General features: G+C 40.3%; 3 protein-coding genes, 1 non-coding gene and 2 pseudogenes across 4 annotated transcripts; 3 read left to right on the top strand and 3 right to left on the bottom strand.

Moving 5' to 3' along the window:
* Positions 1–35,714: 35,714 nt before the first annotated feature.
* On the bottom strand, positions 35,715–52,597 carry C10H8orf89 (chromosome 10 C8orf89 homolog). Its single transcript, XM_049782430.1, has 5 exons — positions 52,465–52,597; positions 49,586–49,733; positions 38,801–38,862; positions 36,910–36,948; positions 35,715–35,933 (listed from the first exon to the last, which is right to left on the bottom strand). The coding sequence occupies exons 1-5, from the start codon at positions 52,589–52,591 to the stop codon at positions 35,776–35,778; spliced, it is 534 nt and encodes a 177-aa protein (XP_049638387.1). The 5' UTR covers positions 52,592–52,597; the 3' UTR covers positions 35,715–35,775.
* Positions 38,631–38,731, top strand: LOC126021781 (uncharacterized; annotated as a pseudogene).
* Positions 52,598–59,475: 6,878 nt separating the features above from the next.
* Positions 59,476–60,335, top strand: LOC126020380 (protein FAM3C-like; annotated as a pseudogene).
* A 10,756-nt stretch (positions 60,336–71,091) lies between these two features.
* On the bottom strand, positions 71,092–74,312 carry RPL7 (ribosomal protein L7). The gene is made up of 7 exons (XM_049781840.1): positions 74,289–74,312; positions 73,350–73,527; positions 72,742–72,908; positions 71,942–72,079; positions 71,731–71,840; positions 71,434–71,643; positions 71,092–71,238 (listed from the first exon to the last, which is right to left on the bottom strand). Exons 1-6 carry the CDS (start codon positions 74,300–74,302, stop codon positions 71,435–71,437), a joined length of 816 nt encoding a protein of 271 aa, XP_049637797.1. The 5' UTR covers positions 74,303–74,312; the 3' UTR covers positions 71,092–71,238; position 71,434.
* Positions 74,313–76,212: 1,900 nt separating this feature from the next.
* On the top strand, positions 76,213–109,715 carry RDH10 (retinol dehydrogenase 10). Its single transcript, XM_049781834.1, has 6 exons — positions 76,213–76,689; positions 78,335–78,570; positions 104,527–104,625; positions 105,886–106,031; positions 108,997–109,128; positions 109,233–109,715. The coding sequence occupies exons 1-6, from the start codon at positions 76,401–76,403 to the stop codon at positions 109,354–109,356; spliced, it is 1,026 nt and encodes a 341-aa protein (XP_049637791.1). The 5' UTR covers positions 76,213–76,400; the 3' UTR covers positions 109,357–109,715.
* Positions 109,716–141,071: 31,356 nt separating this feature from the next.
* Positions 141,072–141,187, bottom strand: LOC126021085 (small Cajal body-specific RNA 23). The gene has a single exon (XR_007499698.1). It is a non-coding gene; the product is annotated as a small Cajal body-specific RNA 23 (non-coding RNA).
* Positions 141,188–144,179: the final 2,992 nt, after the last annotated feature.

Raw genomic sequence — 144,179 nt, 5'->3', positions numbered from 1 at the left:
AGAATGGGTAAACATAAGCAATGAAATAAGTATTCTGAGTAAATGGTTACTTTTCAAAAGTAAATTCCAGAAAAAAAAACATATTCAAAGATAAAGACAGACATAACATAATGATAAAGCGGCCAATGCATCAAAAAGACAAAACAACTCAACATGTGCTTGCACTTAAAACAATGTCAGAATACCTTGAAGGATAAAATGATTTTAAAAAGAAGAGATAGTAAAAAAAATATGTTAATTACAGATTTTGACACACCTCTTTCAGTAATTGATAGGACAGTAGATAGAAAATTAGTAAAATTATAATGACCAATACTATTAAACAAATAGAGCTAATTGGCATTTAGAGAACACTTTAACCAATAACAGCTGAATACACTTTACTTGATGTGCTTATGAAACATTTGCCAAAATAGACCATATTCTGAGTCATAAAACAAGCCTGGACAATTTTTAAAAATTAAAATCATATCAAAGTTCTATTCTCTAACCACAATAGATTACACTACAAATTAATAACAGAAACATACCTTAGAAATCTAAAAACTTTATATTGAGCAACACCCTTCTAAATCATTTTTTTAAGATCATCTTTGTTTAAAGGAATCCATAGAAATACTGGAAAATATTTTAGTGACATTTTAAAAAGCATCAAAATCTGAGGAACACAGCTAATGAAGTGCACAGAGGAAAATTTAGAATATTAGATATGCATGCCAAAAATATAAAAGGCTGCAAATGAAGCACCTAAATTTCAATCTTAAGAAACAAAAAGAATTGTACTGAAAGATAGCTCAAAGGAACAGAACGCATGCCTTTTACATGTTGGGACCTAGTTTGATCCCTAGTACTGTAATTCTTGCCTGTCCTTTTCCAAACACACACACACACCACCCCCACACCACTGCTGAGTTGGCCTTGGTATGCTCCAGAATTGCTGAACCTGAGCAGTATGACATAGCTAAGTCAAAGCATTAAACCTTCAGGATCTTTGAACTAAGTCCACTGTTGCTGAAGGTGGTTTCCAGAACCCTTGAGCAATGCTGTGGAGGTCCACCTGTTAAAAATAGATAAAACTAGATAAAAAGAAGATAGTATGGTAATAATATCCAGGAACAATAGAGATGAGGGCCAAAATTTCATGGTAGGAAGTTTCACACACACACACACACACAGACACACAGACACACACAGACACACACAGACACACACACACACAGACACACACACAAATATGGGGCAGAGAAAAGACCACTATGACAATGAGTATCGGAAATGATCATTCTGGACTAGAACTGGGTGCTGAAAGGAGGTAAAGTGATATGCATGATACCCTTTCATTAAAAATAATGAAAACCACAGTGTATAAAATGGAAGAGAGAGAGAGAGAGAGAGAGAGAGAGAGAGAGAGAGAGAGAGAGAGAGAGAGAGAGAGAGAGAGAGAAGGAAAAATGTATACCACAGAGGCAGGCAGGGGAGAGGACAGGGGGAGTATGGGAGGGAAACTGGGATATTGGTAACAGAAAATGTGCACTGGAGAAGCTTGTACTTTGTATAACTGAAACTCAATTATGAACAACTTTGTAACTATGAAAAAATAAAACTGTATTATGAACAACCTTATTACAATGGCATTTAAATAAGGTAATTTAAAAAGAAGAAAAAATATATATTTGGGGTTGGGTCAAACCCAGCAGCACTCAGGGGTTTTCCTGGTTTTTCATCAGGAAACAAAAGGCACAAATAAATAACCTTACTACATGTCTTAGGATACTTTAAAAACAATAAATAAGGACCCCAAAGTAAACAGAAAGAGAGAAATAAGACTGTGAGCAGAAATCAAATATATAGAAATTAAAAGACAACCACTAAAGATCAAGAAAATAAAAAAAAATCTGTGTTTGTTTGTTGTTTGCTTTTGTTTTTAAGAATAAATGGGGTAGGCAAAGGGACTCACAAAGAAAGAAAAGAAACTCTGAGGCCAGAGCAATAGTACAGTTGGTAAGATATTTGCCTTGCTCATGGCCAACCCAGATTTGATCCCAGGCATTCCATTTGTTGCCCTGAGCATAGCCAGGAGTAATTTGTGAGTGCAGAGCCAGGAGTAAACCCCTGACCATAACTGATGTAATCCACAAACAAACACAAGAAAACCCTAATATATCAGATTAGAAATAAAAGGGCAAAAGTTACAACAAATGATAGAGAATTCAAAATACCATGTGAGAAATCTGTGAAAAATTTTATGCCAAGAACTTGGAGAATCTGAGGGCCAGAGCAATAGTAATGGGTAGGACATTTACCTTGCATGCGACAGGCCTAGGTTCAATCTCCAGCATACATTTGGTCTCCTGAGCACCTTTAGTAACAATTTCTGAATGCGGAGTTAGGACTAATCCATGAATATTTTCAGGTATGTTTCAAAAAAAAAAAAAGGAAAAGGAAAAGAAAAGAATAGATAATCCTGTAAATATATATATATATATACATATATTACATATATATTATTGGAGAACCCCAAAAGAAATCTAGAAGAATCTGGAGTTAGCATGGAGGTAAGGTGTTTACCTTTCATGTACAAGGATGGTGGTTCGAATCCTGGCACCCCATATGGTCCCCTGTGCCTGCCGGGGACGATTTCTGAGCATAGAGCCAGGAGAAATCCCTGAGCGCTGCTGGGTGTGACCTCCCCCCCCCCCCCGCCAAAAAACAAAAAACAAAAAAATATTCTTATGGAATTTTTAAAGACATGGACCTAATGTTACTAAAATTTATATGAAGAAATAAAGCTTGAATAATCAGCACAATCCTGAGGTACAAAAAGAAGATGGGGTGTCCTTCTCATCCCTACTTGAAATTAAAATATAAAGTTATAAAATTTTTATGTTCTGTATTGCATGTTACACTACACATCATTGGGTGCAGCCCCCAAGCACTAGGTGTGGCCCCAAAACAAGCAAAAAATATTCTAAATATTTTAACAACATTGATCAAAGTCACCAAAACTTGAAGTCAGTTTCTTAAATCTATCAACTGCATTGGTGAAGGGGGGTGTTCTTTTTATGACTGAAACCCAACTATAAACATGTTTGTAATCATGATTAAATAAAGATATTTTTAAAATAAATAAATGTTAGAGTATAAAAAATAAATCTATCAACTTCTTAATGAATAAGCAAATTGCTCTCTACCCATCCAATGGGATACCACTCAGCAATTCATGCACCATAGTGAACAGCACTGAGTCCATGACACCAGGATGACATGTAGAATTCCATGTAGATGACTTCCTGGAAAAGACAAAACTGAGAAACAGATCCCAGTGGTTGGAAGGGAATGGGAAAGGATGGTAATTACAAAGGATGACAGAGAACTTTCTATTATGGTTGAAATGTATGTATCCTGCTTGTGGCAATATTATATGACACATGCCCATTTGCCATACTCATCAAACTGTACACCTGCAGAGTGAATTTTACTATGTGAATTTTTCCTTGATTAATCTGACATAGAAAAGCTCTTTGGGCAACTACCAATGCTCAATTTCTTAAACTTTTTTGTATGGTTAATAGAATCTGTCTTCTGCATAATTCTCCAACATAATACTTTTGAAGAACATTTAATGATATGATAGAACACTGAGTAAAAAGTGAACTATGTAAATAAGTTTTTACAATGTGCTGTCAAATTTGTATTTGATATGAGGGGGCTGCTGGCAGAAATGTGTAAAGATATTAATAGTTTGGGAAATAAATATAATTATTTATATTATGAACTTTTGCTTTTGTATATTTAATACATACAGAAATGGAGTACTCTTATTTATTTATAAATTACTCTAATTATTACTTTTGTTATCTTTGCATTTTTCCTAATTTTTATATTGAACAACAATGAATTATGTTATCAAGTTATTCATGATGAAGATTCAGACATACACCATTCCAACACCAATTCTTTCATCAGTGTTGACTTCCCTCTACCAATGTCCCCTTACCCTCCCTTACCTTACCCTTGCCTCTGTGATAGACACTTTCTACCTCCTTTCAGCACTCCACTCTCCTCCAGAGTGACTGCTCTTCTCCACCAAAGTTATATTGCATCCTTGCCTTTAAATAGAAAAGGCTCCTCATTTGTTTGGTTTTGTTTGGAGGTCACACCCAGCAGTACTCAGGGCATACTCCTGACTTTGAACATAGAGATCACCCCTTGGGATTCTCAGAGGACAATATGTAGCACTAGGGTTATGTGCCTTAATCCCCTGCACTATCTCTCCAAACCCATTATTATTTTTGGCTTTTACTCTGGCTTTCATCTTCTCCTTTTCTCTGGTCCTTTCTCACCCATCCCCTTATTCTTCTTCCTCAGGCACATGTGTCTGGAACCTGGTACTAGCCCTGCCCCTACATGCTCTTACATGAAGATGCTTGTGATTAAATTGATATGTTCTTGGGATTGAGACATCAAGGGTTTGATGAGCGGCAGATGTATATTAAAAGAAATAAATGAAGGAAATGAAAACAGATGCAGAGTAGGGTGGATATTGGTTTGAGTCAAGCAAAAGTAACTCTTCTATCCTTGGTCTTTGTTGTAACAGAAGAAGTAACTCAGAGCCTTGTCTAATGCCATGAAATTTTCTTTGCATACCTGTATAGATTCTATAATCAATTTTTTTGGGGGTGTGGAATTCTAGCCACAGCTGGCAGTGCTCAGGGTTATCCTCTCTGCTCAGAGGTGACTCCTGAAGGTGCTCAGAGGGCCATATATGGTGCTGGGGATTAAGTGAGGATTGACCACATGTAAGGCATATACCTTAATCCCTGTACTATATCTCTAGTTCTATAGTCAATTTCTAAAAGATAATATTCTCTAAAATTAGCCAATTTTGGAGGGTTCCACAGTTGATGTTCATGGGTTCCTACTGGCTATGGCTCAGAAATCACTCCTGGCTGGGGGACCATATGGGACGCCAGGGATCGAACCCAGGTCCATCCTGGATCAGTTACGTGCAAGGCAAAGACCCTACCACTGTGCTATCGCTTCACCCCTTAAAATTAGCCAATTTGTAAGAGCAAGTCAATGGAACTTATTGGTCTCTTTTTTATATTTAGAACAGTTTCTATTAGTAATACATATTCAATAGGTAATTGTTGGGGTCGTATATGACTTAGAAAAGCAATTCTGAAAAAAATATTAAACCAATTTGAGGTGACTGTTACCAAACCAAATTAATACAGCTTCTTTTGAGCTACCCTTGAAAGAAGTCATAGGCCACATGACATGAAGCTTAGCACAGAGTGGTGAGCACAGCTAGAGAAATAACGACACCAACAACGACTGTGACTATGATAGTGAGAGAGAGAAATAGAATGGCTGTCTCAGACAGGTTGGGGGTGGGAGAGAAAAAGGGGGCATTGGTGATGGGAAAGTTACACTGGTGAAAGATGGTGTAATATCAATGACTGAAACCCAACTACAAACATTTTTGTAACCACAGTACTTAAATAAATAAATTATTTATAAAAAAATAAAAGTCATGGTTGGGCCGGAGCGATAGCACAGCAGTAAGACGTTAGCCTTTCACGCGGCTGATCCAGGACAGACCTTGGTTCGATCCCCGGTGCCCCATATGGTCCCTTAAGCCAGGAGTGATTTCTGAGTACATAGCCAGGAGTAACCCCTGAGCGTCACCAGAGGTGGCCCAAAGACAAAACAAAACAAAACAAAAAGTCATGGTCCATTCAGATATACCACAACTGATGCTGGAGACCATCTCAAAGATGATCACAGCTCTGTCTCCCCATCTCTGTGTCTATGTCTCTCTATCTGTCTCCAAAGAAGAGCTGAATTCTCTAAAACTCTCTCATCTGGGACCCAGAGATCGCTTCATGGCTAAAGTTCCTACCTTATAATGGGAGGTCATAGTCAGATCTCTGGTGCTGAGTGTATGCCTGAGAGTTTTGCTGCCTGGGAACCCGAGCCCAACAGTGGAGTGTATGATCTCCCACACACATCACAGCCACACATGTGCCAAAGGACACAAGACCACAAACACCATGATCAAGTGTGTGAGCAACATAATCAACCATGGATACTAATCCCAGTCATTGACATGACAAAGAAACAGAAGGGGGAAAATAATTAAATATACTATATTTAATTATATATATATATTTATTATATATATTTATTATATATATTTAATATACTATATTAAAAATGGGGCCAAAGCTATAACACAGTGGTAGGGCATTTGTCTTGCATGCAACCAACCCTGAATGAACTCAGGTTTAATTCTGGGCATATATCCCATATGGTTCCCCGAGCCTGCCAGGAGCGATTTCTGAGTGTAGAGCCAGGAGTAACCTCTGAGCACCACTGAATGTGACCCAAAAAATAAAAAAAAACCAATATATATAATATATATTAAAATTAAATGAGTAAAAATACAAAGCCTTTCCCTCTGAATGGGTCTGATCAATTCTAGACACTCAATTGATTAGAAATTTCATCTCATTAAAATTAGATTAGATTGACCAGCTGAGGGACAGTATGTGTGGGAGTAAAAGATTGCTCTGTTCTTTCTAATTGCCAGCTCTCATGAGAGAATCTTTTTGACAGCTCATTCTGTCTGGAAACATGCACAAAAAAGCATTTCACTGTGTCTACAATTCAACCCAGCCAATTTTACACACCATAGAGTCATCACAATGGTTAAGGGCAAGCTATGGAAGGACAGAAAGGGGAGAGTGAACTAATATTTGCAGAGCAACCACCAAAAGGTAGCATAGGCAAGATACTAGCATTGGAACCAAGTTGCTGGGGCCCACTGCTCAGCTTGTTGGGCAAGCTGAACCTCTTTTTGCATTTGTTTCTTCTTTAGGATAATAAAGGTAATCAAACAACCCTGAATCTGTGGAGTTTTAGGAAGCTTCTATTTAAATTTCAGGTGGATTAAGAATGTGAAAATGCATACCTAATATAGAATTAGAATTACAACTGTCAGTAAATCCTAGATATTTTTCTTAACTAATTAGATAGATCACTTCCTCATTCAACTAATATCACTCAAACATTGCTTGAGCATCCTCAGAAATGGGACTGCCACTATGGTTCTGCCTCTATTTTTATTTTATTTTATTTTATTTTATTTTGAGTTTGGGGCCACACCTGGCGACACTGGGGAGTTATTTTTGGCTCTGCACTCAGAAATCAGTCCTGACAGGCTTGGGAGACCATATGGGATGCCAGGCATCAAACCCAATCTGTCCCAGATTGGCTGCATGCAAGGAAAATGCCCTACTGCTGTGCTATTGCTCTGGCCCTGGTTCTGCCTTTAATTAGCTTATAGTTTACAGATAAGTGGCAGAACATAAGAATTCACTCATACAATGTGATAAGGGCCGTTCCACTTACCATAATCTTATGAGCTAAATAGTATTATTCTCCTACTTGACCCCAAATGTGTTCAAATTAAGAGACAAGCTCAGAAATATAGTTTTGGTTTCTATATATAATATATAATTATTTTATATTTACATTATAATATATTTTATATTATTTTCTATATTCATTTCTATACTTGTTTTCTTTTTTTTTTTTTTTTTGGTTTTTGGTTTTTGGGTCACACCTGGGAATGCTCAAGGGCTACTCCTAGCTCCATGCTCAGAAATCGCTCCTGGCAGGATCAGGGGACCATATGGGATGCCGGGATTCGAACCAATGACCTTCTGCATGAAAGGCAAATGCCTTACCTTCATGCTATCTCTCCGGCCCCTCTATATCTGTTTTTTAGGGATGCTTTAAACAAACTAAGTAGTATAAGCAAGAAAAAATTATCATCTCACAGTTTCAGTCTAAAGAAACTAATTCAGTCTAAACGTCCAATGCCAAAGTGTCAGTAAAGTTGGTTCCTCTGAAGGTTATAAGTTATCTGCCAATCTATTCTCTGTTATTCCTAAAGTTTGGTTTGTTTGCAATCCAGTGAGGTCCTTGTCTTGTAAAAAGCTCTCTCAATCTTTATCTCTTCCATATTATTCTTCTTATATCCTATGTCTCCATTCGGAAACCTCTCACCTATGAGACCAGAAAGATCATAGGTAGGGCACTTTCCTTGTATGTCGCAGACCTGGGTTCAATCTCCAGCATGCCATATGGTCCCACAAGCACCTTTAGGAGTAATTCCAGGAGTGTAAGAGCCCGAAACAAGCCCTGAGCATTACTGAGTGTGGTTTAAAAAAAAATCTTTCCCACTTAAAAGACAGTATTTCTTATAAACTTGTAAAAATGGACATCAGAGAGACAGCTCAGAAAACTGAATATATAGCTTCTCATTGCCTATGGACCTACACACAGTATTAAAGTAGCCTCTAGTGTCTCAAAGGTTCCAGGAGCTAGAATATGGAGCAAATGTGTAGTAGATAAACATCTTCCAGGCATGATATAGGATTTCTTCGGCTATAATTTAGTGGTAATGAATGAACAATGCATATGAAATACCTTTAAACAGAAATGTGCACATGAATAAAAAAACAAGCTTATATATTGGTGAGTTGACCAACTGTCATTCAAAACTTACAAGAAGCTTAACTATATATTCCCCAAGGAGTCATCATTCACATGAACATATTAAACGTTCATAGGAACTTTACATAATGCAAGCTACCATGAATAATAAGAATAATAGGATACGATCATGCTCTCTCACATTTTCATGTGTTGATTCATGCAGCTATGGGATCTGATAAGTCTGAAATATTAAAAGTACCATGGGGAACAATTCTCAATTCCACGCATAGTAATAGGATCTACTCCTGAGCACCACCAATGTTAGCCAAAAATATATATATAGATAGATAGATAGATAAGTATATCTATCTATATATAAAATAATAGGAGCCAAAGAGAGAGTTCAAAGAACTAAGTGCATGCTTAAAGAGCTGAGTATGGCATTAGGGAGGTCTTAGTTCCATCCTTGTTTCCTCAAGTATCCCCAGGGGAAATCTCCAACTACAGAGCCAGCGGTAGGTCCTGAATATTGCCAGCAGTGGGGCCCCAAACCAAAATTGATTAATTAAAATTAAATAAATAAAATTATAATATAATGTTCAATTATATTTCTAAAATAAACCCTTCATTGAGGAACTGTTCTATTATGATTTCACCTTCTCTAATTTGATCTGAAAATGCCCTATATCTAAGCAAGGGCCCATTCATTCTGAGGTACTAGTGTTAGAGCTAAACCCCATAAATTTGGGGAAAAGATAAAGTTCAACTTATGGGTGGCTCCAAGGTGGCATTAGACTTAAATTTGAGTGTCTCAAACTCAGAAGTCACCCATTGTACGTTTTCATTGTAGATAGCAGATAGTAAGAAAATGTTGAAAGGAAGTGGAGATTTTGAGTTCTTTCCCTGACTAGGAAGCCTAGTAAAATAGCAAATTAGCCGATCTCCAACTCAATTTCACTTGTTGCATTTGTATGGGGCTGCGGATCTCACTTTTATATATTTAACTTTTATTTTCATTTGAAAAGCAAAATGTCTGTTCTTTGTTGGCTAGAGAGATGGTATAGTAGATAAGGCAATTGCCTTGAAGGTAGCTGTTCCTTGTTTGATGCTAGGTATGAGCATAGCCTTGAGAATATCTTCTGAGTTCCATCAGGTGGGCCCATCACCCCCAAATAAAATAAAATCCAATAAACTTAGATTATTTTAAAATCTTCAAAACCCACATGCTAAGCCAATTGTGCTCTCTTACTAGTCCCCTTAGAACCTTTTTAGAAAGAATAAAGTGCACATTTTCAAAGTGAGTAAGACATTAGCACTTCTATTTTCAACATAATCATTTTAATTAAAGTCTTCTGCCTACTATAAAAGTATGAATAACAACTTCCAAGTCTTTTAGTCAATATTTTCATATTCCAATAAAAGCAAACAGGATCTGAAGTTTTGTATTGCTCAAGAATATAAAAATCTGGTCTATGAATTTGCTGTTGCAGATGATTGCATTTTGTTTGATCCTTAACCATGATTCCATTCTAAAATGACTTATGAAGGCAGAAAACATGTTTAAATGACTGCCCAGAAGTCAGTCTCTGTGGGACACAAACACAAAAATTCCACTCTTCAAACACATGTGCATGAGTGTAACTGTAATATGAAGGAAGTATATTATTGGAAATAGAAATAGTGTTCTGAACAGGATATTTTTTTAATTGAATTGCAGTAATGCTACTCATTGTGTGATAAGGCAGTTACTTTAACTCTCTGAGTTTCATCTGCATTATCATCTATGCTTTATATCATTTATACTTACCTTGTACAGATGGTGAAAAATTAAATTAGATGACAGACTTAAAAAACTTAGACATCTTACTAAAATAAGAGTTTAGGAAAAGGGTAATTATCAAATATTTAATGAAGGATAACACTAAGTTGTGGAACATTTGTTACAGATTGAAGTATATTTAATAGCAAGCAACATGATAATTAGTTGTAATTTTTTAGCTAATTGCCTTTTCAGATATTTCTGAAAACTCCTTTAGTTTAGGGCACTCAGTGCCATAGGCTAAAGAAAATAAGTAAATAATAATTCAATTGATAAATATTTAAATAATCTAATAGAATTCTTAAAACAATCTTCTTGAGTAACTGTATAAATTATTTCAAATGGGCCAAAGCAATAGTACAAGAGGGTAAGGCATTTGCCTTGAACAGACCCAGGTTCAATCCCTGGCATTACTTCTATTGTTCCCCCAAGCCCTCCAGAAACACTGCCTGAGTGCAGATCTAAGAGTAACCCCTAAGTACTGCTGAGTGTGGCCCCTAAATAACAACTAAAGATTTCAATTCAATTAAGTTGTATAAATGTCAGAGTGGTAAATAGCTGTAGTTACAGAGGAAATAAGGAGACCAGATGGTCAAAAACCTATAGTCAGTTCCACATTTACATATTCTATCTGATTGGTTGTTATACAATCTTATTTGTTGAGAGGATATGTCACCTGATTGGTCAATTCTAAAAGACCTCATTTACAGAAGGGACAATCAATCAGAGAACAAGATAGGGATATGCAGTCTATTTATTCTCAGATCACAGCATGGTAAAGTCCTGCTTCAAGCTTTTGGGAGAGAGGAATATGGTGCTGTGATCACTGAGGTTGTTGATTCCAACATAGAGGTTGACTGTTGACTGAGCTGTACAATGAAGAGCTATAACACTGAAGCCCTCTGGTAACTTGCATGCTTATTCTACTCCTTATTCTACTCACCATTCACAGGAAAATAAGACAAATCTGCTCAACGGTTGGAAAAAGTAGTTTATAAGTATTTTATCTTTTTGTTTTGTTTTGTTTTTGTTTTTGGGCCACACCTGGCAGTGCTCAGGGGTTACTCCTGGCTGTCTGCTCAGAAGTAGCTCCTGGCAGGCACGGGGGACCATATGGGACACCGGGATTTGAACCAACCACCTTTGGTCCTGGATCGGCTGCTTGCAAGGCAAAGCCACTGTGCTATCTCTCCGGGCCCTATTTTATCATTTTTTAAGGGTCCGAGGGAACTCGGTTTATTGTAGCTTACAAAAGTGAATTTTAACGAGAATCTGTGTAAGACAAATAGCACAGAAATTTAAATTAGCAGTGAGATGATGTGGGGATTTATTATTATTATTTATTTTTTTATTCTGGGCCACACCTGGTGACAATCAGGGGTTACTCCTAGCAATGCACTCAGAAATTGCTCCTGGATTGGGGCACCATATGGGACTGAGTCAGCCACGTGCAAGGCAAATGTCCTACTTCTGCACCATCGCTCTGGCTCCTGAGGTGAGGTTCTTACATGCTTTTGTATGTGAGTTGAAATGCACAGTGCATAAAAATGTCTTTCAGGGGAAGTCCAAGCTTCCTGGGTCAGTAGATCACTTTTTACCATAGTAAAGGCACAACAAAACTTACTCAACTCTCAAGACTGCTGGATTTACAACGTACTCAGGTGAGAAACCCCCTATCACCATTTTGTACCTTATAAATTCCCTTTTTTAGTCCATGTCTTAGAATTACAAAACCATGACTTTGCTCCTTACCAGATGCCTCTGGAGGGATGTCTGACACACAGGTTGATTCTCACGTCGTGCTTGTTACCAGACAGGTTGGAGCAGAACCCTCAAGACATAGCTTTTATTAAGAGCTCATGAAATGAATCTTTTTCAAATTCTGGGGTTTTATTGATTATGGACTTTCTTAGGATGAATAGTACAGTTCTGGACATGACACAGTTTGGTTTGTCAGTTCCCTGGTCTAATCCCTCATTAAGATAGAGTCAGTAATTAGGAATCTAAATCAGAGCAGAAGTCGGTAGTCTAGAGATTAATTTAAGCAGGCCACAGAACAGATTCTAACATTATTTTCATGACTGAGACACTTTGAGAGGGTCTGCCTACAGAGAACAGCCTTGACCTTTCAACCCTATAAATTAAAATGCAACTTACTATCTAATGCAAAATGAATCTATCCCGTGAGTAATCCTGTTTGTTGGAGAGACTCTGTCCAGGAGGGTGGGGGTGAAGAGACTAGAACATGAAAGAGGAGCATTGAAAAGCAAAATCCACAATATGGTGGAAAATACACATCTATATGCTAATTACAAATTTCTTTTCCAGAAAAACAGGCCAGCCCTATGATTCTTGACTTTGACTTTGAACTTTGACTTTGACTTTGAACACATAAGGGGGCTCAGAATGGGACGTTGTCATTAGTTTTCCTCTTTCCATGAAATTATTACAAATAAGTAAATTCTTTCATTGAATCACCATGAAAAACAGTTACAACATTGTTTATGTTTGTCAGCCATACAACGTGCAAAACCCTTCACCAGTGCATAATTGCTGTCACCAATGTCCCCAGCTTCCACCCACCTTCCCCCCTGCACTCTCACTTTGTGGCAGACATTTTCCTTTATTTTAATTTACTTTATTTAAACACCATGGTTACAAGTTTATTCATAATACAGTTGGTTTTATTCACAGATACAAAATTATTCACAATTGAGTTTCAGTCATGCAATATACAGCAGCCTTCACCAGTGTACATTTCCCACCACCAATGTCCCAGTTTCTTTTCAGCTCATCTCCCTGTCTACCTCTGGGGCAGACATTTCTCCCCTCTGTTTCTCTCTGTCTCTGTTTGTCTCTGTCTCTGTCTGTCTGTCTGTCTGTCTGTCTCTCTCTCTCACACACACACACACACACACACACACTCACATATGCTCATTTCTTTCCTTCCCCCCTTAGACACAGAAGTTTGCAATATTATAATTGAGGGGTATATACCTATCCCTTAATCTCCTTTCAATACCCAATTTCTTTTCAACTATTATTGTCACAGTGGTTCCTTCTCTGTCCCTTCTCTGTCACTATCTCATTATTTGTTTTTTAATAATAATTTTATTTAAACACCATGATTACAAACATGACTGTAGTTGGGTTTCAGTCATAATGCCACATTTTCATCACCAATGCTCCCATCTCCCTCCTTTATATTCCCATCTGTATTCAAGACAGGCTTTCTACTTCACTCACTCATTGACTATCTCACTATTTGTGGTAAGGTTTCTACCATGACTGGTACTCCTGGCCCTCATCTCTACTGTCACTGGATATTGTTGCCATACTAAATAAAAAAATTTGTTTTGGTTTTTGGGTTACACCTGGCAGTGCTCAGGAGTTACTCCTGGCTCTATGCTCAGAAATTGCTCCTGGCAGGCTCGGAGATCATATGGAATGCTGGAATTCAAACTACCATCCTTCTGCATGCAAGGCAAATGCCCTAACTCCATGCTATCTCTCCGGCCCCCATACTAAATAATTTTTATATCCCACAGAGTGAGATCATTCTATATCTAGCTCCCTGACTCATTTTGTTCAACATTGTAATCTCCATATTTATCCATGTATAAGCAGATTTTATGACTTCATTTTTCAAAACAGTTGTATAGTATTCCACTATGTAGCTGTACCACAGTTTTATTAGTCATTCATCTTTTCTTTAGCACTTGGGTTGTTTCCACATTCTGGCTATTATAAATAGTGCTGCAATGAACATAGATTTTCAGAGGGCTCTTTTACATTGTTTTGGGGCTCCTAGAGTATATCCTTAGGATTGGTATTGTTCAGACAGATGAAAGCTCAATTTCTAGTTTTTGGAGGAATATCAACATTGTTTTCCAAAAAGACTAGACCATTACCACCAGCAGTGGTTGTTCTTGTTCTTTGTGATGTGTGTCATTTTTTGTGGTGTGAGATGGTATCTTATTTTAGTTTTTATTTGTATCTCCTGAATGATTAACAATGTGAAGCATTTTCTCATGTGTCTTTTGGCTTTCTTTGAGGAAATATCTGTTCATTTCTCTATCCATTTTTGGATGGGATTAGATTTTTTTTCTTGCCAAACTCAATCAGTGCCTTGTATGTCTTGGATATTCATCCTTTATCAGATGGGTATTGGGTGAATAGTCTCTCCCATTCTGAGGGTAGTCTTTATATCCTAGTCATCATTTCTCTTGAGGTGCAGAAGCTTCTTAGTTTAATATAGTAATATTTGTTTATCTTTGCTTCTACTTGCTTGGTCAGTGGTGTTATCCTTGAAGATGCCTTTAACTTCAGTGTCATAGTGTTCTGTCTACTTTTTTTCTGTGTATCTTATGGTTTCAGGTCTGATATCAAGGTCTTTATTTCATTTTTTATTTGACTTCTGTACACAGCATTAAATAGAGATCCCAGTTCACTTTCCTTTCTTTTTTCTTTCTTTTTTTTTCTTTTTTGCAAATAATTGAGCAGTTTTCTCAACACTGCTTGCTGAAGAGGCTTTCTTTGCTCCACTTTGTATTTCTTGTCCCTTTATCAAAGATTATTTGCTCATATTCCCGAGGGTCAGTGTCAGAGTATTTAAGTCTATTCAATTGATCAAAGGATCTGTCTTTCTTCCAATACCATGTTGTTTTAATACTTTAGAAGTTTGAAGTTAAGAAAAGTGGTGCCTCCCATTATTTTTTCCTAAGAATTGCTTTAGATATTTGTGGAGGTTTATTATTTTATATGAATTTCAGGAGTGATTAACTTTTTGGAAAATGTCATGAGTATCCTTATAGAGATTGCACTAAAACTGTACAATGCTTTGGGAAATATTGCCATTTTGATTATGTTAATCCTTCCTAACATTGGTGGGTGTAGGCCTAATGGTCCATAGCACAAGTGGGAAGGTCCAAAACTAGTTGAAATAAAAATAATAACAACCACAAAAATCCCATCTCAAACTACCAGAAGAAAACTTTTTTTTAAGTTTTTTGAGAACATCCAGTAGTTCTGTTCTTAGGGCTCCTTCCCAATAGTGCTTGGGGGGTTATACCATGTTGGAGGGATTGAGGCTGGACCTTCTATATGCACTGAGCATGTTAATTTTACACTATGGCCCCTAAAAATGCTTCTTAGGCACAGTAATTTTGTTCTTTGTATTTGTGAAAGCGTTACTCCACATTCTAGAGTTCTATTTTAAGGCCCCAAAATGAACTGTAATCCATCTCAGAAAAGGCTCATGGATTTTAAACTTGCAAGTCAGGAGGATTACTGCTTTTGAATATTTGTAAATGTGAAGCTTTCCCTAAAAAGAGAAAGATTGTAAAAAATTTTTACCGTCCTTTCTCTCCCAAATGTCCCATTTTTCCATGGTAATAACATTCATTACTACCTCTGAAATAGCAAATATGCTGTTTCTTTAACCTAAAATCATCTTTTATCCTCCTGGCCAAGCTCCTTCCAAGGGTAGACTGTCCTACAAATGCTTGCAGCAGAATCAGTGCCTTCTAACTCCTGAGCTTACAGAAAAGTTCACACACTTCCATTTCTACAAGTGGATCTCAGGGTTAGAATTGGTGTTTTGTGAATCCTTCCTTCTCTCAATAATGAGCCAAAAGGACAATTCATCTCTGAAACCCAAATTTCTATCACAGTACCTACACTGCTGCCTTCTATAACAAGTAAATCATTTCCTGATGGGAGCTTATCAGCCATGGTTTGGAGGACTCATTTTCCCATATGGACCCATGGCTTCAATTTCCATGCCCAGATCACCCCACATCACTGAGAGTTATCTCTGGTCCACTGGTGTGATTCCCCAACACCAACACCACAAATGTGGCTTCTGAATATCACAATGACTTTCAAGGAAGATTGTACTCTTCATCCACCACTCAAAAAAATAAATACTGGGATTAGAGACCTATAGATGGTTCAGAGGCTAAAAGCACTTCCTTACAAGTATGGTGTGAGGTAGGGATAAGGGGTAGAAACCATGAGTTCAATTCCTATTACCACCCACATGCACTGAACAAAATGTCAGAGACCCTGCTGTCTGGGACTCCTGGTGATCCCAGAGATATACCGCCTGTGGAACATAGCCAGGAATGCCTGAGTATCATGGCTACAGATGCACAAGCACCATAGTTAAAAGGATGACCTTGCACCATGCACACACAGGATCACCAAAGTCCCCCTAGAGAAGCTCCACAAACCAAGTGTGTTCCAGCAGCACCTCTAAAAGAAGAAATTACAATGATACACATGGGCATATGACACAACCAAATGCTTGGCCTCAAATAAGCATAATAGCCAAGTATCTGAGATCCAAAGCCAAGTGAATATAGCCCCCTGCAATTTGAACCACAGCATCACAGAGAAGTGGGGACATGGATATAAAAAAATAAAATATAAAAGGGGGTCTGACTGCAACATCTGACCTGCCAAGTCATGCCCTCCTGCCAGCCTACCTCTGTCCCAGGCTGCTCCTCAATGGTTAGTGCAGTAGGGAATTTGTCCTTTGTGCTTACAGGATAAACCGTTATGTCCCCAGAAAATTGCATTGGGCAACAGGGGGAGGACCAAGTCTGAATGAAATGCTAGGATGTGAATCAACCTATTTCTCTCCAAAGACAAAATTAGATGCTTCGTTCATTCTGTTTGGTAAATAGTGAAGATGTGCTGCAGCTTGCAGATGCAATTACTTCCATTCCAGTTCATGCTGAGCTATAAGCTGCTTGAAAAGATCAGGTTGTGTTTTCTGCAACATCCCCCAAAGAATGAATCTGCTTGTCCTCACATGCAGTTTGGAGGGCTAAGGAGATCAGGCGTCTGCCACAAACTTGGGTGTTTTGAGAAAGTAAGTCATCTCTTCAAATCTTCACAAACATGAGACTGGAGGCACGATAGTAGAAGAGACATGTTGCCTCCTGGTATAGCATCTGACTAGAATATGTGAGGCTTTAATTTCAATGCCCAGTTCACCCTAAGTCACTGAGAGTTATCCCTGGTTCACTGGTGTGATCCCCCAACACTACAAATCTGGTTTCAGAGCATCACAATGACAAAGGGATTTTTTTAATTAAAATTACATTTTGAGGGGCCAGAGCAATAGCACAGCAGTAGGGCATTTGTCTTGCATTCGGACAACCAGAAACAGACCTGGGTTCAATCCCTCGCATCACATGGTCTCTTGAGCCTGCCAGGAGATCATGTGCCAGGAATGATTTTTGAGCATAGAGTCAGGAGTAATCCCTAAGCACTGCCAGGTGTGACCCAAAAAATAAACCAAAAACAAACAAACAATATATATGTGTGTGTGTGTGTACATATATATATATATGTATATATATATATATATAGAGAGAGAGAGAGAGAGAGAGAGAAAGAGAGAGAGAGAGGTAAGAAAGATAGTATAGCAGGTAAGGTATTTGCTTGCATTATGACTGGTATGGATTCAATCTGCAGCACTGTGATTCCCTGAGAAACACCAAGAGTGATCATTGACCATAGAGCCAGGAAAGTACTGGGCACCAACCCCTTCCTCATTAAAAATTATCTGCTATGGTGACCGAAGATGCAGCTCAGCAATAAAACTGAAAATAAATATTGTATTTTATGTATGAGGCCATGGCTTCAATTCCTAGCACCGTAGGAAAAATATATTTAGAAATAGATATACCTGCTTTAAGCATATTCTCTCACAGTTTTCATAGAGGTGTCCTCATTAACAATCTAACAACTCTTAGTTTGCTGTTCTCAGCCTTCTAGTAGAACCCCCTCAATACCTGAGTAAATGGGAGTGACAGCAAATACAGACAGTAAAGAAGAGTTTTTACAATAATACAGGCAGACTTGAAGAAAGCTATGGATATTTCAGGTAGTTCATCCATGAGTTGCTTCCAGGGAACCTTTCCTATGTGCCTTTCATGCATCAGTATTCAGCTTTTCAGCTGATTAAGTGTTGAACTGTGTACATAGACAAGAGTATCTGAGAGGGGAAAGAAAAAAAATACACATGATGTGGTTGGCAAAAGTGGAGTATATGGGAGAAATGCCTGCTCTCCAGAATCAAAATAGTAGGTACAAAGTACAAGAAAGCAAATATATGTGGCCAGAGAGATGACACAGTAGATAGGGCATTTGCTTTGTAGCAACTAACCCAAATTCTATCCCCAGCCCAATCACTACCAAAAACAAAATAAAATATATCAAGTATAAAATAACAAAGTTGTTTGCCTGGTGTACAGCAAAAATACTATTGTGCAATATGTAGTGTATAGCACATAATATATAGTATAGTAAGTAATTTTAATATACAAGTTTAAATATTTCTAGCAAAAGAAGGTGACTAGGACATTTTGTAATGTGTTAGAATGTCAAATTATGTTGTGCATTTAAACTAGAATATTAATATTTGTCAATGATACTTGAAAAGTGTAGAAAAAGTTGAATACAGCTGTCCCTTACTTGGAGAGCAAACAGAATAGCCAGGAAGTCACCTCTGGGATCAGGGGCACCCATGCATGTAACTTGCATGTGCAAAGACCCAGTCTTGATCTTGCATGGCTCCAACACTATCATGTGTAGCAGTCCTGAAATTCTCTAGTAGCATGGAGCTGAATAGTTAGGGTGGTCCTTGTGATCTCCAGCACTTCAGGACTACTGGAAGGAGAAGGAGCATTAAAGCATGTTGCTGAGTTAGCAGAGTATCTCTGGCAGTGATCCTTGGGTTCCCCGACAGTACTTGGGAAGGCTCTATCCAAAATAAAACTACAATACAAAGAAGTCCAGGGAGTGGTGAGTCAGAGTGATAGTGCAAGGGTTATGGTGTATGCTTTGCATGTGGCTGACCCTGGCATTACATATATTGCCCTGGACACTGCCAGAAGTTATCCCTGAGCACAGAAAAAGGATGATTTTTGAACTCTACTGGATATAGCCAAAACCTTACAAAAATCATGAGGAAAGTGAAAAGACAAAGCAAAACTCATTTGCCAAGATATATGTCAACATTTAAACTAACATGAGAGCTGAGTAGGTTTAAAGAGCTTGAGAGTAGGCTTCGCCTGTTGGAGCCCCATGTGGTTCATAACGCCTTACTCTGGAGTAGCTGCTAGCATCCAGAGCTGTGACCCATAAACCAAAAGGTAAATAAATGAGTGAATAAATAAATGAACTTCGATATGAGCATTTATTTGTTATGGTTCTAAAGCAGAACTAGCGATGCATATGCTTCTCCTTCACCCAATTGGAAACTGTCACTTGGTAATTTAAGAATGGGGCCAGAGCTCAGAAGAGTTCACAAAAGTCTTTCCAAATTCACTTGCATGACAGCCCCCATCTTAACCCCAGCAATTAAGGAGAAGACCCAGGGGTAGTGTTCCAGGGGCACTGAGGCCTGGGTGGAGTCACTATCTCTCCACTCATTCACTACACATTCCTTAATCCAGATGCCTGAAGACAGTCCAGAGAAGAGAGAGCCCACAAGGGTGGCCTGGGCTTTGCTTTGTTATCAAGAGCCCACAAGCCTCCTTTCATCTTATTAAAATTATACCCTTTCTGCTAAAATTGAAAAGAAAGCAAGAGAGGCTTTGGTAATTGTACCCTACTCAAACCCTCCAAATTGGAGGAAGGTGGCTGATCAGCTCTTCTCAGGTTTCAAGAATATTCAGGTTGATCCTCTTCTTTCCACCAACACTCAGAAGGGGCTCTGCCCAGTAGTGAGAGGCTTTATGATGGATTCAAATAGCATAATGTGATACCATGCTGTTGACATCTTAAGAGCTTAATATTCATTGCTTTACTTGACAATGTAAACTTACTTAACACCCCCCCCACAAAAAGATGACCTTGTAATTATTTCCACTTATTCCACATCAATTTTTACATTTCTTAGGGAGGCAAAGAACTTTAAACACAAACAGCTAGCACTGTTTCTTCCTTCCTTCTTTCTTCCTTTGGTGTTTTTGTTTTTGTTTTTTTGGAGGTCACACCTGGTGAAGCTCAGGGGTTACTCCTGGCTATAAGTTCAGAAATCGCTCCTGGCTTGGAGGACCATATGGGACGCCAAGGGATCGAACCGTGGTCCGTCCTAGGCTAGCACCTGCAAAGCAGACACCTTACCATGCCACTGCTCTGGCCCCTCTACCTTTGGTTTTTGAGCCACACCTGGTGGTGTTCAGGGGTTACTCCTGGCTCTGCACTCAAAAATCACTCACAGTGGGTTCAAGAGACTATATGGGATGCTGGGGATCAAACCCCTTTCAAGGAAAGCACCCTAGCCTCTCTGCTTTTTGCTCCAGTCTCTTTTTTATCTTTTTTTTATTCTCCCCTTTCCCTTTCAGTTTTCCTCTTTCTCCTTCCTTTCTTCTTTTTTATTTCATTCACTTTTAAATTTTTTTATTTTTTAGTATATCTTATTGATATAGTTATATCAGTGCTTATATTTATAGTATTTGGTGTAAAAAGTTACTGCACATCTCTGCCACCCATGTCCCCACAACCCTCTCCCTCTGTGTCCCCTCTGCTCTGCTATTCATCACCCCAACCATCTGCCACTATTTGAATAAATATTTCTGTGTTTTGAAAGGAGATGCCAGGAAGTGCATTCACAGGATCATATGAGACTTTCATTCTTACTTGTTCTGGGAATTATCATTGTTTTTTTTAGAGGCTGAACCAGATAACATACCCTAGCTTAACCATCATCTCCCCATCAATATTGGTTGCTTTCAGTCTTTCTGATCTATGCCATTCTCATGGTGTGAGATATCTCATTTGTTGCTTTGATTAAGTTCCCTGTCTACTGGCTATCCATATATCATCTTTAGAGGAGTATATTCATTTCTTATTCCCATTTTAATGGGATTATTGTTATATTTGTTGTTAAGCATTGTGAACATTTCAAATATGTTGGATATCAGCCCTTTATCTGTAGTTTTATGTCTTTTGTTTTTGTGTTTATTTAAATAAGTAAAAATTTAATACATCCAGAGGTATTCAGGGTTTGCATCTGTTCTGCATTGAGGCAGAACTCATACTTGGCATTCCTGGCAGAGCTCAAAGTTTTCTCTGTGGTGCTGAACACTGAACCCAGTCAGCTTTATATAAGACAAGCACTATACCTATATCTTGGGCCCCTTTCTGATAGTTTGTGTGCAAATATGTTCTCCCATTATGAAGAGTGTTTTTAATTTTTTATTGTGTCTTCACTTGTTAATATTATATATAATGTTAAAAATACAACTTTATTTATAAGTGACATCTATACACACTACCTCTTAGATCACCACCAAGTCGAGTTTCTATCTTGTCACCATTACAACAGATCCTTTTTATCTATTTAACGGAATGCCTAACTCATTCTTCTCAGGTAACTCTGTTGATGGGAAATATAGCTATGGAGAGAAGAATGATGATATTCGGAGCTTAAGAACAACTAGCAAGTTCCATTTCAGCAAAAACCTGAGGCTGTGAGATAGACAGTCATGGGTTAAATCAAAGAAAAGCATCCCAGGTGGAGGGGATTGAAAATACAAAGTGGTCACAATAGCCAACACCTAGAAAAACAAGGTGCCCAAGAACAAATGAATGAATAAAGAGTCTATGGTATGATAATAATTCCCAAGAAAATAGAGATGAAGTCCAGGAGGACTAGTTCATGGTAGGAAACTTGCCAGAAGAGTGCAGTTAGGGCAGAGAAGTGACCGCTAGGATGATGATAGTTGGAATTGATCACTCTGGACAAGAACTGGACACTAAAAGGAGTTAAAGTGATATCCATGATACCCCATCAGTAAAAATATTGCAAATCACCGTGCCTAAAAGGCAAAAAGGATGAGAGAGAGGGGTGGGGAGAGAAAGAGAGAAGAAAATATCTGCTATAGAGGCAGGCAGGAGAAAGGAAGGGCACTGGGGAGGAGAGGAGGAAACCAGAAACAGTGGTGGCTGAAAATGTGCACTGCTAAAGGGATGGATGTTGGACATTGTATGACTGAAATTTAATCATGAATAACTTTGTAACTGTGTATCTCACAGTGATTCAATTAAAATAAAATTTTATTTTATAAATAAATAAATAAATAATATAAAAAATTAAAAAAAAAACCAGCTAGCAAGGTCCAGAGTGGAACTTAAACTCCATACAGCTTGCTTCCAAAATCAATTAGATAACCTGCTTTTTAGTATGCATTTCAAAACTCCATTCTTCAGAAATACTAGAAAATGATCATATTTCTTATCCACAATTACTCCCAAAACAACAGATGAAATGCTTAGCATCCAAGAAGCCCTGGGATGCTTCAGTCATCCCTGCAAGGCAATTTCCTAGTCCCTGGTTGTATTTTAAAAGAATTAGGACTCACTTAGGCCATAACCACATCCTATTGATCATTGCTGACATGGATAAAAAGGCCAGTGAAATACTTGCAAAGAGATAAGAATGGCTAGCAGAGTTCAAGTAGAGAGCTGGTAAAGGTGCTTAGGAAACAGAAAACTATAGCAGGATTGGAAAGATAGTGGGTAGGTCACTTGATGGTTCAATCTCCAGCATCTCATATAGTTCCTTGACTATCTGCATCAGTAATTTCTGGGTACAGAAAAGAAAAAAGAAATAAAAATAAAAGAAGGAAGGAAGGAAGGAAGGAAGGAAGGAAGGAAGGAAGGAAGGAAGGAAGGAAGGAAGGAAGGAAGGAAGGAAGGAAGGAAGGAAGGAAGGAAGGAAGGAAGGAATCTATAGTAGGAGGTTCTTGAGCTCTTCGGAGGTGGTGGAGGCACTAATTTGGTATATGATACTACAATTACTTTTGTGACATAGGACCTAAAACATTTAACATTTGACTATTGTTTCTTAGAGAAGTGGCTACAAGGTTTTTGCATGGCAGAGGTATCACTGAGAGAGTTGGTGTTAGTACATCCAATCCATAGTACATTTTCAATCATTGGTCCTTTCCTAAACTGTCTTTTCCTCCCCATCCCTCTTACTCTTTTTCCTTTTTCCTTTCCTCTCCTGACACGCAAGACTGCATTTCAGTGATTGTTGTACACCAGAGTTCAAGTGATCTTGAGATGTTTCACCCCCAAAGAGGATGTAGAGATGTAGGGCACTTGCTTTCATTGCCAGTAGCTGTCAAATGTTCACAACTTCACAGAGGTAGAATATGCTCATTGTTCTAAGTGATTAACCTGTGCAGTATTTTTCCAGTGAGTTAATTTTCTAGTGACTAACGTATGCAGTAAACTTAATTTTCATATAGTAAATTAATTTCCTTTTTATATTAATTAACTGATTTTCTTTATAGATTTTTATTATAGCTATATTCTCTGACTATATAAACTACACAGTCAAATATAAATCCTAAGGAAATTCAGGGCAGTGGCTGGAGAGATAGTTCAGGAGGTAATGTATGTAGTCACTTTGGCTGTGACCCTACTTTGATCTCCAGCACCACATACGGTCCCCCCCCCCCAAACACCTCCAGAAGTAGCCCCTGAATACCAAAGGCTGGCCTAAATACCCTCTCCTCACAACAAAGGCAAAGAAATTCAAAGAAATACACTTACACCTGCTTATCATATTTATATGAACCCATCACATGCCAACGCTCCAAGGCCACTCATCTATTCTCAGGCACTTGGGTTGTTTCCAGATTCTGGCTATTGTGAATAACACTTCACTTTTTTGATGAGAAATTCGGACCAAAGAGCCATATGTATTATTATTATTATTATTATTATTTTTCCCTTCCATAAGCTTCAGTGTTTTGGCCTATGTGTTGAAAAGGTAGGAATAAAGCTATCCTCAAGAAAAAGTCAGGTAAGAGAGAAGAGAAGTCAATCCTAAAAAAATTACTAGAAACTCAAACTGCCCATGAGAATGTAGTTAAAGCTGCTGAATTGTACAATCAAAAATTGTTAAGCTTGACACCAAAGAGATGCTAATTGGACTGAGGGCATGTTCTGCACATGGGAAGCCCAGCATCAAGCCCAGAATGGTCTCCAGTGCACCACCAAGACCAACCCCTGCACTTTGAGCTGGGAGTTACCGAGCACCAATGAGTGTAGACTCAAAACAAAGCAAAATGATTAAGATGGTAAATTGTATGATATGTGTGGGTATTTTGTACCATGTATTTCATGTATCATGTATTTGTATTTTGTATATGCTCATGCACACACATGAAGATTATATAATCAAGACCTGCAAGGGGGTAGTTGTCAGAAATAGTTTCAAGGCTTCCTACTATTAAATTTTTCTCTCTGTTAATCAATTTGTGAAATAACCTAATGCCCTAAAGTGCATTTACATGAAATGACTTCTCATGAGCAGAAGTATTATTGTTCTCTATTCTGGTAGTATAAGACGAGGTTAATGTTGGATCATTTTTGTTTTTGTTTTGATCTTATTGTTTTTAGACCACACTCGTTGGTGCTCAGGATATTTCTGGCTCTGTACTTAAGAGTGACCCTTGGTGGTGCTCAGGAAAACACATGTAATATTGGGAATTTGAATTAAAAACAGAAGGATGCAAACAAGTGCCCTAACCTCTGTACTGTCTTTCTGGCCCATAGACTTTTTATCTATCATATACACATGATGTGTGGTTATCCTCAAGTTTGTAAAACTCTAAGTATAGTTTAATATCTTTCTTACAACAAATAAGAACTGTAGAATAATTGCAGTTCAATAATTTTTCATGTCAAGTAAAGATGTGGCATAATCAAAGCACTAACAACAAATTGAAGTATTCTTCTTTATACTGGCCTAGTCTGTGTAGAATTCAAGTTCAAGAAGAATATATTATATGTGTAAATAATAAAGTTACACATTCTTTATGTCTAGCTCAGTACTTTGGAGAGATCACCAGGTACTTGTGGCTATTTCTATACTTTTTTAAACAAAGACATCAATCAGGATACAGACTATAAGCATTTTGGAAGAGTCATATGTTAAGAAGCAAGAACTGCTGGAGAAATCACAAATATTTATTCTAAAGCAGGTTTGGGTTCAGTTTCTACTGACATCAGTCATGGATTCAACACCCCAAACCCTATTTGAACAGGAGTCAGCTCTTCGTAATTCCAGTTGGCAGTCCTGCTGATTTTCAAAGGAAAAATTTCCAGAGAAAAAAATAAAATAAAAATTGAGTACTAGATTTCATGGCTGAGTGTATGAGTCTACAATGTACCCAAAAGAGTTTATAAAGTGTTCTTAAGAAAAATAAATAAAATACTAGAGCATTCCTAAAACTGAGGTACTGGAAGGGCTGCATTTCAATGATCATGAGGCTTTGGAGGAGTCTCTTGACTCTCAGGGCCAAAGCGATAGCACAGAGGATAGGGCATTTGCCTTGTGTGCTTGGGAGACCAGGTGGGATGTCAGGAATCAAACATGAATCTGCTACATGTAAGGCAAATGCCCTACCTGCTGTTCTATCACTCTAAGCCCATAATGTACTTTTCTGTTGTCTCCCATTTCTTAAATAATGGGTCACAGAGGATTAGAAAAATAATGTAGAGGTTAAGGTTAAGGTACTTGCTTTGCATGCAGATTATCCTTGTTCAATCCCAGGTCCCTCAAGCACTGTCAGGAATTATTACTCTGAGCACAGAACCAGGAATAGCTCTGAGCACCAAAGGGTATGGCCCAGTTCTATTCCCCTCCACCACCAAAAATAGGTACAGATAATATCTTAATTCTCAAGAAAAAATGTTCTGTAAACATACATATATCACCAGTGCCTTCTGGTTAGTGTCATGCAATTTGGCAAATTCATATAAGCAAATTAATTTATGATGCTTACTCATATTATCTAGTGTTATAGTCAAATGCATCATTCCCAAATGCGTATGGTATCTTTTCTTTTGCTACTTCAACTTTCTAAAAATGCTCTCTCTCCATTGTTTTTGTCTTTAAAATTCATTTCAAAGTCCCAAGATCTCCCTGCCAGAAGTTATTGTCCTGAAGCAGACGCCTCAATCCTGAGGGATTGGGGATTGGGGAACACGGGTCAAGAAGCAAACATTGGCACAGAAAATAACCAACGCAAGATTGAAGAGAATAAAACAGATTCAGGAAAATTCCACCACAAGCTTTTCACTCACTAGAAAAAGATACCAGAGGCAGGTCGACTAGTTCTGGAAAACAAAACTGCAAGCAGCTTCTCCTTGAGACCTGAGGTCTTAATTGGGTAGTGAAAGACCATCCCCTTGGATGAAGAACAGGTAGGGTAAAGGACCAATCCAGAGGTATTTTCAGTCCAGGAGTGACAAGCATCAGCAACGAAGAAATATCCTGAATAGAATAAAAACTGGTGACTCCAACAACTCCCCCTTCTTAATTTTATAGAAAGTGCAGAAATATGAGGGAAAACAAAGTAATAAATGTTCTAAGGTTCTATGAAAAAAGTGAGAATTCCTATCTAAAAGATAAAAAAGAGTGGCAATTTTTGCATAAACACAGCAAAAGTTGGGGAAAATAGAAAGAAAAAAACCTCTGGCCTAAAGACAGGGTGTCCCCATCCATGAAGCATCCTGTCATAAGACCAACTACAGGTTCCAGGCATACTAATTTGCCTAACCACAAAGACTTTTTTCATGGTCCCAGGAAAAGTTCTCATCACCGTTGTCACAGTCAGACTTCAGTAATTAGAGATCTTGGCTTTTGCACTGATCCTCTGTTGAAGTCAGGGTGCCATGAAGCATCTCCTGATTTCATCTCACAGATAGATAGTGAGGCAGGAAAACCCGACCTGAAAGTAAGTCATTTCTGATTTCTAAGTCATCATCAGTGTGGCATATAAGCCTACCCTGAAGCAAGTTAATGACAAAGCAGCATGAGGACCTGCCTTGGTAGAAGGTTAATTCCTTGTATGGTAGAAACCATGTTGGTTCCAAATATGGGACTCAAGGTTCAGGGGTGAATGGCCAATGTGTGAACAACTGAAGCCTAAGTCAAGTCACTATGACAAATATTCAAAGTAGAAGGCCCCCTACGACATAAAAATTCTGGAATTCCTATCTCAGTTAGATTGGAACTTCTCTCTATACCTAAAATTACCTATTTATTGTGCTTATGCAAAAAGGAACAATGCTATAGGATACTTTTGGTGCATATAGGGTTAATAATAATAAACTAAACACTCTCTATCACCTGGTTCTATTAAAAACACAGAACCCAAGAGATACAGATCTACTAGCATTTTCTACTAGCATATACAGAAAAAGGGGGGGACTACATCTACATAAGAAAATACACAATAAAAATTATACATATTAAGGGGCCAGAGCTATAGTGAAGCGGTAGGGCTTTTGCCTTGCATGTGGCTAACTCAGGACAGACTTGGGTTCTAACCTTGGAATCCCATATGGTCCCCTGAGCCAGGACCAATTTCTGAGTGCATAGCCAGGAGTAACTACTGAGTGTCACTGGGGTTTAGCCCAAAAACCAAAAAAATAAAAATAAAAAGTATACATATTAAGGAAATACATCTAAAGAAGTATACAAAAGAAGTATACGTATCCCCTTTAAGACATTTGAAATATCTGAGGGGGATAAAATTCAGAGCACTGCTTTAGCCTTCAATGTGGTCTTGTAGCAGTTTGACAAAATGGCGCACAGAAGTCATGGATCAGGAAATGTTCTTGAGCCGATGTTCTCTCAAAAGCCAAATCTAGTTGTGAGCAACAGTCCATGGCAAAGGGAGGTGAGAGAAATGTGTCACTGAGAGCAATCAGCAGTAGCAGTGGTAGCAGCTGCAGCAGCTTCTTTCCAAGGCTGAAGTGGAAGGTGGGCTGAGGGTGGGGGAAATGTTCCAGTTCCTGAGGAGTGATGAACTCGGGTAAAAAAGGATCAAATAGAGAGTAATAACAAATCAAGGGTGAGAGAACAAAAGAAAACAACATAAAATGACTTGTAATGTGGTGAGGGGGTCAGGGAATAAGAAGAAAGACTACATACAACAAAGGGAAGGAAATATACAACAGACATTATGTGCAATACAGACAGACATTAGATAGACATAGAAGTGGCCATCACACACACACACACACACACACACACACACACACACACACACACACACACAATGAAGAACAATCCTGAGATTGCAGTTGTAAAACTGACCTGAGCCAAAGCACTTCAAAGATATAAAGCCTGCAGATCGATGGAAAAGTTTTCCAATTTCTAGGAAAATCACAATTTGTGAGGGAGAACTTGTCTGAAAAAACTTCATAGATTAGACTGTGCATAGAACATTCTCAAAACAATTGTATTTTCCAAATCTAGAATACAAAGTAGTATGGTAATGAGCACTGTAAAAGGACAAGACCATGGAGTATTTATAATGGGTCTTGAGCATCCAGGTTTCTTTCCTGAAGACTGAGAATAAAGGCATTGTGATATAATAGTAAATTAGCTTGAATTGACAATAAATAGCTAAGACACACTTTAAAAAATGAGCACTGTAGCAAGAGTCTGGAATGCAGATGCCTTTTCCAAAAATATCTGTGGAGAGAAACATTAATCAAATATAATCAAATAAAAAATGAATAGTTTAGAATATTTGTTTAGGTCTCTTGATTTGATTGTTGACTTTGGCTTGGGTATTTAGTTCTATCCTTATTTTTTTCCCACCAATGCATCTGAGACCATTTGGCCCCTGGCTCCAAGCCTTTCTTTTTTCTTTTCTTCTTAGTTTTATAGAAAAATGCAGAGGCTGGAGAGATAGCACAGCAGTAGGGCATTTGCCTTGCATGCAGCCAATGGGGAGTGACCAGATTTAGAACCCAGCATCCCAAATGTTCCCCTAGCCTGCCAGGGGTGATATCTAAGTGCAGAATCAGGAGTAACCCTGAGAGCAGCTGGGTGTGGCTCAAGAAAAGAAAAGAAAAGAAAAGAAAAGAAAAGAAAAGAAAAGAAAAGAAAAGAAAAGAAAAGAGAAAAAAATAAACCAGAGATATTCTTTGATTTGGGTGGAATCCAGTTGTAAGTAAACAGAAACAAAGAAACCATGGTTGATTTTTGTTTTGGATGGAACCAAGTTATTTTTTTGTTTTGTTTTGTTTTTCTTTTGGGGCCACACTGGGTGATGCTTAGGGGTTACACCAGGTTATTCGCTTAGAAATCAGTCCTGGCTTGAGGGACCATATGGGACTCCGGGTATCAAACCTAGGTTTGTCCTGGGTCAGCCACGTTCAAGGCAAATGCCCTACCGCTGTGCTATCCTTCTGGCCTCTTTTTGTTTTTGTTTTTGTGGGTGGAACCCAGTTGTAAGTTGTAAACCAACAGTACATAATGCTTCAGATATAATAGAAGCACAGGTGGCATTTTTAAATTTCCTGTCCTTTTTGAAGAATTCCACAGTGTGTTGCAGTGACTACAATAGACCTTACTACTTGGTTCTTCTTTGAAAAATAACTTAAGGCAACCTTGTAACATGCATTTACCTGTAGATATCAAAGGCAAAGATAAATGTGTAGAAATATCAAATGTATGGATTCTTTGTGATAGGTGAGGCACTGGACTGTGGATTTGAATTGGCCTTGGAAAAGTGTCACAATAATAGATTTATTAAATTGCTTGTGTCTCTGCCAAGCTTGATCTGCAGCTTTTAAATAAATGAGATGATCTTTATTTTCTTCTCTATGTCTTTTCTGCCTATCAGTTTTGTTCAGGTCTTGGGGAGACTACCCATAAGAAATCAAAGTAGTTCATGTGGATCTTGCTAACTGTGCCCTGCAAACTGGTCATTTGGCTTCCCAATGGTTATCTTAAAGTCTTTTGGGTTGATATACCTGTGTTGTCCTGCCCATATGACTTTCATAATTTGACCAACTTCTTCTATTACTTTGCCTTTATGTCACAACAGATTTGACCTCTTACTATCCTCTTTGTCATGGTTGTGGTAAAAAAAAAATAATCAGCCAAACTTGGAATATTACAAGAATCGTAATATTGAGTATTATGTAGAAATATGTAGAAAGTGTTTTCTAAATTGTTATGGCCAGTGAAAACCAGACAAATTTCCTTATCTACAGAACTGAGGAACTGGTCATTTACAATCCTGGTAGTCTCTGCTTCGGTGTGAGATATTAGCTTATTGTCCCCAGTTACTTGTTAAGGTCACAGTTGGTTTCCTACTCTTGTCCTTTTTAGTAGTTTGTGTTGTGTCTGGGAAGAGGCTAGTAGTCTTTGGTTTGGGGGGGTTCCTTATCATGTACTGGTGTAGAATTGTGATGTGAGAATCCTGCTTCTGATAAGGAATAGTGGGACCCAGAGTTTCTTAGCAGGGTTGCCATCTGTAAATTACAGTAGAAACTTCCATTTGTTGAGTGGATTTGTAATTTGTAGGCACTGTTCTGGCCAGTGAAAGACCAGAGATACCACCTTTTCCTGATGATGACCTGTCAATGTAAAACATGGGACATTATAAAATGTGTCCTTCTGAAAAAAAAAAAAAACTCAGGCCTTTACAGCAGGAAGATGGGAAAATATCTCTTCTGATAACTCTGATAAGGCACTTTGAAGGGGATCATTGAGATGTAATATGCATTCCACTTCTTTTCTAAAAATTGGCAAGACTAAGGGCTGGAGAGATAGCATGGAGGTAAGGTGTTTGCCTTGCATGCAGAAGGATGGTGGTTCAAGTCCTGGCATCCCATATGGTCTCCCAAGCCTGCCAGGGGTGATTTCTGAGTGTAGAGCCAGGAGTAACCCCTGAGCACTGCCAGGTGTGACCCAAAAACCATAAAAGTAAAATGAAAAAAATTGACAAGACTATATTTCAGGATCAAAACTTCACAAGGCTCTGAGACTTGCTTTGATGATAAGAGCAATGATCAATTATAAGTAGGGTACAAATGTGTGAGGGTTTGTGTGTGTATAAATAAACCCATTCTAATGTCCCAGACTGTGGGAGACTGCTCTAGCCTGCACAAAATGGATGCTATCAACCTTAGCCTCTATCTCTGTGGAAAGTTCCACTGAGCTGCATACATGACTGTCGGCAGGTTCCTAGCCCATGAGCAAATAGGAAATCTTGCAACAAATCATAGCCCCTTGTGCTAACCACAGGGCCATGAGGCCAGGGACAAGATGTAGATAATATTTCCTTATATGTCTCTGATTCCGGTCGAGCTAAAGATTGCTAGGATCAGTCATTGAGTCATGCCTTCCCCTTTTTCTTTTCCCACCTCCTTTGGGCTGTGCTTAACAAGACACACTCTATACTTTTTCCCTTTTTGGCCAAATACCTGTAGTAAGCATATAATTGGTGAAAAGCTTGTTTGAATTGACGAATGCTTGTATGCCCCATAAGTTTAATGTTTAGTACCTTTATTCATTTTGGTTATGTGCCTATGCTTGGAATATAATTGGATAAGAGATGGTTTGAAATGACCAATAGTTTTTGAGACATACTTCCCCTTGTGTAAAAAATATATATAAGCGCTTGCCTGCTTAATAAATGGCTTTGATCAGATAGAAGACTTAGGCCTTCTTTCTAACCTCTACAGATTTTCCCCACAGATATTTCGGATCGGGTCGGCTTCAGTGAACCCACGAATAAGTTGCGGCATTCATCCCCTTCACCCTGCTGGCCGGGGTCCCCAGAAAGCCGCACCAGACCACTGAGGAATAGCTCCTGTTGGGGATAGAGGAGTCACAAAAATTAATAGCCATGCTTTATTTCCAAGTGTGAACCGGGAAAGATAGGACTTTTGTAGCTAGTCCATAAAGAAATCCAATTCCTTTGGGGCTTTTTGAGTTAAATGTCTGGTTTTATTTAAGTCTGGATTTTCATCAAGGGTGCTGAATAGGTTGCATTGTTCAGAGTTTGGAATTCCAAGGGAAGGATGGATCCAATTTATGTCACCTAAGAGTTCTTCAATTAAGTATTTTAGTTCCTATAATTTTGTATTTTTCATGGGCTACTGGAAAATCCAAACTTGGACTGTGACTTTTTATTTCCATTCTATTAGAATGGATATTGGGCACTGTAACCCATGGCCCCAATTAAAAAGTCAAAATCTCTGAGCTGGTAGGCTGGAGTGTAGTTGGGCAAGAAGGCAAAGCATCTGACCTGGTGATTTGGGAGAGAGTTGGGTGAGGGATATAGTATTCAGCATTTTACTGTTTATGCAAGTCATGCCCCCAGAGGTTCAAAGAAATTGGAGCCATGTATGGCAAAAAATCAGCTTGTTGGTTCTCTAGCATGATGCATTATAAAAATATTGAGCTGTCAGGAAGATGCTGAAGACAAAATATCTCCTATTCACTCCAAACCATATTTTATATCTTGCAAAGCCCAATTACTGGGTCAGTATTTTGAAGCTATCACAAATTTCCTTCAAATTTCCTGCCCTGAATTTTAAGGGTTATTAGTAGGTGTTATTTTTTAAACATATCAATAAAGGTTATTAAAGAATCATCAGAGGCATTGGATTTGTACTTCCAAAACCTCCTACTATGGGCTGTCTGAGCATCCTGGCATAGCCTAAGGAAGTATAAAATTTGGGCTATGTTTCACTTTTTTAAAAGTCCAAATTTTGGGCATGGAAATAATAACTATTATTTTGCCAACATGGTCAGAATCCATAATTTCCAGAAGAACAGAAATAACTTTAAGTATCAGACTGTTTCTCCCCATTATCAAGTTCACAGTTCCCGAAGGAATTAGTCTTTAATGTCAGATCTTAACCTAGAAGGTCACTAGGCTGAATATCCAGGGCACAGCTTTCTAAAGTAGCAGGCTATAATGAGTTATGGTTTGGAGTTTCCTTGGCCCAAGTTTGAAAGCTGGATTTTTGATGAAAAGATTCCCTGATTTTGTGAGGCCTGGGAATGTTCCCTGACACAGTTTCCCAAGATGGGATAATTAAGTCTTGGCCTCAAGGGGACAGGTCTGGGAGAAATCCTGTAGTCTCTGCATAACTGTCCTAGTTCGCCATAGTTAAAGCATCTGACCTGAACTTGTAGGGTTGGGTTTAGACCTCTTCTCCAATGATTCAAGACGTGGTAAGAAGATGAGAAACAATCTCCAACCCATTGGAATCCTTTGCCACATGTGGCAAAAATCCAGGTGGTCTCCTTGAACAGAGGCCACCATATCCTCTAATAGGATAATTGAATCCATTCTAGCTCCCCAGAGTTGCCTCTGTACTGAGTAGGTTGCTAAAGCCGTCTCTGGGATTTATAGGAGTCATGAAACTAAATGACTCGATATTTCTACAAGCATGTAGAATTCCCAGGACATCTTCTCTCTCTCTCTCTCTCTCTCTCTCTCTTTCTCTCTCTTTCTCTCTCCTCTCTCTCCTCCCTTTCCCCCTCCCTCTCTCTCTCTCTTTCTCTCTCCTCTCTCTCTCCTCTCTCTCTCCTCCCTCTCCCCCTCCCTCTCTCTCTCTTTCTTTCTCTCTCTCCTCTCTCTCTCCTCTCTCTCTCTCCTCCCTCTCCCTCTCCCTCTCTCTCTCTCTCTCCTCTCACTCTCTCTCTCCTCTCACTCTCTCTCAATGTGACATAAAATAACCTGACAATTTTCATTGACATTTTCAAAAGCTACGTTTTTGTCAGGAACTATTGTATTTCCTTGCTTTTAACTGGCCTCCGGATTGCATCTGTCAGTTTCCCCAGAAATTCTGCATATGGCTCTGAAGGAGCCTGAAAGATTTTTTTTAAACTGCCTTTAAATTCTGCAGCTAGGGCCCGGAGAGATAACATCGGTGTTTGCCTTGCAAGCAGCTGATCCAGGACCAAAGGTGATTGGTTCGAATCCCGGTGTCCCATATGGTCCCCCGTGCCTGCCAGGAGCTATTTCTGAGCAGACAGCCAGGAGTAACCCATGAGCATCGCCAGGTGTGGCCCAAAAACCAAAAAAAAAAAAAAAAAAAAAAAAAATCTGCATCTATGTCAACCTTTTTCTAAGCATATAATGCAATCTTTCTGGCAGTTTCAAAACAGCACAGGGTAAAAACACCTGCTTGTGGGAGTCTGAGAAAGCCCTTTACCCTATCAAAAGTTCATAAGACAACTAACCTCCTGAAACCATCCTTTCAGAATTACCTAAGTTATTAAGCTTGGTTTTAACTCCATCATATTTCACTGTATCAGATGGGAAGAACTCAGGCAGGTCTTAGCAACAGTATTAAAATCCTGAGAAATCCACCACCTACCTTCACTCCAGGTAGTAAGAAATTCAACATAAAATAGAAAGTGACCATATTTTGAGCATGCTTTCTTAAACTGACCAAGAGATTCCATTTTTAAACCCACATAGGTTGGAGTTTGGTTGTTTCCCTGATGGTAGAGAGATAGTTCTGGATCTATACTTGCCCTGCACTCTGAATGGAGTTGAGGCAGAGGAGAGTAGGGGGTAATCTTATGAATGCACTTTCTGACTCAGCGTCTGATCGATCATACTGTTGCAAAGCTCATTTTGCCATATGTATCATCTGGTATATTAATATCAGAGGCTGGCAATTCCTCTGGCCTAGCCCCAGTGGCAAAGTGGCAAGTTCAGGGCTTTTGGATTGAGCTTCAGGGCTTTTGGATTGAGCATATGTCACTGCTGGGAAAACGCTTTTGTTTTCTGAAATTGAAGGTGTTTTAGAGACTGTTAAAGACATTTTGAAAAACTCACCCTTGAATTATTTGTAGTTTCTGGTGAATCTCATTATTCAGATAGTACACAAAAAATCATTTTTTAGGGTTTATTAGCACTGTGTAAACCTGTACAATGACATAAACCAATGACACATACAATGAGATAAACCAATGTTTTCTCAATTAAAAAGAAAAGAGGTGGGGCCGGGCGGTGGCGCTGGAGGTAAGGTGCCTGCCTTGCCTGCGCTAGCCTAGGACGGACCGCGGTTCGATCCCCCGGTGTCCCATATGGTCCCCCAAGAAGCCAGGAGCAACTTCTAAGCGCATAGCCAGAAGTAACCCCTGAGCATCACAGGGTGTGGCCCAAAAAAAAAAAAAAAAAAAAAGAAAAGAGGTCCAGTAAGATGGTCATTGGTCTTAGAGAGGAGCATAGTTTGCTGGAGCCCAGGCTCCATCCCTGGTACCTCTGGACAACTGAGCACCACCTAGAGCACCTCCCAAATACAATCTAGGAGTAGACCCCAAGGTGTACCAGCAATGGGTTCAAAATTCAAAATTTAGTAAATAAGAATACTGGAAAAGAAAATGATCACTTATTAATTTGAACTAAAACATAATCAATGCGCATAAATCAAATACAATATAATTTTTATGCTTTCTGTCCCCATAAATCATAATTTAACCATTTCTGTTGATGTTAATAAAATATTTTATATATGGCATAATACATGTATTTCCTATTTACATTTATATTTTATGTAAATAATTGCACATTATATCATCACATAAAAATGAAAAATTATAAAGCTTAAAAATCAATACAGGAAGCGACGAGCTATACATCTAAGCAGTCTCTTTGCTCTTGTTTCTTGATCTTTTTTGATTTTTTAGTTGTCTCTTGACGAATAGTGTCATACTCCAAAAGGGCCATTCTAGAAAGTCTATGTAAGAACTGAGATGATGCACCGGAGAAAGGATCCATAAAGCCAGAATCTAGGAAGAAAAAAAAATTCAGCTACTACAATTAAATTATGGATACATAAATAATAGTCTATAAAACTGCCTTTCTCAACCAGGGATCAGGTAGTTTAATCTGGAATTGAAGAGTTGGATTAAAGATATTGGTTTAACAAAATGTGGAGGCTCGGGGCTGGAGAGATAGCATGGAGGTAAGGCATTTGCCTTGCATGCAGAAGGACAGTGGTTGGAATCCTGTATGGTTTCCCAAGCCTGCCAGGAGCAATTTCTGACCATAGAGCCAGAAGTAACCCCTAAGTACTGCTGAGTGTGACCCAAAACTCAAAAATAAATAAATAAATAAATAAATAAAAATGTGGAGGCCGAAGAGATAGTCAGTAACCAGAGCACTTGCTTTTTTTTTTTTTTTTTTTTGGTTTTTGGTTTTTGGGCCACACCCGGTGACGCTCAGGGGTTACTCCTGGCCATGCGCTCAGAAGTCGCTTCTGGCTTGGGGGACCATATGGGACGCCGGGGGATCGAACCGAAGTCCGTCCTAGGCTAGCACAGGCAAGGCAGGCACCTTACCTCTAGCGCCACTGCCCGGCCCCAGAGCACTTGCTTTGCGACAGTCAACCTGAGTTTATTCATGAGCTAGAAATGAGCCCTGAGTTTGTTAGACTATGCCCTACTATGCGCAAAGATTGAAACACAAATAAATTTTTTTTTTTTTTTTTGGTTTTTGGGCCACACCCAGTAACGCTCAGGGGTTACTCCTGGCTACGCGCTCAGAAGTTGCTCCTGGCTTGGGGGACCATATGGGACACCGGGGGATCGAACCGCGGTCCGTCCAAGGCTAGCGCAGGCAAGGCAGGCACCTTACCTTTAGCGCCACCGCCCGGCCCCACAAATAAATTATTTTTAAAAGGACATGTACAGATAAAGAAAATACTAAATTTATGCAAGTGCATTTTAAAACATAAACTTTAAAAATAAAGAAAATAAAACTTACCAAAATTGATTGGAGAAGAATTTGAGTGTCTAAAGAGTCCTAAAATCAAAAATAATTGAATCACTGTTAAAGTAGTTTCCCAATAAAAACAAGCAATTTTAATGATTTACCAAAATGAGTCTTATCAGATTTTCAAGGGAAAGATCATTACAATTTTTCTATTCTTCAAAGGTATACAATGTAGTAATGCTCCCCTATTTATTCTACCAGACAATATCATCTTCGCAGTAAATTCAGATAAGGAAAAGGTAAAAGGAAAAATTAGTGTCGATGTTATTTACTAACACAGATTTTCAAAATATCATATAAGGACCAGGGGATAAGTTTAAGGAAAAAGTTAAACTTTTGGCATAAAAATAAGCTACAGTTTAACATAAGGTACCAGTTTCATGAAAATTTAAGACCAGGGTAGGAGGAATATTTTTGATGATTGATCCCAAAAAAAGGGTCTGTTGCTTTAGGAGCAAAGAATCTTTTCAATTAGACTACTGTATAAAATTGAGAAGCAATTGGTCTGAGAGAATAAGAACCCAAGCTAAAAAATACTGATTTGGTTGGCTGGTTCATTAGTGTGGTAGTGTTTGATATTGGCAGTTGTGTTGATGGTGATTGTTGAATTTTCCAAATAATGATTGCTGTAAAATCCTGACCTCCTTCCTACTTGTTTTTCCTCTTAAATTTCTTCACAGAAAAATCCCTGTCTGACCAGAGTCAGACTTTCTCCATCAGAACAGTGTTAGAAGGGAATATTAGTGTGTAAGTTTAGAATTAACTGCTGTTTCACTTCTGCAACCATTATTTGCTTTAGACATAAGAACCAGACTGTAGCCATGACAGACTTCAGGTAGTATAATAGGCCTCTTAGTATAAATGGCACAAGTTCCTGGAATAACACAAGGGTCCCCAGGCCAACATCCTATTTGCATCCTCTATTGCATCCCCTACCCCTAAGCCAATATTCTGTTTACATCCTGCTTACAACCACCATAAAAGTCCTTATTAGTTTCGACCAATCACCTAGCGCCCTATAAGTAATGATGTAATGTGTAGCCAATCTCCACAACGATCACCTAGCCCATTCTAAAAGTCTTTAAACTGGGTATAAAAATAAGAATGTAAGTTGGGCCAGGGTTGTCACCTGCGAGACATGCTATCTGAATAAACTCCTTTATTTATTTATTTTTATTTTTTATTTCTTTTGCATTATTGGCATCTTTATGGGACTTTATGGGACAGATCTCAAGTCCGGAGCTAACAACAGGAGAAAGGCATTTTATTACAGGATAGGAAAAGGGGAAGTGGTAAAGTCCACTATCAAGTTTGAAATCATACTTTAGTCTGTGGGTCACGAGAGCCAGCTGTTTTTGAAGAAGAGAGGGAGTGCCAGAATTAGAAGGCAATGTTGTAAGGCTTTTCTCACAGCATTGAAGAATTTAAGAGGCCAGAATACTAAAATTGCAAACAAGTAAACTAGTTGATAAGCAATGAGAAGTGAGGCAAACCTATACCAAGGAGCCTGTGATAACAATTAAAGTAACTAATTAAATTCTAAGTGCAATTAAATATACTTTAATTATTTTCTCAGGCTCCTTGGCATAGGCTTGCCTTCTCTCTCTCTCTCCTTCCTCTCCCTCTCTCTCTGTCTCTCTCTATTTGTATATATATAGTCAAGATCAATCCACTAAGTTTATCAAATAAAGAAAGATTAAACAGTGTTAACATTACTCACTTCAGCAGCACATGTACTAAAATTAGAATGATACAGAGAAGATTAGCAAGGCCCCTATGCAAGAATCACATTAACAAAAGCAGCCAAATCAATGGAAAGAGTGAAAAAGAGGTGTGACTTCTTAACAAAGAAGTGAGGTAAGAGAAAAAGAGTTCAACTTACCTTTTGATTTCTCCTTATGTTGCATCATAGGGCATGTCTGCTTGATATTCTTTGACCTATAATTTCATATCATGATAAAATACTTTATATACATGCAGGGCACATGAATATTTCAGAAACAAATAGAGACAGAAAGCATACTGTCAATGAAACTCCCATGTTGAAGAAAAATATACGCCTTTAAATCAACATTAGAGGAAGGAATATCCTTTCATCAGAGCTAATCCAAAGAGAACACATATAAGCAAGATTAATATATCAGTTTCTGAGCTTTGAAAACAGCTTAATGGGGCTACAGCACATGATTTGCAAAGGAAGTGTGTTTCTATTTTCAGTGCTTCATGTTCCCTGAGCACTGCCAAGTGTGACCCAAATAGACACAAATTTTAAAAAACATATATCCTTGTGTTTGTTAATAAATGTTATCAGTAAAGGAATGCTATGCCTAATCATTTCCATCTTTGTTATGATGTATCTTTAAGTTTTCTTAATTCTCACTAAACACGATTCAATCAAAAAGAAAGGAAATCAAGATTAGATCACCATGCCCGCCCAGTGATTCCTGACTGTGAGTGTTGCCTGTGTGTGTTTTTCCCTGTCCTGTCTCTGAAACCTCTTGGGAGTGGGCCAAAAGGGGCCCAGAAAAATAGCACTCCCAGAGGCTCACCCAAGGTCTGAAGCACCAAAGAACTGTGTCAGACCATGAAAACCTATCCGCAGTATTCTGCAGAAAGGAAGGCCGTCTCCGCTTCACTTTACGGCCGCGCACTCTCTTTCTACCCAATGAACCCCACCACAACACGCAGAAAAAATCACACTACAAGTGGGAAAATGGGGAAACCCCACAGGCAATCAATATGCACAGAGAATGAAGACGATAGTTTGAATGACCTAAAAAACTTCGACCATCTAATTAATTAACCTCTCAGACAAGGAGTTTAGAATAACAATATGGAAGATGTTTGTAGAACTCAAAGAAAGCATAGATCGGTCTGAACAAAACACAAAGACAGAAATCAGAAAACTCCAAACTAAAATAACATCTGAAAAACACGGTAGCTGAACTGAAAAACTCAGTAGATGGCCTCGCCAGCAGGGTAAAAGCAGCTGAGGACAGAATCGGCATGCTGGAAGATGAGATGCAGAAAAACTCAACACAGCAGAAGAAATTGGAAAGAACCTTAAGACAAACGATCAGGCAATGAGAAAAGTACTCAAGGAATGTGAACAGATGAAAATAGAAGTCTTTGATAAACTCAACAGAAACAACATAAGAATCACTGGAGTCCCAGAGACCCAGGTAGGAGATCTCCAGGAAGAATCAACTATCAAAGACATTATCAAAGAAATACTCCCAGAGTTAAAGACTACATGCAATCAAATCCTGCATGTCCGAAGAGTACTAGCTAAAAGAGACCCAAAGAAAAACACCCCAAGACACATCCTTGTTACAATGACAAATCCCACAGATAGAGATAGATACTGAAAGCAGCAAAATCAAAAAGGGAAATTACATTCAAAGGAGCATCCCTAATACTTACAGCAGACATGTCACAAGAAACTCTCAAGGCCAGAAGACAGTGGTGGGATATTGTGACAAGACTGAATGAAATGGATGCCTCATCGAGAATACTGCACCCTCCCTGACTCACATTCAGGTTTGAAAGAAAAAGACATAGCTTCATGGATAAGCAACAGCTCAGAAACTTCACAGATAAAAAACCAGCCTTAAAGGAAAAACTGAAAGGTCTACTTTAAGACAAGAGAGACCAACAAACACAGCAAATTTATCTACAAAGATGACATTAAATCCTATGACAATCATCTCCCTCAATGTCAAAGGACTAAACTCACCAATTAAAAGACACAGTGTCAAAATGGGTCAAAAAGATGAATCCAACCTTCTGCTGCCTACAAGAAACACACCTGAATAGTCAGAACAAACATAGACTCAAAATCAAAGGCTGGAGGAAAATCATCCAATCAAATAACACACTTGAAAAAGCTGGGGTGGCCATATTAATATCTGATGACACCAACTTTATACTCAGAAAAGTTGTAAGGGATAAAGATGGACACTATGTACTAATCAAGGGATATGTGCAACAGGAAGAAATCAGACTATTAAACATATATGCACCCAATGAGAGACCAGAAAATTATCTAATACAATTATTGATAAACCTGAAAGAAGACATCAATAATAACACAATAATTGTGGGAGACCTCAACACGGCCATGTCAACACTTGATAGGTCAACCAGACTGAAACCCAACAAAAACATACTAACCCTGAAAAGAGTAATGGAAGAAAGAGGACTAGTAGATATAAATAGGACACTCCACCCAAAAAAACCAGGATACACATTCTTCTCCAATGTACATGGGTCATTCTCCAGGATAGACCACATGCTGACACATAAAACATACCTTCATAAAATCAAGAAGATAGAAATCTTGCAGGCTACCTTTGCTGACCACAAGGCTCTGAAATTAGATGTGAACTACAAAGCCACACAGAAGAAAAACTTTAACAATTGGAAATTAAACAGCCTGCTACTGAACAACCAGTGGGTCCGAGATGAAATCAAAGAGGAAATCAAAACTTTCCTGAAAACAAATGATAATTAAGACACAAACTGCCAGAATCTATGGGACACAGCAAAAGCGGTCCTGAGAAAAAAATTTATAGTTTTGCAAGCACACATCAGGAAGGAAGAAGGGGCATACCTGAATAACTTAATGACACAGCTCAAAAAATTAGAAAATGACCAGCAAAAGGAACCAAAAATAGGGAGACAGAAGGAAATAACAAAACTGAAAGCAGAAATCAATGAAGTGGAAAACCAAAAAACAATCCGAAAGATCAACGAAAGCAGAAGTTGGTTCTTTGAAAAAATAAACAAGATTGATAGACCATTGGCAAAACTCGCAAAGAAAGAGAGAAACCTGATAATCCATATTAGAAATGAGAGGGGGAAGATCACGACAGATACTACAGAGATCCCAAGGGTAATCAGAGACTACTTTGAGAAACTTTATGCTACTAAACATGAGAACCTAGAAGAAATGGATAAATTTTTGGACACTTATAACCTTCCATAATTAAGTAAGGAGGATATAGCATATCTAAACACCCCCATCACTACTGAGGCAATTGAAACTGTAATCAAACATCTGCCTAAAAAGAAAAGCCCAAGCCCAGATGGATTTACTAATAAATTCTTTCAAACTTTTCTTTTTTTTTTCTTTCAAACCTTTCAAGAGGAGCTACTACCAATCCTAGCCAGGCTCTTCCATGAAATTGAAAAAATGGGAACACTCCCAAACAGCTTTTATGAAGCCAACATCACCTTGATACCTAAACCAGACAGAGATGCTGCCAAAAAAGAAAATTACAGACCAATATCCCTGATGAATGCAGATGCAAAGATCTTCAACAAAATCCTGGCAAATAGGATCCAATGCATCATCAAGAAGATCATATACTACGACCAAGTAGGTTTCATCCCAGGAATGCAAGGATGGTTTAACATCCGTAAATCTATCAATATCATACACAACATCAACAACAAGAAAAATAAAAATCACATGATCATATTAATAGATGCAGAGAAAGCATTTGATAAGGTCCAACACCCATTCTTGATCAAAACTCTCAGCAAGATGGAAATGGAAGGAACCTTTCTCAATCTAGTTGAAGCCATGTACCACAAGCCAATGGCAAATATTATCCTCAATAAAGAAAACTAAAAGCCTTTCCTCTAAATTCTGGTACAAGACAAGGTTGTCCGCTCTCACCACTCCTCTTCAACATAGTACTGGAAGTGCTTGCTATCGCGATCAGGCAAGAAAAAGATATCAAGGGAATCCAGATAGGAAAGGAAGAAATCAAGCTCTCACTGTTTGCAGATGACATGATACTCTACTTAGAAAGCCCTAAAGACTCTATCAAAAAGCTTCTAGAAATAATAGACTCATATAGCAAGGTGGCAGGCTACAAAATTAACACACAGAAATCAATAGCCTTTTTATACACCAATAATGATAGGGAAGAGATGGATGTCAAGAAGGCAATCCCATTCACATTAGTGCCACACAAACTCAAATATCTTGGAGTCAACTTGACCAAAAACATGAAGGACCTATACACAGAAAACTATAAAGCCCTGCTCCAAGAAATAAGAGAGGACACACGGAAATGAAAACACATACCATGCTCATAGATTGGCAGGATTAACATCATTATAAATGGCAATAATCCTCAAAGCATTGTACAGATTTAATGTGATCCCTCTAAAGATACCCATGACATTCTTCAAAGAAGTGAATCAAACACTTATGAAGTTCATCTGGAATAGTAAACACACTCGAATAGCTAAAGCACTCCTAGGGAAAAGAAGTATGGGAGGCATTACTTTCCCCAACTTTAAACTGTACTACAAAGCAATAGTTATCAAAACAGCATGGTATTGGAATAAAGACAGAACCTCAGATCAGTGGAATAGGCTTGAGTTCTCAGACAATGTTCCCCAGACATACAATCACCTAATTTTTGACAAGGGAGCAAAAAATACTAAGTGGAGCAGAGAAAACCTCTTCAACAAGTGCTGCTGGCATAACTGGTTAGCCACTTGCAAAAAAGCAAACATAGACCCCCAGTTAACATCATGTACGAAGGTAAAATCCTAATAGATTAAAGACCTTGATATCAGACCTGATACCATAAGGTATATAGAACAACACATCGGTAAAACACTCCATGACATTGAGACTAAAGGCATCTTCAAGAAGGAAACTGCACTTTCCAAACAAGTGGAAGCAGAGATCAACAGATGGGAATACATTAAGCTGAGAAGCTTCTGCACCTCAAAAGAAATAGTGCCCAGGATACAAGAGCCACCCACCATGTGGGAGAAACTATTCACCCAATACCCATCAGATAAAGGGCTAATATCCAAAATATACAGGGCACTGACAGAACTTTACAAGAAAAAAACATCTAATCCCATCAGAAAATGGGGAGAAGAAATGAACAGACACTTTGATAAAAAAAAATACAAGGGCCCGGAGAGATAGCACAGTGGCGTTTGCCTTGCAGGCAGCCGATCCAGGACCACAGGTGGTTGGTTCGAATCCCAGTGTCCCATATGGTCCCTCGTGCCTGCCAGGAGCTATTTCTGAGCTGACATCCAGGAGTAACCCCTGAGCACCGCTGTGGCCCAAAAACCAAAAAAAAAAAAAAAAAAAAAGAAATACAAATGGCCTAAAGGCACATGAAAATATGCTCCTCATCACTGATCATCAGGGAGATGCAAATCAAAACAATGATGAGATACCATCTCACACCATAGAGATTGGCCCACATCACAAAGAATGAGAACAATCAATGCTGGTGGGGATGTGGAGAGAAAGGAACGCTTATCCACTGCTGGTGGGAATGCTGTCTAGTTTAACCTCTATGGAAAGTGATATGGAGATTCCTCCAAAAACTAGAAATTGAGCTCCCATACGATCCAGCTATACCACTCCTAGGATTATACCCTAGGAACACAAGAATATAATACAAAGACCCCTTCCTCACACCTATGTTTATTGCAGCACTATTCACAATAGCAAGGCTCTGGAAACAACCAAGATGCCTTCACCAGATGAATGGCTAAAGAAACTGTGGTACATATACACAATGGAATATTATGCAGCCGTCAGGAGAGATGAAGTCATGAAATTTTCCTATACATGGATGTACATGGAGTCTATTATGCTGAGTGAAATAAGTCAGAGGGGGAAAGAGAGACGCAGAATAGTCTCACTCATCTATGGGTTTTAAGAAAAATAAAAGTCATCTTTGCAACAATCCTGAGACAATGAGAGGAGGGCTGGAACTTCCAGCTCACTTCATGAAGCTCACCACAAAGAGTGGTGAGTGCAGTTATAGAAATAACTACACTGAGAACTACCATAATCATGTGAATGAGGGAACTGGAAAGCCTGTCTAGAGTACAGGTGGGGGTAGGGTGGGATGGAGGGAGATTTGGGACATTGGTGGTGGGAATGTTGCACTGGTGAAGGGGTGTGTTCTTTACATGACTGAAACCTAATCACAATCATATTTGTAATCAAGATGTTTAAATAAATAAAAAATACTAAAAAAAGATTAGATTACCAGAACATGTAAATATAAATAACTCTTTATTAATTTATTTTATCTATTTATTACTATCATTATTATTATTTTGGTTTTGGGGCCATACCCAGCAGTGATTTGGGGTTACTCCTGCCTCTGTACTCAGAAGTCACTCCTGGCCATATGGGATGCAGGAAATCAAACCTGGATTTGTCTCAGGTTGGCCACATGCAAGGTAAACGTCTTGCCACTGTACTATCACTCCAGCCCCAATATATAAATATCTCTTGCATGTGCTTCTTTATCTATTAATCACTTCCATCTAAATTTTTTACAATTAGTAGCATTTCCTAGATAAAACAGACCTGTAATGGGACTAAATAATAGGTCAGTTTTTAGAGGAAACAGATTATGAATGAATCTGCTCTAGCTGAGATAACCCAAAATAATTCCAAATTTCTTACAACTATATTAAACATTTGGGGGAGGGGTCATACCAGGTATTGCCCAAGAAACTATATGATGCCAAGTATCAAGCCTAGGATTCTAGTATGTTATGCAAATGCTCAGATGGTTGACACATCTTTCTGGCCCACAAAAACAATTTTTTCAATGTTCTTCCCTTCTAGTTGAAAGAGTAACTATTTTCCAATACATTAGCAAAGTCTGCATTAAGAGTCACTGAAAATAATTATTCTCCTTAAAGAAATTTGAGAAACACATCAGACTTCCATCAGAGTTTTTAAAAATATTCAGTATGAAAAGGGATAAAAGGTGTTCTACACAAAACACAATTTTAAAAATAAATACTTCCCTGTTCAGCCATGACTGTTCTTTCAAAGGGTTCTGTGCAGTCTGCAGAGGAGGCAGAGGAGGATATAATAATTCCAGGCAACTTCTCATGCTCTCATTGGAATGGCTAAAATAGATTTGTTCCAAAGACAGGGGGGAAAGCTCATATTTATCTTTGCAAAGCACTCATTAGCAGCATTCTGGCACTTAGCACAACTTTGTACTTTGTATACGAAGAACATTTGTCTTAACACAAATAAAACATTTTCCTATTGTCCTCTGTGGGTTTAAGTAAATTCACACGCAGGCCAATGTCAAATGTTGAAGGGGAAAAAAATCATTCCACCAATAATCAAGTTGCAAATGATGAAACAGAAACTTAAATAAGGTCAAACAATAAGAAGTAGAATGAATGGGTTTATTCAATGGGTGTTTCCTGGGTTTCTGTGTTCTTTAAGATGAACACACACAGTGAAAGAGAGTTCTGCTAATCCCATGCCTCCACCAAAGGACAGTGTGATTCCCATTGAAAATCAAACAAGCAAACAGAGTATCAGGGATACGGGTCTGGGAAATTATGAATATTCATTGCCCTTCAGAGATTGTTTTATATTAATTCTGAAACTCCAATTTTTCTACTTCATTGACCTCTTCTTTTTTAGCTGCTATCATTTTCCCTATTAGCGATTATGACTTCCCATCATCTTTGATTATGTCTTATTTCATTATAATTTTACTTTTTATTTATGGAGGGTGATGAGTGGGGTGGGACAGGGATGAACTCAGACTTGCCACATGCAGGGCAAACACTCAATCACTGAGCAGGTATATCTGTCCTTAAGAAAAGTTGGAGATGGCTAGAGTGATAGTAGAATGGGTAGGGCACTTGTATGTACAGATCCAACCCAGGTTGAACCCCCATATCCTATATGGTCCCCTGAGCCTTGCCAGGAGTGATTCCTGAGTGTGACCCTCAAACAAAGTAAAAGAAACTAGCAAATAGACAGGGAACATGGAACTGAAGCAGTAATGGTGCAGTAGGGCGTTTGCCTTGCACTAGACTGACCCAGGATGGACCTAGGTTCGATTCCCAATGTCCCATATGGTCCCCCAAACCTAGAGCGATTTCTGAAAGTCACAGAGTCACCGAGTGTGGCCCACCCCACCCCCAAATAAAGACAGGGAACAATAAAGCCATGAATATAATGTGAATGCAGAGTCTAAAAGGAAAAAGAGAGAGAGGGAGAGAAGACGGGGGAGAGGGGGAGAAGAAAAATGGAAAATGTCTGCTACAGAGGAAGGCAAGAAAAAGGGTAGAGAGGAGGGCAAGAGGGAAACTAAGATATTGGTGGCAGGAAAATTGCACAGGTAAAGGGTGTTGTAGATTGTAAGACTGAAATCCAATCATGAACAACTTTGTAACTGTAAAAAAAAAAAGCAACTGAATTACAAACAACCTTGTAACCATGTTGTTTAAATAAAGTAATTTAAAATTAAAAATAATTTAAAAGTACAATGTGGTCAGTAAATACTGTTTGAAAATAAAGTAGTGACATGAAAGGTCTATATGTAATATCAGTGTCTTTGGTTTCACTTATTTTTTTTCTTTTTGGTTTTTGGGTCACACCTAGTGGCGCTCAGGAATTACTCCTGGCTCTGCACTCAAAAATCACTCTGGCAGGCTTGGGGGATCATATGGAATGCCGGGGATCAAACCCAAGTCCATTCTAGGTTGACCATGTGCTAGATAAACATCCTACTGCTGTGTTATTGCCCCGGCTCCAGTTTCACTTTTTTTTTTTTATAAGGCAGAGTATGGAGTTTGGGAGACATTACAAAGATTAGAGCACTTGGCAGGTGTGCAGGTCCCAGCACACCTTTAGGCCCACCTGGGTTTCTCCAGCATTGCATGCTCAGCATTGAACTGCCATCTTTCCCCTTTGTCTGAAAATTAGTAGTGTTAATAACCCCCAAAAAGTAGAATGAAGGTTGCAAATAGACTAACATCAAAACATAAATATAATAAAAATGAAAGATGTTTCTCCCAAATAAAAAGGAATATACTGGAGCCGGAGCGATAGCACAGTGGTAGAGCACTTGCCATATTTTATACACAAACCTTATTTACTTTCATAATTTGGATAAAATTAATGCAGAACTTCCCTTCCAGTATATTCAAGTATGAGAATTTATTTCAAGAGTAATAAGAAAGAACAACTGTGGTAAACATAAACCTCAAAAATAAATTCTGGGGGCCAGAGGGATAGTATATTGGGTAGGGTGCTTGCCTTACATGTGGACAACCTGGGTTTGACCACCAGTATCACATATGGTCCCCCGAGTACTACCAGGAATATTTCCTGAGTACAGAGCCAAGAGTAACTGCTGAGCAGCACTAGGTATGGTCCCCCAAATGAATTAAATAAATAAAGTAAATTAAAAAAAAAGAATACTGAAATTCCAAATATTCTATGTGTAAAGGAATGATTTCTGACCTGATTATGGTCATAGATAATATAAAACTTTAAAAAATTCCTTGAGGGGCCGAAGAGATAGCATGGAGGTAAGGCATTTGCCTTTCATGCAGAAGGATGGTAGTTCAAATCCCGGCATCCCATATGGTCCCCTGAACCTGCCAGGAGCAATTTCTGAGCATAGAGCCAGGAGTAACCCCTGAGCACTGCTGGGTGTGACCAAAAAAAAAATTCCTTGATAAAATACAAAAATTTAAAATCCCTGATAATTAAGAGTTGCAACTCTAATTATAATAAATGCCTTTTTTTAGGTTGACAGTATATAAACAATAAATATCTAACATTCAATAAGTAAATAATGAATAAGTCAAAGCAAAACCAAATAGAATGTGAAAGAGCCTTATTATAATCTATAGATCTTTTGTGTTCGTTTCTTTTGGGGCCACACTAGACAGTGCTTATTCTTGTCTTCAAGGATCACTACTCAAGGATCACTCTTAGTGTTACTCAGAAACCATATGGGGTGCTGGGGATAGATCTATGCTAGCTGTGTGGCAAGGCAAGAGCCTACGCATTGTGCTACATTTCTAGCCCCAAAGGATTTCTTTTAATGAATGGTAAGTCAGTCTGATTTAGAGGTTTTTAATTTATTGTGGTGCCAGGCATTGTATGCTGGCATCATAGTTTCTAAGCAAGGCCTTATCCATGCAAGGACAATAATCCATGACTAGGTTTCATTCCAGGCCCAATGAAAAGTATTTTTAATAAAGCTTTTAAATGTTAGTGTTCAAAATCAATGGAACTTTTCTAGTGGACAGATTCATTTCTAAAGGCAATGCAAAGTCATTAGGCCAATGTCAGAATCTCTTTTCACACTCATATTGAAAACCCAATTGAAACCCAACATGCCGTATTCCAGGCACAGACCCTGCTAGTATTGCAGAGTTCATTTATTTTTACTGCCAAAAATTCCAATACTCTCATGGGCTACTTAACATTATGGCAATAAAGATTTTTTAAAGGGAGTTTTCAAATTCCAATGGTGTCACTCAAAAACAGAAAAGTACTCACTGGTCAAATTGCATAAAAATCACATATTTGAAAATGAAATAAATTCTTTATGGAAAAATAAGTAGGAAAGAATAAATTAGATTCACTGGTCAGAAAAGCCCTCATTTTAGCAATATTTCTACAAACACTCAGTAGGGGTCATAGAAACAACTTTGCATGCAGGAGGCCTGATTCATTCCCTGGCAATACACAGTCCCTGATTCTGCTAAGAGCGACCACCGAGCATTGAGCCAAAAGGAAACCCTGAATAAAGTTCAGTATGGTCCCAAACAACAGTAACAACAATAACTAATCAAGTAGAATTGAAGAGAAATGATCTACCTGATTGGGAAGGTGTCAGGATCAGCATACAATTGACTTTTCCGAACCTCTAATGGAGTTGAACTTTTCTGACAACTCTTAATTTCTGGTAAATATGGTATTTTGGTGGATTCTTTTAACTCTCTTAGACCAAATGCTGTGGTGCAGTCTATTAAAAAAAAACATTATAGGCATGTGCATTATTTCTTGATTACATAAATATGATTTCTGGTCCAGACCAAAAAAGTATAATACAATACTGCCAAATAATATAGCCAAGAAAATGAAGCTACTCTAAGTGACCTGGATCTTCCCCCCTAAAATGTCTTTCAGTTTATTGTATGATTGGTGGGCTCTGTGGAGATTGGATGTAGTCAGGAAACACAGTCCTGCAAGTCCCCAAAGGCAGCTACGATCAACTTGCACTTGAGGCTCTCTTGATCTGCTCATTGTGAGAGCTGATCCATAGCAGCTGAACTTTCTGGAAGCAGTGGCTTGCATGCTGGGGCTAAGTGAAACTCTTCACATGAAAAGTAAAGTCGGCCCCAATCTCTACTAGGATTTAGGCACTTTGTCTTGTGCCTCTGGGAAGAATTTTAGGAGAAGGGAGAGTGATATAAAATAATTTTGCTGGGGAATAATAATTCTTGGAAGAATATGGGGTTTCTGGGGCCAGGGGGAGAAGGGGATGCATATAAGAACATGGCAACTCCAGAGTAGCGCGCTATAGAACTGTTTCCCAAACTTCTCCACTTACCACCCTTTTTTGAATTGTACAATGCAACATGGGCCAGCACTCCCAGAATCAACTTGGTCTCACAACGTGTTTGATTTGGACTTAATTAGTTGTGCATTCAGAAATGTTTGGCTATTACTCAATTTTTCATGATCCCAATATAATTACACAACCCTATATGAGGTGATGATCCTATTGAAGCAATTTAGCTGCCAAGGAGAGATTATGCACTCACAGTGGTGATGTGGGCTCCTCCAAAACAGAGTGCCCCTTAGAGTCATGGGGTCAAGGGAGAAAACAGGAAAGGTAGATGCATGTATTTGCAGACAGGAGGCCCCAAATTTTTTAATCCTAGTAAGGCTTGGTCCCCTGAACACTGCTGGGAGCAACTTCCAAGCACTGAGATAAGATGCAAAAAGCTCAAGCATGGATTGCATTGAGCTGCTTTGGGAAACAGAATGTATAGACCTTTTCTTAACCTGGGGGCTCTGTGCAGTAGAATCCCTTGGCGAGGACTTAGAGGTTTGGAGACTTTCAGAGTCTTATCAGGGTTTTTCTTTCATTGAACCATCTCCTGAGGTGAGTTCTAGCCTTCAGTTTTGGACTAAGTTAGTCTTAATTTAGAGCCTTGATCTGGGTTGGATGGTTTCCCATCTTGACTCCAGGGCTTCAAAGCCCAGAGTAATTCCTTTTCACATATCCTGTTTTTAAGGCTTTGGAATTCATTGCCCAGGGACTCTAAACTGACTATCTTTAAATGGCTCAATAGTCTGAATTCTGTTATTTTCAAGTACTCCACCAATAAGGCTAACATCAGAATTCACAATAAATAAAAAATACTATTACAGGGGCCAACCTGGGTTCAATCCCCAGCATCCCATATGGTCCCCCGAGCCTACCAAGAATTATTTCTGAGTGCAGAGCCAGTAATAACCCCTGAGCGCTGCTGGGTGGCCCAAAAAACAAATAAACAAAAATACTATAGCAACTTGTAGGAGGGAAAGCCAAAAAGCAATTTAAACATTTATATGTATGTCAAAATTCCTCAAAAAAAATTTTAATGAGTAACAGAAAGATAGAGGATACTTTTTGACAAGTCACTTAAAATATAAAAATTTGGTTAGAATTATTGATTCTAAAACAATAAATAAATAAAAAAGAATTATAATTCTAAAAAAGTGTAATTAAAGATTAAATTATTAAATACAAAAAATTAAATACCAACGTGAGAAAATTTAAGACTTCAATAATAATGCACTGACATAAAGAAAATTCTTTTTTTTTTTTTTTTTTTTTTTTTTTTTTAGATTTTGGGTCACACCAGGCAGCACTCAGGGGTTATTCCTCGCTCTGCACTCAGAAATCATTCCTGGCATCTACGGCCATACCACCCTGAACGCGTCTGATCTTGGAAGCTAAGCAGGGTCAAGCCTGGTTAGTACTTAGATGAGAGACTGCCTGGGAATACTGGGTGCTATAGGCTTTAAAAAAAGAAAGTGGTTAAAAAAAATAAAAACAAAAATTATTTCTGGCAGGCATGGGGGACCATATGGGATGCTGGAATTCAAACCACCATCTATCCTGGATCAGCTGCTTGCAAGGAAAACGCCCTACCTCAGTGCTATCTCTCTGGCCCCAAGAAAATTCTTTTGTTTAAATTTTGTTTCTATTATGTTCTATTCTATTCTATTTTGTTCTATTAAATTTTGTTCTATTTTTTCCATTTAAGGTATCATTCTTACAAAAATTAAAAATAGTTTTTTGTTTGTTTTTGTTTTAAGGCCACATCCAGAGGTACTCAGGGGTTACTTCTGGCTCTGAGCTCAGAAATCATTCCTGGCAGACTGTCTGGGGGGACCATATGGGATGTCAGGGATTAAATCTAGGATGGTCAAGTGCAAGGCAGACACCCAACGTGCTATACTATTGCTCTGACCCCCTAAAAATCATTTTATAACTGCAGAGACATTGGGCAAGGAGATAGAATGGTGAATAGAACACTTTGCCTTGCAGATAGCTGACTCAGGCATCCCATATGGCACTCCTGGTACTTCCAGGAAAAATTCTAAGTTTAGAACCAGAAGGAACCCCTAAACACAGAGTGTGGCCCCCAAACAAAACAACAGTAACAATGACAACAAAGTTAAAAGTAAAATAAAGTTACCTTTCTTAATTTGTTCTGTTTCCAAAACTGCTTTCCTCCAACTACTTTCAAAAATAAAATAATTGTCCAAGGTATGTCTAGTGATGTTAGAAGTTTCAACTTTTATTTCAGGAAATAGCACTGACATTTTTTCTTCTTCCTTCCAAAGTGCTGCTGAAAGTGAGATGTCCCTTCAAATTTGGGACACAAAATACAAAATAAATTAAAAAGTATGTCATATATTAAGATTCTAATTCTTGGGGCCAGGAAGGTAGCGCTAGAAGTAAGGTGTCTGCCTTGCAAGCGCTAGCATAGGAAGGACCGTGGTTCAATCCCCCGGCGTCCCATATGGTCCCCCCAAGCCAGGAGCGATTTCTGAGCGCATAGCCAGGAGAAACCCCTGAGCTCCACCGGGTGTGACCCAAAAACCAAAAATAATAATAATAATAAAGATCTTAATTATTTCTTTTTTTTTATAAATTTATTTAAACACCTTAATTACATACATAATTGTGTTTGGGTTTCAGTCCGGCAGCGCTCAGGGGTTACTCCTGGCTCTATGCTCAGAAATCGCCCCTGGCAGGCACGGGGGACCATATAGGATGCCGAGATTCTAACCACCATCCTTCTGCATGAAAAGCAAACGTCTTATCTTCATGCTATCTCTTCAGCACCTATTGGCCACATTTTATGCATGTGTCTTAACCCCTGTTCTATCTCTGGTCAAATAAAATGATCTTGTTTATGTTTAGAAAATACAAACCCTAAAGATTCCAAAACATTCTGTTATAACTAATAAAAAAATTCAGTAAGTGGCAAACAAAATCAACAACAAAAAACAGCACTTGCATTTTGATAAATGAACAAGGTAACTAAAAAGAAAACATTTTTAAATATTTAATATGCAGTATCTCCAAAATACAAATTAACTCAGAATGTGGAAACTATAAAACATTGCTGTAAATTTTTGAAGAAAACACAAACCAATAGAAAAATATTTCATGTTCATAGACTGTAAAACTTAATCATTTCAAAATACCATGGCTACCCTCACTGAATCTATAGGTTCAATATAATACTTATTGGAATCACATGACATTTCATAGAAATAGTGAAAACAATTGTTAAATTTCACATGAGAAAACAAATAAAAATAAAAATGCACATGGGAGTGGTAGGAGCAATAGTATAGCTGATAGGGCACGTGCCTTGCATGTGGTTGACTTGGGTTCAATTCCTGCTTGGACACCCAAATACTGCCATGATTGAACTCTGAGCACTGCTGAGTATAGCTCAAAAATAAACAAATTTTAGCCTTAGTTCTTTTTTTTTTTTTTTTTTTTTTTTGGTTTTTGGGCCACACCCGTTTGACGCTCAGGGGTTACTCCTGGCTATGTGCTCAGAAATCGCCCCTGGCTTGGGGGGACCATATGGGACGCCGGGGGATCGAACCGCGGTCCATTCCTTGGCTAGTGCTTGTAAGGCAGACACCTTACCTCTAGCGCCACCTTCCCGGCCCCAGCCTTAGTTCTTACAATATAAATATTTTTTTGTTTTTTAGGCTACATCTAGCTGTGCTCAAGGATCACTCATGGGGAAGCTTGGAAGACCATAAGTGGTGCTAGGGACCTAACCCCAGTCAATTGCATGCAAGAAAAGTGCCCTGTTCATTGTATTATCTCTCCTGCCCTTATAAACTCATTTTTTACAGAATATTTCTGTAATTAGAGTTGCCCACATTCCCTTATTAAAAGTTAATTTTATTTGAGGTTTTGGGGCCACATTCAGCTTCTCTCAGGATTCTTTCCAGGCTTTGGGCTCAGGAATCACATACTGTTGGCAGTGCCAAACACCATACGTGGTGTCAAGGATTGAGCTGGGGGCAACTACATGCAAAGCCAGCATCTTAACCTCTATACTATCTAGCCCAACCAAACAAAAATTTTAGATAATTTTTACTGAAAATTATTTTAAAAGATAAGGGAAGGGAAATGAAAAGTGAGTTTTCAAGGGAGAACACAGATTTCCTCATTGTCAATAAGAAAACAAAGAGAGAGGCCAGTGAGGTGGCACTAGAGGTAAGGTGTCTGCCTTGCAAGCGCTAGCCAAGGAAGGACCACGGTTCGATCCCCCGGTGTCCCATATGGTCCCCCCAAGCTAGGAGCAATTTCTGAGTGCTTAGCCAGGAGTAACCCCTGAGCATCAAATGGGTGTGGCCAAAAAGAAAAGAAAAGAAAAGAAAAGAAAAGAAAAGAAAACAAAGAGAGAGAGAGAGAGAGAGACAAGCAGTGAATGGGATATGTGTTTAAGGAATACATGGGCTTGAAAAACAAGCTCAAAACAAAAAGTTTTATATAAGCAAAAGGATAAGTGAAAATTATTACAAATTTAGTAAAATAAAAACTATTTTCAAGATCAAGTATATAGATCTATATATTAAAACAAGAGTACCTTACTGTTGTCTGAATTGATTCTTGAGAACTAGAAGACTAGTTCAACATAAAACATTAAATTATTAACCATCGTACTGACTGATTCAATGCAGTTCTGATTATCATATTCATGCTGTTTTTCAAAAAATAGATCAAACTGGACCAGGGAGATAGCACAGTGGTAGGGCATTTGCCTTGCAAGCAGCCAATTCAGGACAGATGATGTTTTAAATCCCAGTATTCCACATGGTCTCCCATGCCTGCCATGGGCAATTTCTGAGCATAGAGCCAGGAGTAACCCTGAGTGCTGCCAGGTATAAACCAAAAACCAAAAACCAAAAAAAAAAAAAAAAAGCAATCCTTGGGGGAAAAAAAATGGAGGTATCACCATTCCTAACTTCAAACTGTATGACAAACTAGCAGTAGTTAAAACAGCATGGTAGCATGGTATTGAGATAAAGACAAACTCTCAGATCTGTGAAATGAATTGAATATTCTAAGACAGATTCCCCAGTTATATAAGTTGATCTTTGATAAAGGAGCAAAAAAATGTTAACTGGAGCAAGCAAAGCATATTCAAGCAGTGGTGCTGAGAAACCTGTTCAACTATGTGCAAGAAAATCAACTTAGACCTCTTTCTGACACCATGCACAAGGTCAAATCAAAATAGATTAAAGATCCTACTATCAGACCTGAAATCATAAGGCATACAAGAGGAAACATTGGCAAAACTCTCCATGACATTGAAGCTAAAGATATCTTCAAGGACAAAACACCACTGACCTAACAAGTAGAAACAAAGGTAAACAAATGGAATGACATTAATTAAAAACCCTCTGCACCTTAAAGGAAATAGGAACCAGAATATAAAGACTGCCTACATAATGGAAAAAAAGGAAGAAAAACACTCATCCAATACCCACATGACATGGGGTTAATATCTTAGATATACAAAGGCATTAGTAGAGCCTCAAAAAAAAAAATCTAACCCCATCAAAAAGTAGGTAGAAGAGATGAACAGACATTTCCTCAAAGAAGAAATACAGATGGCCAAACTGCACATGAAAAAATACTCAATGCCATTAATCCTCAGGAAGATGAAAATCAAAACTACAATGAGTTATGACCTCACACCACAGAGACTAGCACGCATCAAGAAGAACATGAACAACCTTTGTTGGTGTGAATGTGGGGAGAAAGAGATTTTCATTCACTACTGGGGGGAATGTAAACTGGCCCAGCCTTTTTGGAAAACAATACGAACATTTCTCAAAAAACTAGAATTTGAGCACCCGGAGTACAAAGTAATGACTCTCTTAGGAATATACCCTAGGAGCCCAAAAATCAATGCAGAAAAGGATTCTGCACTTATATGTCATTGCAGCACTATTCCCAATAGCCAAGATCTGGAAACAATACAAGTGCCCAAGAATAGATGAGTGGATAAAAAAAATGGTGGTGCATCTACATAACGGAATACTACACAGTGGTTAGGAATAACAAAGTCATGAAATATGCTTATATATGATGAATAAGTAAAATATTTTGATGAGCAATATAAGTCAGAGGCATAGGGTTAGGTACAGAATGATAGCATTCATTTGTGGAATAATACCCAAAGACAATAGAAATAAAGACCAGGAGGACTGGCCTCATCATAGGAAGCTGCCATAAAGAGTGAGAGAGCAGTTAGGGCAAAGAATGTGATCATTATGACAATAATAGTTGGGAATAATCACTCTGGACAAGAATTTGGTGATGATAGAAGATAAAGTAATATGCATGATACCCCTCAGTAATCACATTGCCAACCATTGTTTAAATGGGAAAACAGGGGAGCTAGAGCAATAGCACAGCAGCTAGGGCATTTGCCTTGCATATGGTCAAACCAAGATCGATCCCTGGCATCCCATATGGTTCTCTGAGCCTACCAGGAGTGAGTGATTCCTGAGTGCAGAGCCAGGAGTAACCTCTAAGCACTGGCAAATGTGGCCCCAAAACAACAAGAAAAATAAAATATTTTTTAAAAGGGAATAAAAAGGGAGGGGAGAAGCAATAGCACAGTGGTAAGGCATTTGCCTTGCACCTGACTGACCCAGGATGGACCTGGGTTCGATCCCCAGTGTCCCATATAGTCTCTCGAGCCAGGAGCAATTTCTGAGCACATAACCAGAAGTAACCCGTGAGCATCACTGGGTGTGGCCCAAAACCTAAATAAATAAATAAATAAATAAATAGAAGAGAAGAAAGAGGAGGAGAAAAACAAAGAAGAAGACAAAAATGGAGGAGGAAGTGAAGGAGGAGAAGGCCTGCCACAGAGGCAGGCAGAGGAAAGGCTAAAGAGAGGGTAAGGGCAGGAAGGAAACTGGGGTATTTAGTGGTGACAAATATTCACTAGTGAAAAGATGGGTGTTGGATATTGTACAACTAAAACTCAATCATGAACAACTTTATAACTATATCTCATGGGTATTCAAAATAAATTTTAAAAAGTCATTGAATAATTGATCTATAAGCAAATTAATACATTAGTCTTTGATTAAACAATTGAGGTTTAAGGGTTAAAATTATTTTCTTCTAATGTTATACAACAGATTACAAAAACATTAATTTTATCCATTTTTTTAAATTTTTTTTAATTTTATCCATTTTTTAAGGGAAGAGGACAAAGGAATAAAGAAAAATTATCAAAATATATTAACACTAGCACAGCTGGGAATGAAGAGGTACTACAGTGGGCAAGACATTACTAGCCTTGTATGCTGCCAACTGATATTTGACCAGTGACACCCTTTTTATGGTCCCCTGAGCATCGCCAGGAGTCATACCTGAGCTCAAAACTAAGACTAAGCCCTGACTACTCTTGGAAAGGTAAATACACACACACACACAAACACACACACACACACACACACACACACACACACCTCTCTAACAAAACTAAAACTACAGTGCATGATAGGGGAAGCATTTATTTATTTATTTATTTATTAAATTTTCTTAATATAAGCACCGTGGCTACAGAAATATTCATATTTGGGTTTCAGTCATCGAATGCACACCACCTTTCACCTTTTTGCCACCAATGTTCCCCATTTCCCTCTTCCTCCATCCCGCCTGTCTTTGGGAAAGGCATTCTATTTTTCTTTCTAACTATCATTGTCATAATAGTTGTCATTGCAGTTAGTGCGCAACTCTGTTCCCTGCTGTTTGTGGTAAGCTTTATATTGTGGGCTGGTCCTTCCAGCCCCTCATCTCTATTTCTCTGTATATTATTATCATACCGTCTTTTATTTTTCTTAAATCTCCCTGATGAATGAGACTATTCTGTGTCTATCTCTATCCCTCTGACTTGTTTCACTCAGCATGATAGTCTTCATGTCCATTCGTGTGATTTTCAAGGATAAGTATAAAAGATCATACTGACTTCCACACTTTTTTTTCTTGAGACTGAACTTCATAAGCAGCTTCCCTCTAGGTGTAGGACCCAAGTGATAGGAAGCCACCACAGAAAGGTTCCAGTTATCCAAAACTAACATCTAACTATACCAGTAACATCAATCATCAGACACAGGAGTAAATAAGTTTGCATGTGATTCCAGTCTTAAGTCTTCAAATATGCCCTAGGAGGCTTCAGACATTGTGAATCAAAACCAAGCTGCCCCTGCTGTGAACTGTCCGAATTCCTCCCCTCCCCTCCCCAAATCTATGAGCATAATAAATGGTTGTTTAGCACAAGGAAGTTCTGGAGAAATGTGTGATGCAGTAATTAGTAAAGGGAACAGGCTTCCTTTGTGACTTCCGGTTTTTGGTAGAAACTCAACAGTGCTGCTAATGTGAACATGCCTTCACCTCTGGCACCAGGTTGCTATGGACATCTGGTGGGCTGAGCCCCCCTAAAAGCTTAGGCATGCCCTGGCACCGGGTGAGTCATTTCTCTGGGTTTCCAGCTCAGTCACATAGACATCAATTCTCTGATTATTTTTCCCCCAACAACTGAAATTCCCTGAAACAAAATGGAGTTGCTCCCAGATTAGTTCACTCTGCCCCTTGGCCCAAAACTATAATACAGAAAACTGAATATTTGATTATTTTATATACAAAGCTATTAAAAAGAAAAAAGAAAACAAACTCTGTAGAGTACAAATATATAATTCAGAGTAATTTTTTTAAATTTTTGGGCCACACCCGGTGATGCTCAGGGGTTACTCCTGGCTATGCGCTCAGAAATCACTCCTGGCTTGGGGGACCATATGGGACGCCTGGGGGATCAAACTGCAATCCGTCCTAGGTTAGTGCACGCAAGGCAAACGCCCTACCACTGGTGCCACAGCTCCAGTTCCCAGAGTAATATTTTTATAAAAGTTCACCCTTCACTCAAAATTAATATTCTGAACTTTAACAATCAGAATGACAAAATATCACTCCTGTGGGTGAGCAGCAGGTGGAGAAGCCTGGGAGGCACCCGAGGGACCGCAGATCAGCAGTAGTGGTGCTGGCTGGCATTTGGTCCCTGCTAGGAATGAGCATGGGGAGGTCAGAAGGCGGTCAGGAGGCCAGGTCATATTTAATGAAAGTGCCATAGTCTGGAAAAGCAAACATGAGGGTAGCAGGTGCTGCAAAATTGGTGGTAGCTGTGGTAGTATTTTTTTTACTGATATTTTATGTTATTTCTCAAGTATTTAAAAATGGATGCAAGTTTAGGAAATCTATGTGCAAGATCAGCATTGGACACAGCTGCACGTTCTACAAAGCCTTCCAGATATAAATGTGGAATCTCAAAAGTTTGCCTTGAGAAGCATTTTGCTTTCAAAATGGCGAGTGGAGCAGCCAATGTGGTTGGCAGATCTGCCTGAAAGACTGGGTATTAAGGAGTGGTGTTAAGAATAATGTTGGAAGAGGTATAAATGTTGCCTTGGTAAATGGAAAAACAGGCCAACTAATAGACACTAAATATTTTGAGATGTGGGGAGGAGATGTGACCCCATTTATTGAATTTCTGAAGTTTATACAAGATGGAACCATAGTCTTAATGGGAACATATAATGATGGAGCAACCAAACTCAATGATGAAGCCCAACATCTCATGGCTGAATTGGGGAGTACGTCTATAACTAGTCTTGGATTCAGAGACAACTGGATCTTCTGTGGTGGGAAAGGAATTAAAAACAAAAGCCTGGGGCCGGAGAGATTAGCATGGAGGTAAGGTTCTTGTCTTGCATGCAGAGGGTCGGTGGTTCGAATTCCGGCATCCCATATGGTCCCCTGAGCCTTCCAGGAGCAATTTCTGAGCATAGAGCCAGGAGTAACCCCTGAGCGCAGCTGGGTGTGACCCAAAAACCAAAAAAAAAAAAAAAGCCCTTTGAACAGCACATAAGGAAAAATAAGGACACAAACAAATACGAGGGATGGCTTGAAGTTGTGAAAATGGAAGGATGACTCCCCCAAAAGCAAGACTGATGTGGAGAAAATGGAAGGATCTGCACTTTGCTCAATGAGAAACTGTGTAAATATTTTAAGAGCATACAGCCAATATATTGTGTGCATGAACATCATCTCCTTAGATAATAAAAATTAATTATTGCAAATGTGAATAGATATCTTTGTACCTAGGTGTTAAAATGAGCAAATTACCAAACTACTTCTAAGTACATTTCCCTATAGTACAAGGTTTTAGCCTACTACAGTAAATGACATGATTCTAAAAGCATACTCAATGTAAACTCACTCAATTGTGAAAATGAATGGACCTATATACTAGTTGCTGTGAAAATATATATGGAATAATTAATTATGGATCTTAGGGAGGATCCTTTGTTTTATATATTGTCTTTTGATAATAAAGTCTTTGAATTAAAGAGATATTTGACTAGTTGTGTGTGAAATGCTACATTACTGTCTGACTTCCCTAATGTACCTCTTTTCTTATCTTCTTCCTTGCCAAGGAAATCAAGAAATTAAAATATTATACACCAAGGGAAGTGAAAAGCACAGTGAAGTTCTTTTGTTAATAATGTACATAGTAAATATATAAGGCTAGATGGCTTTCAGGATATACCTGTGGGTTTTGTGTTAACAATGAGAATAACTTAATTTTGTGTTAGCTATTTTAGATATCAGGCTAGAGATGGAAATACCACAGAACTAGGGGACCAGGCCAGACTTCTTCTGCAACTTAATTATGACATTTCGGGCAGACATGTCAGTACATGTATTGGTAGATAGTTTTCTTACTTAAATGTTAACAGCAGTGGCCAAATGATTTGAGGAAAGTCAGCCTTCAATATCTTAATGATATTGATTTGAAGCTAAGCAATTCTATATTCATATAACATCATGATAACAATTTTGGTTTGAAAATACAAAAAACAGATTTAGAAAATTTTTAATTACTGAGTTTTTTTAAATAATGGAACCCAACTACAAACATGTTTGTAATCATGATGCTTAAATAAAAATATTATATAAAAAAAGAAATGATTGATGAAAACTACATTTTGATAAGGCTTTTATCTTTAACGTTATTAGCCTTGATTTGGGGAAACAAGCAAAAAATAATTACTGAGCTTACTGTTAACATTTAAAAAATCATTTGTATTTGGCTTGAATGATTCTGTACGCAATTCTATCTATATAAAAATATAGAAGATCTAATATTTTTAAGTTCAGATGTTCCCTGAATGATGTGTTTTATTTTTTTGATGTGTTTTGTTTTTGTTTTAGGGTATTATATTCCTATTGTGCTTGATGCATCAAACCATAAACAACTTTTCTTCTTGTTGTTTTTTAATCTTTATTTAAACACCGTGATTACAAATGATTGTAGTTGTATGATTTCAGTAATGTAAAGAACACCCCCCCTTCATCAGTGCAACATCCCCACCACCAATGTCCCAAATCTCCCTCCTCCCCACCCCACCCACACCTGTACTCAAGACAGGTTTTCTACTTCCCTCATTCATTCACATTGTTAGGATAGTTCTCAATGTAATTATTTCTCTAACAGCACTCATCATTCTTTGTGGTGAGCTTCATGTCGTGAGCTGCATCTTCCAGCCTTCATCGCTTTTGTCTCTGAAAATTATTGCAAGAATGTCTTTCATTTTTCTTAAAACCCATAGATGAGTGAGACCATTCTGCGTCTTTCTCTCTCTGACTTATTTCACTCAACATAATAGATTCCATGTACATCCATGTATAGGAAAATTTCATGACTTCATCTCTCCTGATGGCTGCATAATATTCCATTGTGTATATGTACCACAGTTTCTTTAGCGACTCATCTGTTGAAGGGCATCTTGGTTGTTTCCAGAGTCTTACTATGGTAAATAGTGCTGCAATGAATATAGGTGTAAGGAAGGGATTTTTCTGTTGTATTTTTTGTGTTCTTAGGGTATATTCCTAGGAGTGGTATAGCTGGATTTTACAGAAGCACAATTTCCAGATTTTGGAGGAATCTCCATATCACTTTCCATAAAGATTGAACTAGACGGCATTTCCATCAGCAGTGGATAAGAGCTCCTTTCTCTCCACATCCCCGCCAGCACTGCTTGTTTTCCTTCTTTGTGATGTGTGCCAATCTCAGTGGCATGAGATGGTACCTCGTAGTTGTTTTGATTTGCATCTCCCTGATGATTAGTGATGTGGAGCATCTTTTCATGTGCCTTTTGGCCATTTGCATTTCTTCTTTTACAAAGTGTCTGTTCATTTCTTCTCCCCATTTTTTGATAGGGTTAGATTTTTTTTTTCTTGTAAAGTTCTGTCAGTACCTTGTATATTTTGGATATTAGTCCTTTATCTGATGGGTGTTGGGTGAATAATTTTTCCCACTCAGTGGGTGGCTTTTGTATTCTTTGAGGTGCAGAAATTTCTCAGCTTAATATAGTCCCATCTGTTTATCTCTTCTTTCATTTGTTTGGAGAGTGCTGTTTCCTCCTTAAAGATGCCTTTAGTCTCAATGTCATGGAGTGTTTTACCTACATGTTGTTCTATATACCTTATGGTTTCAGGTCTGATATCAAGGTCTTTAATCCTTTTGTTTTTTATCTTTGTACACGGTGTTAGCTGGGGGTCTGAGTTCACTTTTTTGCAAGTGGCTAACCAGTTGTGTCAACACCACTTGTTGAAGAGGCTTTCCTTGCTCCATTTAGGATTTCTTGCTCCTTTATCAAAAACTAGGTGGTTATATGTCTGGGGAACATTCTCTGAGTACTCGAACCTATTCCACTGATCTGAGATTCTTTTTATTCCAATACCATGCTGTTTTGATAACTATTGCTTTGTAATACAGTTTAAAGTTGGGGAAAGTAATGCTTCCCATATTCCTTTTCCCAAGGAATGCTTAAGCTATTCGAGGGTGTTTATTGTTCCAAATAAATTTTAGAAGTGTTTGATCCACTTCTTTGAAGAATGTATTGGGTATCTTTAGAGGAATCGCGTTATATCTGTATAATGCTTTTGGAAGTATTGCCATTTTAATGATGTTGATCCTGCCAATTCATGAGCAGGGTATGTGTTTCCATTTCTGCGTGTCCTCTCTTATTTCTTGGAGCAATGTTTTATAGTTTTCTTTGTATAGTTCCTTCACATCTTTAGTTAGGTTGACTCCAAGATATTTGAGTTTGTGTGGCGCTTATGTGAATGGGATTGTTCTCTTAATGTCCATTTCTTCCCCTATCATTATTGGTGTATAAAAAGGCCATTGATTTTTGTGTGTTAATTTTGTAGCCTGCCACTTTGCTATATGAATCTATTATTTCTAGAAGCTTTTTGGTAGAGTCTTTAGGGTTTTCTAAGTAGAGTATCATGTCATCTGCAAACAGTGAGAGCTTGACTTCTTCCTTTCCTATCTGGATTCCCTTGATATCTTTTTGTTGCCTAATTGCTATAGCAAGTACTTTCAATGCTATGTTGAATAGGAGTGGTGAGAGAGTTCAGCCTTGTCTTGTGCCAGAATTTAGAGGGAAAGCTTTTAGTTTTTCTCCATTGAGTATAATATTTGCCACTGGCTTGTCGTAGATGGCATTAACTATATTCAGAAAGGTTCCTCTCATTCCCATCTTGCTGAGAGTTTTGATCAAGAATGGGTGTTGGACCTTATCAAATGCTTTCTCTGCATCTATTGATATGACCATGTGATTTTTATTTTTATTCTCTATTGATGTTGTATATTATGTTGATAGATTTATGGATGTTAAACCATCCTTGCATTCCTGGGATGATACCTACTTGATTATAGTGAATGATCTTCTTGATGAGGCAAACCATAAACAAACTAATGAACAAGCTCATTTACAATGAAAGAAAACACAACTTTAGATCTAAGTTTTTAGATGACTTGGGTAAAAGTCTAAAAGCAGTATTTCAAGGGTCAGAAAGATAGCACAGTGGTAGGGTGCTTTTGCCTTGTATGCGGCTGCTGACTCAGGACGAATGGTGGTTCAAATCCCGGCATCCTATATCGTCCCCTGAGCCTACCAGGAGCAATTTCTGTACAGAAAGCCAGGAGTAACCCCTGAGCGCCGCCGGGTGTGGCCCAAAAACCAAATAAATAAATAAATAATAAAAGCAGTATTTATTTTGTTGTAAAACAAGTTCAGCTATTTCTTAAATATTAATAGATTTGATGGGGGCCGGAGAGATAGCACAGTGGTCAGGCGTTTGCCTTAGACACAGAAGGATGGTGGTTTGAATCCTGACATCTCTTATGGTCTCCCAAGCCTGCCAATAGCGATTTCTGAGCATAGAGCCAGGAGTAACTCCTGAGCGCTGCCGAGTGTGACCCCCCCAAAACAACAACAACAACAACAACAACAACAACAACAACAAAGATCTGAGATACCATTTCTTTCCTCAGATTGAATGTAATTAGTAAACACGCATTGTGCAATATTTGTAAGCTTCATATTTTTAGTTATATGTTATATCAAATTCAATTCACATGCACATTTTATTTTGAGTACTTCCATTAATTCTACCAATTCAGTTTCAGGGTTTACAAATTAAATTTGGTGTTTTTGAAATTGCTATGTGGTTGGGGTTGCCTTAACCTGGTAAAATAATACACCTATTTAACTTCATATTAAGGTCTGTCAAGCATGTATGATGTTCATTAAAATACAAAATTAAAGTAATTCCTGTGGCTAATACTAAGATGCTTAGGATATACCTGGATATATAGAGAATTTAAAGTATCAAGTGGCAGGAAATCCCTTACCATATTAAAAACTATAAAATGATTGCTTTGTGAAGGTGCATGAAAGTTTTTAAAATATACAAATCTGACTCTGTAACTGTTTAAATACAGTTTATTTATTTATTTACTTATTGTGGTTTTGGGTCACACCCAGCAGCGGTGCGTAGGGGTTACTCCTGGCTTTACGCTCAGAAATCATGCCTGGCAGGCTCGGGGGACCATATGGAATGCTGGGATTCGAACCACCATCTTTCTGCATGCAAGGCAAATGCCTTACCTCCATGCTATCTCTCCAGCCCTGATAGTGTATTTTTGGTTTAGTTCTGTCTTGTATAGATTGTGGCAACTACGAAAGCAATAATTATATGACATTTTGTTTTCTGATATTTTTAAATCAGCGTTATAAATGAAACAATGGTCATATAATGTTTAAATTTTCTTTATTAAAAACAAAAATTTGGCAAAAGAAAAGACAAAGTGCTTGATTTTTTTTCTTTAAAACTAGATAGTGGGGCTGGAGTGACAGCATGGAGGCATGGCATTTGCCTTGCATGCAGAAGGACGGGTGGTTTGAATCCTGGCATCCCATATTGTCCACATCTACTTATTATACTGTTCTTCCCAGAAGTAGGCATTTCCCATACTCTTTTTTTCACTTTCTGTTGGCTATAGGAAACTGACCTGGTCCTTTGAAGAATTGGAAGTAAGTTGCATGCTGACTAGGAATACTGCCTTAAAATTATTATGAGAACAAGAAAAAGTTCTGTATCTAGAGTGATCCCTAAGCACAGACCTAGGAGAAAGCTCTGAGTACCACTGGATCCCTCCCCCAAAGAAGAGTATAAAAAGAATTGAATGTATGCATACCTGACCAAGCAAATCAGGTTCTCCTATGCAAGAATGTTTGTAATAAAAAAATTGGAGTGGTAGCACAGCGGTAGGACATTTGCCTTCCATGCAGCTAACCCAGGACAGATGTGGGTTCGATCCCCAGCATCTCTAAGCCAGGAGCGATTTCTGAGAGCAGAGCCAGGAGTAACCCCTGAGCACCGCTGGGTGTGACCCAAAAACCAAACAAACAAACAAACAAAATTGGAGTCAAACTTAAGGAATGCTTACCTAAGTTCTAAATAACTTTACCATGTTATCTTAAATTATTTTATATCTCAAATGTTCAATGCAGGATTTAAGTAAACTATTATGAATATCTCATGACTTATCTTGAATTACTTATTCATATTTGATATATGCTTTTGTGCTGTTTAGCAGAGTGTACGCTATGGAGTCAGAGCTGGTTTTTCATTTGTTTCTTTAGGCTGTACTGGGAATAAACTCCAAGGCCTCAAATGCTCTACTCCTGAAGCCACATCCCAGGCCTGCACTGTTGCAATACGGGTACAATTTGCATGTAATTTCCAAAATGGACAAACTTAAAAACAAGAAATGTCAGAAGCCTTTTAGAAGGACCATGGTAATAGGAAATTCAAACTCATCATTAGCGATGCAGATAAAAACAAAGTTCAGATGAAGAGCAGGGTTTCTTATGCTTCAGAGTACAACCATTTGAAACTGGTTGCAAAATAGTAGTTGAAAATGGGGAGGAGCCAGAGTTCTCATGTTCATGACTCCAAAATAAGAGGGAGAAAAATGAGGTAGAACAGAACAGACTGTCAACCTCCAACAAATCTCCAGCCTTTTAAAGACCCTCGTGAAGAAAATCAGTAAGTCCACCATTTATAGATAGATCAGATATAGAAACAAGTAAAACTGGCAACAAAACTGGGGTTGGAACTATCTAGTTACAGAGGGTCCCAACCATTAACATGGTTAATGGTGCAAGCAGAGAAGAGAGATGGGGCAATCCAAAGAATGAATGGAAGCATGTTTGGGCTGGCCTCTGGTCTAATTTCAACTCTAAGGGAATATAAGCAGGGCGCTCAAAAGCGTGAAGCTTTTTGGGGGGAGGAAAAGGGGGTCACACCAGTAGTGCTCAGGGGTTACTCCTGGTTCTGCGTGCAGAAATCACTCCTGATAGGGTAGTGGGACCATATAGGATGCCAGAAAGTGAACCTGGGTTGGTCCCAGGTGGGCCCTACCCACAGTGCTTGCTATCTGCGCCAGACCCAAGGGTGGTCCCCACTTGCTAGGTGATGTGTGGTTGGCTGGTCCTGGGGAAAGAACAGATGTGGCAGGCAGATCTCTGTGTGGATTCATTCCCCTTTCTCAGTCTGACCCCCCCCCCCCCCCCCACACACACACACACACTTGTCAGAATCTGTGATGATCCATCAGGATCTGAGCCTGGTCTTTCCAAGGAGAAATGGGGTGGAATAGGCTGGAGGGGCCTAGGGTTCAATCCCCACCTCATCTCTCCACCCTGATCCCAAATGGCCCCTGGCCCTTTTCAGGGTGTGCCATACTCACTGTCCTCGAAGACCCACAGAGGGAGAGAAGGCCATCTTTGAGGGCTTGTGCGGCAGTGGCCAGGTCGGAGACTCCAGCATCTGTATTGGCATCTGGGGCCTTGCACACAGCGGTGGTAGGGGACACCTCTGCAGCCAACAGCGGCCCTGCGGCCTGCCGAGCTCCTGTCCCGGGCCCAGGCTTGCTGAGTCTCGGGGCTGGCCAGGGCAACGCGGGGAGCCACTTGGGGGGCAAGCATGCTCCTTAGCCAGCAGTCCGGCTACACTCGGGAGCTCCGTAGTGTAGCAGGCTGGCCTGGTTGGGTACTGCAGTGGCTGTGGCCCAAGCGCCCTGCTGGGCCAACAGACGCTGTGAGCCGTTGCTAGGCGCCAGGAGCTTCCAAGGGGTTGGGGGGGATGAGGATTAGGGTGGCTTCATCCTGGACAGAGCCTGGCAGGCAGCTGCCACTCACTCGAGCTGGACTGAGGCTACTCTAATAGGACAAGGGGTGCTGAAAGCAGGGTGAGTCGTGCCAGCCTGAGTGGGTTACACAAGATGTGCCTAGAGTATGAACTGGGGGAGTGGGCTGTCCCCATGGCTGAGGGTCAGTTTCCTGGGGTGCAGCTGATGATCTGTCATTAGCTAGGACCAGGCTCCCATAGGTATTGATTCCAACAGTGAGCAGCTCTGAGATCCAATCTTTGGTGAGAATCATCCCAAGCACCCTCCCCCGCCCCCCCCCCCCCAATTCTATGTTCTCTGCCTCCATTGTCTGGATTCCTGGGTGGAAAGGCTGAGCGTGTGTCCCCTCCCAAGAGAGCAGGATGAAGGATGCCTAACACTGCAGTAGCACCTACACTCTTGACAAATTATGTTTGGGAACTCTGGGTCTAAGGCTGCAAGTCTGGAGCTGGTATGGTTATATCAGATCCTACACAACTCCTGAGCCAGCTGCCTTCAAGATCCACTTTTCTGCTTTCAGTTGTTTGCTGCCTAACTTGATAGGTTTCTCCAGAACTTAAAATACTGGCCTTACTATATATATATATATATATATATTGTGTGTGTGTGTGGTTTTTGAGTCACATCCAGCAGTGCTCAGGGGTTATTCCTGGCTCCAGGCAGGCATGGGGAACCATATGGGACCCTGGGATTCGAACCGATGACCTCCTGCACACAAGGCAAATGCCTTACCTCCATGCTGTCTCTCCAGCCCTCTTTGATATATCCATTGAATTTTAATGTCTATCAACTTATAACTCACATTTGGAACCAGGATGGGAGAAATCTCTAAGTCCTAGTCCTGTGCTCAAAGATCACACAGGGTCTAGGGGGACAGACCATGTGATACAAATGTTGAATCTAAGTTGGTCACACGTGAGACAAGGTTCCTACTTGCTGTCATTGCAGCCTAAATTTATTGTATTAGACTTGTATACTGGGGACATATTTCTGGGGCAGAGGTTCAAGTAGAAAGTTAAAGCTCTGCTGTAAGCTCAATCTGTGAACTATTCATAAAATGGTAATTTCCCATCATATCCACTTTGGCTTTTGTAAAGACATTTCCTACTTTGCTCATGTACCCATTTAGTGAATCTAGTAGAATCAAATTCTGCCCTCCTTCGTGAACTGAACTGATTCTAACATTACTTCTATATCCCAAAATGGTCTTCAAATTACCCTACAATCAATTTGTCTTAAGTGTGTATGTATACGTCACAGCCAGTGCCTGCTGCTCTCACTATCCCAACCCCTGCTTCTATCACCAAATATGAAAGGATCAGCACGTTGCTAGCATTGACTCAAAAATTTGTTTTTGGGCCACATCCAGAAGTGCACTCAGGGGTTACTCCTGGCTAATTGCTCCTGGCAGACTCAGGGAACTATATGGGAAACCAGGGATCAAACCCGAGTCTGTCCAGGGTTGGCCATGTGTAAGACAGTTCTCCTTGTTCATCTTAATCGGGAACTGGTCCATCACTCAGTTTTGGGACAGCCTTAGATATTCTGGTGCAACTTACATGGTGCTTGTATTAGGCTGAATGTGTCATGTGGAAGCAGAAGGTATGCACATAACCTAGAAATAAGTGATCACATTACGCAGCATGTAGTTATTTTAAGCCAACACATCTATACTATTCTTTCAACCTTTAAGCCCATAGATCTGACAAGTGGTTTTCCTTCTTTACCTGAAGACTGTTAAGTGAGAAACACTGGCTTATACTACCTGAAACATTCCATCTTTTTAAGAGCCCTTTAAGTAAAATTTGCTGATATAAAAATCAGAAGCTGGGGCAGGAGAGATAGCACAGCGTAAGGCATTTGCCTTGCACAAATGGTGGTTTGAATCCCAGCATCCCATATGGTCCTGTGCCTGCCAAGAGCAATTTCTGAGCATAGAGCCAGAACCTCCCCCAATAGAAGTTATACAAGATCCCAAGCAACTTGCCAGCATTCCTACTTCACACTATATAAAGCATCCCTCAAAGAAATTAGGGACTGGCATGGTCAACATAAATTCAGCCCCAGCACCCCATATAATCTAGAGAGCTCACCAGGAATGATCCCAGAACACAGAGCCAAAAGTCAGTCCTTAACACTGCTTGGTGTGGTATAAAAATGAAGGTGGGAAGCAAATAGAAATGAATTTAACCTGAAAATTGGTCTAACAGAGTAGGTACTTAATTTGGATGGAGCCAACTAAGGTTCAACCCCTAGCAACCCTTTAGGTCCAAGGAATGATATTAAAGCCCAGAACCAGGAATAATCTTGGGTACCGTCAGGTATCGCTCAAATACCACTGTTTTTCTGGGGCAAAGGGCCTCAGCTCCATTCAGGTACTGCCCAAAACTAGATAGTAAAGTAAGGTGCTAGCCTTGCACACAGCAACCTGGTTCAATCCTCAGTACCACATACCAGGTGTGATCCCTTGAGCAAAGCCAGGAGTAAAGTGCTTGAGTACAGCTGGATGTAGCCCAAATAAAAACCTTGCTATTTGTAATGTAAATTTATTTTGCTTGAACAGTGGCAAGGACAGCAGGCACTGAGGGATAGAATTAAGTAGTTTTGGTCTGAACCCAAAAAACCAAAATGTCCTCCCCCCCCAAAATTATCTATGCAATGCTGGGTGCTGCTCTGTGATTTGCTGGGCCAGGCAAATCGTGCCTAAGATGCTCTTGGCCCACACCTATAAAGACAGAACAGAATAGTTGTTATTTTTTTGTGCACTGTTTCAAGTAAACAGCTAATATGTCAAAACTGCTCTTTCCACATTGCACCATAGCCATGGGCACACCAACAAGGACAATAAATGTCAACTTTCATTATATTCACTTATTTTATGGACCACATCAAAGGAAGCAGTGCCTTTGATCGAATCTGCTTCTGGAATACTGAAGCCATTGTTCTCTAGTCACTCCTATTTCAGAAGTCTAGCTAAGATAACAGATAATTATTTATGGAATGCCCAATTTTATGTTTTTGTCTTAGTTTTATTATACCCATTTCTGTTAACTCAATAGCTCAACTCAAGTTCTCTTTGTACAGGAGTTTTTTAACTAAACCCAGAAATGTTTTCACAAAACAGAACAGACCTTAGTTTTACAGGCATCAACAGTCTATCATTCTGACTTAATTTATTTGTAAAGAATTGCCTTAACAGGTAAGAGACTGCAAAAAAGTTTAGCAAAAAAGGATCACCAATTCTATTCCAATTTGAAAGCAATTGTTTATTGATTGACCAGATTACAAAAATATGGTAGGTACCTAAAAGGAAAAGAGAAAAAAAATTTAATGTTATCTAAAAGCTAGGCTTAATATCAAAGTCATAGACAACAGCAAGTTAGTTTCTGTTCTTCATGTAGATTTCCTCCCTTTTCCCACTAGAGTTCAAACCCAACCCATAATATGATTACCAATATTCTATACTAAAATCAAACTTCTGAGGATGTAGCCACTCACCTTAGTTCATCCGTCTAATCAGCCGGTTGATCTGGTCTTCCCTGTTGCCAGCATCTCCACCTTCTACAAAATGGGTGGTCTTTTTCTTCATCCCACCTCGAGGAGAAGATAACTTAAAGGGCCAGAGGAAGTTGTTTGCCTCTTTGAAGCGTTTTCCAACAGTGTAGATCTCATGAATCAGATCTTCCATGCAAACAATGCCATATTTACCTGAACATTAAGATTAGTGAAACTGTTGTTTGCAAAACTTATGAAATCTGACATTCAACAAACAATAGGGCAGAACATAAAGCTTACCAAGAGTTCTGGCAATCAATGCATTATCTGTTAGGGCAATTCGCTTCTTGTGGATTTTGCCATAACCACGCTTATAGATCAACTCATTTACTGACTTCAGGTTTGGATACCTAAAATATGAAAAACATAAAACATGACCAAAGTTCATTACTAATCAAAAAACTGAAACCATGCTAGCAGCCAATTTATCAAACAGAAAGTAAAGACATACCCCCACGCAATATAGGGTTCTACAATCCTCAGCATGTTAATTGAAGCCTTGTTCAGCTTAACAAAGGTGCCATTGAAGATCTGGCGAAGGCGAAGAAGTTGCAGCACCTTTCGGACCTTAGGGCTCACACCATTGATACTGCAATGACAAGGAATTTAGCAGACTTAGTTTTGGACCACTTAAGACCCACCTAAATAGACAAAAATACCAGTGCAAAATTATCACCACCCCTATTTCCATTCCAAGGCACTGCCATTTCCCTAGCAGTTTTCTAAATGTACTTTTATCTTTAGTAAATGAAGCCACCATTTTTTTTTTATTATTTTCAGGTAAATATCCAGGGCACTGAAACTTTCAAATAGAGGAGCATGGCTTGTCAAACTTTCCTCCCCCCCCAAACACCAACATTTATCAAGTGGTTAATTTTGAATTGGGGAATGTATGTGTACACATCACTGCTTAGAAATCTTTCACTGTTGTCAAAATTTTCAGGATCCTAACTTAGACATAATCATGTGATCACTTAGAATTGATGGGGGAGCAGAGCACAGGGCTTACAACTGAACTATAAAAACAAATCCCTTTGTATTTTATTTGGGGGAGGTAGAAAGGGATGTTGAGCAGTGTTCAGTTTATTCCTGGTGGGACATAGAAGCAAAATGGAACACAGGAGATTGAACTGGGATTGGTGTGTAAATCAAGAACCCTATCCATTACAATCTCCTAGGTTTTCTTTACTTCATCTGTCACAACTGTGAAGCCTTCGCTTTAAAATCTGAATGCATTGGAAAGGAACTCACCCTCTGATCCTGATGACAAAAGCCAATTTGGGTTCAGCAGGAACGTAAAAGTTGCCAGCTTTTCTTGCCATTCTAGCCATCCGAATCTCTGTCCTGTACATCTGTCTATACTCCTTGTGATAATGCTTAGCTTTTTCATAGATCAGCTTTCTCCTTGCCTTTCGAAGCTGCAAAACAATCATCTTTAAGGTCAGATCTAAATACGCAAGCCAAAGTCAATGACAACAGAATCAAGAGACCCAAACTATTAACAAGCAAAACACAAAATGGACCTGTTATACCAGTAGTCCAGGGAGCTAAGGGTGGAGAGGTGTGGGATGCATGCGGGGAACTATGGAAGTCATAGAAATGGCCCTAATTCATTGTCACAAAACATCTGAGACACAACTGTGAAAAACTTGTCATTCACAATGACCTCAATAAGAAGCTTTAAAAAAAATCATCTTTAACCCCCCCCCCCATTAGCAATATCAAACAAACACGGGGGAAGGGGTGTGTAAACAACTGAAAGACATCCACCTCATTTTCTAGCACATCCCCACACCCCAAACCAGGCCTCTGATCTCTGGCCATGCTGGAAGCCGTTCTGGAAGAAAAAAATATATTACCATCTTTTGGGCAAACTTCTTTCTCAGGCGCTTAATCTTCAGCTCTGCAAAATTCTTGCGCTTTTTCTTCAAGGTTTCTGGAACATCAGGAAGCTTCTTTTTCTTCTCTAATTTTGCTGCTGCTGCTGGCTTAGCAGGAGCCTTCTCTTGCTTAGCAGGAGCCTTCTTTTTCTTGTCTCTATGGTCAGCAAAAAAAAAAAAAGTGCTCAAAGCACTGCATCACCGAGCTAAAACATGGAGCACTTTCTTGTTCCCTAACATTGGATTACTGATACCTTTGCTTATTTCTGTAATGCAGGTCAAGAGGCTAATTTTTTAAGCTGATTTCTAGGCTAGAAACTTGCATCTGTAGATGAAACTTCAACACTCACCATCACGACACCGTCTATTGAAACGAGCCATCAGCAAGGCCTGCTCAACTATACTATCCATCTGGGGATCCCAGAGTTTTAATGCACCTTAACATTCTAAAACACGAAAATCTTCAGCTACCAAACAGGATCAAATCCCAGGAGCCACATGCTCAAGAGGAAAGGCCTGATATGCCGTGCAGGGCCTAAAGCGACTCAAAATGAACCAGACTGACTCTGAAATTGTTATACTCAGTATTATTATATTGATATCACTATTGTAACATTAGTATTACTATATTCTAAGATTCTGACTCAGATCATTCTACTTCTCCACTCAAATTAGCAATTTTTCACCCATTCAATCTTCAACCTCATTCCCAGCCCAGCCTCAAAACCCTTCCGCCCCAAAGACAGCTTGGCCCCCATTATGAGCTAAAAATGACCAAGAAAGCGTCAAACAGCGTCACAAAAGCACAGATCAAGAGTGGAAAGGTTCGAGCTACGACTAGTTCGGGGAGAAATGAGCCCAAAGGGCTCTGCTTTCGGGGATGGAGAAGGATTTTGGAAGACATCAAGAGCCACCTACTCTGCGCCCTCCATGGTTCCAGTCGGAAAAGAGGAAGTCGGCGCATGCGCACTAGCCACTTAAAGACGTACGCGCGTCCAAAGCCCCCACGAGGCATAGGTGTCCTCGCAGAAGCCGGAAAAAATCCAGAACTAAGAACTCGCCTGAGAGAGGCAAAGTTAAGAACTGCCCCTGATTCAGCCTCTGACAATTAAGATTTGAGGTCACAGTTGTGTATGACTGAGCAATAAGACCTGAAGCAAGATTAATGACACCTTAACTACACGGGGTCCTAATTTATAGGCTACGTTGACAGGCAATGGCTAAACCGCCCCTCGTCAATTACTCCAGTGGCACGGCCTTTCCCAGAAAACTACAAATCCCAGCATGCCCGTCGCTCCCCCGTCCTTGAAAAACTACAAATCCCAGCATGCCCTTCGCTCCCTCGCCCTTGAAAACTACAAATCCGAGCATGCCCTTCGCCCCCAGGCACTCGTCCTGAATGCAAGAAGGGCTACATTCCCGGTTGGCCATCCCTCTTGACACGGTGATGCTACTCAGACAATTAGTGTTCCTTTTGGGGGGGCTCATTTTCCGAGTGTTTTCCCGACATTTCGCTTCTCAGCGCCTTTTTTGCCTCTAGGCACCCTAGCACCCTCCTCCATTTCCATAGCCGCACTTCCGGGGTCCTTCCCGAGGTCCTCGTCCTACTCCAGCTTGATGGGGCTGTCTTCCGCAAAGCCTGATCGGCGTCTAAGTGAAGCAAGTGGCGAGCAGGGCCGGCGCTCGGGGCGACCGCGGCCAGCCCGGCAGGCGGGAAGTGGGACAGCCCTGGTCTGGAGCCTCGAGGCTAGGGCCATGCCCGAGGGAGGGGAGCAGGAGGGAGGGGAAGAGAGAGGGGAGGACGGGGTGGAGGGATGGAGGGGAGGACGAGGAGGAGGGATGGCAGGAGGGGAGGAGGGAGAAGAGGAGGGGACGTGGGAGGAGAGAGGGGAGGAGAGATGGGAGGGGGCGGGAGGAGGGATGGCAAGTGGGAGGAGGGCGGGGAGGAGGGCTGGAGGGCGGGAGGCAGGGCCGAGGCCGAGGCCGCCTTCCCGAGCTCTTCCTTCCCGGCGGGTCGCGTCGGCTTGCTTATATAGCGCCGAGCGTGGCAGCCCGCTCACAGGCTCCCTGGCGTGCACAGGGCGCGCTTGCGATGCGGGGTCCCGGGTCCGAGTGACAGCGTGCGGGGTGGTTTGGGGGGACGGCGAGACACGAGACCTCGGGCTGGGCAGAGCCAGAGCCGTTGGGCAGCGCTCGCTCGCTCGCCTGCACCGACTCTCTGTTGCTCTCTCTTTGCGCGCTCTCTCTTTCCTCTCTCCAAACTCTCTCTCTCTCTCTCTCTCTCTCTCTCTCTCTCTCTCTCTCTCTCTCTCTCTCTCTCTCTCTCTCTCTCTCTCTCACTCTCTCTTGGGGGGGCTGCCAGGGGGTCCCCGGGATTCTCTGTCTGTCTCTCTCTCTCTCGCAATAACTTGGGGCGACTTGACAAGTCAGTCCCACGCCAGGCCACGTCCCTCTCCCCACCCCGCTGAGCTGAGCTATTTGGGGGGCATCATAATCATCACTATTCTCATCATCGCCCATCCCCAGGGGACCGAGGAGGGGACCCCCCAAGCAAGCCCAGCTCAGCTCGGGCTGCTGCAACTGCTGCTGGTGACTTGGCACACGCGGGCAGCGCGCACCGCCTAAGTCCTTCTAGTAGCAACTCGCGGCTGTCACCGCCCCTTGCTTGCTTGCTTGCTTGCTTGCTTGCTTGCTTGCTTGCTTGCTTGCTTGCTTGCTTGCTTGCAGCGGGGACCGGGGAGCAGACTGTCCAGGCGTCCAGGCAGACACTCGGGGCCAGACACAGCCCGGGAAGGAAGGAAGGAAGGAAGGAAGGAAGGGAAAGCAAAGGGCAGATCCGATCAGGGGGAAAGTCCTGGGCTCCAGCCACGAGGGGCACCGGCGGGGCTTTGCACAACTCCCCCGGCGGGTCCTTGCACGCCTTCCTGCCAGGGTCCCGGCTGGCCCGGCCGCGGGTGACAGGCGCTCCGCGGGGAGCTCCTCGAGGCCAGGCCAGGACGCGGGCCGGCGGGCATCGAGCGGGTCGGCACGATGAACATCGTGGTGGAGTTCTTCGTGGTCACGTTCAAAGTGCTCTGGGCCTTCGTGCTGGCGGCCGCGCGCTGGCTGGTGCGCCCCAAGGAGAAGAGCGTGGCCGGCCAGGTGTGTCTCATCACGGGCGCGGGCAGCGGCCTGGGCCGCCTCTTCGCCCTGGAGTTCGCCCGGCGCCGGGCTCTGCTGGTCCTCTGGGACATCAACACCCAGAGCAACGAGGAGACGGCCGGCATGGTGCGACACATCTACCGGGACCTGGAGGCGGCCGACGCCGCGGCGTTGCAAGGTAAACTTGGGGTATTGATTGGGGAGGGAGGGAGGGCATGGGCTTGGCAGGCACCCCAACTCTCCAAGACCAAGCGATCCCTTCCACACACCCCCTCTCTCTTGGAAAAAAGAAACTGGGATGTTGTTGCCCTTCGATAAAGGCACTCCCATGGTACCCTTAGGGTTAAAATTGGAGCGCACTGCGGAGTTCTGGGGGGTCCCTAGGATGCCCCCCCTTTTTTCCCCTACTCCATCATCACCACTTAGGGAATCAAAAAGACCTAAAGAACTGAACTGGTGGTCCAGGGTTGGAAGGCTAAAAAAAAAAGAAGCTTGCTTGCGATGGCCCAAAAGGGGCAAACTCTACAGAAAAAGTGCTCACCAGACTCTGGACAGACCCAAGTCTGAATTGTTCCTTCCCATTGGGTCAGAAGCGTGTAAGACTAAGCCGCATTGATGATTTCACTCTTTAACTTTAGCCGCCGGGGGTGGGGGGGGTGGGAAATCATGACACTGTTTCAGCAGAAAGATAAGTGTTTTTAGTTACATGTCCTGCTGATTTTGAAAGATGTCCTGTCTCCGAAGGGAAAGTGCTCAAAGTGCCCCCCCCCAAAAAAAAATTTTTTTTGGTAAGTGTTGTCCATGAGTATTTTTGGGTAATCCCAAAAAATCGACCCAAAAATATTGATCAATTGGAATCTAAGGTTTTGGTTTTTTTTTTTAAGCTAGGAGAGAGTAGGCAGTCCTAAATATTGGTTGAAGGGATTTGATAATAGGTCTTGTTTTGTTTTGCTTTTTGACAAGATTAACTCAGGGCACCACCCCACCCCAGCACGGATCTTTTGCCACCAAAATTATTGGCAGCAGTCTTTTAGGTCCGAAAATCAAAGGGCAAGACGTTAGGCTTTGAATAATAGCGTGAGGGAGTGGCGATGATAGATTGCTCTGCTCTTGAGCCAAAACCTCAATGAGAATTACATGTTTTCCTGGGTTTTATGTAGACTTTTTACCTAGTGAAATTGTGTATTTACCTGTACGCTTGATTTTCCTGTGGGCGTGCTTGCTTTTTAGTGGTGTCCAGTCATTGCAATTAGAACAAGCCAAGTGGCTGTTGTACTTTTTTTTTTTTCATTCTGAGAAGCTTCAGGCTCATTTCTTGACTTTAAGTGAATTTAGATGATTAGTAATTACAGTTTTGATTTGTGAGCCTTATGGTGAGTTTCTATTTTGAGAATACTCATACTTAAGATTGAAGCTCTTTGGACCACTTTTTACCCCCTGAAAAAAAGTGTGGAAAGGATGTTTTGGGGAGGAAGGGATATTTTTTCCCTGGGCTGAGATCAGTTCTTTCCAGGTGTCTTTAGCTTAGCTCCATGGAGCTGATCCCAGGAGGTCTTGGGCTTGTCACAATGACATGATTTCCCCCTAAGCAAAGTTATCCGGTAAATTACTGGAATTCCCAAAGACGTTTTGGGGAGGAAGGCAGCTGTAAGGTCAGTCACTGGCAAGCCTTACGGTGTGAGAAATCTGAAGCTCACTGTAGTATTTTTGTTTTGTGTGATCTTTGTCCTCCTGATGGCCACGTGACTCACATTTTGCACTCTTCCCTTTCTCTGTTTCTTTCCTCCCCCTTCCCCACAACCTCTCTGGACTTCTGAGGACAGCTGGAAATGGTGAGGAAGAAATTCTGCCCCCCTGTAACTTGCAGGTTTTTACCTATACCTGTGATGTGGGAAAGAGGGAGAATGTCTACCTGACTGCAGAAAGGGTCCGGAAGGAGGTCGGCGAGGTGTCAGTCCTGGTCAATAATGCTGGCGTGGTCTCTGGGCATCATCTTCTGGAATGTCCCGATGAGCTCATTGAGAGAACCATGATGGTCAATTGCCACGCACACTTCTGGGTAAATATAAACATCCTTGTTTTTATGACTGGGCCCTCCTCAATGAAAAGGTTGGAAAGAGACAGAGCCTTCAGAACCTTCAGCCTTCAGAACTTCAGTCTAAAGCCACCTGTAATCTTTCACCTCAAAGCTGCCTAATATTCTCCCCAAAAAACCCCAACCCCACTCCATGAATCAGAGTATAAGCCAGTTCTGATTAAATCCTTGTTTTCTTTCTTCCCCCAATTCAGTGTTTCTTGAGATGGTAAAAGACTGAAGGTTTTGAGCTAGTTTGAAAGATTGCCATAGAAATAACAAGAGGGAGCATAAAATCCTGGGTTTATTTATTTTACTTTCTGTTGAATTTGTAAAACATTGGTTGTTCTTATGAATTCCTAAAGTCAGAGTTTAGACTTCCAAATCATTGCTCAGCCACATTTTAGAAAGTGCCAAAGATTCTGAGATCAGCTTTTGTGGTCCATTGGGAGTCGTCAGGCCACCCTGGCAGTCACTTTAACGCCATTTACTACTATCCACTGGGTCTGTGGAATGATCCTGTTTTGACACATCTTTGAACTCTCTCAACTTAAAACAGAGGTGCCCATATTTATTTAGCCTATTGCCTCCTTTTCAGGAAAATAAATCGCTCTGCCACCTGGAAATCTACCTCCCTTCAGTGAACAGAAAGCACCCCCCAATTGAATCCAAATCCTCCCATCTTGTTCCAGGTTTCCCTCTTCTCTTCCCATCCCAGCTGGCATTGACCTCTTGGGAAGTACTGACTTAAAAGATGCCTGTTTGGGACTAGGGATGTGACTCAGTGGTAGAGAGTACATGCCTGGCAGTTGTCAGGTCTTGAATTCAAGTTTCAGCGTTGGTGGGAATTGGGGGAAAAGCCTGCCTTATGAGAATAGGCAATTCCCTGAGAGGACTACAGTCATTCTTCAGAATCAGAGAAAGAATTGTGAGGCTGGTGAGCCAGGTACTTATCGATCGCAGTCCCTAACCATCAGAATGACCGATCATCTAAGGATAAATAACTTGGGGTGTTGGAAGGCAGGCTGTGATGTGGCATCTTCTCTGGAGAAAAACTCTTAGTAGTTTTTCAGCTGAACATACCTTTGATAATGCTTGATGTGATGTTCTCCCGTGCCACCAGATTGCTGACCCACTTTATGCTTTTCTTCCTCCGTAGTATTTTCCCTTTCCCTTTGACAGGAGGTAGGACCTCTAAAGAAAGAAGATTTGTTTTGTCCCCTACCACCCTCAATAAGCCAATTAGTCTTCTCAGAGAATCCAATATAGAACTGCTTCTTTTGAGGTGGGTAGTGAGAGGGTGGGAGATGGGTCACACCTGGCAGTACTCAGGCTTACTCCTGGCTCTGCATTCATCACTCTTTGCACTGAAGCAGGCACCCTACCCGCTGTACTATTTCTCCTAACAGGTAACATTAAGCTGCAATGCTTAAAATTGTTTAAAAACTTAATCTAGCTTTTGAAATACTTTTTTAAATGTTGCTCTTCAGACATCAGACTTTTTCTCTGATCCTAGAGGAAGCTATTTTAATAATTTTATTTTTAAATATAAACTTCATTTTTATTTATTTATTTATTTTTATAAATCTCTAGCAATTAACATTAACATTTGGGCCACACCTGACTGACTACTCAAGGCTCTTCCTGGCTTTGCTCTGGAGTCTCTCAGCAGTTCTTGGGAGACCTCAGCAGTTCCTGCTGGGGATCAAACCCAGGTTAGCCAAGTGCAAGGCAAGAATTCTACCTACTGTACTCTAGCCCCAACACATCTATATTTTAAATGAGTAAGGAAAATGCCAAAATATGGTTTGAGGGAAAGTAATGTATGCACAACATGTGTGCATGTGTGTGTGTGTGTGTGTGTGTGTGTGTGTGTGTGTACATTACATGCAGTGGGGTTGAAAACTAAATGGCCTTGTTTAGGTTCACAAGAACTGGTAGTAAATGACAAAGGGATGTGTCAAGTGAGTAAAAGACAATTCAACTAAATTTGAAATATAGTTTCTTAACATTTTATGTTTATAATGATTACTTTTGGTTTTTTTGGTTGTTTTTTTGTTTTGTTTTGTTTTGTTTTTGGTTTTTGGGCCACACCCGGCGGTGCTCAGGGGTTACTCCTGGCTGTCCGCTCAGAAATAGCTCCTGGCAGGCATGGGGGACCATATGCGACACTGGGATTCGAACCAACCACCTCTGGTCCTGGATCGGCTGCTTGCAAGGCAAACGCCGCTGTGCTATCTTTCCGGGCCCGATTACTTTTAAGAATAAAAATCATGGGGCCGGTGAGGTGGCGCTAGAGGTAAGGTGTCTGCCTTGCAAGTGCTAGCCAAGGAAGGACCACGGTTTGATCCCCCATTGTCCCATATGGTCCCCGCAAGCCAGGGGCAATTTCTGAGCGCTTAGCCAGGAGTAACCCCTGAGCATCAAACAAGTGTGACCGAAAAAAAAAGAATAAAAATCATTATAAATAAATTAGATTTATTCTAACTTTTAAGTCACTGTGTGAATTACATAGACTGCAGTATTTACATAGATGGACATATGGTAAAGATGAATATGCCACAGAAAGTCCAGTTATTGGTCAGCTTGTCATCTTGAACAGATAGATATTCAATCACTGTTAAACTAGTTATAACTCTTAGACCAAGATTGGTTTCCCACACCCTTTGACCCAGATGATGCACATATGCAAATCTGTTAACTTTAACCCACACAAAATCAGTTTAGCCGTTTTGCATTTCTCCTTATGATTAGAATTATACAAAGGTAATCAGATTCCTAAAGAAGCCTCATAAAATTGGCATCTAAGTATAGGAAAGAAGCTTCTCTAGACACCCTATAAAAATGAGTGGGAATTTAGTAGTGTGTTAAACATAGAAAATTCATAGACTTATGAAATGCATGCCAATTGATTTAAAGTACTCATGACATCAAACTGCTTCCTAATGTAAAAGAAAAATCAAATGTTTAATAGAAAAATTATTCTGGTGTTGGATATATAGATGATATACCTGGATATCATCTCTATATATATCATCTATATGTATCACATATATTATGATATAGAGTCCTTACTTTACTTCAAGATATTGCTTAACTACACAATTTAGGGAGTTCTTGGAAGCCTTGGCCATATGACGTCACTTCATATTAAAATATGGGAGGCTCCTGAATTCTCCAGCTGTTTTTCTCTGAAGCATCTAAACTTAAGAATTTATTTTCAATATTGAGTCAGAAAATTCATTTTTGAGTTGGAATTCTGACATTGTTCCAAGGCTTACAAACCTTCAAAAGTTAAAATATAATAATTAAAATTTATGAAACTTAATGCCTTTTTTTTAATGTATTTTTTTCTTTTTTCTTTTTTCTTTTTTTTTTTTTTTTGGATAGGGCAGCAGGATGAGGGGGTTAAGTGATGTCAGAGCCACCAGAATTCAGCTTCCTTTTCAGTAGTCCTCATAGGTGAAAATGTCCGTGGTAACTTGTTCAAAGATATATTATTGGCACTGGCATGTGTTTTATTTCCAGAAAAAATAACTGACGTCTTTTTTTTTTCTATCTCTGGGTGGGGAAAAGAAGTTGCTCGACACGTTTTTAACTAGTGGATCAGTTGAGAAAAGACTTTTTCAATCGTTTGAACAGATCACTTGGGAAAACTTTTAAGTAGCAGTTTATATCTATTTTCATAGAATAATAAAGTGGATTTGGTTCTGACTCAGTTAAAGTTAGGTGCTATGAAATAGAATGCCATGCAAATGTCCACTAAAGAATTGTGGGTACTACTTTGGAATGATTCCTCAGTCTGTTACCCCTGTATCCTTCCACTTCACTTACCTTTTAAGTCCTCCTTCAAATTCTTCTGATAATCTTCCTACTCTACTCCACCCCTCTCCTGGCATTTCTTGTTTTTTTTTTGCCTATGAAAGCTGCAAAGATTCTTCAAGACCATTCTGTACGACTCCTTATGTTACAGGGAGGCTGCAATGAAATGCCTTGTTCATGCCTTGTCCAATTAAATGCATTGTCCAGGGCTTTTCTTACAGTGATTTCTTTGAACTGTGTTGTTATTCTCATCTTTGGGCACATAGTACGTGCTGTTTGATATAACTTCCTATGCATTAGGTCTCCCTGGAGTCCAAAAGAAGATAGCAAGCTCTCTGAAGGCATTTATATACACATATTACTTGTCTTCCCCTGAAATAGAAACCTATTTTTCAATCACCCAATAAACGTTGAATGATAAAAAGTAAGCTTCTGCTAAAATATTTAGAAGAAAAACTCTACAGAGAATTTTCATTTTAGAAAGTAAGCTATCTTTGAGCTGAGTAAGATTGGTTTTTAATTTCAAAAGGAGGCTGGCGCAATTCATTATTTTGTATCCGCATTTTCTACACAACAAAATTTCCTTTTCCCTTCTCTACCTGTGTATATTCTTGTACGTCGCATATTAACTCCACTCATTGGTATCAAGCTAGCAATTTTGAAGGCTGGTATAGATGTATCAATTTGATTCATATCAGATGGAATGTATATCAGCCATTCTTTTAGGAGAGGTGAATGGGATTGGGGTACACCTTAAGGGCTCTGTCCTTAAGATAATTCCTGACCATGCTTGTGAGATCATATGCAGTGTCTGGGATTGTACGAAGTTTGGCAAGCACCTTCAACCACTGTATCATGTCTCTGGATGCCAGTTTTTGGGGGGTTGGGTTTTTGGGCCATTCTCGGCAGCTCTCATAGGTCTGTCCTGGTTGTCTGCGTGCAAGGCAAATGCCCTACTGCTGTGTGCTACTCCGGCCCCAATACGTATTTTTTGATGACTAGGCCTCAGGGTGGAGATACAGAAGTTACTCCCTTCTTTTATTGTTTCAATTCCTCTCAACATCAGACCTGGCAGTCAGATACATAGCCCTGCAGTCTATGTGGTATTCACTTAGTGTTCTGTCACCAGCATCTCACCTCGGCACCTCCTTTTTGGTCACCAGGTGGGAAGTGAGAGCTTTAACGTGTGCTCTAGGCAATAGTTATGGTTAAGACAAAATCATGGAGAATTTGTGTGATACGGCGCACTTTCACTTTGGGATAACTGTATAAGTCATCTCTTAGATCTCTCTTAATGCGAAGCAGAAAATTGAAACTACTTTTCTGTTCCCCTTTGAAATATGGAAAGTTGGCCTTTCTGCAGTACCTGAAACTCCATATCACCCCCAAAATATTAATTCAGCTTCACATGTGATTTTGTTGTTGTTGTTGTTGTTGTTGTTTTTGGGCCACACCCGGCGGTGCTCAGGGGTTACTCCTGGCTGTCTGCTCAGAAATAGCTCCTGGCAGGCACGGGGGACCATATGGGACACGGGGATTCGAACGAACCACCTTTGGTCCTGGATTGGCTGCTTGCAAGGCAAACGCCGCTGTGCTATCTCTCCGGGCCCCACATGTGATTTTTAAGAGAAGAGAATCTTGCTATTTCTTTTTTTCTTTTGTTTTTTTTTTTTTGTTTTGTTTTTGGTTTTTGGGCCACACCCTGTGACGCTCAGGGGTTACTCCTGGCTATGCGCTCAGAAGTTGCTCCTGGCTTCTTGGGGGACCATATGGGACGCCGGAGGATCGAACCGCGGTCCGTCCTAGGCTAGCGCAGGCAAGGCAGGCACCTTACCTCCAGCGCCACCGCCCGGCCCCTGAATCTTGCTATTTCTAAAAGCAAAGTTTGTCTTAGTTCATTTTCAGCAGTTGTGTTTTTTGTTTTTGTATATATATATATATATATATATATATATATATATATGCAGCAAAATTCATCCTGATAAGCCAGAAAAGAGAAGCAAAAGCATTTAACTCCAGGCCTTTTATGTTCCGAGGAAATTTTGCATGGTAAAGGACTAAATCTGTCAAATAGCTAGTCTGTAATTTACTTCTATTGATACGGTAGTCAGACAAGATAATTGGTAGTTAATTAATAGACCACTTAACTTAAAAGGTTTCACAGTTTTAAAATACTAATTACTGAATTAGGCATTTATCTATATCTAAATGTCTAAGGTCTATTTAGTTAAAACCCATCCAGGAAAGGTAAAAGCCCACCAGCTAGATCTGAGTAATGTAGCACTTAAAGACATTAGTGGCTGTACCTAATATCTCATGAATGGTCGGTAATCATTAATGTTTGAGTTGTTATGAGACTGACTGGTTTTTTTAACCTTAAATACTGCATTCCTCTCTTCTCTATGAGAGAAACCTGTTTTGTTCAACGCCTCTCAGACTTTGAAGTTTTTAGGAAAATAATTTTTAAGCTTTTATATAAAAATAATTTTTAGTGCTTTCCTATCTTAGAATAGCTACCCAAAACTTAGAATTCCTGTTTTTTTTTTTTTTTTTTTGGTTTTTGGGCCACACCCGTTGACGCTCAGGGGTTACTCCTGGCTATGCGCTCAGAAGTTGCTCCTGGCTTGGGGGACCATATGGGACACCGGGGGATTGAACCGTGGTCCGTCCAGGCTAGCGCAGGCAAGGCAGGCACCTTACCTCTAGCGCCACCGCCCGGCCCCTCCTGTTTATTTTTAAAGTCTATACTAGAACTGGCATTAATTATATATAATAATTAAATGTTTGAGCTTTAAAAGTAAAGACTTTCGGAGCCAGAGAGAAATAGCACAGCAGTAGGGTGATTGCCTTGCACGCAGCCGATCCAGGACGGACGGATGGTGATTCGAATCCCAGCATCCCATATGTTCCCCCATGCCTGCCAGGAATAATTTTTGACGCAGATCAAGGAGTAACCCCTGAGCACCACCAGGTGTGACCCAAAAACAAACAAAAAAAATTAAAAAAAAAAAAAGACTTTTATGGGGCCAGCGAGGTGGCGCTAGAGGTAAGGTGGCTGCCTTGCAAGCGCTAACCAAGGAACGGACCGGACCGCGGTTCGATCCCCCGGCATCCCATATGGTCCCCACAAGCCAGGGACGATTTCTGAGCGCGTAGCCAGGAGTAATCCCTGAGCATCAAACGGGTGTGGCCCCCCAAAAAAACAAAAATAAATAAATAAAGATTTTTATGTTTTCTAACTGTACTGGAAATTGGCATGGGCTAATGGACTTATTGATTTCTTGGTTACAGATAAAAGCTGATTGAAACAACTCTTTAGAAAGTAACTGTTTGGATGACTGAGACTGTGCATTTAGCCAGGTTTTTCATAGCCTTTTTTCTTATCTCAAAATAAGATAAGATGCTGAACTTTGAAGTTTCTACAGTTGATATTACAGTTGTAGTAAATCTAAATTTACTAACTTGGATGCTACCAGAAGTCAGTATCCATAAAGTGATAAGATGTCACTTTACAACTGATAATGAGAGGAAACTATCCTGTTGTTTAGAAAATGTGCCTAAATAATCAGTGGCATATTGAAGAAATTTGGGTTTTCCCTTCAAATCCATTGCAGCTGGATCTTCCTAGGAACTATGACTTTCTTTCTTGATATCTCTTTCAAACTCAAGTTCTCTCAAATTTTAAGATAACCCTCTTCTGTTTCTCTTACCGTCCTAGTCTTTGGGACCTCCCTGCCTCCCAGATATGCCTCTGTGGTCTTGTGTGCTCTCCCCACTTCTCACTATACTCTTCTCATTGGGTTTCAGTAAGAGTTCCAATTTTACCCAGGTGCCTTGACTATTTTATGCATTCCCTTGAAATTGAACTGTTGGGATCTGAGTGGACAGAGCATTTGCTTTGCACAGGGCTGATCTGGATTCAGTCCCCAACATTCCATATGGAGTCCTGGGAACCACCAGGAGTACTTCCTGAGAGCTGAGCCTGGAGTACCACCAGGTGTAGCCCTAAATAGAAAAACAAAAAACCCCGTAACTGTCTTTCCTTTCTTGAATTCTTTGATCTACTAGGCTTGGAAATAACAACAGTATCTCTAATTCTTTATCCTACACAATTCTCAGGTCACCAAGTTCTGACTCTGCACCTTGATCCCCATCTGCACATTTCTGCCAACTCATCTGTGCTTCTTTTTCTCTTACCTGGACTCTGGAAAGAGTCTCCAAACTTATTTCCAGCCTTTGCTTTCCAATCTTGGATTATCTTATGAATTTGCTGTTGGCCTGCTTAAACGATTATTCTGACTAAATTAGAATACCTACCCCACGCCCTTTGTAAGGTTATATTGTTCAGAGCATGAAATCCTGACTACACGGCACCTTATGTCTCCCAAAGCTGATTTTCACCTGACTTCCAGGCTCATCGCCTTAAACTCCATTCAGATGGGATATCTTGCTATGTCCTGAAGGAGCACATTCAGCTGTCCTGCTATCTGAGTTTTATCTCACTGGGAAACAAAATTAAGTTGAGTAGGTCAGACCAGATGCAGTAGTACTCCTGAGAAAGAAAAGCACATTCAACATGTTGACGTAATAATTACCTTTAAATATCAAGGGATCAGTTCTTGTAGAAAGTCTCAAAGTTCTGGCTCGGGGAATGACTCTTGTTTGAATATATGCTATTTATCTCCATTCCTGGAATCAAGATTAGTATTTGTTCTTTTCTCCCTCATTAGTTCGACATTCAGGGCTTTATCTACTATCTGCCCAAGTAGAAATTAATCTATAGAACATGTCAGAGTGGAAGCATTCTTTAACCTGTGCTAATGCTAACACTTATTGAAGAGCTTTTCAGCAGGGCTGAATGGAGAGTGCCCCAGAAGTCCTTAGCCATTCATTGCAGGATCCGGTCATCAGGGCCTACAGAAGAACCACAGACCTTGTGGTTAAATGCTTAACTGCTCACATTCTCTCCACTTCTTCTCTTTAAATTTGCTTTTACCCTAATCCTCCTTTTCTTCAGGATCTTCTGCAAATTCTAGTGAATTGACTTTAGTAACTTGAATACATCTAAAATGCAGCAGTCAGAAAATTTCTTGCAAGCAGTTTTAATAACCTCACTTGGGAGTTAGAATGATTTTTTAACACAGGAAACCTCCTTTATTTAATTTTTTTCTTGAGTTAAATGTATTAATAGAAGATGCATTGAAATTTCTGCTCTAATTTCTTTAGACACTGGTATTAAGTCTATTTCAAGTACAGTCAGTTTACATCTATATAGTTCAGATGGATAAATGTAGAGATGAAGTATTTGTTTGCTTGCTTTGGAATGCTCAAGTAGAAGCCTTGTGGCTATGGTACAGTTAAGACTACCAGAATTGAAAAAAAAAAAATTTCGTTGGAGCCTGTGTTAAGTCTCAGGATATTTTTAGGGCTCCCCCACCCCTCCCAAATTGTACTCTACTGAAATTCCACTAGGGGGTGTACTAGTAGGGTGTATTTGTATCTTATTTCCTTCCACACACAATCAGTATTTTCTAAGATAAAGGGTCTTTTGTAGCTAATCTTTGGAGTATGACAAACCCTGATTATGCTTAAGAAATAGGGAACTACTCCTTGTCTCAGCTGAATGAATTTAGACCAATGATTTGAGCCTGTACCTCAGGATCAGAGCAAAATGTGTTAATCTCCCTTGGTTTAGTGGTTTTGCATCTCAGAATTTGCTAAGTAAATTAAGTTCTTACAGTTTTTGTTTTGGTTTTGGTTTTTGGTTTTTGGGTCACACCTGGCATTGCTCAGGGGTTACTCCTGGCTGTCTGCTCAGAAATAGCTCCTGGCAGGCACGGGGGACCATATGGGACACCGGGATTCGAACCAACCACCTTTGGTCCTGGATCAGCTGCTTGCAAGGCAAACGCTGCTGTGCTATCTCTCCTGGTCCTACAGTTTTTATTAATTGACCTAAAAGTTCCTCTTCAGACTGAGTTAAGTTAAGCATGGCCAGAAAAGTAACTAAAATTTAGATGAAGTCTTTTCATTCTTCCTTTAAAAATATCTGCTAGATAGGTAAAGCACATATCTAGTCTCCATAATAACTTAAACAACTTCCCTGTTACATAATACTGCTAAAGTACCATTGTTCAGAGTCTGCCTGTCAGAGCATGGGCTTAGCATTCGATCATGTTTGCCTACCCCAACATGCTCAGCCGGCCATTTCCAGTCACCATATCATAGGGTTTACACAGGCTTCTACCAACTCTGGAAAGGTTGCCTTTCAACTGAAGGAATGCTAACATCTTTTACTTGATGCCCTTGCCACATCATGGTTCAGTCTCTCATTTTTTCTCTTTTTTTCCGCTTTATTTGTCAATTCTCTTAAAACTCAAGTTCACACCTGTCAAAGATCATTTTCCTAAATGCTCTGAAACTAAAATTAAATGAACTGTAGGGGGTCGAGAGGAGAGAATGGAATATCCTCTCATAATGATCATAAAACTTTCAACACTGCAGCAAATGCTTGCTAGAATATTTAACAAGTAAGGGCAATTACTGCTGCAACCTTGAGTGCTGTCAAATCAGCCCAACTGACAAGCCACTTACAATGAATTCACATTTGGAAACAAAACATTACTTGGTCTGAGAAACTTTCAAAGATCACACAATGATGTGTGAAAGGTGACAGTGGTGTTAACACTGCCTGATTACTTGGTGTTGTGTGTGTGTGTATATGTGTGTTTGGTTTGGGAGACCATGGTATTATCTGCGGCTTGCATACAATGTGAATTTCTTGCCTTTTAGCTTAATACTGGAATTTGTGAATATTAACATGATTTAGTTTCTTAGTGTTATTCTAAACAATGAGGCTCAAAATAACACTTCCCAAATCAGTGTAACTGGAAAAATATTTGTGGTGTAACTTATATAAGCACATGGGTATTTTAAGGACAAGTGAAACTTAAAATTCAAAGCCTGAAATTTCCCACCTGCAAATAGTAATTAACATACTGCCCCCTACTGATTTCCTCAAGCATTTTTTTCTTTCATTTTTAAGTCGTCCTACCATCTTTTTTAGGAAAGTAAAAGGTATGGTATTATAAATCATTTAAAATAGTTCCGTATTTCTACCTAAACTAATCTATTTGTGTGTCATGTTTTACATTTATATTTTTAAATCGTTGTTTTCTAGTTTAAAGAAGAGCATGAGAAAAGAGGTGCTGTTGGAAGGTGTTTTGTTATTGCTTCCCAGCATCGTGATAGATTCTGGATGAAAGGGGTTCGGCAGCTCCAGCAGCTGTTTGGCAGTATGTTTCTAAGGCTGCTACTCGTGGTCAGCTGTGGCTTTTGGCCAGAAGTGTGGCCTGGCATGGCTGGGAGGGTAAGGAGGCCTGAAAGCCGTCCGTCGTAAGGACCAAGAATTGCAGGAACATGAAGAAACAACGTGGCTGAAAATAGATAGCCCTTATAACGAAAATAGTCTATAAATATGTACTTAATGAGCCTTGAATAGAATTACTGTACTTTTTATACAGCACTTATATTTTACCAAGCCCTGTCATAAACACTCTTCTCTCATTTTAGCCTATAGCAACTCTAAATTAAGTAGAGCCATTATCCTCATTTTTATGGATGAAAGGAATAAACCTGAAAGGTTATGAAACTTACCTATGATTACCGCTGGGTAAGGAAGAAGCGAGGACTGGTTTAAAACCTCTACACTTATCTTGTTCACCACTCTTGTTAGGCTTTCGTGTGAGTCACATAGGCTTTTGCCCTGTGGTCTAATGCAAGAATCCACCTTTAAATGCTTGTTTTTATTAGCATGATTATTTTAGCAATGGTGGTTAACCCTAGCTTTATATCTTCAGAAAGATTGTACCATAAATTAGACAAGCATATAAAAATGCTACACTACAATACAAATACCACACTAAACTTGTATTATTATAACAAGTTCATGTGTTTTTCTGCTCCACCTTGGTGATTTTTCCATGGTCCATATCTGTGGTAGTCACTTCCTTAAGAATGGTATAGTACAGTCTTAGCTGCCTAGTATTCTCTTCTTAACTTGCATGCCACTATTAACTGGACATGAAAAGTTATAAAAGGATTTTTCTATAAGGGACTAGCTGAAGAAAATATTTTGTTACAAGGGACATACCAAAAAGTCACAGTTAGTGTAACTTTAAATTTGATATTTTGTTTATTTGCTTTAAACAAATCTGGAAAATGTAAAACTTTTATTCCATACGTAGTACTCTCTTTGGATCTAGATTTCCAGATCATTATGTCTTTGGAAATGCTAACCATGAATTTTCAAAAGTAGACAGTTATTGCTAGTTGGTGACAATTCAAACTATGGCCCAAATATCTGATTTTTAAAGGAGTAAATTTTTCCTAAGTGAAATTTTCCGGTAGGCTTACAAAATGTGACACCTTCAACAAGGTGAAAGTGGAAAATGCAAAAAGTCTAAAAGGATCTAAATTCCTTGTCTTGAAAGCAAATCTTTCATGGCCTCTGGATAGGAGAGAGGATTTCAACATTTTCGGGGTCTCTTTTTTTGAGATTTTCATAAAGGGAATGGAGTGGTACTTCTTTGTACATTTAGGTCTCCTGTAACAGAATATCTCATACTGGACAGCTTATAAACAATAGAAATCCATTTCTCACAGTTCCAACATCAAGGTGTGAGCAGATTTGGTGTCTGATGAAGGCCCATTTCTGGTTCATAGGCAGCTGTCTTCTATAATCTCCCATGGTAGAAGGTGGGGTGAATGTTCTTTCTCCAGCTTCTGTTATAAGGATACTAATCCCATTCATGACAACTCAAGACCTATCTTGTCATCTAATCATATCCCCACAATACTTTCTAATACTCTTACATATAGGGCATTAGGTTTCAACATGGATTTTATGGAGGACACATTCAAGTCACAGTAGAGCAGCTTGCCAGTGCTAAAAAGAAAATGGATTCAGAGCAAATAGAGTTAGTGTATAAACTCCTGTAGCTGTATGTACAAAACTCTGGGGGTTCCCAACATTAAAAAAAAAAAAAAAAAAAAAAAGGACCCGGAGAGATAGCACAGCGGCGTTTGCCTTGCAAGCAGCCGATCCAGGACCAAAGGTGGTTGGTTCGAATCCCGGTGTCCCATATGGTCCCCCGTGCCTGCCAGGAGCTATTTCTGAGCAGACAGCCAGGAGTAACCCCTGAGCACCGCTGGGTGTGGCCCAAAAACCAAAAAAAAAAAAAAAGCCTTATTCGATAAACATTGTGGGAAAATTGATATAGAGAATAGAAAATTGAACTTTCTTTTTTTTTTTTTTTAATTGAACTCTTGAACTCTTACATATTCTGGTTCAAATATCTGGGTGGTATAGAGTATAGAGAAAATATTAGTTTTCCTGTTTCTTTGTGGAATTCTAGAAATTGATCTGAAGCTACTTAAGTTTGGAATAGACATACTCCCCAGCATCCAACCAGCCTGTGCTTTAGCAGCAGCACTTGACCAGACTCAACTCATTTTCCTTCCCTGTCTACTGGATCAGAGTCTGTTGTTTGTTTTGTTTGGGACCACACCAAGGGATCTCAAGAAGGAGTAGTCCTTTCTCTGCTCTAGAGTCACTCCTGACTGTGATCGAGGCACTGTACTCAGTGAGCACCTTCACCTATGTACTATCTCTATGGCCATAGAATTGTTTTTGACTCGATCCTTATCCTCATCAGATAATCCTTTTGAGAAGGATTTCTTCTCAATATTCTCTTTCCACTGGACTTTTTTGGAGGGTTTTGTTCAGTGTCTAAAAAGAAGAGTCTAGATTCTCCTTTAGTTCACTATTCCCTTTGATTATTATACCTGGATAGTAGAGTTTGTGATACTATCTGCTAATCAGACCAGTACTGGGTCAACATTATTATTTACAAACATTTTCATTCATTTGGGGTCCCCAGCAGTACTCAAGCTTTGGGCTCAGGAATCACTCCTGTATATTTTTGGGGAACTTTACGGGTGCAGGATCCTTGGGTCAGCCGTTTGTAAGCAGAGGCATTATGTGCTGGTCCCCCAAACATTTTTTGATCTCGTAGTGCATTCGTAGTTTGATAAACTGAAGTGATGGGCTTATTAATCTCCCCATTTAAAAAAATTGTTTTTTCACCCAACAATGCACAAGGCTTAATCCTAGTTGTATGCTTGGGAACATTGCTGGCGGGGTTCAGGGTACTGAAATGGTGCTAGGTATTAAACCCTGGTAAGCTGAATTCATGGCAAATACCAGCCACAATTTCTTCAAACCTAGAAACAAATGTCATTACAATTAAAAAATTAGGGGCCAGAGCAGTGACACTAGAGGTAAGGCTTCTGCCTTTCAAGTGCTAGCCTAGCACAAACCGAGGTTCCATCCCCCAGCATCCCATATGGTCTCCCCAAGCCAGGAGTGATTTCTGAGCACATAGCCAGGAGTAATCCCTGAGCATCAACAGGTGTGCCCCACCCCAAAATTAAAGAATTAGAGTTTAGGGGGGAAAAAATCCCTGTAATATGGGACTCACCTTGCTAATATATTCTTTTTAAAAAGTAGTTCTCCTGGGGGCCATTTCTCTCTTGTGGGCACTTGGTAACATCTGGAAGGTTTGTTTTTTTTTTCTTGTCAGAACTGGTGGGATTGTTAACTGGCATCTAGGGTTAGATGCCAGAACTGCTACTCAACATCCTACAATAGATTATATTTCACTTTCATTTTGGTAAGGAATTTAATTTTTTTTTTTTTTTTTTGGTTTTTGGTTTTTGGGTCACACCTGGCAGTGCTCAGGGGTTACTCCTGGCTCCATGCTCAGAAATTGCTCCTGGCAGGCACGGGGGACCATATGGGATGCCGGGATTTGAACCGATGACCTTCTGCATGAAAGGCAAATGCCTTACCTCCATGCTATCTCTCCGGCCCCCAAGGAATTTAATTTTTAAAAGATTTTACAAAATTCAAATAACTACAGGTATGAATCCAAAGAATCCAAAGTGGTCATGAGACACTAGATTGGACTGTTAAAACAGGGAGCACAGTAAAACAGGGAGCACAGTAACTCTTCCCCTTCAGTCAACCTGGCTCTCAACCATTAGTTTCATGTGCTTATTTTTTGAGTATGTTTTGTTTTGTTTTGTTTTTGGACCATACCTGACAGTGGTCAGGCTTATTCCTGGCTCTGTACTCAAGGATCACTCCAGGCAGATCTCAGTACCCGGAATAGAACTCCAGTCGGCTATCTGTAAGACAGTTGCCTTACCCTCTTTCCTATCTGCTCTGGTCCCACATGTGATCATTTATGTTTTAGAAAGTGGACACTAGTAACTGGAGAGAATGGAAGCCTCTGCTCTTAGGAAAATCTGTCATTGTAATGATATTTGAGATGTGGTTTGATTTGGGGTAAAGCAAAGATAAAACACTATTATTTAGCAGGTCAATATTTGGTTGCAATTTTGTGGGTTATTTTTATTATTCTATAGTTATTAAATAAACAAAAAGAACAGCATATCAGAAACCATACTTAACATTCATCTGCTTCCTTAATATGTTGAGCTACCATGAGCTCAGGCAAAATCATAAAAATAAGGTTTTGCAGATAGTTGGCAAAATTTTAATATCTGAGGCATGAATTCAAGTTATATTATTTTTGTTTGTTTGTTTTTTTGTTTTTTGGGCCCCACCCGGCATTGCTCAGGGGTTACTCCTGGCTGTCTGCTCAGAAATAGCTCCTGGCAGGCACGGGGGACCATATGAGACACCGGGATTCGAACCAACCACCTTTGGTTCTGGATCGGCTGCTTGCAAGGTAAACACCGCTGTGCTATCTCTCTGGGCCCAAGTTACATTATTTTTAAAGGCACACCATGACAACATATAAATGTATAATGAGTAGATATTTTTATTGCTTGCCAAATGCTGGCAACTGCACTAATGGAGCTGATACGTGGTTGAGTCATTTATGAGAGTCTTGTGCAAGCAATACCTTGGTATTATGCCATATTTTTGAATGTGCAGTAGAAATTAAAGAAAGAATTAATGGTTTTAAGATGCAACATTTTTGATCTAGGAAATCTTGGGAATATTTTCTCTCTTTGTCCTCATAAATAAACTTAATCAAGATTGAGAGAGTTTAAGTGATTGACTATCAGGACTTGGGTGATTTCTGGTGCTAGAGAGAGAGTACAGTAGATAGGGTTCATGTCTTGTGTGCAGCTATCCTGGGTTCAATCCCTTGCACCTTATACGGTTCCCTGAGCACTGCCAGTATGAAGTCAGGATCAACTCCAGAGCACCAGCAGGTATGGCCCAAAAACAAAAAACAAAAAAATGACTTGGGTGATTTCTAGATTACAGACAGAGGTTACTGTTTTTTCTAAATGGGTTTTGTTTTAAATCCACTTATTTATGATATCTTTGCCTTGCAAGTCTTGGAATGGAAAAGGGGGGACAGTCAGAATGTGACTCAGTGGAAGTCTTACATGTCTGATACCCTGTGTTCAATTCCCTACACCCCCAAATAAATAGATTCAAAAAAAGGGAATGTTAATATCTGAGTCTCTGCCTGAAGGTAGATTCATCCTATGCTATTAACATTGGGAAGGCTAGTTAATGAAGCATTTATTTTTGCTGAATAACTAAAGGTGTCATCACTTAGGTGTTCATTTGAAACCCTAGCTCTTTTATTAGCTTCTTGCTTGCAAGGCAACTGTAGGGGTGTGCTTGTATACGTGTAATAAGTATTAACTGCTTGATGCTTTCAGATCTGAAGCAAGCCTCAAAATAAAAAAAAAAAAAAGGATAGTAGATGTAGCATTGGTATGAAGTTGATTCTTATGACATATTCTTAACCTCACCCCTACAGCTAAAGAGAACATTTTGTCTCAATTTAATAAAAATTTGGTGAACATTTTTTTAAAGAGAAAATAGTTCAAGGCTTCAATATCTTGGGATTCTATTGTGTAATTCATCAGAGAACTTTCTGTCTCTTTAGACATAGTCAAATAGGAAAGAGAAAAGAAATCTATCACTGGGACAGAGTAAAGCAGATTGAGCCTTTTCCGACTTCAATCCCCAGCACCACATTGGCCAGATTTGGTTCCAAAAAACAAAGAGATAAAAAAGAAATATAGAGAGGGGAGAGGAGAAAAAGGAGAAGAAAAGGGTGAGGGGGGAAAAAAAATCTATCATCCATTTTCATCTATTTCAGAATTTATGCTATCGCCAACAACCAAAAGTACTTAAGCTATCAGACTAGCAAATACAAATTTAGGTTTGGCTTCTCAATTAAAAGATAGTTTTGTGCGGGGCCGGCGAGGTGGCGCTACAGGTAAGGTGTCTGCCTTGCAAGCGCTAGCCAAGGAAAGGACCACAGTTCGATCCCCGGTGTCCCATATGGTCCCCCCCAAGCCAGGGGCAATTTCTGAGCGCGTAGCCAGGAGTAACCCCTGAGCATCTAACTGGTGTGGCCCGAAAAACCAAAAAAAAAAAAGATAGTTTTGTGATGTTGATTTTTTTTTTAAGGAACACTTTCTGTTGTCAAAGTGAAATTGCTGTAGGCAGTAATTTATAAACACTTATAAATCTATAGAATAAAGAGAATTTATGTTTTTACCTGTGCCTTTTATTTCCAGGTTAGCATAGAGATATCAAAAATTCTAGTTATTGGGGCTGGAGAGAGAGCATGGAGGTAGTGTGTTTGCCTTGCATGCAGAAGGACAGTGGTTCGAATTCCGGCATCCCATATAGTCCCCCGAGCCTGCCAGGAGCGATTTCTAAGCATAGAGCCAGGAATAACCCCTTAGCGATTTCTAAGCATAGAGCCAGGAGTAACCCCTTAGCGCTGCTGGGTGCGACCCAAAAACCAAAAAAATTTTTTTTAGATATTTATTGGGTCTTGGGGCCATACCCAACTGTGCTCAGGAGTACCTCTTGGTGGTATTCAGGGTGACCATAAGCTATGACAGGGATTGAACCTGGGTTGGCTACATGCAAGGCAAGCAAGAACCTTACCTGAAGAACAATTTAGCCTCTCAATTTTTTTTGTTTATTCTTTTTTTTTTTTTTTTCTTGTGCCACCCCTGACAATGCACACCTGATGGTCCCTATTACTGCTACTGTACTTCTGGCAAGTGCTCAGGGATGCTGAAGATCAAATTTATTTGATTGCATGTAGGGCAAGCACTCTTCCCTACATGTTCTTTCTCCAACTCTGCCTCTCAACATTTATAATTTTGTTGTTGTTTTATTCTGTTTTGGTCTGTTTGGGGGCCATATCTAGCAATGCTCAGGTGTTACTACTCCTGTCTCTGCACTCAGGAATCACTCCTGGCAGGCTTGGGGACTATCTGGGATGCTGGGGATTGAGCCCAGGTCAGCCACATGCAAGGCAAACACCCTACCTGCTGTGCTATTTCTCTGGCCCCAAATATTTTTAATCTTGAATGCACTAAGAATTATCGTGTTAACCTTTTTAACACACATAGTCAACTATTCTCAGTGTTTTCAATAGTTTGTATTTTAGAACAGAGTAGCCATGGTGCAGTGACCAAGTTTCAGAGAAGAGTGCCACCAGATGTGATTAACACCTTGTAAATAAGCAATTGGTTCCTTTGAGATTCTGATAAAGATGAGTTACTCTGGGAGCCAGAGAGATAGCTGGAAGGTAAGGCATTTGCCATGCATGCAGAAGGACAGTGGTTTGAATCCCGGCATCCCATATGGTCCCCTGAACCTGCCAGGAGTAACCCCTGAGCGCTGCCGGGTATGACCCAGGAAAATATCCAGAGTAGTGTTGGGCAGTTTGGATGCTTTCCATAGGATTACTTTATTTATTTATTTATTTATTCACTAGGATATTAGTTGATTTTTTTCCTAAATATAATGTATTGCTATTTTTTATTGTTTTCTATTTTTTTAACTTTATTGATTGATTGATTGATAGGTTGTTGGGCTACACCAGCAGTACTCAGGAGTTACTCCTAGCTCTGTACTCAGAAATCGCCCTGGCAGGCTGGGAGACCATATGAGTGCTGGGAATCCAAACGGGGCCCTCCAGGTTCGGCCACATGCAAGTCAAACATCCTACCACTGTGCTATCTCTCCGGCACCATATTGCTATTTTTTTGAGAAACAACTCAGAAAACTGCTTTGTCTATAAGGATGGTATCAATCCTTTTCCTAGCATAGTATGATTTATAGTCCTTTTTTTTTTTTTTTTTGTTTTTGTTTTTGTTTTTGGGCCACACCCGGCGGTGCTCAGGGGATACTCCTGGCTGTCTGCTCAGAAATAGCTCCTGGCAGGCACGGGGGACCATATGGGACACCAGGATTCGAACCAACCACCTTTGGTCCTGAATCGGCTGCTTGCAAGGCAAACACCGCTGTGCTATCTCTCCGGGCCCATTTATAGTCCTTTTAATAATTGAACATTTTCTCTATAGAGATGAAAAGTATCAGATGTTTAAAAGATAAAAACTTGTTTAAAAATAACATTGGGGCCCTAGTGATAGTACAGTGGGTATGGCTTTTGCCTTGCATGCAGTCAACCTAGATTCAATCCCTGGCATCCCATATGGTCCCCCAAGCCTGCCAGGAGTGATTTCTGAGTGAAGAGCCAGGAGTAACTCCTGAACGCCGCTGGGTGTGGCCCAAAAACCATGAAAAAAAAAAAAAAGTATTGGGGCCCTAGTAATATACAGTGAGTAGGGTGCTTACCTTGCACATGCCTGACCAGTATCTCATAGTTTTCCGAACACTTTCAGAATGATTCCTGACTGCAGAGCCAAGAGTAAATACTGGGCATCGTTGGGTATGGCCCCTAAGCCAAAAAAGTATTGAATTAGCCAAAGGACTATTATAAAATTAAAATGCAATCTGAGACCTTTTTCTTCTATGAGAAATTAGCTTTTCATTTCCCTTAGTATCCATAACCTGGAATTGCTTCCTAATAGAGAAAATACGTTCTGGATGTTTCACCTATACCTTTAAAATGTTGTCAAACTTGAAATTTCAAAAGTCAGACTTCTGCCGGATACCACATTTCTTCACATTCTCTTTTGTTTAACTTTGGGCTAATTTGTTCTGACAGCGCAGCTGCAGGCTCTGCATTGCAGTCTGTTATTAAGAGCCCCAAGAATGATCTGGAGGCATGGGACTGTTGGAAGTTAATTTGGTGTAAACCTAACTTTGAAAGATTCCTTGAGAGATGACATGTCATGTCTATGTCCAGTCACACTCCTGTTTAAGAAGTTCTTGTTTATATTACAAATATGACCTTTTACAGTTATCTTTCAAAGTGCCCAGTGCTTTGAAGAGGAACCCCAAGGAGTCTGGTGATACTAGATTCGTTCAGCTTGTTTCACAGGAATGTCAGTGTCCATTTGAATGTCTTTTTTCTCCCCTTCCTTTTTAGTCATGTAGTAACCTTTCCAGCTGTGGCGATTTTGTGTGTGTGTGTGTGTGTGTGTGTGTGTGTGTGTGTGTGTGTTCGCGCGCGCAAGCAAGCACTTGAGATATGCCAGGGATTGAACCCACAGCCTCACACAAGCAAGGCAAGTGCTCTACTGATAATACCAACTTATACATACCGGTTGCTGACTCAGACCTACTGGACCATCATTTACTGATTAAAAAAAAAACAAAAAAAACTCATACTATAGTCTTCTGTGCCTTAAACATTTGGAGAAGAGGACATAGAGATGAAACCGATTGCATTGCTCTGACTTAGCATCTAGCTAACTATTGCCAACGGCTAACTCTGTACTTTCTAACTTGATAGCTCTCTTTACCAGTTGATAAGTCCTGATGTAGATAATCCATCTTGAGAGTGGAAACCATGCATCAGTCATGGTGCTTTGTGAGTTTTCTGAGTTGCCGTCTTGATACACCAGCAGTCACCAATGGCAGCACATGCCTGAATTTATACCTCAGCCTTTAGGGCTTGTGCTTCATAATTGCCCTTCATGTTCTTCAAATGACTCTTTGAAATAAAGTTAAAGATCACAAACCTTAGCTTGAACTGACTGGTGTCATGGCAACTAGTACTTCACCTTTTGCCAGTCCCCAGCTCCTACATGCTACAATATTTGTGCGCATTAATAATTCATTGCCAAGTTCCAGGTTCCTTTGTGCTGTCAAACGGTGTCAAGGACAGACTATGCTGTGCTATCTCAGATGTCATCTACTAGACTATAGAGGGCAAGAGTGATTAGAAAAGAAAACCAGTCAGGTTACTTGGGAAAATTTCCTGAAAATGTGAGGCTTTCTAGCCACCCCTTTGTGGCATTTTTTTCTTGTAAAGTAAGGAAAAGAATTAGAGTTGATCAAAGTTTATTTGGTAACATGCCCCAGACATAAGGCAGGAGTTTTGGTTGTAGAAATAACATGAGCAGTAATTGCTCCCCTCCATTCAGGCAGCAAAGGAAATGATTAACAGCCTGAGCGCTCAGTCACGTGAAACAGACTTCCACATGAACCCTGGAAACTCAGGTTTTAAAAGAAATCTGAGTGGCCTTGGCATGCATTCTCTAATACTGTTCACCCGTCATGCAGTAGGTAAATGTTGGACAAAAGCTTTGGAAGACAAACCTGTCCACTTCCCTGACCAACTGTGCCCTAGCTTTTCTATTTTACCTTTCAGTTTCTACAGCAACTGGCGTTTTCTCCACCAAGTCATCTTCATAATAGTTGTAGCATTAGAGCTGTAATTGCAAAATAACAACTATTAAGCTTGGTTTTGCATTGCAGGGAATACTATGACACATGAGGTTTTGTTTACACAGAAAGCCAGATATTTGTCTGATTAGGCCAAGAAATCCCATTGAAAACTTAACATTGACCTGGCCTACTACCTTTAAAAACCACACACACACACACACACACACACACACACATACACACACACACACACACTAACTACTTTCTTAAAACAGCTAACCCCTCTCTCATATTAAAACTTCTACCACATTTACTAGCTACTTAAAATGAAGCATATTTCCCTGAAAAAATAGTTTTCATATTATGCTTAGACAAGTTTTTAGTCACACAACCATATTTGATTATCATTTCCGTTTTTCTTCATTTATGTTACAAATCCAGTAACTTAACTCTCCCTTCAGACTACATAAGGGGTTGCAGAGGCACAGGGGGAAGCGGGGCCTCCCAATTATGCTGTTTAGAATGCAGTTGTAGTCTTCTGCTCATGAGAAAAATTAACTGGAACTGCCTTACGTTTGATATTCTGATTTAGCACAAATCTAATGGTGGTGAGCATAAATGTTACTTAGAAGCAGGAATGACACTGCCCTCATTTACCTGTCACTGGCCAGATCATAAGACAGTACCTGCATATCATATTCAATAAATAATCAGTGAGTAAATTAAGTTAATGCCAGCAGATTAATTTCTATGTTAGAACCGTGCAACAAATTGAACCTTAAAAAGTTAGGAACTTGTTAATATTCTATCACCTATTTTTCTATAGTACCGAGACTCTGAATTAGTCATTTAGGCATGCAGGCAAAAATCATACATGAATATGGGTATAGTTATTAGAACCAACTGCTGACTTGGTGTCAGTGTGTTTCTAGTCAGACCCAGATTCCAGTTAGAGTTAATAGTGGACACTGGCCTTGGAAATGTTCACAGCAAAGTCTTCCTGCTGTTTGACATTGTGTAATTTGCAGGATTTGTTATTGAGTATGTATACTGAAGAACTTTTTTGCGGGGAGGGGGACACACACTGTACTCAGGAGTTATTCCTGGCTCTGTGCTCAGAAATCACTCCTGGCAGGTTTGGGGGAACCATATAGGATGCCAGGTTCGTCCCAGGTATGGCATGTGCAAGGCAAACGCCCTATCACTGTGCTATCACTCCGGCCCTGAAGAACTTATTTTAGAAATATGAAATAGGACCCTTCATACTAAATCTATCCCTGTTTTCCAAGATTTATACTTTATACTTAAAAATATCTCTGGATAATCCAATGTCAGGAATAAATTTTATACACACACATATAATAGCTAATCTGAGAACAACTAATTATAACTAGATACTTAGAATGTTTATACTAGTTAAGGATATGGATTCTAGTTTAGAATAGAATAGGCTTCTTTGAGATGTTACCTTATTGCAGTGTGATCAAATGACTTTTTATCAGTTATAGAGCTATACTCAGCCTCTAATGACCTGAAGTAACAGGCTCTATCTTTTTTTAATGTTGAGCAGGCAAAAATAATAATTACTGTCATAATTATCCTAACCATTCTAAAGACAAAAACAAGTTCAAACATGTGTGTGTCTGTCTTAAATACAGCAGTGTTGGTCTACTCTTGAACCATGTCCAGCACAGTATTATAGTTCTCCTTAGAATTTGAAAAGTAGGGGCCGGGCAGTGGCGCTAGAGGTAAGGTGCCTGCCTGCCTGCCTTGCCTGCGCTAGCCTTGGAAGGACCGCGGTTCGATCCCCCGGTGTCCCATATGGTCCCCCAAGACAGGATCAACTTCTGAGCAAATAGCCAGGAGTAACCCCTGAGCATTACCGGGTGTGGCCCAAAAACCAAAAAAAAAAAAGAATTTGAAAAGTAATCTATCTTCCAGCATAGTCTGGGCTAACCAGACAAATATAAAAGGAATAAAAATCGGGGCCCGAGAAATAGCATGGAGGCAAGGCGTTTGCCTTGCATGCAGAAGGACGGTTGGTTCAAATCCCAGCATCCCATATGGTCCCCCGTGCCTGCCAGGAGCGATTTCTGAGTGTAGAGCGAGCCAGGAGTGACCCCTGAGCACTGCCGGGTGTGACCCAAAAACCAAAAAAAATAAAATAAAATAAAAATCAGGATATCATAAGTCAAAGCTAGAGATAAATTTAGGAAGCTGAAGTGTTGAATAGCATGTAGGAGGCCCCCATGTTTTTTTTCTCCAACAACACATGATTCACTTGAACATCACTGGAAACAAGCTCCAAAACAGAGTATTCCCTGAGCAATGCTGGGTATGGTCCAAAACAAAAACAAAAAGCTCCTAAAACATATGATTATATTTTATGGTGATGGTACCAGTTATATACCTTAAGTATATGCGCACAAAGTCAAGATGAATAGAATAGAAATAAATAAAGCCCTTACCCCTTGCACTAACTGCCTTTAAAAGAGAATTGTTGGGGGACTAGAAAGATAGTACAAGATAAGTTGCATGTGGCTGACCCTCGTTTTATCCAAATTCCACATTTGATGCCCCGAGGACTGGCAGGTGTGGCCTCAAAACTTTAAAAAAAAGAAAACAGGAGAAGATGACTCTAGTAATATAATTAAAATAAAGTACTTTGGAAGCAGAAGGCTATGCAAGTATTATGATATAAGTATAAATGTGATTCATATCTCATATCACTCTTGAATGACATAGGAGGCCATCAGGAGTAGGTAGGTCTTCAGGAAAGAGTTCAGGGAGAAATTCACAGGTGAAACTGACATGTATAGCACATGTGCAGCACAGAAACCTAGACAAGTAGGGTGTGTGTCAGGGGGCCAGGAATATTGCATGATCAAGAGGAGTCAGATAGGGAAGACCTTTGGCTACTAGAAAGATTCACAAGACAGCTGTATGCCTCATGAATGGGAATATGGAGTACTGAGAGTGAATGAGGTGGTTGCTGCGGTCTTGTGCATGGGAAAAGTTACAAAGAAAACTAGATATTTGTGCAAAATTTCAGTGTTTTCTTACCTAAGGAATGCAACTCTGTGTCTTAGTTGTTGTTTTGGTGTTTAATTTTGTTTTTTGGTGTTTTTTGTTTAATTTCATAAATCATGGGAAGTTGTATTGTCAGTGGGATTAATTCAACAGTAAGTAGATAGATTGTTCTTTGCTGCCTTCTTTTCAGAAGCTGCTTATAAATCTGTTGGACCTGATAGTTAACAGATTATATTAAGCAATTTAAGGTATTAAAAAAAAAAAAACTAGATCCTTGCATCTTGAAGACTGTAAGAGTAATAGAGGGGAAAGTACAATGATAAGGAATCAGTATCCTCCCCACCCCCACCTCAGGGTCTCTGGTCTTGAAATAGTTGCCATATGCTCTATTAAAATGGAATGCACTGGGCTGGAGGTAATAGAACAGTTGGTAGGGTATTTGCTTTACACACACTGACTTGGGTTCAATCCCCACTTTCCATATAGTCTCCTGAGCACCTACCTCCAGGAGTGATTCTCAAACTTAGAACAAGGAGTAAGCCCTGAGCACAGCTGGATTTCTACATGCCTCCCCTACTCCCAAACAAAAAGAATGGCACTCATCTGTTATAGGAAAATCACTCAAAGCAGCCCCCTCTGCCATCATAGAGTGTGGTCTTTCAAAATGTTATAAATTCTTGTCTATGCAGAGTTAACATGAGGTCAGGTTTTCACTCAAATGATTCTGAACTTAGGGCCAGAGAAATAAAATCAGGGCAATTGCTTTATGTGTTATTGACCCATTTCAAGCCCCAGCACCGATCCAGGAGTAGACCCTATCAGGTATGGCCTCAAAATCCAACAACAAATAAAAATGACTCTAAAGTTTTACTTTGTATTTACAGAGGTCAAAAAATATATCTCTTGTATATTTGGGCAATAAAGCTTTGCTAAAATGTCTCTTCATTTGTGGGTTTGTTCATATTTGGGCCTTGGCCATAAGGCAAACATATAGCACAACTATTTGTGGGTAGTCTGGAAGTCCCACCCAGACCATGAGATAGCTGTGCTAAAGTGTCACAAGTTTAGAAAAATCTCTGGCCTGGAGTAGTTCAGATTAGCAGATCACTTGAAAGGTGATAAAGAACCTTCCACTAATGGCTTTCTTTTCATCTCCAGAGAGTGTCCCCAAAAGCTCTTCTGTTTCAGTCTTGTTTGTCACAGCTTTAATAGGCCTGCCATGCCAATGATATGGTACAAAATTAACCAGACACTTAAAAGGAACAGCCCTCCATTCCCTTATTATTATTATTATTATTATTATTATTATTATTATTATTTTAATCAATGTAAGGAGTTTTTAAATGAATCTAGGAAATGTAACTTTAAAAGTTTGGGTTTTGATGAAACTTGTAAAATTTGAGTCTTATTTTTTTTTCTTTCAGACCACTAAGGCCTTTCTTCCTACGATGTTGGAAATCAATCATGGTCATATTGTGACAGTTGCAAGTTCCTTGGGATTATTCAGTACTGCTGGAGTTGAGGTTTGTCTGATGTAAAGCATTTTCTTCATTCAGGGGGTTCAACTTTCTACAAAGACACCACAGTCCTAAGGCTACCTATTGTTCACACAATCACAGAAGTCCATAAAAGCACTATCTAAGTGCTATTTGTGGCCTGTTCCAGAGTCACAGAGAACCATCTGTGGTAATGCAGTTCCACAGCATCTGCCATAAAACATGTATATGCTAGTTAGACAAAGCAGCAGCAGCAGCAGCAGCAAGAGAAGTAGGTGGGCCAGACCTCAGGATGCCCCATTTTCTCTAGCAGTTTTGCTTCATGACAGTAGGGAGGCCCCAGGGTCAAGAGTGAAACCAGGGAGGGCAGTGGCAGTGCCACGTTGAACAGATAAATGAGGCCAAAGGTTGACATTCTGTTTTGGGCAGCTTGCCAAAAGTGAGCTATCTTATATTAGCTCATCAATGAGATGATTCTGGCAGATGTGAGGTGTCATGCGCGCTGTAAGTCTTAGAACTTGGCTTAATCAAACCCTGTTCTTCACTGTATTCAGAATATGTATATTCTGGGATGTTTGTCTCCTAGATGCCTGTAGTTTAAGATTAAATACATCATTCCATGAAATTAGGTCAGAGAATAGGTAATATCTACATTTCTCTTTTCAAAATTTATGTTAAGTAATAGAGAAAAAAAAACAATGGGAGTATAATAATATATAACTCAAGTTAAATTTCCCTTTGTTCTAGCATTAATTTAAAACAACTGATTTTTAATCTTTTCTAAACAAGATATATCACTTGGAAATTTTCAAAATGAACCTATGTTAGGGTCCTAGCAATACTACAGTGGATAGGGCATTTGCCTTGCACATGGCCAACCTGGGTTTAATTCCTAATATCCCATAGGGTTCTTAAGCACCTCCAGGAGTGGACCCTAAGCTCAGAGTGAGGAATAAACCCTGAGAACTGCCAGGTGTGGCTTCAAAACAAAATTCAAGAAACAATAGAATCTGTCTCCACTTTTAACAACTTGTTTGCATCCACAGATTCTTTGTGATATTTCATCTTATGTGGCAAAAATACTCATCTGTATCCGCTGTTTTGAAAATATTATTTATGTACTAAACCACATCACAAAAAAACTCCCCCAAAACACTCCCCTTTACTTACTCACCTGTTAAATTTTGTATCAAATATATAAGAAAAGTAGAATAGAATAAAAGCTTGGGCTTAGTCAGGATCTATGCATAAACTTACTCTTTCTGCTCTCTCACTCTTCTACCTCAGGATTACTGCGCTAGTAAATTTGGAGTCGTGGGTTTTCATGAATCTCTGAGCCATGAGTTAAAGGCTGCTGACAAGGATGGAATCAAAACAACACTGGTTTGCCCTTACCTTGTAGACACCGGCATGTTCAGAGGCTGCCGAATCAGGTCAGTCAAAACCTATATTCCTCCTTATAAAAAGCTGGTTTCAAAGCGCTCTTGGTAGCCCACTTTTGGGATAGATACCCCAATGCTCAAGAAGTTTATTCTTTCATTATTTCTAAATGCCTTGACAGTATATTCTCTTTTTCCTTTATTTTGTTAATTCTTTTTTCCCGTTGGGGAGAATATGTGCAGTTAGATCTCCAAACGTAAGTTTGTGCTGTGTTTATAGTTATTCGTACTTTTCATTGGGTAGTTGTAAAATTGAGGAGCATAAAAGTTTGAAAAGCAAGGGACTCTCAACACCACCCAGTCTCAATCTGGTAGGGCCCAAACCCCTATTCTCCTCCCTACCCCAATCTTTCTCTCTCTCTCTCTCTCTCTCTCTCTCTCTCTCTCTCTCTCTCTCTCTCTCTCTCTCTCTCTCTCTCTCTCTCTCTCCTCTCTCTATATCTTTCTCCCTTTCTCTTCCTCTCTCATCTCCCTCTCTCCTCTCTCTCTCTTTCTCCTCCCTCTCTCATTCTCTCTCTTCCCTCTCCCCCTCAAAATTTTTCCTTAGAAGCTAATTCTCTTTAGGTGTGACTTTGCTTCTTTAATATATATATTGGTAAATGTGTGATTTTGGTTTGGATAAGTCATTTTCACAGAAAAGTAATATCTAAATTGATCTTTGAACAGCACATCTCAGATTTGGGGGCTTCTTATTTTGAAGGAGGTGGGAGTAGTTTGAGCCATACCTGGTGGTGAGGCCTTGGGTAATGTACAAGACAAACACCTTACCCCTTGCACTCTCTCTGACCCCAGAACTAGTTTTTGTGTAGAGTATATGCGCTATATTTATTCTTGAAGAATGAGAACTATTTAGATTTACTGAAAATGAGACAAAATAAATGAAATAAAATACCCTCACTTAGGAAAGGAGGTATATGGGAATAAAAAGTCAAGTCACATCTGCCTTGAGCTAAGCATAATAATAAAGACATGAATGAGGTTCTAAAGTGATGGGATAGGGCAGGGAGCTTACCTGTCTGGCTTTGATCCCTGGCATCCCATATAGTTGCCCAAGCACCTCTAAGAATGATTCCTGAGTGCAGAGCCAATCTGTGACCAAAACCAAAGCAAACAAACAAACTAAAAAGAAAAACTAATTGTGAATTATTGAGGATATTTGTAAAGACATACTAGCAGATTTTTGTTTGGATATATTTGAAAGGCAAAGGGAGATAACCCAGCCAGTTCTTTATTGGTGAGGGCTCTTAACACATCCAGAACCTAAGCAAACTTCAAAGGTGGAGGGAGCTTTGAATCATTTCATCTCAGGTCAGTCTAACTCCAAGATTGAAACTGGGAATCCAAATAGTTGAGCTCTGCCTCTTTTCCAGGTGTTTCTATGTATGTGTGCTTGTGGAGATGTGTGTGGGTCTGATTTTTCCTTCTCAAGTATTTAGGAACCCATTTCTAAGGGTCCAAGTAACTCTGTTCAATGTCACAACAGTTATCCAAAGCTGTGGTACAATAGTAAAAACTAAGTCAGTAATTATTGGGGTCAGCATGATAGTGTGCATCAGTAGGGCTTTTGCCTTTTTGCGGTTGACCCAGGACTGACCTCGGTTCGATCCCCTGGCGTCCCATATAGTCCCCTAAGCCAGGAGAGATTTCTGAGTGCATAGCCAGGAGTAACCCCTGAGCATCATCGGTGTGGCCCCAAAACAAAACAAAACAAAAAAAATCAGTAATTATTGTTGTATTTTGGACTAGTGAGTACAATGCTTACCTGAGTTTAATCCCCATATGATCCTCCATGCCCACCAGGAATTATCCCTGAATAGAGAACTAGGTCTAAGACCTAAGACTGCCAGGTGTGCCCCCCCCCCCCCAATGTAAGATTAGTGTTATCTGTTTTAGGCCACACTCAGTGGTACTCAGGTTACTCTGTCTTTGTACTCAGGAATCACTCCCAGGGGCTGGGGGGGGAGGGGTGGCCACATAGGATGCCGCCCAGTGGTTGGCTTTGGGTTGGCATTGTTATTTTAATGTGTGATTTAAATTCAGCCTAAGGTAGGCTATCTGTATGTATTTTATTTCAGAACTCCCTAGAGAAAATTCCCAATTCAGGCATCTGAGAGTAAATAATTGTTTTAATTTACTCAGAAAGGTGCTTGCACACCATCATTTAATAATAAAATCTGGCATCTAAGACTGTAGGGCCTTTGCCTTGCATACAGCCAACACCCAGGACTGACCCAGGTTTGATCCTGTCATCCCATATAGTCCCTCGAGCCTGCCAGGAGGGATTTCTGAGCTCAGAGTCAGGAATAACCCCTGAGCACTGCCAAGTATGGCCCAAAAACAAACAAATAAACAAAAATCTGGCATCTTTGGGATGTGTTCATATATAAAGGGCAAGAAATGAGGCTCAATAGTAGAGCTCATACCTTGAATGTATGAGGCCCTGATGCAATCAATCCCTGGTGCTACAAAAAATAATAATAATAATAATAACAACAATAATAATAATATGAAATGCATGTTAACCCATTTTATTGTGGGTGGGCCACACCCAGTGGTACTCAGAGCTTACTCCTTATTCCTTACTCAGGGATCACTTCTGGTGGTGCTCTAGGGACCATATGGTGCTGGGGATTAATCAGGGTTGGCTGCATTGCAAGGCAAGTATCTTACTCCCTCAGCTTCTCTAGACATATTGAGGCATCTTAAAAACAAACATGATTTTCTCACTTTACAGAGAAACAGGTCATTTTTTAAAAAAAAAAATTGGTTTTTACACTAACCAAATTAAATGTCCATATTTGGAAATAATATAGAAAACAAAAGTACAATAAAGAAAGCAAAGTTGACCCAAACTGCTGCCCTTCAGATTGCTTGACTCTGAGTATTTGTATATATATATTCAGTTTACCCTGCTTTTCATTTGTGACCCTTTTTTTTTTTTTTTGGTTATGTCTTTCAGGAAAGAAATCGAGCCTTTTCTACCCCCTCTGAAGCCTGATTATTGTGTAAAGCAAGCCATGAAGGCTATCCTCACTGACCAGCCCATGATCTGCACACCCCGCCTTATGTACATTGTGACTTTCATGAAGAGGTAACTGAAGAATTCCCTCAGCATCTGGTTCTTTCCAGCTCCTTCCCCATAACCATGAACCCAGCAACTTCCACCCTTGCTAACCACTGGCTTTTCTTTTTCAGTATCCTCCCCTTTGAAGCAGTTGTGTGCATGTATCGGTTCCTAGGAGCGGACAAATGTATGTACCCCTTTATTGCTCAAAGAAAACAAGCCACAAACAATAATGAAGCAAAAAATGGAATTTAAGAAGCCTTTTTTTAATGGGATATCACTTCTCTCTGAAGACGATCAAGATGTTTCCAGTCCCATCCACTTCAACAATATTGACATTCTCTGGATTTGAAATCCATGTTGACCTTTTTTAAAAATCAACTTTACAAAAAATAAAGTGTAAACTAATTGACTAGTGTACTTGGAAAATATCATCAGCAAAGTTGAGCTTAGATTGTTGCCAACGGGGTCCTCTTCAGCTGAATCCTAAAACAAGTCAACGTTTTAGACAAACACTATGCGACATCTCTTGATGACCGACCAATGTCTTTTTTTTTAATGAGCAGAAAGTCTTGAGATAATTCCGGTGTGTTTAACCTCTGTGGTTTTTTCTAATTCCCACAGAGTTTTTCCCTTGTAATTAAAACACTAGCGAGTTGACATCCTTGTAGCTTCAAGGACCGATAGTGCTGTATTATCTCATGTTTTCTAAGTTTCAGTTTTGCAAAACCTGTGTGGATTTTTCATGATGTCTTGTATGTATACTTCTTTTTTAAAAGAATTTGGAGATCTCCATCACTTTAAAGTCATGTTCGATTGCTACAGGAAAGGTGATCGGGTCTCTTTCTTAAAGTCATAATGACTCAAGTGTTAGCTGGCTTTTTATCTCTGAAATACTTTCTCAAATATCTAATTACTCAGAAGACCAAGCTATCCAAAAACATCTCAGACATTTTTCTACCTATGAATTTTGCTGCATATGGGAAGTGTCCTTTCCTTGGGAAGTTGTTACGTTTCACTTCTCTGAATGGACTTTTATGGAGAACAGCTTTGCAAAGATGCAGTTTCTGAAAAATGGGAACTTGTACACTAAAAAAAAAATAAGTCCCCATCTGGTGCCAACTGTGATTAGTGAGGGTGTGGTGGGGGTTAGGGGTCAAAATCTTATTCTATTGAGTAAGTATGGAAGGGTGTAAAGATTCTTTTGAAAGTTTTATTCACATTGTAGAACAGCAAATGACATTTTTACAGTATTTTTTTGTAAAGCAAACTATTTTGTGCCTTGAATTTGGTCAATGTGTATTAGTGAAACATTTTAAAAGTGAACTTCTACCTCTGTATCTAAATGTATACCATTTACTTGTAAATTACTATAAACTATTATGTGACTGATTTTTTTTAGACTGTCTTGTTTCAATAGCAACCAATGTTTAAGGCTATTAAAATAAGCTATCTTTTACTAATTAATTGGGAAGTTTTATAAAGGATTGATTAAATTGAATTAATTTACATACAGTTGACTCTGTGATTATTAGTTGTCATCAATGTTCTGGAAAAAATAAAGTGTGTTTTGTTTTTCCGACGCCATATCCCACCTTAGTGGAAAGAAAATCTGGGGTTATTCTTGTTCAAGAACAGACACTAAAGTTTAGGGTGCATACACTCACATTTCCAGTTTTACTATCCCCATTGTTGAGATACATATCAGGGACTTGTTTGCACTAATATTCAGAAAGAATCCTATCACCCACCTGTTTGTTAGTTTGGCTAGACCACAGCTAAATCTCTCTGGTAGCCTCTGAGAAGAAAATCTGAGCTGTCTCATAACAATATCAGAGTGTATTCAAGATCTACCTCCTCACGATCCCTGGGTAAACTCAAACTGCTTAGAGAGATATATATTCTACTTTAGAGTCAATCTATTCATCTTAAATCTAAAGGGAGTTTCTTTACATTTGATTTTATTTTCAGGTGTTGTAATTTAATTTTACTTTCATTTGTTATTGCCCTTAAATCAATAAACCTTACTTATTCCTTTACTTTTTTTTTTTTTTTTTGTAGAAGTCTTCAATGCCCAGGCCCCAGTCTAATTTAACTTCTTTGGTGTCTGTTGTATCATCTTCCACTTTGGTCTGTGGAAGGGAACACAGTTGTGCAAGTTTGTAACCGCAGGTTTCTTGCATGTTGTATTTTTTTTCACCCCAGTATCCTTTTACTATAATGCTAAATTCAGGACAGAGGTGCTTTACCCTAAACATGAGCTCTCTTCCTTTCAAGCCTGCATACTTGTATTAATCACATAAGTGATTGTCAACTTTACTTTTTTTGGTACTGATTTGTATTTTTTGAGAAGAGGCACACCCAGCATGCTCAGAGCTTATTCCTGTCTCTCCATTCAGCTATCTCCCTTTGTGATGATTGGGGGTCCATATGGGATGCTGGGGGACTGACTCCTCAGCCACATGTAAATGTAAACATCCTACCTACTGTACTATATTGCTCCAGCTCACTCCCTCAACTTTATTTTTCTTGCTAATTGTCCATACCACCAACTACTCTTCACTATCAGCTTTGGCTGGTTTTGGTCAAGACTTAAAAGCTCACTGATCCCCTGAGGCTTGTTTTACCTCTCCCACTTTCTCCTCCTTCCCCCTTCTTTTAACCAGTTTAATGATAATCATATTGAACAGAACCCAGAAATCAAAACTTTAAAAATTGGCAAAGATAAAATTCCAACTATTGTTTTCCTCTTTAATTTTATTAGGTTCTGCTCTTTTGTCACAAAAGATTAGAATAGCTTGATATGATTGAGCTAAATAAGCCCAGTCTTTTTTTTTTTTTATATCCTGTTTCCTTGAAAGGTTCTATCTTTCCATTTTTCTGCAAGTCTTAAAAAAAATCAGATGCCTTTTCCAAAGTTTTCTTTTCCAAATGGAAATAATTCTAAATTGGTATTGACCTGAGTCTTGGAAATTTGCTTTTGTTCTAACAAAATATAAAATCACTGGGGATTGGAACAGAGACCATGTTCTTGGCATGTATTGCCTGTATCTGATCCAAGAAAGAAGTAAAGAAATCAAGACTGTAATGGGCCAGAAGCATCTGGGACACAGTCTGTGGAGGATAGTCAGCTCTGCCCACTGTCAGATCAGCAAAAACCCAATAGTCTGCCCAAGGTCCTGGTCCAGGGACTCAGCAGCTCACTGTGAATTTACACTTTCAGTCCTAGTACTTTTAAAGTTCATGTGCCCCAAATGAAGCTTTGAATGGTGAATGACTTCTCAGCAAGGTCAAGACCCCAGAAATGGCTCTTGGGAGCTCAACCTTGAGGGTTGGTGCTGTCACAGATGATGATAGAGATGAGAACAGAACTTGTGTATTCAGGGGGTATATTAGGAAAAACTTCAAGATGGAAAAAGGAAGAACGGAAGAACATTCTATGTCCCAGGTAGATTATGTGAGGAGACTGTCACACATTCCCCATGAAGGTTCTATGTTAGAGAATGCCTTCAGAGTGAAAAACTAAACTTGGTACTTCACTTGTTAAAGAACAAAGAAGGCCTAAGCATTGATTTGTCTATTTCTGGGGGTTGGGTTATACCTAGTAGTGCCCAAGGACTATTCCTGACTCAGTGTCAGTTGTCATGCTTGATGGTGCTCGGGGATCTAGGTAGTGCCAGAGATTGAACCCAGACCTCCCTATGCAAAGCAAATTCTAGAGATCTGTCTTCTTAGCTCTAGGATTGTTGTTCTGTCTGTTTTGGTTTTAGACCACAACTCAGTATACTCAGTGCTTATTCCTGGCATTGAGCTCAGGGATGACTATGAGAAGGTTCCAAGCATCAAATCCAGGTTGGTATATACTAAAACAAGTGCCTTACCTGCTGTTCTCTCCCCCCACCCCCGCAGGATTTTTCTTAATTTTCCATTTGGAGAGATGTGCAATACCTGAGATATAGTGCTCATGAGACCATGAAGAATGAAGAATCAACCTAAGCCTTCCCACATGATAAACCAAGAGCTTAACCCTTAGAGTTCTGCCTCCTGCCCTAGAGTTTTGGTTTTGGTTTTCTTTTCTTTATTCTCTGAAAGCAGGCAAATGAGCAGAGTGGTAAAGTTAGTAGATTCAGCTATATATTTTTAAATTTTTTTTATTGAGACCATTGTGAATTACAAGCCCTTCATAATTGTATTTCATGCATACAATGACAGTGAATTAGGACCATTCCCATCACCAGTGTTGACCTCCCTCCACCAAAGTATGCAGTATATATCCCATATCTTCACCCTTAGCACCCTGGCCTACCAGTGTAATAGGTTCATTTTAAGTTTAGATTTTAGTTCAGGTCTCTTGATTCTATTATTGTTTACTTTGGCTTGGGTATTAGTTGTTTTTTGGGGTTTTTTTTGGCTTTTGGGTCACACCCGGCAGTGCTCAGGGGTTACTCCTGGCTCTATGCTCAGAAATCGCCCCTGGCAGGCACAGGGAACCATGTGGGATGCCCGGATTCGAACCATCATCCTTCTGCATGAAAGGCAAATGCCTTACCTCCATGCTATCTCTCCAGCCCCTATATAGTTTTGACTTTTTTTTTTTCTCCACCAATGCACCTGAGACTGTTTGGCCCTGGGGCCCCGTCCACATTTTTTTTCTTTTCTCAATTTGTAGAAAGCTGCAGAAATATGGGACTAGAATGATAGCACAATGGTAGAGCATTTGTCTCGCATGCAGACGAGTAGGGACAGACCAGGGCTCAACCCCAAGCATCCCATATGGTAACCTGATCCTGCCAGGAGTGATTACTGGGTTCAGAGCCAGAAGTAATCCCTGAGTGCTGCTAGGGCAAAAATGTGAGGTAAAAACAAAGTAATTCATGTCCCAAGGTTCTATAAAAAAAGGTAGGAGTCCCTATCTAGAAGATACAAATAAAATTTTTATTTATTTAGGGTCACACCTGTTGATGTTCAGGGGTTCCTCCTGGCTCTGTGCTCAGAAATCTCTCCTGGCTTGGGGTACCATATGGGATGCCAAGGAATCGAACCATGGTCCATCCTAGACTAGCGCGTGCAAGGCAAACGCTCTACCACTTGCACCACCAGCCCACTCACAAATAAAATTTTTAAAAAATTGTGGGGTGGCAAGGATTTTTGTTTGTTTTGCATAGACACAACAAACTTTAGGGAAATTACAAAGGAAATACCCTTGGCCTAAAAAACAAGGGTGTCTTTACCCATGAAGCATATTGTCATAAGACTGACTACAGGCTCCAGACATACTAATTGCTCAACCCCAAGGTCTTTCTTCATGGTCCCAGGGAAAGTTCTACTCAATTGCAGTTGTCATGGTCAGGCTTCTATAATTAGAGATCTTGGTTTTTGCACAGATCCTATGTCAAACCGGGGTGTCACGGAGCATCATCTGATTTCATCTCACCATTAGGTGGCAAGACAGGGAGACCACCCTTAAAGCAAGTTGTTGCTGATTCCTGGTCGTTAGGGTGGCAAATGAACCTACCCTGGAGCATGTCAGTGCCAGGTGGCATTAGGGCCTCCCCAAGAGGAAGTTTGATTCCTGGTGCTGGTGCAGAAAACTGTGCCAGTTCCAAGGATGGGATCCAAGGTTTGGGGTTCCACAAATGTCCAATCAAGTGAGGCCTAAGTCAAGTCACTATGTCAAATGTTCAGGGTGAAAGGCACCCCTGCACTATAAAATTTGTAAGTTCCTATCCCTATTAGATAAGAACTTTCTATATGTAATATTTCCCCATTTTAATATGCCTATGCGAAAAAAAGGAACAATGCCTCATGATACTACCAGTGCAGATGGGTGTAATAATAGCAAGCTAAACAGTCTCTATAACCTGGTTCGAACCTGAACTCAAATCTCGAGAGAGACTTATCTACTAAGAATTTCCTACTAAGCAGATCCCAAAAAAAGGAATGGGAAAGCTATTTCTCAATAAGAAAATAGACACTAAGAAGTATAACTATTAAGGAAATGTCTCTATAGAAATATACAAAGGAGGGGCCGGAGAGAGATAGCATGGAGGTAAGGCATTTGCCTTTCATGCAGAAGGACAGTGGTTCGAATCCCAGCATCCCATATGGTCCCCTGTGCTTGCAGGGACGATTTCTGAGCATAGAGCCAGGAATAGCCCCTGAGCGCTGCTGGGTGTGACCCCAAAAAAAATATATATATATGTATATATATGCATATATATGTATATATACACATATACATATATATACATATATACATACAAAGGAAATATAGACATCCCATCCCCTTTAAGTCTTTTGAGATAGTCTGAGGAGGGGAGGTAAAATCCAGAGCACAGTTTCATCCTGAGTGGTCTTGTGGAGTTCAATTTAGCTATTTTTGAAGAACTTGAAGACCTAAGGAGCTATTGTGGTAGGCCAGCTGAAAAAAGAAAGCCCTGTCTGTGAGAATAGAAGGGAGAGGTGGCTCAGAGGGTTAGGAAAAAGAAAATCAAGTAGGTTTAATTGATTGCACAAGGTTAAATATGGGGAGCAAGAAAGGACTCACTGAAAGTAGGTGTCCTTTTCAATAGACAGCCAGGGAGCCAGTAGTCATGGATCTGACTTCAGAAAATTCTTGTTTGTTTGTTTGTTTTGGGGTCACACCTGGTGACACTCAGGGGTTATTCCTGACTCTGCGCTCAGAAATCGCTCCTTGCTCGGGGGAACCATATGGGACACCAGGGATCGAACCAAGATTTGTCCTACATTGGCTGCATGCAAGGCAAATGCCCTACCACTATGCTATCGCTCCAGCCCCTGACTTCAGAAACTATTAAGATGCTTAGGAACTAACAAGCAGATGGGAAACATTTCCAACTAGAGTTTAAGGAAGGAGTCAGTGTGAGAATTCTGTAGTTTGTTGCATTGAAATTAGAAAGTGCCCAAAACTGGGAGCAGGGGATCAAGAGAATGAGATGGCTTGTAGTCCCAAACTTGGGGGACTTGAAAGAGCAGCCAAAGAAACAGTTAGAAAAGGTGATGTAGAAGCAAACCAGAACTTCCTCGCAGGAAAAACCAGACTAGAAACAATTATCTTCTTTGCCTGGGTCTAATCTCCAGTCTGAGTCACAGTCAAGAAACGTCAGTCTGGCCCAAGAAAAAGAGTTTGTGTGGTCAGCCCTGGGGCAAAGGCTCAGAAGGTGAAGGGCAGAGATAACAGATAGCACATGGACATTTGAACTCTGTGCTGAGGTTCCGAGTAACTGAAGCTATTGTTAAAATGACCAAAGGAAAATTTCTTCCTGAGTGAAACCTGGAAACTGTTGTTCTTTGGCAGTGTGATTTGCTTGGCTCCAGAAGCAGCTTGCTTCAAATGAGCAGGTTCATGAGATTCTAGGGGAAAGGCAAAATGTGTTTCTAGTATCACCATCCTAAGATGAACCTTTTATTGCACCCAAAGAAGAGACAAGGCCAGTCTGTGCTTGCCAAAGAGTTAAGGCCCTGTCTGGGTCCTTCAAATGCTAAAGTTTCAGCCAGCTGGCAAGGGCTTTGGGCAGACTGCAGGACCAGGGTAGAAAGGGCTCTGTACTCCCACACCCAACCTAGAAAGGCCATACTAAGTATGACCATGCTCCTAAATATATTGTATTCACTCTCCTTTTTTGAGAGAGATGGAACACAGACAGTGCATTTTGTGCTTACTCTTGGCTTTGTGCTCAGCTTGGCAACACTCAGAAAGCCATATAGGATGCTGGGGATTGAGCTTGGGTCTATCACACTCAAGGCAAGCTCCTGGCCCACAATACTGTCTCTCCAGATTCAAGTCTCTTTTCAGAGTTCTTTTATTTTTTATTTTATTTTATTTTATTTTGGTTTTGGGTCACACCCAGCAGCACTCAGGGGTTATTCCTGGCTCTACGCTCAGAAATCACTCCTGGCAGGCTCGGGGGACCATATGGGGTGCCAGGATTTGAACCACCGCCCTTATGCATGCAAGGCAAATGCCTTACCTCCATGCTATCTCTCTGGCCCTCTTTCCAGAGTTCATAGTTCCTACTCTACACTAGTTTATTTCAAAGCTCGATGCATACTCACGGCTGTGTACTCTCTCCAGGAAAGCCCTGGGAAGGGGAGGTCTCGTGGTGCCAAAGTCTGCTCTCTGAATAATTATTTCTCAGTAACCCACTCCACTCCTGTTAGGGGACTTGCATAATACCTTCCAGGAGCTGTTCACAAGTTCTTAAACTGTGGTTGTCACAACCTGTGTTGGCCACCACCAACCACAGGCCAAAGCATCGATTATCAAGAAAAACAAAGCATCTTCAGCCCTGATTCAGAGTTTGAGGTCTCCTTATCAAGGTGATATAAACCATGCTGTGAAGAGATCTGTGTTCAATACAGCCAGGAAATATGCCACTTTGCCTTGCCCACACAACCTAGGTGATCCACCTGGATGCCCCCTCCCCAACAGGAGAAAAGCCTGAGCTTGGAACCCCCATCCCCAGCCTGTCAGCTCCCCAGCCAGCAGGTTTTTGTGCCAAGCCTGTGTAGTTTAGGAGGCCAATGGGTGGGGGTAGGGACCTTCCAACAGGCACACAATTGTGAGTCGATAGCACCCAGCAGTCCACAGTCATCAGGCACAGTGCCACAGAGCTCCAGCAAGTGATCAGAAATACCTTAGAAATATCTGCTTTACCAACATAAGGTTAAGAATCTGACCTTCGGGGCCGGCGAGGTGGCGCTAGAGGTAAGGTGTCTGCCTTGCAAGCGCTAGCCAAAAAAGGACCACGTTCGATCCCCCGGCGTTCCATATGGTTTCCCCAAACCAGGGGCAATTTCTGAGCGCTTAGCCAGGAGTAACCCCAGAGCATCAAACAGGTGTGGCCCGAAAAACAAACAAACAAACAAAAACCAGAATCTGACCTTCAATGTCCCCAGCAGCTCCGCTCTTTGGGCCTTGAGATCTGTGCTTTGAGATCCCTGGTACTCTAGCTATTTCCAGCAACTCCCAAACAGGTGTGTGCAAGCTACATGGCTATGAGAAGTGTGACCCTAACCAGCAGCCCAGCTCAGAAAAGATGTGCATGTTGGGAGTAAGTGCTTTCCAATTTCATTACAGCTTAGTATGGCCAAAACACTTAAAAGATGTGTAAGCCCAGGGCCGGAGTGGTGACATAGCGGTAGGGCATCGGCCTTGCATGTGGCTGACCTAGGATGGACCACAGTTTGATCCCCTGCATCACAAGACAGCTTTAATTTCTGAGCATATAACCAGAAGTATCCCCTGAGCGTCACCGGGTGTGGCTCAAAACCAAAAAAAAAGATGTGTAAGCACCATGATGGGAGTGTGATAGTGGGTAAACTCATGTGAACTCCATAGCAAACCCCAGCAAACACATTGCCAAGTGTGTGAGCATATGAACCCTACAACCAGATCTGTGACATGGGCAAGCACTGCAAGCCAAAACTGGTCAAGCTTTATGCACCTTCCCCAACCTTCACAATAGCAGCAAAGGGAAAGGCAAGGGCAAAGAGTTCAGGAGTATGGACTGAACTGTAATTCCTCTACTACTATTATCCCCCTTTTTAGATAAAAAATATAGTTGAAGTTCATAATCAATCTCTTCTATTTACATTTATAATCTGTAGGTGTTAGGTACCAAAGGAACAGTCAATTCAGTTTTGAATCATGACACCACAAATAGTCCTCTGAGCTCCATCTGTAGTGTGACCCCTGATCACAGAGCCAAAAAAAATGTATACTTTATTATACCACAAATACCTGTGTTGCAATTAACTGTGCATAGGAAGGAAAAATGTTTTTCTTTCTTTCTTTCTTTCTTTCTTTCTTTCTTTCTTTCTTTCTTTCTTTCTTTCTTTCTTTCTTTCTTCTTTCTCTTTCTTTCTTTCTTTCTTTCTTTCTTTTTCTTTTCTTTTCTTTCTTTCTTTGTCTGTCTGTCTTTCTTTCTTTCTTTTTCTTTCTTTCTTTGTCTTTCTTTCTTCTTTCTTATTCTTTCTTTCTTTCTTTCTTCTTTCTTTTATTCCTTCCTTCCTTCTTTCTTTCTTCTTTCTTTCATTCATTTATTCATTCTTTCTTTCTTTTTTTGTTTTGTTTTTATTTGTTTTTTGGTCATATTCAGCAGTACTCAGGGGTCACTCCTGGAAGTACTCAGGGGACAATGTAGCGCCTGGGATGGCGCCAAGGCTTCTTGTATACAATGCACTCAGCCTGCTGAGCTATTTCTCTGACCCTGCAATACTATCCCCTTCTGACTTGAAATAACACATGAAAACTAATTTTTCAAATAGAAAAAAAAATGGGGGCCAGAGAGAAAGTACAGTGTCTAGGACAGTTGCCTTGTACATGACTGACTCAGGCCCAATCCCTGGTATCTCATTTGGTCCCATTTGCCCAGTAGGAGTAACTTCTGAGTTCAGAGCTAGCAGTAACCCTTGAGCACTGCCAGGTATGGCCCAAAAGGGGAAAGAAAAATCTAGCATAAATATCTGTTGTCTAAAATGCCTTTTATGTTTTACCCATTTGCTCTGACATTGGCAATATGATTGTCAGGTTCTCTGAGGTTTGCTTCAGGATGCAAAGGAGCCTTCACTGGAAGTGAACCTATGATGCTTTTCTCTGGAAGACCTCTGGGGCCTCCCCAGCCCAAGCCTCTGCCCTCAGCATTCCTGAAGTGGAGGGAGGCTCTGACAGAGCAGGCCCAAGAGCCGGGAAATGCAGAACCTGGCTGGGGAGTGAAGAAATGAATACGGCTGTGACGGAAGGAACTTACTGGAGCACAATCTGTGGCCCCTGGGGAACCCCACTAACCACAGTTCCTCCAGCTGCTCTTACTTCCTGCTCCACCACTGCCTGAAGCCTGTCCCTAAAGACTTTCCCAACAGCTAAAAGAGCAGGAATATTTCTCCTTACCTGTTACACAAGCAAGGGAAGAAGAGCGATTGGCTGGCCTAAACTCCCAGGGACAGAGCTTTGGGGAATGAATTTCATTCATACCCTGAGATTTTAGCTCAGTTAGCCACAGAATAACAAGTTTGTGTAATTTGGGCATTTCAAGCCTATTCCCAAGGAAGAAATGTCATTTTGAGATCATTTATCTTAGAAGGGAAGAAGTAATATTTTATGTGTGTGTGTAATGGGGGGAGTGTCAAGTAACTTCAAAAGTAGATTAAATGTCAACCGAGGAATAAAGAATGGTGTTACGGTGAAGTAGGAGGGAGATTTGGGACATTGATTGCATGGGAATGTTACACTGGTAAAGGTGGGTGTTCTTTATATGACTGAAACCCAGCTACAATCATATTTGTAATCAAGGTGTTTAAATAAAGATATTAAAAAAAAAGAAATAGTCACATTTTAAAGCTAAAATAAAAATAATAATAATAAAAAAAAGAAGCCTGGTAATTAAAAAAAAAGAAAAATACAACATGGCAGGATTTGCCATAAAGGGTGTTCATTGGTCAATAATAATAAAAAAAAAAGGAATCAAAGCCAGGGTGAGATAACATGTTACAACACTAGAAAGGCAGTAATAATTTGTAATAGAAAATCAGTGTTGGGAGAGAAAGTGGAGAACAGGACATTTACATGCAACTGCTGGTGGTAGCGCTAAAAGAGTGTGGCAGCCCCTCAAAGCCACACATAGAACTCCTCCACGATGGAGCCATTTTATGCCAAAGAGCTACAAATAGCTAACAGGCATATGGAAAAAATATAGATCAATGGGTAAGGTGCTTGCTTGCAGTCAGTCATTCTAGTATGCTCCTCAGTACATGTTCCCTTGAGCACTACTAGGAGTGACCCACACATACAGAATCAATAGGAGCCCCTGAGTATCAATCACTCAGTGTGACCCTAATATCTCTCCCCTGAAAAAGAAAGAAAACAAGTTAAGTGACAGACAGTAAAAAGCAAGAGGATGTATTGTATTATTCCACTTATAATAAACATCCTAAAGAAACAAATGTTTAGAAACCAAAAGTAGATCAAAAGTCGCTTAGGATAGATGGTGAGGAAGTGTGTGTGTGTGTGGGGGGGGTTAAGAATTTAAGGGTTTGGGTCTTTGCTTCCGAGTGATGAAAATGCTCAAGAGTTGTTGATGGTTGCACAACTGTGAATATATTAAATGCCACTGAACCAGACGCTTTGAATCGTATGCAAATGATAGTTCAATAAAGCTGGTTTAAAAAAAAAACGTATTTAATAAACTTCAATCCAAGGGTTCATATTCATCTTTGTGAATATTCATGCGCTGTCCCAGAGGTCTGTAAATGCCAACATTTAAAATGTGCTGTGAGCCCATTGGAATTCCACAAGTAAGAAGCTGGCATGTCTGAGGAAGTTCTTGGGCCAAGTAGAAAGACAAAAGATGCCAGCAAAATGCCCTTCTCTCAGATGTTACTGGAGTTATTTTTACATGAAGTAAAAGAAAAGTATAAAAACTCTAACATGACCTTTATTTTATTTTATTTACTTATTTTGAGAATTAAGAGCTCTTTATTTCTCCCCATTTGGGCCATACCCATTGTTACTCAGAGCTTACTCCTGACTCTGTGCTCACTCCTTGCTGTACTCAGGGGGTCCATATGTGGTGCTAGAGTTAGCTGCATACACTTTACCATCTCTTACCCACTTTACCATCTCTCCAGCACTCACGGGTAGGAGGTGTGAAGGTCAGAAGCAGACACATGTCTTCAAGGAAAAGAAAATTACGTTTATGCTCTTTTCAAAGGAAGAACAAGATCATCAGTACAGATCTATTCCCTTTGCTGCCTGCCTGGCATACAGATGTGACACCTAGAAATAATATAATCATCTTGAAACAACACAGTGCCAATAGGCTGAGAATGCTAGAACAAAAAGTTCCAGTTTGCACTTTGAAGACACTGCTGAACATCTGTTCATCCACTTTTTTAGGGGGCTTGCCCATCACTTTTATCTATTTATTTTTAATTTTTATAATATCTTATACATGGATGTACATGGAATCTATTATGCTGAGTGAAATAAGTCAGAGGGAGTAGGATAGACAAAGAATAGTCTTACTCATCTATGAGTTTTAAGAAAAAGTAGGGGCCGGGCGGTGGCGCTAAAGGTAAGGTGCCTGCCTTGCCTGCGCTAGCCTTGGACGGACCGCGGTTCGATCCCCCGGTGTCCCATATGGTCCCCCAAGCCAGGAGCAACTTCTGAGCACATAGCCAGGAGTAACCCCTGAGCATTACCGGGTGTGGCCCAAAAACCAAAAAAAAAAAAAAAGAAAAATTAAAGACATTATTATAATAGTGCCCAGAGAAAATAGAGATGAGGGCCAGAAAGACTGGCCCACAATATGAAGCTTACCACAAAAAAGTGGTGTTTGCAGTTAGAGAAATAACTACACTAACAACTATCATGACAATGTTAATGAGTGAGAGAAGTAGAATGCCTGTCTCGAATACAGGCAGGGGGTGGAGAAGAAGGGAGTTGGGGCATTGGTGGTGGGAATATTGCACTAGTGAAGGAGGGTGTTCTGTTTATAACTGAAAACCAACTACAATCATGCTTGTAATCATGGTGCTTAAATAAAATTTTATATCTTTTTTGGTGATGTTGTTTGTTTTTTGGTCACACTCGGCAGCACTCAGGGGTTACTCCTGGCTCTACACTCAGAAATCACTCCTGGCAGGCTTAGGGACCATATGGGACGCCGGGATTCGAACCACCGACCTTCTGCATGTGAGGCAAATGAATCACCTCCATGCTATCTCTCCAGCCCCAGATTTTATATCTTTAAAAAATATTTTTATTTTATTTATTATTATTTAAGTACAATGATTACAAACATTTGTAGTTGGGTTTCAGTCATAAAAAGTACAACAGGTTCACCAGTGCAACATTCCCACCACCAATCTTCCCCATCTCCTTCCTCCCCCACCCCTTGCCTGTATTCGAGACAGGCATTCTACTTCTCTCACTCATTAACGTTGTGATGATAGTTGTTTGTGTAGTGAGTGAGACTATTCTGTGTGTCTCCCTCTGACTTATTTCACTCACATGACCATTTTCTTCTTTTGACAGAAAATAAAATAAAACAAAAAAGGTGCTGGTGGAGCAGAGATAGTATAGAGGTGAGCATAAGGTCTAGATTTGCAGAGTTCATTCCACAACTGGGTGCAGATCCCCAACAATACACAGTGCCAGAGCTAAGAGCCATACAAACACTTGCAGCTACTGCGCTGAAGTGACTTTACTGAGCCTCTGTCATAGTCAGATTTTTAGTATTTCAGATTCATTAAAATAGTTATTCTTTTTCTCTTTCTTTCTTTCTTTCTTTCTTTCTTTCTTTCTTTCTTTCTTTCTTTCTTTCTTTCTTTCCTTCCTTCCTTCTTTCCCTTGCTTTCTTTTTTTTTCTTTCTTCAATCCATCCATCCATCATATGATATGTGGAGCTGATAAACAAGTCAGCTTTTGCCACATGTAAGGCAACCGTTTTATCACTCCAGTCTTAAGTCCATCTCAGTTTTTAAGATTTCAGATCCACAAGAGTCTTACATTCTGGTGTGTCAAGTCTGTACCACAGTCTTTTTGAAGATTTGTAGGAAATGTCTTTGCCCAAAATAAGCAAAGCTTAGGAATGGCTATTGTTAAAGATCTGATGAAAGCTCGTGATGACACAATTTATAAAAGGAATTTGGGGCCAGAGCAATGGCACAAGTGGTAGGGCATTTGCTTTGCACTCGCTAGTCTAGGACGGACCATGGTTCGATTCCCCAGTGTCCCATATACTCCCCCAAGCCAGGAGCAATTTCTGAGTGCATAGCCAGGAGTAACCCCCCCCCAAAAAAAACAAATGAAAAGAAATTTGCTTATTATTGTAAGAAACAGCATTTCAAGATAATTTCCCATGTAATCACATTATGCCAGGACATAGATTTCTGGGGATTTCTTATGTCTAGAACACTTAAACTAATAATCCTACAAAGACAAAGACTTAATACTGCTTGGAAAGTAACAAGATTTCCATGACACTTAAGATGCCATGAGTTCTGACAGCTTTTCCCTCTGTTGTTTTGATGACAGGGTTCCCACAAGTGCACTTGGTGGCAGTGCTCAAAAGAGCTAATTGCTGGTTTCCTATGAAGCCATTTTCTGGTCATTGTCTGGTTTTATAAAGCAGTTACATAGGTAAATTTGATATTGATCATCAGAGGTAGGCACCGTTGTAAACTCCCAGATGGGTTGAATAAGTGTGGAGTGAAGAGCCCCAGATTTGAGCAACTGTACTGACAACCTCATCTGACATCATATTTATGAAAAAGCAAAAAAAAAAAAAAAGACAGAAGAGAAAAGTCTGCAACATTTTTTTTTTTATACGAGAGATCGTATGAAAGTACCTCAATGGTAAAAAGAAAAGTCCAGTAAAAACAATACTTATCTTTACAATCCAGAGATGGCTTAAGGGCCAGAGAGATAACTCAGTGATAGGGTATTTGCCTTGCATGCAGCCGTTCCAGAACAGACAGTGGTTCAAATCCCAGTATCCCATATGGTCCTGCCAGGAGTGGCGTCTGAGCACAGAACCAGGAGTAACCCCTGAGCACCACCAGGTGTGACCCAAAAAACAAAAAAATTAAAAAATTAAAAAAAAAAGAGTTGGCTTACTTAAGTCACCAATGGCTTGAAAGGAAGTTCAATAAGCTTTATGTGCTAGAGGCCTGGATTTCATTCTGAGCATCTCCTGGTCCTCTGAACATTGACAGGTGTGATAAAAAAAAAAAAACACACAAATACATACATACACAAGACCTATGCATAAATGAGGCAAGAGATATAATGCTTTGCAGGCAGGATATTGGCATTCAATTCCCAGCAATAGTACTGAAAAGATCTGAAAACAAACATATAGCACATGAAATATGACTTAACACACAATGTCATGGCTTTGTAGTGGTCATATATTAAGAGTAATTTTGTCAAGTTTTTTTAAAATTTGCAATTTTATTATCCCTGGCTCTGTGATCAGGAATAACCCCCGTCAAGACTCAGGGACAATACATAGTACAGGGGATCCAAGTTGGGTCAGCTCTACCTGCTTGTACTATGACTTTGACCAACCCTCATTTTCTTATTCTTGAATTTCTGGTTGTTTTAACTGCACACTAGAATTCTTAATTGCGCACCTTAGAATTCTTGGTCTTTAAGAAAACTTGATGTTCATGGGGTCAGAGAGATAGTAGGTAGGACACTTACTCAACAGGGATTCAATCCCTGTCGCCCCATATGGTCCTTTGAATCACACTAGGAGTGATTCCTTAGTATTCAGAACACAGCCGGCTCAGAGAAAAAAAGGAAAAAAGAGAAGAGAAAGGAAGGAAGTAAGGAAGGAAGGAAGGAAGGAAGGAAGGAAGGAAGGAAGGAAGGAAGGAAGGAAGGAAGACCTTAATTTCCAAGAAGTAATAGTGAAGTATCTGTTACTCTAGCAATGTTCAGATCAGTACTTTCCAGACATGGTCCATGACCCTGTGCTAGTTCACTGACACTAGAAGGTTAAAAAAAATCTGTAAGGTTAACAAAGACCCAATTCTTTCACTCCTCAATAAAAATCTAAAAGTAAATAAATTTGTTTTTATTAATAAAACAACTAATGAAAACTTTTCCAGGTACACACCAAAAATCTTTTATTGTGGGAGGTGGAACACAGGGAATAAACTGGAACACAGCTGGCTCAAGGGCAGGTTCCTTAGTCTGTGGCTGCAATATAATGAGCATCTTGGGCTGAAGAAGGAGTAAGTCCCAGGGACTCAGCATAGTCTCTCTGGAGGACCAATCTCAGCACCGCTGGAGCATGTGGCATCGAGTTTTGAGAAATGATGTCATACTCCCTCATTGTCTTGCTGTCCTCCAGGAGCTGGTTCTCCTTGTACAGCTGTTGCTTCTCAAGGCGATGCTTGAGAATGCCCTGGAGGATGCGTTTCACCTCTTGCACAGTGCTGAGTTCTTCCATGTCCAAGAAAATGCTGGTGTTGCGGTGCTGGATCACAAGGTACACTGCTCCGTCGTTATTCGTGGCCATGGCTGCCTCTTCTGCACTCTGCCTGCAAACTGTTTTTAACACCATAAGCATAACTACTGGCACTAAAAGACTATCATCCTTTTTTTTGGAGGGGAGCACACTCGGTGGCACTCCAAGGTTACTCCTGGCTCTGTGCTCAAAATCGTTTCTGGCAGGCTCAGAGGACCATATGGGATGCCAGGGATAAAACCTGGATTTGTCCCAGATTTGCAGCGTGCAAGACAAATGCTCTACCACTATGCTATCACTTTGGCCCGACACATTTTAATTATGTTTTTTCTTGTTATGCTTATTTTCTTGTCCACTTCCCAAAATGTTTTTTTTTTTTTTTTTGGAGGGGGCCATACCCGGTGACATTCAGGGGTTACTCCTGGCTATGCGCTCAAAATTTGCTCCTGGCTTGGGGGGCATATGGAATGCTGGGGATCGAACCCAAGTTCATCCTGGGTCAGCTGTGTGCAAGGCAAATCCCCTGCCGCTGTGCTATCGCTCTGGCCCTGAACCCACCACCATAATTTTTAACAGGAGCTTATCTGATGAACAAATCCTGGTAGAATCAAGTTATGAATCTGTTAACTCTAAATATTGAAAGTGTGTGTGGGGGGGGAGGGTTATGTTTAATTTGCTGCTTTATTTGTCTTTCTTTTGGGGACCATGTTCAGCATTGCTCAAGATCACTCCTGGCAGTGCATGGGGAACCATTTGTGGTATTAAGACTCAAACCTGGGTCCTCGGCTGACATAGAAGGCAAAAGCCTTAAGTAGCCCATATATCTCTCCGGACCCCACTGTCTGTTTTTAAAGCTTTTAAAGCTTGGTTTAAAAAACAGACAGTGGTATCCGAAGAGATATATTGTTGGTTGAGGAAGTGACACAATGACAGAGCACTTGCTTTGAATTGTCCTTTGGCTCAATAACGGGCATTGAAGTAAAATAACCTCCTCCCATTAATATTCCTTAATCACATTAACTTAAAACTAGAGGATATAGCAAAAATGCAGTTCTATCCCAGGCACCACAGGACTCCACTAAGCATCACTGATGGGACCCCCTCATAAAAATGGTTTGGGTTAGAGTTATAAAAAATTTGAATGTTTTAGCACAACCTAATTATTTTAAATACTTCAATATTAAGCCAACCCCCAGTTTTTATAATACCAGCTAGAGGCACAAGTGATCTGATATTCATGACACAAAACAGGCCATAGTTTTCATTTAATTATTTTCTTTTTCCTTTTGGATCTTATTCAGAGGTTCTTAGGCTTCACTCTTCAGCAGTGTACAGAGGATCATGAAATGCTAGGGTAATGAGGCCCTCCCCATACAACATGGATGCACTAACCCCAGCTATCTCCCCAGGCCCTTAGGCTTGATTTTTGGGGAGGTTTTGTTTTTGTTTTTGGACCACACCTGGCAGCTCTCAGGGGTTACTCCTGGCAGGCTCGGGGAACCATATGGAATGCCAGGGATAGAACCCGGGTCCATCCCAGGTTAGCTCTTTGCAAGGCACATGCCCTCTCTCTGTGCTATCACTCTGCCCACCCCACCCTCCTTAGGGCTGTTTTTAAAAAATAGGGAAGGGTAGTTTCTCCCCCAAGTGCTGTCCGAAGGCCCAGGGGAACTCACTGATTCTCAGCTAAGCAGCAGTTTAATGTGAAGGCCCAAAGATGAGGTGACTTTGCAGTGTCAGGGATTTCCTGGGCCACTCCTTGCTGTGCTCAGGGGACCACCTGGTGCCAAGACTCAAAATACAGTTTGATCAAATGCTCTACCCTCTGTGCTATCTCTTCGGCTTCATAAAACTACCTTTTTGTTTGTTTGTTTTGGGGCCACACCCGGCTCTAAGCTCAGAAATTGTTCCTGGCAGGCTCAAGGGGACCATATGGGATGCCAGGATTCAAACCACCTTCCTTCTGTATGAAAAACTCCATGCTATCTCTCTGTGAAACAGACTATGGAAGTACTTGAGATGAAAAAAGAAGGCTCTAGGATTGTGAAAAGCTGGGGAAACTCTGAATAGTCTGCAAAACTATATCTCTGGTTCTGTAAAGATAAAGATAAATTTGTAAACAAGGAGCAGTTCCCAAATAGACTATAATCTAAATTAGGTCAAACAATTTACACATCCATCCAATTATATTAAAATGCTCTTTCTCTCTGGATATTTCATTTAGCAGAAGAGGAGTTTGGGGGGTGGGGGATGTACTTTGAAAACTTTAATTCAGGCAGGAAATTGGCTGAAAAATTAGCACATGCTTTGTGTGCAAGAGCTCCAGGTTCAATCCCAACATCATGTGATTTTCCCCACCAGCACAAAAACACTAAGCAGGGTGTGATCCCCAAACAAAGCAAGGCAAACCTAAAATATCCTTTTAAATACCTTGTCTTGGGTCCTGGGGCAAGGCAAGGCTTGGGGTGGGGGTGGGGGATACAGAGATAATACTGGATTTAATACTGGATTTAAGGTTATTAGCTTGCACAGAGCTAGTGCCAAATATGGCCCAAGCCATCCCCCAATCAATATATAAAATAGAATATTTTATTTTAATCAGGGATAAACAATATAGTGTTATATTAGAACTCAAGAAGCAGGGGGGCCGGAGAGATAGCATGGAGGTGAGGCATTTGCCTTACATGCAGAAGGACGGTGGTTCGAATCCCAGCATCCCATATGGTCCCCCAAGCCTGCCAGGAGCGATTTCTGAGCATAGAGCCAGGAGTAACCCCTGAGTGCTGCCAGGTGTGACCCAAAAACAAACAAACAAACAAACAAAAAGAAGCAGGGCCAGAGAGATAGCAGAGCAGTAGGGCATGACCCCAAAAAAACAAAAAAAGAACGAACAAAAAGAACTCAAGAAGCAGTCATTTCATGGGGCAGGGCATTTGCCTTGCATGAAGCCGATCCAGGATTGAAGGTGGCTCAATTCCCGGCATCCCTCCCATGCCTGCCAGGAGCCATTTCTGAGTTCAGAGCCAGGAGTAACTCCTGAGTGCTGCCAGATGTGACCCAAAAACCAAAATAAAAATAAAAAAAGAAGCACTCATTTTCAAAGATGATGAAAAATGTATCTTAGTCTGACCATACTTTGATGCTCTCAATCTAAGAGTCAGAACACAAAAATAAATCAAGCAGGCAATAGGAGTCCTGGAAAAGCAAAGTGGTAACTGGAATTCCACTCTCTTTCTCTTCTAAGTAAAACAGCATCCCATATGGTCCGCTAAGCCTGCCAGGAGCGATTTCTGAGCTCAGAGCCAGGGTAACCCCTGAGCGCCACTGGGTGTGGCCCCAAACAAACAAACAAAAAACAAGCAAAAAAGGTATCACAGAGGCCAGAGCGATAGCCCAGCAGTAGGGCGTTCGTCTGGCACGCGGGCTGACTCAGGACAAACCTGGATTCGATCCCCAGCATTCCATATGCGCCCCCCCCCCAAAGCAGGACCGATTTCTGAGTGCATAGCCAGGTGTAGCCCTTGAGTGTGGGTGCCACACTCACCATGTGTGGCCCAAAAACCAAACAATAAACGATATCAAGGATGATATCAAGGATGATAACTTGGGGTCTCACACATGAAAAACATGAGCCCCAATCCTTTTAGTTATCTCTCTGGATTGATTAAAAAAAATAAACATTTCATAAACAACCTAACCTAATTGGAAAATTTCTTATTCAGTAATTCAGTAACTTTCAGTTAGAAATTACTTTTTTCTACAGTATCTGAGAGATTCTGGAATTACACTCCTTAGTCATAATTCAACTCTTTGGACAGAAAGGATCCCATATTTTAATCTTTGAGTTGCCTTGGAGCAAACCACTTAAATGCTTTACTTTTACTGTTGTATACATTTACAAAGACCTGAACTAGAAGGATCCCAAGTGATAATACAGAAGGTAAGGCATTTTCCTTGCACAAGGCTCACCTGGGTTCGATCTCCAGCATCCCATATGGTCCCCCAAGCTTGCCAGGAGTAATTTCTGAATGCAGAAGCAGGAATAACCCTAGTGACACAGGGTTTGACCCCAAAACAAAATAGTAAACCAAGTGTTAAAAACTGGGGCCTAGAGTGATAGTGATAGGGGTAGGGAGTCTGCCTTGCATGCAGCCGATCTAGGACGGACCTTTATTCAATCCCAGGAGTTACATATGGTCCCCTGTGCCTGCCAGGAGTGATTTCTGAGTGCATAGCCAGAAGTAGGCCCCCCCCCAAAAAAAAAAACTGGGGCAGTGTTAAAAAAGCAGACCTCTAAGAATAGACAGTGAATCCAAACAAATGGAAAGCTGCAGCATGTATCCAACATGGAATCTGTTGGAATCCCAACACCAAGGGTTGGATTTATAATTATAAGGCAGATCCAGCCTGATCCTTACTATTTTGTTTCTAACCCTGGACATAGACAATTCTGCCTGAAACAGTCCAAGTCAAACCCAGTTTCCATTGCAACCCACACTCCAGCCAATATTCCCCAACAATTCCCAATGGAGACTAAACTGAGAGAGTTCAATAAGTGGAGGTCTCTTCCTGAAAATGGGGAGAGGATTTCAATCTGGAATTGTAGACTAAACCAAGGGTGCAGGACCTCAATGACTGGATATTTCTCTCTGCTTGCTCCATACTGACCCACTAAGCCCTGAATACAAAGTCATTTAGAGCCAAAGCAAAGCAAAACAAAACAAAACAAACAACAAACAAAAAACTGAGCTGAATTGAAGAAATACTTACTGATGGATTGCAGGAAAGGTCCTTATTACAAGCAAGTAAGATGAGTGAAACAGTTTCCTTTTTCTGGAATAGCAAAGAAGATGGAGAATGCAACGAAACTGCTTCAGATCAGAAAACTACCGACCAAACTTCTGAGCACAGAAGCAAGATCTAGCCAAATAAATAGTGGAATCTGACTGGCTTAACTAAATAACCTGTTAATCCAATTGAGCAAGTAGAAAGGATCTACAAGGAGTGGTACAAAAATGAAAGGATTTTATACTCAAAAAGAGGAAAGGACGGGCGTTTAAGAACAAAAGTGTAAATAGTGTTAGCCAAAGCTTTCTTCCCTTAGGGGAGAGCCCTATTATGTAGATTTTTTTTTTTTAAATAGTCCTGATCTGCTAACCTCAGACTAAAATGGCTTCAAAATCTGCTTCTGGGGCTAGATAAATAGTATAGCTGGCATATCTTCAACCTGGGTTTGATTCCTGGCAGTATATACGTTGGGTCCCCTTGAGCACCACGTTGAGTGATTGCTGTGCATGGAGCCAGGAGTAAGCCCTAAGCACCACCTATGTGACCCTCCCATTTACGCCCAAATCTTATAAGAGTTGAAGAGATACTGTGTTTCCCCAAAAATAAGACATCCGCTGAAAATAAGAGCTACCTACAGGTTTCCTTCTGGGTAAAATATAAGCCATTCCCCCAAAATATAAGGCCCCCCCTAGGCTCTGTCTTGGAATGAAAATTAATTTACCATAAACTGGTTGCTAGGGCCACCCCGACTGGCTATGATCGGATTCACAGTTTGTCTGATTTGTGTTAACAACTACAGTACAACCATACTTGTACAGGTAATAAATTTTCTTAATTTTTATTTAACAGTAAATGTGTGCCATATTCTTCTACATGGAAAAATAAGACATTTCAAAGACATTGCTTTGCATCTTTGGGAGCAAAAATTGATATATGACGCTGTCTTATTTTTAGGGAAACAGGGTAGTATAGGGATTAAAGATCTTGCTTGCACCTGGTTTACTCTCTGCCACTGAACACAGAACCAGTAGTGTTCCTAGAACGTCACACAATGTGGCCCAAACCCCACCACTACAAAAAAGAAAAAAAAATATTTTACTCCCTATATAAATTGGAACTGCAGTTAGGTTAGGCATAGAATGTTGGGGAGCCATGTAACAAGATCCGTTTCTGTATGTAATAGGATGTGGCAGACAGATAGAGGAACCTCTTTCCCACCTACAGTAAGAGGTTTTTTTTTTTGGGGGGGGGGGTGTTGAGTTGTGCTCTATTGTGCTCAGGGCTATTTCTGACTCTGTGCTCAAGAATAGCCCTTGATAGTGCTCAGGGGACTTGAGCTAGGGTTGGCACAATATAAGGTCAATGCTTTATCCCCTGTACTATCTTTCCATCCCCAAGGAAAGTGATTTTATTCACCTTTACACCATTAAAATAGTTCCATAACAGAGAAAGGGGTGTGTGTGTGTGTGTGTGTGTGTGTGTGTGTGTGTGTGTGTGGCCCCTAGATAAAGTTTGGAGAAGTTGGGGAATCTGGCATGCAAGAGACCTGTACCCTTTCCAAAGCCACTGTTCAGCAATGCTTTGGGGGACTCAATGCCTCCAAATTAAAAATAACTGTAAGAGTTGGGGCCTTACTTGTTAGGAAAATAAATAGTATCAGGCACTCTGGACAAAATCGGGTAAAACAGAGTGAAGCTGCATCACAATCTGTGGGCTTGGGCTAGAAGGGTGACTTGGACAATATGTACCTGGATCCCCAGAAATTCTAACCCCCTCCGTGGGCAAGGTGTTCCTATTATGTGGAGGGGTTCAACTTGCCTATAAGGGTCACAAGTCAAAAGGGAAACAGCCTAGAGCTCATAGCTTTGTTGGCAAACAGGCCTTGCAGATTCCAGATAGGAGTTTCTTTCAGGTGTCCATTTGGAGCCACAGGTTCCAAAAGGCAAGGAGAAGCAGGGCCAGAGTGGTAGCACAGTGGTAGGGCATTTGCTTTGCACGCGGCTGACCCAGGAAGGTAAGGATCTGATCCTCAGAAACCCATATGATCCTCTGAGCCAGGAGCAATTTCTGAGTTCAGAGTCAGGAGTTGAGCCAGGAGTAACCCCTGAGCACCTCCAGTTGTGACCCAAAACCCCTCCCCTCAAATAAAAAAATGGATAAGGAGAAGATTTTTACCTTGCCCTTAATCTTTTGTCACTCCTACGTAGAAGAAAGCTGGTTAGGAGGGATATCCTACGAGGATAAATTCAAAGAATATATCCTCTTTTAGGAAATAATTTTCCTAGCTACAGTCAAGGCAAACTACCTCCATCCTCATAATGAAGCATTAATCTTCCCATCTACAGTCCCAGTCTTAGTCAACATTAACTCTTTTCCTCACTTCTTTTTGGGGAAATTTTTTTTTTTTTGTCTCATCAAGAAAGATAGAGGTTGGGGGCCGGAGAGATAGCACAACAGTAGGGCATTTGCCTTGCACACAGCTGATCCAGGACAGACGGTGATTCAAATCCTGGCATCCCATATGGTCCCCCGTGCCTGCCAGGAGCGACTTCTGACTGCAGAACTAGAAGTAACCCCTGAGAGCCACCGAATGTGACCCAAAATCCAAAACCAAAACCAAACCAAACAAACAAACAAAAAAAAGAAAGATAGGGGTTAGAGATTACAGGGTTTATGTCAGGGGTGGTGAACAAGTTCGACACAAAGAGCCAAAATTTTAAACTGTGAGAGTGACCTGCCAAAACAAACACTCACACAAAAGCATATAATTTGAGCAATAATCTATTAAACACATATTGCATTTTGCCATTTTAAGTGTGGGTCAAAATCCTGAAGTGATGGTGAAAGTGTGCTGTGTCCTCCACACTGAGAACTAACGGCCAGATGTGACCCAACATGTGATACACATGTCCCCCGCTCGCTGGCCTGTGCAGTTGTTTCCGAGGGATGGGAGACGGGTCTGCGCTCTTGGAGATCTCTCCTCAGAGGTCCCTCCTCAGAAGCAGCAGAACAAAATCCAAACTTGGCAAAGAGCCACAGTAGACAAAGTAATGAGAAGAGGCAAAGAGCCCCGTGTTCGCCACCCCTGGTTTATGTCTATTGCTTTTCATGCAGCCAATCTTAGTTTCATCTCCAGCACCGAATGGTTTCCCAAGAAACTCAGCAAGTGATCCCACAAGTATGAAACTGGGAGCATCTCCAATTCTGCTGGGGGTGACTCCAAAACAAAGAGCAACCTCCACACACACACAAAAAAAAACTTTCACTAGGTGATAGTAGAACCTACAAAAACATTTATTAAAGCCTTTCTCACTGCATGCACCTTATGAAATTGTTCTTTTTTCTTCTGCCAGGCCTTTTGATGCTGTTTGGATTAGTCGATCAGTTTGAAAAGAGCTTAGAAGTGGTGGCAAATTTGTCCCTCAGCAGGGACAGCAACAGCTGTTTTACCCCAGACTTGAGATGGAAATTACAATGTGCCCAGTTCAAATTTACGGTTTCTTCCACAAGTACATCCGTTGACCTTGGGAAGGGTTCAAATTCAGGATTAAGACTTTGCCATTAGGTTTTGTAACACTTTGTGTATATTGGGCATTTTGAGTGTTTGTAATGTTTAAGAGGAATTGGCATGAGAGATTCTCATTTATTACCCTTATGACCCAATTTAAAATGTGCCATTGAGTAATTGTTTAGATTTGCCATTTTACTAGGTTTGTAAACAATATTGGAATGTTTATGAGCACTTGAGATGCACGATGTTTTTCAGTTTAACTTATTACACTTATTAGAATTGTTTTAGTATTTAGGAATGTTCCAATTGTTAGGCATTTGAAGTGCTTATAAATAAAACCAAATATATTAAAAATTTAAATCCACTTTAAAATGCATAAGGGATTTAATTAACAAAATGTAAAAATCCCCTTTAAAAGTGATGGTTAAAATTTACTAGATTTATAAATAAAATAATGAAAGCTGTCATTTGAACTTAAAAGCTTAAGGAAAAGCAGAAGTTCTTTTCAACGTATTACTTAAATTGAGCAGAACTTCTAAACAACAACCACAAATATTGTCTCTTTCGCACACAAGAGTCCCTTTCAAAGACAATTTTCAAAAGTCAGTTCAGGGCTGGAAAGCTAGAACAGGGATATGGCGCTTGCATGGCACCTAGCTAACCTTGTTTCCATCCCTGGCACTACATTTGGTCCCCCAAATACCCCTAGAAAAATTCCTGAGCACAAAGCTGGGATTTAAGTCACCAGGTGTGCCCCCACCCCCCGAAATTTTCTTCTTGGTGCTAGAGAAGATAGTACAGGGTTTAAGTTTCTTGCCTTACAACCAATCGACTAGAATTCAATTCCCAGCACTTCATATGAATACTGCTTCCTCCAAGTCTTGCTAGGAATGATCCCTGAGCACAAAGCTAAAATAAGTCCTGAGCACCATTGGGTGTGACGACTTAAAACCAAAATCCAAAACTAAACAATAAAATTAGCTCCAGGCCAGAGAGATAGTATTGCATTCAGGGCATTTACCTTAAACTCAGGCAGTTGATCTGTACAGGTTCAATCCCCAGCACTATAGAAATCTCCTAGACCTGTGAGAAAAGATCCCTGAGCAGAGGCTGGAGTAAATCCTGAACACCACTGGGTGTGATCCCAAAACCAAGACCAAAGTCAAGCATAAATCGGCTCAGATTGGTCAGATTGGCTCAGAGTTGTGTGGCCCAAACACAAACAAACAAACAAATAAGCTGCTTAAAAAAAAGTTTCAAAATTGTTTCTGGTAAAATTATTTGGTCCTGGACTTTTTTTTGTGGGTATTTCTGTTACTGTTTCAAGGAGATCCGTTGATTCAAATAGTCTATTCTTTTTTTGGGTTTATTTGGGGGCCACACCTGGTGGTGCTCAGGGGTTACTCCTGGCTCCGCACTCAGAAATCACTCCTGGCAGGCTTGGGGAACTATATGGGATGCCAGGGATTGAACCTGGGTTGGCCATGTGCAAGGCAAAAGTCCTACCTGTTGTGCTATTGCTCAGGCCCAAATAATCTATTTCTTTATTTTTTTTAAACAGTTTATGATTGATTGGTTTTTGAGCCACACCCGGCAATGCTCAGGAATTACTCCTGGCTCTTTGCTCAGAAATCTCTCCTGGCAAGCTCGGGGGACCATATGGGAGACCAGGAATCGAACTGGTCTGTCGGGGTCAGCCACATACAAAGCAAATGCCTTACCACTGTGCTATCATTCCAGCTCCCTAAATAATCTATTCTTGTTTCTGTCTTTGTAGCTTGTATTTGTCTAAAGTTTATTCATTTCTTCTAAGCTATCAAATTGGTTATCATAGTGTTGCATGCGGTAGACCTAGGCTTCAGCACCAATACTGCATGTTCCTCTGAACACAAAGCTGGAAGTAGCCTCTGAATATCATCTTTCCCAAGACCATTCCCTGACCCCCACTTCCAAAGGAAATACAGATTTGCCATTGTACATTTCTAGCTTGTTGTTTGCTTGTTTGGGGGAGGTGCACAACTGGCCGTATTCTGCATTTAGGGTTCACTCCCAGGTCTACTGCATGCAGAAGTTCAGGTTGCTGAACTATATTTCTGTCTTCAAAACTGTAATTTTTTTATATTGGAAGATGTATACTATATGGTAAAGTGAAAAACAAAAACTAGATTACAAAATGAACTATCATCCTATTTTAGTCTTTGTATATATAAAGAATTTTAAATATCTGCAAGAATAGTCTTACTGAGTTATTTATGCATTCATTTTTTCTCTCCCTTCCTTTCTCCCTTATTTCCTCCTTTCCTACCTCCATTTCTTCCTCCTTACCTGTCTTTCCTTCCTTCCTTCCTTCCTTCCTTCCTTCCTTCCTTCCTTCCTTCCTCTCTCTCTCTCTCTCTCTCTCTCTCTTTCTTTCTTTCTTTCTTTCTTTCTTTCTTTCTTTCTTTCTTTCTTTCTTTCTTTCTTTCTTTCTTTCTTTCTTTCTTTCTTTTTCTTTCTTTCTTTCTGTTCAACCAGTGCTGGCAATGAAACCTGCCCCCTGCTAAACTATTTCACTAACCTAATTCTTCATATTTCTTCTTTCATTCATTCATTCATTCTTTCTTTCTTTCTTTCTTCTTCCTTCCTTCCTTTCTTCCTTTTCTTTCTTTCTTTCTTTCTTCTTCTTTCTGTCTTTCTTCATTCCTTTCTTTGTTCCTTTCTTCTTCCTTTGTTCCTTCATTCCTCCTTCCTTCATTCCTTCCTTTCTCTTCATTCCTTCCTTCCCTTCTTTCTTTCTTTCTCTTTCTTCTCTTTCTTTCTTTCTCTTTCTTCTTTCTCTCTCTTTCTTTCTTTCTTTCTTCTTTCTCTCTCTCTTTCTTTCTTCCTTCTTTCTTCCTTCTTTCTTTCTTTCTTTCTTTCTTTCTTTCTTTCTTTCTTTCTTTCTTTCTTTCTTTCTTTCTTTCTTTCTTTCTTTCTTTCTTTCTTTCTTTCTTTCTTTCTTTCTTTCTTTCTTTCTTTCTTTCTTTCCTCTCTCTTTCTTTTTCTCTCTTTCTCTCTTCCTCCCTTTCTTCCTTCCTTTCTTTACTTTCGTTCTTTTTTTTCTTGGTTTTTGGGTCACACCCAGCAGTGCTCAGGGGTTACTCCTGACTGTATGCTCAAAAATAGCTCCTGGCAGGCTTGGGGGACCATATAAGATGCCAGGATTTGCCACCATCCTTCTACATGCAAGGCAAATGCTTTACCTCCATGCCCCAATCCTTCGTATTTCTTTCTTAATTTTAACTTCTATTAAAGATTTCCCTTTTTCTTTATCAGCCTAGTTAAATTTTTTGTTTTGTTTTTTTTTTGTTTTTTTTTTTTGTTTTGTTTTTGGGCCACCCCCGGCGGTGCTCATGGGTTACTCCTGGCTGTCTGCTCAGAAATAGCTCCTGGCAGGCACGGGGGACCATATGGGACACCGGGATTCAAACCAACCACCTTTGGTCCTGGATCGGCTGCTTGCAAGGCAAACACCGCTGTGCTATCTCTCCGGGCCCGCCTAGTTAAACATTAATTAAGTTTTTTTTCTTTTGTTTTGTTTTTTGGGGCCACACCCGGCATTGCTCAGGGGTTACTCCTGGCTGTCTGCTCAGAAATAGCTCCTGGCAGGCACGGGGGACCATATGGGACACCGGGATTCGAACCAACCATCTTAGATCCTGGATCAGCTGCTTGCAAGGCAAACACCGCTGTGCTATCTCTCCGGGCCCTAATTAGTTTTTTAAGAAAAACCAGCCCAGTTTAAAAACAAAAACAAAAACAAAAAAATGGACTGGAGAGATAGTATGGAGGTAGGGTGTTTGCCTTGCACGCAGAGGGACAGTGGTTCAAATCCGGCATCCCGTATTGTCCCCTGAGCCTGCCTGGAGTGATTTCTGAACGTTAGAGCCAGGAATAACCCCTGTGAGCTGTCGGGTGGGACCAAAAATACTCCCAAAACAAACAAACAAAAAACAGCCCAGTTTAATCGATCTTTTGTGTATGTTTTTATTTTGTTTGTTTTTTGGGCCACAACCATTGATGCTCAGGGGTTACTCCCAGCTATGTGCCCAGAAATCACTCCGGGCTTGGGAGACCTCCATGCTATCTCTCTAGCCCCCATGCATTTTTTCCCTAAATACTACATATAGGCAATATTATCCTATACTTATCCTTCATCTTTTGGCTTACTTCATTTAACATAATATCTTCCAGTTACATCCATGTTGTAGTGAATTACATGATTGCATCACTCCATAGAGCTATGTAGTATTGCACTGTATATATGTACCACATCTTCATGATCCAATCATCTGTTGTAGGACATCTAGGTTGATTCTAACTCTTGGCTATTGTACTGAGTGCTGTGATGAATAATGGTGTGCATACATCCTTTAGAAATAATGTTTTACTGTCCTGGGGATAGATAACCAAAAGTGAAATTTCTGAGTCAAATGGCAGCTTGATTCTGAGTTTACTGAGAAACCTCCATACAGTTTTTCATGCTGTAGAACCAGACATCATTCCCACCAGCAGTGGATGAGAGTTCTTTTTGTTAACAACATCTCCACCAGCATGAAGATGTTCCGAGTATTTTTGATATGTGCCATCCTCACTGTTGTAAGATGATATATCACTGTTATTTAGATTTGGACTTCCCTAATCATAAATTATGGTGAGCATTTTTCTGGTGCCTGTTGGCCACCTGTTGGTCTTCCTAAGAGAAGTGGTTGTTCATTTTCTCTCCCCATTTTTTTTTTTTTTTTTTTTTTTGGTTTTTGAGTCACACCTGGTGACGCTCAGGGTTTACTCCTGGCTATGCACTCAGAAATTGCTCCTGGCTCCGGGGATCATATGGGATGCCAGGGGATCGAGCCTCAGTCCATCCTAGGTCAGCCTCATGCAAGGCAAACACCTTACCACTGTGCCACCGCCCCGCCCCCTCTTCCCCATTTTTTGATAAATTTTTTAGATTTGGGAGGTTAATCTTTGTGAGTACTTTGCACACATTAGATAGCAACCCTTTATCTGGTGTGTTGAGTGCAAATACTTTCACCTCTCAGCCTTTTAATTTTAGCCCATGTTTCTTTGGCCACACAGAAATTTTTATTTTGAAGTAGTTCTATTTGTTTAGATTTACTCTGTAGCCTTTGCCATTGACATCATATCACTGAAGGGCCAGAGAGATATCATAGAGGTAGGGCATTTACCTTGCATGCAGTCAGAAGGTGGTTAGAATCCTGGCATCCCATATGGTCCCCTGAGCCTGCCAGGAGCAATTTCTGAATGTAGAGCCAGGAGTAACCCCTGAGCGCTGCTGGATGTGACCCAAAAACAAAAACAAAAACAAAAATATCATATCACTGAAGATCATATCACTGAAGAGGTATAGCTCTTGGAGAATTCTGCTTATATTTTCCTTAATATACTTTATAGATTTAGGTTTGATCTCAAGGTCTTTGATCTACTTTGAGCTGACTTTTGTGTAAAGTGTGATATATGGGTCCAGCTTTAATTTCTTACACGTGTGTTTCTGATAATTCTTAACAGCAGCACTAAGAAAGCAGTGACTAACAGGCTAAAAATCCTCTAAGACTAAACTAACATTTTAAGGTGAGGGCTAGCAGAGAAGTTTAAATTGATAAATGAAGGCTGCTTGGGTTTCCAAACCCCTTAACTCTAATTTACTAAACTGGTGATTGGTATTTACTGCTGACCAGTCTGGAAAGAAGTTCTGGAATTTCTCTGAGAGTATAGCTGAAAGTCCCAAGTATTTCCTGGGTCTGTCCTAGAAGGTTCCCCCAGATGCTGAATTTCCACAAGCAACCACAGAAGGCAGAACACAGGCAGTATTCTTTGGGGTAAATCAGGGGAAGAATCTGCTTAAAGAACTCATGGAGAGTTGAAGAGAAAGGACAGTAGGGAAGTCACTTGCCTTGCATGACTCTGACCTGGATTCAAATCACTGGCATCACATAGGTTCCCCTGAGCACAGAGTTAGGAGTGATCCCTGAGCACCACCTTATACCCCATTCCCCCCACCCCCCAAAAAAGATCTAATGGAAACTATCAAAGTGTCATGCTGATGCCTGAAAATATTCCTCTCACTCCATGATGCAAATGGTGACATCACTACCATGTGGAGCCAGAATCTGGACACAAGCTCTTGTTCTCAGGTCATGGAATTCCTGCTTCTGCTGAGAGGATTATCCCTAAGTGGTTGACCTGTCCTGCCCTGCCATGAATAGTTCCTCTGAACACCCCAGATGTGCCCTTTAAACCAGACTGGTGATGGATGGATGGATGAATGGTGTGTGTGTGTGTGTGTGTGTGTGTGTGTGTGTGTGTTGTTCTCTCCCCCTTATTCTCCATTTAGTATCATCTCTCTCCCTGCCTAGGTTTTCCACCATCTAAGAAAGTTTTTGTTCACAGAAGCTAGGTAAAGGCTACAAAATAGATAAAGAAGAAGTAAAAGTCTTTTTTTGTTCCTGTGTTTTCTGTCTAGTACTTTTCTCATTTTTAGAACTAGGAAACACTTTACAAATTTGCATGTCATCCTGGTATAGAGGCCATATTCATCCTTTCTTTTTTTTTCCATTGCTATTTGTATAGTAGCACCCCCTTCTTTACTAGAAGATTCTAGCATTTTTTCTTATTTTCCTTCTTTTTTTGGTTGTTGTACTGAAAACCGTGGTCTCCCATATCCACTTAGATGGGGTACCCCCAAAATCAGTTCAATTTCTGGGGCCGGGCGGTGGCGCTAACGGTAAGGTGCCTGCCTTGCCTGCGCTAGCCTTGGACGGACCTTGGTTCGATCCCCCAGTGTCCCATATGGTCCCCCAAGCCAGGAGCAACTCTGAGCGCATAGCCAGGAGTAACTCCTGAGCGTTACTGGGTGTGGCCCAAAAACAAACAAACAAACAAAAAAATCAATTCAATTTCTCTTGCTCATAAAGGGCAGGTCAGGACTATATTCATCCTTTCTTTGTGGTTCCAGTCCTTTGTGCTATTGCAGCCTCGATCTCAGATCGCAATTGCTCCAACCAGAGGGGCCGGAGAGTAAGCACAGGGGGTCGAGCACTTGCCAATCCTAGTTGGATCCCTGACATTCATATGATCCCCTGAGCAGTACAGAAACAGGAATTCCTCTGAGCACCACCAAATGTGACCCAAGTCCCAGCCCCACAATAGATTCCAAGTGAGCATGGGAGGTCCTGGAGGGAGCTGAAGGCAAAGCAGGTATGTATGTCTGTCCTCAAAAAAGAAGTAAAATTTCCCTAGAAGGATTTCTTGGTGTGTGGGGGAGAGGTCAGCCAAGCCACATGCCCAGTGGCCTGTGGTCCTGTGAGAGATGCAGGCAGGATTCAGAACTGTGTGGGAAACCAAGAAGAGAGATTTTCCTCCCTGCCCACAATGCCTGGCAGCCTTGGTCTGGTGAGAGACAGAAGTGGCTTTTCAAATCCCACTTTTTCCGTTCTGTACTCCTGGCCTATGTTCTGATGTTCCGTTTCTAAAGTGTTTTATCAAAGTCTGGCTGGGTTACAAAATGAGCTATTAAATGAGCCCACACTCCCTTGGCCTTGACAAGTGCTACAGACAAACACCAGAGAAGAGCATTCTTAAGGCATCCAAATGGAAGCTGGACCATAAAGCTCTCTGAAAATGCAGAACCTGAAATGAGCCCAAAAACCTATGGGCCAAAGAAGCCCAAACACAGGAGAGCAAAGGAGGGTAATATCCGACATTTACGGAGTGCTGACTTTCATGTAGTAACTCATCTAATCTTCACAACAACAGTGTGAGACAGTTACTATTATTAAATGCCACCTCAGACAGGACAGGGAGGTGCAGAGACGCTGATTCATTTAGCACAAGGTCACATGGATGAGAGAGTTGGTGCCAGAAACCTGTGAGCTGTTTTCAGAGTCAGCTTTCATCCCTTCCTCTTGCCTTTCTCATTTGCTCTCACGGTGAGTCAGGACTGAGTGACTTAGTTTCTCATTCAGTGGCATATCAGGATTTGGTAAGTCCACCACCCCTCCTTCCAGGCAACCACTCTGTGATGAAGGAAAATAAAAAGTAGGAAAGCATTCTCTTTTTTTGGTAATATCAGACCAGGCACTCATACCAAGTTCTGTTACTAGTTCACACCAGTCCAGGAAGGTGGCAAGAATGAAAAAAAAATGCCCAGCAGTTTTGAGGGAAATGCAAAATAAAACCACAAGAGATATCACTTCACATACCCACTGAGATTAGGATGGGAGAGGGAGGGAAGTTTGGGTAAGGATGTGGAGAAATGGGATTTTTTTTTCTGTACATCACTGGAAGAAATGCAACCTTGGGCTGCCAACATTGTAAGAGACTTTGGCATTCCCCTTTCAAAGTTAAAGAGAGGGACCAGAGAGATAGTTCAAAGGGCTGGAGTACCTGCTTTGTGTAGGAGACTTAAGTTCTATCTCTATGTTATAAGATTTCCTATAACTGCTGGGAGTGTCTCAAACAAATGGTTGAATATGGGTATTACTCTATGCCTCAGCAATTTCATTCCTGGTTATGTACCCAGAAGAATTGAAAACATAAATTCCAATAGATACCTGGACACAAATGTGCATAGTGAAACAATTTATGGGTATCAAAGTGCCCCCAAATGCTTCTTGGTAGATGAAAAGATCAGCAACGAAATAGAGTCTAGCCCAGGAATTGTGTCCAGCCATAAAGAAGAGTATATTAGTGCTACAAGCTACAAAAAGGGTGATCCTTGAGGCCAGACTGATGGTGCAGCAGTAGGGCATTTGCCTTGCACACGGCTGGACCTGGGTTCCAGGACGAACCTGGGTTCGATCCCACAGCTTCCCATATGGTCTCCTAAGCCAGGAGTAATTTCTGAACACATAGCCAGGAGTAACCCGAGTGTCATCGCGTATGGCCAAAAAAAAAAAAAAAAAAAAAAAGGTAATCCTTGAAAGCATATTAAGCAAAAGAATTCTCATATAAAATATACAGAAGTTTATCCAGGGGCCAGAGAGGTGGAGCAAGCGGTAAGGCATCTGCCTTGCTTGCGCTAGCCTAGGATGGACCAAGGTTTGATTCCCTGGCATCCCATATGGTCCCTGAAGCCAAGAGCGATTTCTGAGTGCATAGCCAGGAGTAACCTTTGAGTGTCACCAGGTGTGGCCCTCTCCCCCCAAAAGAAGTTTATCCAGAAGTTTATCTATTTCATAAATCCATTAGAGTACTGGTATCTTGAATCAATATAAATAGAAAGATTAGTAGTTTCCATGGGTGAGGGCAGAGGGGCCTGGGGCATAGACCCTTCATGGGGTACAGAGTTTCTATTTAGGATGATACAATTCTGGCAGACAGTGAATACACCAACACAGTAAATGCATTACGTGCTTCTGAGTTACACAATGAATACACCACCTGCCTTTAAATTAAATGTTTAATGTGGGGTTGAAAAGAAAGTTCAACAGCCTGAGCCATATGCTTGGATACAGTTGGGCCTGATTTGATTCTTGGCATTACATGTGCTCTGGCACAGAACCAAGAGTAGCCCCTGAGAACAGTCGAGTGTGATTCTCCTCCCCACTAAAGCAAGACATGATGAGTAAAAAAGGAGAGTAAGGTAATTTAGAACACTTTCTTCAGAAAACTGCAAGCTCTTATGGAGCCACTGATGCCTTCATACTGCGGGCCAGCATGTTAGTGTGTCTCTGTACAGACACTGCTTCAATCATAATCTCGATAGAGCCATGGCTTCTCACATCACCATAAAAATAAGT

This window comes from Suncus etruscus, chromosome 10, assembly GCF_024139225.1.
Source record: "Suncus etruscus isolate mSunEtr1 chromosome 10, mSunEtr1.pri.cur, whole genome shotgun sequence".
NCBI classification, from domain to species: domain Eukaryota; kingdom Metazoa; phylum Chordata; class Mammalia; order Eulipotyphla; family Soricidae; genus Suncus; species Suncus etruscus.
Note: the sequence above shows the minus strand (reverse complement) of the source record. Positions and strands in the feature narration are given on the sequence as shown.

Excerpts from the sequence above, each read along its gene's own strand:
- RDH10 (XM_049781834.1), top strand. The coding sequence starts at position 76,401 with ATGAACATCGTGGTGGAGTTCTTCGTGGTCACGTTCAAAGTGCTCTGG. Across the intron at positions 104,626-105,885 it reads TCAGTACTGCTGGAGTTGAG|GATTACTGCGCTAGTAAATT; the intron begins GTTTGTCTGATG and ends CTTCTACCTCAG. Across the intron at positions 106,032-108,996 it reads TTCAGAGGCTGCCGAATCAG|GAAAGAAATCGAGCCTTTTC; the intron begins GTCAGTCAAAAC and ends TATGTCTTTCAG.
- C10H8orf89 (XM_049782430.1), bottom strand. The coding sequence starts at position 52,591 with ATGTCAGTGCTATTTCCTGAAATAAAAGTTGAAACTTCTAACATCACT. Across the intron at positions 49,734-52,464 it reads AACAGAACAAATTAAGAAAG|ACTGCACCACAGCATTTGGT; the intron begins GTAACTTTATTT and ends TTTTTTTAATAG. Across the intron at positions 35,934-36,909 it reads TTCTTCTCCAATCAATTTTG|ATTCTGGCTTTATGGATCCT; the intron begins GTAAGTTTTATT and ends TTTTCTTCCTAG.
- RPL7 (XM_049781840.1), bottom strand. Across the intron at positions 72,909-73,349 it reads AGAAGTTTGCCCAAAAGATG|CTTCGAAAGGCAAGGAGAAA; the intron begins GTAATATATTTT and ends ATTGTTTTGCAG. Across the intron at positions 71,841-71,941 it reads GAACCCTATATTGCGTGGGG|GTATCCAAACCTGAAGTCAG; the intron begins GTATGTCTTTAC and ends TTCATATTTTAG.